Source organism: Oncorhynchus keta, chromosome 9 (assembly GCF_023373465.1).
Source record: "Oncorhynchus keta strain PuntledgeMale-10-30-2019 chromosome 9, Oket_V2, whole genome shotgun sequence".
Lineage (NCBI taxonomy): Eukaryota > Metazoa > Chordata > Actinopteri > Salmoniformes > Salmonidae > Oncorhynchus > Oncorhynchus keta.
This window is the reverse complement of record NC_068429.1, coordinates 36,759,642-36,903,820: the sequence shown is the minus strand read 5'-3', so window position 1 is coordinate 36,903,820 and position 144,179 is coordinate 36,759,642. Positions and strand designations below refer to the sequence as shown.

At 42.1% G+C, this 144,179-nt stretch overlaps 4 protein-coding genes across 9 annotated transcripts; 2 read left to right on the top strand and 2 right to left on the bottom strand.

Annotated features, from left to right (window-relative positions):
- Positions 1 to 33,454: 33,454 nt before the first annotated feature.
- LOC118387696 (proline dehydrogenase 1, mitochondrial-like) lies at positions 33,455 to 67,418 on the bottom strand. Of its 3 annotated transcripts, XM_052525787.1 has the most exons (17): positions 67,297 to 67,418; positions 53,736 to 53,848; positions 51,197 to 51,329; positions 42,433 to 42,641; positions 39,402 to 39,436; positions 39,272 to 39,313; positions 38,373 to 38,522; positions 38,093 to 38,157; positions 37,855 to 37,971; positions 37,539 to 37,618; positions 37,334 to 37,415; positions 37,020 to 37,112; positions 36,228 to 36,374; positions 35,579 to 35,754; positions 35,219 to 35,317; positions 34,891 to 34,979; positions 33,455 to 34,495 (listed from the first exon to the last, which is right to left on the bottom strand). In XM_052525787.1, the coding sequence occupies exons 4-17, from the start codon at positions 42,636 to 42,638 to the stop codon at positions 34,305 to 34,307; spliced, it is 1,572 nt and encodes a 523-aa protein (XP_052381747.1). In that variant the 5' UTR covers positions 42,639 to 42,641; positions 51,197 to 51,329; positions 53,736 to 53,848; positions 67,297 to 67,418; the 3' UTR covers positions 33,455 to 34,304. The 3 variants fall into 3 exon arrangements, with proteins under 3 accessions (XP_052381747.1, XP_035632209.1, XP_035632210.1); XM_035776316.2 differs by lacking the exons at positions 51,197 to 51,329; positions 53,736 to 53,848; positions 67,297 to 67,418 and adding an exon at positions 46,359 to 46,817; XM_035776317.2 differs by lacking the exons at positions 39,272 to 39,313; positions 51,197 to 51,329; positions 53,736 to 53,848; positions 67,297 to 67,418 and adding an exon at positions 46,359 to 46,816.
- On the top strand, positions 51,394 to 61,016 carry LOC118387693 (scavenger receptor class F member 2-like). Its single transcript, XM_035776311.2, has 11 exons — positions 51,394 to 52,046; positions 52,482 to 52,540; positions 52,684 to 52,785; positions 53,353 to 53,872; positions 54,297 to 54,515; positions 54,634 to 54,762; positions 54,901 to 55,004; positions 56,796 to 56,895; positions 57,005 to 57,108; positions 57,653 to 57,802; positions 58,477 to 61,016. Exons 1-11 carry the CDS (start codon positions 51,943 to 51,945, stop codon positions 59,571 to 59,573), a joined length of 2,688 nt encoding a protein of 895 aa, XP_035632204.1. The 5' UTR covers positions 51,394 to 51,942; the 3' UTR covers positions 59,574 to 61,016.
- Positions 67,234 to 75,766, top strand: zmat5 (zinc finger, matrin-type 5). Of its 4 annotated transcripts, none has more exons than XM_035776313.2 (6): positions 67,234 to 67,382; positions 70,147 to 70,323; positions 72,267 to 72,329; positions 72,423 to 72,503; positions 72,820 to 72,928; positions 73,074 to 75,766. In XM_035776313.2, the coding sequence occupies exons 2-6, from the start codon at positions 70,197 to 70,199 to the stop codon at positions 73,222 to 73,224; spliced, it is 531 nt and encodes a 176-aa protein (XP_035632206.1). In that variant the 5' UTR covers positions 67,234 to 67,382; positions 70,147 to 70,196; the 3' UTR covers positions 73,225 to 75,766. The 4 variants fall into 4 exon arrangements, with proteins under 4 accessions (XP_035632206.1, XP_035632205.1, XP_035632208.1 ...); XM_035776312.2 differs by lacking the exon at positions 67,234 to 67,382 and adding an exon at positions 69,083 to 69,258; XM_035776315.2 differs by lacking the exon at positions 67,234 to 67,382 and adding an exon at positions 69,306 to 69,617.
- A 6,913-nt stretch (positions 75,767 to 82,679) lies between these two features.
- LOC118387691 (calcium-binding protein 7-like) lies at positions 82,680 to 110,190 on the bottom strand. Its single transcript, XM_035776310.2, has 5 exons — positions 109,069 to 110,190; positions 88,922 to 89,065; positions 88,674 to 88,786; positions 87,815 to 87,962; positions 82,680 to 85,758 (listed from the first exon to the last, which is right to left on the bottom strand). The coding sequence occupies exons 1-5, from the start codon at positions 109,181 to 109,183 to the stop codon at positions 85,634 to 85,636; spliced, it is 645 nt and encodes a 214-aa protein (XP_035632203.1). The 5' UTR covers positions 109,184 to 110,190; the 3' UTR covers positions 82,680 to 85,633.
- Between the last annotated feature and the right edge of the window lie 33,989 nt (positions 110,191 to 144,179).

Genomic DNA, 144,179 nt, shown 5'->3' with positions numbered 1-144,179 from the left:
TCTCTCACTCACTTGTTTTCTCTCTTTCTCAAGGGAACTACAATAATAACTATGCCAATCCCAACATACATTTTTATTTGTTTACATATAGGGGGAATAAAGAATTGTTTTTGTGAATACAAAGCAAAAGTAAATTAACAAATGGAGAATAATTGGACTCTATATAAGATAAAGAAATGTGTTTACTTTGTTATTATTGTATGTGATTATGTTCACTACCGGTCAAAAGTTTTAGAACACCTACTCATTCAAGGGTTTATCTTAATTTTTTACTATTTTTTCTTTATTGTTGCTATTTTCTACATTGTAGAATAATAGTGAAGACACAAAAACTATGAAATAACACATATGGAATCATGCAGTAACCAAAAAAGTGTTAAATAAATCCAAATATAGGTTATGTTTGAGATTGGAGGTGTGTTGGGTCATTGTCCTGTTAAAAAAATAAATCATAGTCCCACTAAGCGCCAACCAGTTGGGATGGCGTATCGCTGCAGAATGTTGTGGTAGCCGTGCTGGTTAATCACAGACAGTTTCACCAGCAAAGCACCCCACACCATAATACCTTCTCCTCCATGCTTTACGGTGGGGAAATAAACATGCGGATATCATGCATTCACCCACACCACATCTCACAAAGACACGGTGATTGCAACCAAAAATCTCCAATTTGGACTCCAGACCAAACAACAAATTTACACCGGTCTAATGTCCATTGCTTGTATTTCTTGGCCTAAGCAAGTCTCTTCTTAATATTGGTGTCCTTTGGTAGTGGTTTCTTTGCAGCATTTCGATCGTGAAGCCCCTGATATACACAGTCTCCTGTGAACAGTTGATGTTGAGATGTGTCTGTTACTTGAACTCTGTGAAGCATTTATTTGGGATTTCATTTCTGAGGCTGGTAACTCTAATGAACTTATCCTCTTCAGCTGAGGTAACTCTGGGTCTTCCATTCCTGTGTCAGTCCTCATGAGAGCCAGTTTCACCATATGGTTTTTGCGACTGCACTAAGGCTAATGTTCTAAAGTGTTATTCTATTTTCTCTTATAATATGCCTAGCCTCAACTGTCAACCTTTATGTAAAAACAAAAATTATATATTCAGTACCAGTCAAATGTTCGGGCACAACTACTCACTCAAGGATTCTTCTTTATTTTTACTATTTTCCACATAGTAGTATAATAGTGAAGACGTCAAAACTATGAAATAACACATATGCAATCAGAAAGTATTCACACCCCTTGACTTTCTCTACATTTTGTTATGTTACAGCCTGAATTTAAAATAGATTACATTCAGATTTGTTTGCCACTGACCTACACACAATAAATGTATATTTACATGGTCACCAAAACATCACACCAGTGTAAGCATACACAAAACAGCCCTTATCGTCACAACAGCCTTCGCTTTGCCTCCCACTCCTGTCCAGCTCAGGCGTTCGGCGTCACCGGACTTCTAGCTGCTGCCGAACCTGCTGCTGGCAAACGCCCTTCACTCATCAACCCCGGACTTGCTTCGTCATCATTACACACATCTGGTTCCAATCCCCACTCTATCACTGCATATATACTCCCTCTGTCAGTTTGTCATTGTAAATGTTGCTTGTTTTCCTGAGAGGAATCTTGCTTACTATTTCCTGACTACTTTATTATTTTGCACATTGGGTTTCATCCTGCTTTTATTTATGGCGCTTTAATAAATTCAGTATTTCTAAACCTGCGACTGCCTCCTGCCTACTCCTCTCTACACTTGCGACAGAATGACCGACCAAAGAGAACATGAAGCAGCAGGGCATCCTGACCTCTCCACTATAGGAGCAAAGCTCCTATACCACGACTTGTGCCTGGAGCACCTTGGGACTGCAATGGATGAGGTACTCTGGCACGTACGCCAGCTGCATGCTATGCCACCACCTTCCCAGCTTTCCATGGTCGTTCTAACCACCCCATCACCATCTACATCACCCAGTCCGATCAGTAAAGTCCACCTGCCCCTCCCGGAACGGTTTGACGGCACCCCAGCTCACTGTAGGGGGTTTCCCCTGCAGTGTGAACTCAACCTTGCCCGTCATGCCGGGACGGCCTCCGAGAGGGACAAGGTGGCCTTGGTGATCTCGGTGCTGACAGGCCGGGCTCTGGAGGGGAGGCTCTCTTCTCTCACATCATCTGGCCCTGCGGGATCCCGGACGACATCGTGTCTAACCGTGGTCCTCAGTTTACCTCCGTTGTCTGGAAGGCCTTCATGGAACGACGGCGGGTCACGGTCAGCCACACACCTGGGTACCGTCACCAATCAAATGGGCAGGTACAGTGGGGAGAACAAGTATTTGATACACTGCCGATTTTGCAGGTTTCCCTACTTACAAAGCATGTAGAGGTCTGTAATTTTGATCATTTATTCAACTGTGAGTGACGGAATCTAAAACAAGAATCCAGAAAATCACATTGTATGATTTTTAAGTAATTAATTTGCATTTTATTGCATGACATAAGTATTTGATATATCAGAAAAGCAGAACTTACTGTAATATTTGGTACAGAAGCCTTTGTTTGCAATTACAGAGATCATACGTTTCCTGTAGTTCTTGACCAGGTTTGCACACACTGCAGCAGGGATTTTGGCCCACTCCTCCATACAGACCTTCTCCAGATCCTTCAGGTTTCGGGGCTGTCGCTGCGCAATACGGACTTTCAGCTCCCTCCAAATATTTTCTATTGGGTTCAGGTCTGACGACTGGCTAGGCCACTCCAGGACCTTGAGATGCTTCTTACAGAGCCACTCCTTAGTTGCCCTGGCTGTGTGTTTAGGGTCGTTGTCATGCTGGAAGACCCAGCCACGACCCATCTTCAATGCTCTTACTGAGGGATGGAGGTTGTTGACCAAGATCTCGTGATACATAGCCCCATCCATCCTCCCATCAATACGGTGCAGTCGTCCAGTCCCCTTTGCAGAAAAGCATCCCCAAAGAATGATGTTTCCACCTCCATGCTTCATGGTTGGGATGGTGTTCTTGGGGTTGTACTCATCCTTCTTCTTCCTCCAAATACGGCAAGTGGAGTTTAGACCAAAAAGCTCTATTTTTGTCTTTGTCTCATCAGACCACATGGCCTTCTCCCATTCCTCTTCTGGATCATCCAGATGGTCATTGGCAAACTTCAGACGGGCCTGGACATGCGCTGGCTTGAGCAGGGGGACCTTGCGTGCGCTGCAGGATTTTAATCCATGACGGCGTAGTGTGCTACTAATGGTTTTCTTTGAGACTGTGGTCCCAGCTCTCTTCAGGTCATTGACCAGGTCCTGCCGTGTAGTTCTGGGCTGATCCCTCATCTTCCTCATGATCATTGATGCCCCACGAGGTGAGATCTTGCATGGAGCCCCAGACCGAGGGTGATTGACCGTCATCTTGAACTTCTTCCATTTTCTAATAATTCGCCAACAGTTGTTGCCTTCTCACCAAGCTGCTTGCCTATTGTCCTGTAGCCCATTCCAGCCTTGTGCAGGTCTACAATTTGATCCCTTATGTCCTTACACAGCTCTCTGGTCTTGGCCATTGTGGAGAGGTTGGAGTCTGTTTGATTGAGTGTGTGGACAGGTGTCTTTTATACAGGTAACGAGTTCAAACAGGTGCAGTTAATACAGGTAAAGAGTGGAGAACAGGAGGGCTTCTTAAAGAAAAACTAACAGGTCTGTGAGAGTCAGAATTATTACTGGTTGGTAGGTGATCAAATACTAAAGTCATGCAATAAAATGCAAATCAGTTACTTAAAAATCATACAATGTGATTTTCTGGAATTTTGTTTTAGATTCCGTCTCTCACAGTTGAAGTGTACCTAAGATAAAAATTACAGACCTCTACATGATTTGTAAGTAGGAAAACCTGCAAAATCGTCAGTGTATCAAATACTTGTTCTCCCCACTGTATAAAGGGTAAATCAGGAACAGGGTAGGTACCTTCTTAGTTACTGCCAGGAACGGCCGGGGGAGTGGGCTGCGTTTCTTCCTTGGGCAAAATACACACAACTCCCTCCGTCACTCCGTCACTCCGTCACTCCTCCACTAACCTCACACCCTTTGTGTGTTCTAGGCTATCAACCGACCCTGGCACCGGAGTCAGATCGAGGCGCCTGCGGTGGATGATTGGTTCCGACACTCCGAGGAGGTATGGAACACACAGCGCACACCTATCTCCAGCGCGTCGTCCTCCGGCAGAAGGAGCAGGCCGATCGTCACTGCAGTGTGGCCTTGGTCTTTCACCCCAGTGACCGGGTATGGCTTTCTACAAAGGACCTGCACCTCCACCTGCCCTGCCGGAAGCTGAGCCCGCGGTTTGTGGGGCCATTCAAAGTCCTGAGGAGAGTCAATGAGGTGACGTACAGATTACAGCTCCCCATCAATTACTTGGATGTCGAGGGGGCCCCAGCGTACTCTGTCCGGCGGCCTGTTGGACTCCCGGCATCGTGGGGGTCTCTTCAGTTCCTGGTCAACTTGGAGGGGTACGGTCCCGAAGAGGAGTGCTGGGTTCTGGCGCGTGACGTCCTGGACCGTTCTCGGCAGATGGGGTTTGTACCGTCACACCAGCCTTCGCTTTGGCTCCCCCTTTAGTCAAGCTCAGGCATTCGGCGTCGCCGGCCTTCTCGCTGCTGCCAAACCTGCTGCTGGCCCGGCTCTTCACTCATCAACCCCGGACTTGTCTTGTCATCATTACACACACTTGGCTCCAATTCTCACTCTCTCTCTCGCTCTCTCCTTCTTTTCCTGAGTACTTTATTTTGCACCTTGGGTTTCGTCCAGTTTTATTAAATTCAGTAGTTCTAAATCTGCGACTGCCTACCCCTTTCTAAACTTGTGACACTTAATTTAAGTGTTTCTAAAATCCCCTATGGGGAAAAAACTACTGGAACCATTTCCCTTTTTGACTGCTCAGTTTTATGAGTATTATGACAGCACCACTGTGGGGCTTTATACTAACCTAATTGACTTAGTTAAAAGACGGAACCCTGTAAAGAATACAAATATTCCACAACATGCATCCGGCTTGTAATAAGGCACTAAAGTAAAACTGCAAAGAAATACAAAGCCTTATGTTTGGGGCAAATCCAACACATCACTGAGGATCACTCTTCATATTTTCAAGCATAGTGGTGGCTGCATGATGTTATGGGTATGCTTTTCATTTGCAAGGGAGTTTTTTTTTACGATACAAAAAAAATGGAATAGAGCTAAGCACAGGCAACATCTGATTCAGTCTGCGATCCAACATACAATGGGAGATGAATTCACTTTTCAACAGGACAATAACTTAAAACATAAGGCCAAATATACACTGGAGTTGCTTATCAAGATTGCATTGAATGTTCTTGAGTGGCCCAGTTAAAGTATTGGCTTGAAAATCTAGGGTAAGAATTAAATCGCTGTCTAGCGATGATCAACAACCAACTTGGCAGAGCTTGAATATTTTTTTTATAATGTTGAAATATTGTACAATCCAGGTGTGCAAAGTTCTTATCACTGCCAAAGGTGATTCTAACATGTATTGACTTAGGGGGTTGAATACTTATGAATACTTATGTATTCAGGCTGTAACACAAAATGTGTAATAAGTCAAGGGGTATGAATACTTTCTGATGGCACTGTAACAGCTCTGGGGTTCTATTTTAATAAACATAATGTAATGGTACATCTTAGCATTGGCGGTAACATATAGGTACAGGGGTATGTCAGAAATATTTGAGCTATTTTTCACAAGTGGAATTATGGGTGCAGTAGCTGGTGTGAAAGAGATGGGTTTTGATAAATGAACAAATCAAATCAAAGTATTTGTCATGTGCAAGTAGACCGTGAAATGCTTACTTTACAAGCCATCAACCAACAATGCAGTTTTCAGAAAAACAAGTGTTAAGTATGAAATAGATAAGTGAAAAATTTAAATAAATAATTAAAGAGCAGCAGTAAAATATCAGTAGCGAGGTCATAAACAGGGGATACCGGTACAGAGTCAATGTGCGGGGGGGGGCACCGGTTAGTCGAGGTCATTGAGGTATTATGTACATGTAGGTAGAGTTATTAAAGTGACTATGCATAGATAATAACGGAGAGTAGCAGCAGTGTAGAAGGGGGGTCAATGCAAATACTCTGGGTAACCATTTGATTAGATGTTCAGGAGTCTTATGGCTTCCGGGTGGAAGCTGTTTAGAAGCCTCTTGGACCTAGACTTGCCCAACTTTACATGACTTACATTTGTAATGTGTTAGCAAATGTGTAACATCAGCAACTGTAAATCATTTTACTAGCTAGCTATGTAACATAATTGATGAAGGTTGACATTGTTATGATTATGTCTGTGCATGAATTTGAATCTCACAAAATTATAGGCATGATGCAAGATAGGATTCCAAACAGATGTAAATAACAAGTATTGCATATCCGGCAAGCTAGAAGGCTATGTTTACTAGAAAACAGTGAGGAGAAACAATAATACAACAGTTTACTCTTGTAAATCTCTAAAACTGCAGCTGGTTTTTCCAAAGCATGCCTGATAGACATGGCTGTATGTAGATACTGTCTGATTACCTACCTAGGCTCATTTGTACAGTCTGGTCCCTGTGCAAAGGTTGAGGGTTATGCCATATCTCTTTCTATTAGGCTAGATATTATTGTAAATGTAATCTCTCTGACAGTGCACATGTACTGTATGCATGTTCAACTAGTCCATCCTAATGTTGATGTTATGCTGGCACGGTTCAACCTCATGTTCAAACTGTACAATATAGTTGAATCGCTTCGTTTTTTTGTCTTAGAGACGATACCGTGTGTTGCCTGGGATTCTCCCTGGAATGGATTCTAGATACAGAAATAGAATTCCTTTGCCTGTATGTGTAGCAAAAGCTTATCCCATGAACTGTATCCCTATCGAGCGATTAGACATTATGCCCGATTTCAAGCGGATGACTCATGAGGAGCTGAATGTCAGTTTGATCATGACAACACTCCTCCCACAACTTTACAAGTATTCCCTGAACATGCTGTATGTTTCATTGGAATGGCAATTTCATCATGACCACCTCTCCCATCATCTGCCTATCGCCGGTTCTCTTAGCGACAGATTGTTACACCAGATAATGTGATGTAACCAAAGATTTTGTGTTTACATTACTGGGAGTTACAAGATAAGTACTGTTTAGCACAGCGAATTTGACCAACCTTAGCGATGCCATCTTCATCCTCGATTCTGGGGTACAAGAGTCTCATAAAATGTCTCTGTCCAGTTGCAGTGGGTCAGCTTGCATTTAGAAAATGCTCCGTTATAAAAAATAAATACTTTTTTAGCTCCATAAAGTAATCCAACAATATGTTGGTCATGTCATCATGACATGCGGCACTTTGGGGTGGACACCCACCTGTCTCGATCAATGAAAGAAGACTTGAAATAGACAAGATGTCGGCAAATCTTTGGGTAAATCACAGTATCTGGTGTAACAATCTGAAGCTACAGTTCTCTGCACTTGTGTGTCTCTACATATGAGACACACTCAGACACACTGAACTGTGCTACACCATTCATACACTTTTTTTGCATGTTAATTTGACCATATATCATTATTTTTCAATACCCAGTTCTCTTGAGTTAGCATTAAATAGAGTACACTCCCCTGTATTATAGATTTTGAGAAATAAACAGACATTCTTTGGATATCTGAATGTCTAGTATCTGTTTGATGCTACAGAGCCATGTACAGTTTATATAAATATCTTCTGTGAATCAATAAGGGCAGACACATTTCAAAGATTGATGGAAAATATCCATATTTATTTGATGGTGGTTCTACATCAGGGCTCTCCAACCCTGTTCCTGGAGAGTTACCATCCTGTAGATTTTCACTCCAACCCTAATCTAGCCCACCTGATTCTAATAATTAGCTGGTTGATAAGATTAACCAGCTTAATTACAACTGAGGTTGGAGCGAAAACCTACAGGAGGGTAGGTATCCAGGAACAGGGTTGGAGATCCCTGTTCTACATGGTCTTATGCTGAGCCAAACTGGCTGCTTTTACACAGGCAGCCCAATTCTGATCTTTTTTCTACTAATTGGTCTTAATCACATCAGATCTTTTTCAGAACTGATCTGATTGTTCAAAAAACAATTAGTGAAAATAAATGTCAGAATTGGGCTTCCTTTGTAAACACAGCTATAGTCCTTTATCTGGCTTCGATACACTGGCAATGGTGAATGGGCTGGGGGGCTAAAGAAGGTATAACAAGTCTGAGGAAGGCAGTTCTTACAAAGTATGAATGGTTGTATATGGGAGATTGAGGAGAAATGGCACCTTAATCGCTCTCATACACAACAATGCATTTACTGTCTAAGCACAACCCTGCACAACCAAAACCCCCTTCCTCTTCTCAACTAACTGTTTGTAAACCTCCCCCTGCCCATTGACTTTGACAGGTTATTCTTGTCAATAGTAGCTCTTTGCAGGGCAATTTTGTAGTCTTTGTATTGTGTCTTGAGAATCTGCAGAGAGAAGAATGAGCTGGTTCTGGAGTTAGGGGTTGGAGGCGTATGTTGGTGGAATCAGATTCTGTACCATCTACAACAAAACACAACAATACAATATTTAATCACCCCACAAATGTTATTGATCTGTAATGGTGACTAACCTCATTCCGTACAAATTTGCACAACCGCAGCACTCAAACGAGGCTGCAATGAAAACTAAATGGGGCTGTAGTGACTGTGTTGCATCAAAATCCGGGGTGTGAACTAAGTTTCGATTCAGCGTTGATTGACATGGTAATGGACTAATAGTATTCGAGAAAATATGAAAAAACGGACACCTCTGGCGTGGTGTAACGTGTCACTACGTAACTTACGGCACATGTCACTACGTAACGTTCGGCATGCATTGAGCAACTCACCAGGGGCAGCCCTTCTCTCGCACATTGAAAACAAGAAAGGGGTCAGGGTAAGGGGGATACCTAGTCAATTATGCAACTGAATGCATACATTTTTTGCGTCATCACTGCAAACCACCGTGACTCTCAAAAGCCGCTGTTTATTTCTGAAGATAGCCGCCTTAAAAACCAGATTCAAATTCGACACAAACCTTCAAATAGGTATGCAATGACACATTATATCAACTCTTTATAGTGTTTTATTTACATTTTAGAGGTGATACGTTGGACAGATTGGGTGAAAAAAGCTGTTTCCCCACACGACATATCTCCCCCTTCACTATCACGCAGTAGGTTTCGCTTCCCCACCCTCCATTAAAAAAAATACCCGACGGAGCTCATTGCCTTCTTCAATCATGCAGAGACAGGCATCATGAAGGTTTCGTCGTGGATTTATCTATAAAGGGGAGAAATTGTGCTTTACAATGGTATTGATATTTCAGTTGATCTGGAACTATTACGTTTTTTGGGCACTAAAATAAGGTCAATTGTACGGACCAGTGCAATGTACAAAAGTGAGTTAGTTACCGCTATTAGACTGGCTAGCTAAGCATATCTAACATGGACATTTCAATATTGTCAGTTTGCTGTTAGCTAACTAGCGTCACTAAATTGGCAGCAAGATTGCTAGCCAGCTGAGACTGACTGAGAACCAACTAACCAACCAGAGGATTTATACATATTTATCATGTTACATTTCCTCAAATAAAAACAACCAAGACTACAACACAACCATGGCCAAGAAAACAAACATTGCTTTGTTAAGAAACTAGTTAGCTAGTTATGAACCGCATATAGCTTTAGTCAATGTTTGAACCCCAAACGCACATGTAAACAGACCCTCAGTTCAGTTGTGCACTGCAAGTGTGCAAATGCATGCTCCCTTTAGACTCACCATATTCGACAGACAGCATCGCTGTTTCAAACATGTAGAATACATTCTAGCTTCTACCGTCATACGCCCCTTCTCCTGCCTTGACATGATTTTAAACCACATTTGTGCTAACTGAGTAACACAGTGTCAAGTTACTTTTCAGGGTGTTCCTAGAAAATCTGAAGTTGCCTTCAACAAGTAAAAAGTAGTCAGGGGTTGTGGGCGCTGCAGCTAGGTGCACCCAGGTAAAACAACATCAGAATCATTGAGGGGGTTCGATTAATCTCATCCGGTCGCTCATGTAGGTGTGTTTAACACTGGCTGAAAGTTGATCATATTCTATTTGGAACCGGGCTGCCTCCCAGATGTGATCCAGGTGCCCACCCTGTCCACATGCCCACATCTCTGGCTGCTTCATGCAGACTGACAGCTCTGACTGCTCCATGCAGACTGACAGCTCTGACTGCTCCATGCAGGCTGGCAGCTCTGGCTGCTCCATGCAGACTGACAGCTCTGGCTGCTCCATGCAGACTGACAGCTCTGACTGCTCCATGTAGACTGGCAGCTCTGGCTGCTCTATGCAGACTGACAGCTCTGGCTGCTCCATGTAAACTGGCAGCTCCTTGCAGACTGACAGCTCTGGCTGCTCCATGCAGGCTGGCAGCACCTTGCAGACTGGCAGCTCCTTGCAGACTGGCAGCTCCTTGCAGACTGGCAGCTCTGGCTGCTCCATGCAGACTGGCAGCTCTGGCTGCTCCATGCAGACTGACAGCTCTGGCTGCTCCATGTAGACTGGCAGCTCTGGCTGCTCTATGCAGGCTGACAGCTCTGACTGCTCCATGCAGGCTGACAGCTCTGACTGCTCCATGCAGGCTGACAGCTCTGGCTGCGCTGAACAGACAGGAGACTCCAGCAGCGCTGTAGAGGAAGAAGGCTCTAGCTGCGCTGAACAGACGGGAGACTCCGGTAGCGCAGGAGAGGAGAAAGGCTCTGATAGCGCTGAACAGGCGGGAGGCTCCGACAGCGCAGGAGAGGCGAGGCGCACTGTAGGCCTGATGCGTGGTGCTGGCACTGGTGGTACTGGGCCGAGGACACGCACAGGAAGCCTGGTGCGGGGAGCTGCTATCGGAGGGTTGGTGTGTGGAGGTGGCACAGGATGGGCTAGACCGTGAAGGCGTACTGGAGATCTTGAGAGCAGTGCTGGCACAGGACGTGCAAGGCTAGGGATGTGCACAGGAGGCCTGATGCGTGAGGCTGGCACCAACTTCACCAGCCGACTAACACGCACCTCAGGACGAGTATGGAGCGCTGACCCAGGTGCCATCAAATCCCCGACACGTTCCTTCGGGCGAATTCCATGCAAAAAGCACCAACACAGCAACTCCCTCATTTCTCTCTCCTCCAATTTCCCCATTAACTCCTTCACAGTCTCTGCTTCGCTCACCTCCAACACCGGCTCTGGTCTCCTCCTTGGCTCCTCACGATAAACAGGGAGAGTTGGCTCAGGTCTGACTCTCAGTCAATAGAAAATGGCATTCTTGCTAACTTGGTTAGCTACGTGATTAAATGTGTCTGTTTTTAACAAATCAACTGTTTTAGACTATTGTATTTTAACCAAGCAAGAGAAATAAACAAACTAAATAGTTTTGGGAACGAACGCTTCAATACTGTTCATTTAAATGTCAAAATTCGTTTTAACTGCAGGGTCTGTACTCTAATGGCTCGAGGTACCGCCTGTATATCTGACAATTGTGGGTTAGCCTCCTGGAGGATACATTTGGAAAATGATTTTGTTTATAGTTTTGACAGCCCCCTACTAACACACATACACTAACACTTAGTTTCATGTATTAGGTGGCTCTTAGGAGCCTTGGGGTTTGTGGAGTGGCAGGCAAGTGGCAGGGAGTGTGGTGCTTTGTACTACTGAGTGCGTCTTGTTAGAACGGAGGAGACACCAGCTCCCATACTCTCAAGGAAGAGGTCAGTGGCCTCATCCGTGAGATGCACGCCATCCCTACAGTACTGTCTAGGGACACAGTGCTTCATGGCAGAGTGGCAGATTGTGGGAATGCACCTGTGATGGAGAAATGCAAGCTGGAACTGACATGACATGTCAGAACTGACATGTGGAACTGACAAACGACTTATGCCAATTCAAATGCACGCAGTAAACTTGGTACTTTGCACACTATCAATACTTAAAATGCATGGTTTGTTCCAAATCTGTGCGTTCTCCCTCCTGTTTTCATATTTATACTTCCATTTATAAATGTGGACGCGTGTGCTCTTTGATTGGAGTTGGACAGCTGTGTACAATGCAAACATTATTAAAGTGACCAGTGTTCCATTATTAAAGTGACCAGTGTTCTATGTCTACAGTACATAGGGAAGCAGCCTCTAAGGTGCACGGTTGAGTAACCGGGTGGTAGCCAGCATTACTTAGGACATTTGTCGCTAAAGGTTTGTTTTCAAAGGTTTAGAGCACCTGTCCAATTTCAGATTTGTAAACATGTCCGTCGTTTCTCTTAAGCATTTTGTACTCTAATAACTTTGCATTTTGTACTCTAATAACTTTGCATTTTGTACTCTAATAACTTTGCATTTTGCAGGTGTTTCTCAGCAGTTTGCCGTTTGTATCAGGAGGAAATAATTGCTCTTGACGATCCACAAGGTTATGCAGTTGTTTTGTTCAAGCCCAGCGCCATAAGCCTTTTCAAAGAGCTTAATTCATATTCTTCAGAGCGATGATGGACATAACAGTGTCCTGCTATTAAAATGATGCATACCGGTATAAAGTATATATGTAATTTGGCTGTATGTATTTTTAGATATAGGCCTATGGTAAATGTGTATTATTGTTGCGTCACCATCATTATTGCAAAAACAAAATCAAATGCAAACATAACTTTAACATTTGACAGAGGTAATGAACTGTTCATTGATCAGCACATTGAAGATCATTGATAAATTCAGCTTAATCTCAAGTTATAAAATGCATCTTTCCCTGATGGAGGACTTCATCTCTATTTATGGAATCCCAATCGTTTCCCATTTCAAATATTTGGGAGTAGATATATTTCCTTCCTTAGATAAAACCATTGCCAGAAACTTCAACAGAGCGCTCAAATCAATTCAATCTGACTCAGTAGATGGAATAATATCCCAGTTGCTTTAACCAGCAGAATAACTATTGTCAGAATTAATATATTTGCACAGCTGTATTTTTGTAGTTCAATGCTTCCTATGGCTCCCCTTTCTGGCTATTGGGACAAAATTCATTGTGACGTTTAAAAAATGTATATGACAAAGTATCCTGGACAAATGATCACATTTACTAAGAGGGAAAGACAGGAGGACTATCCGTACCAAACTTTAAATTGTATTTCCAGGTACTAGCATTTCGCCCCATCCCAATTTGGTATAGTATAGAAATAAATATGGTATGTCCTATTTCCCAAAACGAAATAAGAAGTTTGTCACAAAAAAAAAGATTAGACCAGCCTATGTCCTACAATGAAAGTAAATGTTCAATTAAATTCAGTCCCAAAATCCTAAAATAACCAAAGATCCAATTAATCCAGCGAAAGATCTCACTTGTGTTAAGTGTGTATCAAATGTGAAAACAAGTTTTATAAACAGCTAACAGCTTTCTGACACAGTGTGTGTGTGTGTGTGTGTGTGTGTGTGTGTGTGTGTGTGTGTGTGTGTGTGTGTGTGTGTGTGTGTGTGTGTGTGTGTGTGTGTGTGTGTGTGTGTGTGTGTGTGTGTGTCTGTGTGTGTGTGTGTCTGTGTGTGTGTGTACATGCATGAGTGTGTATGTGCTTGTGATTGTGAAACTCTGTTCACCTCATAAACCCTACAGGCAGAGCTTTCGGTGTGCATATCTCATTTCAGTCCCATCATTATCCCGATGACGAACAGCATCTCCCTCTTGCCGGTGCACAGCGGAAAAATGTGACACATTAATTAATCCAAATTGTATGAAATGGATTCTGATTCTGAGCAGCTCATGGAAACAGCTGTCTCAGGATAATATTACTGGATTGGCCTCTGCCTCATCCGGGTTTGATGGCAATACTCTACCATGGGATGCAGGGTGAGATGATGTAGAATTAACCCAGATTCATAGAACAGTCACACTCTAAAACACTGGGAAAGAAGGCTTTGTTGCCTTACCCTGTAACAGTCCTAGTACATTGTGTCTGACATATGTCTGAGGATGCAGTTTTACTATGTCTGCCGGGGAAAGATTGACACCTCAGATAATTACCTGTTCAATTATTTATTTAGGCACCACGAGGCTTTGATAGGGCCCAGCTACATATCCAAACCTTCAACAGCCAGGGGCGGCATTAAAGAGACAAAGTTACTCCTATTCAGCTCTACTTTATGACCCGTTTGGTGCTATGGCTCAGCCTAATTGCTATGGAATGGAGTGGAGAATTGCTTTAGTATTGCCTTGTTTGGCTCCAAACAAAATCATTTACAAGTGATAATTATTCACGCAGGTTAAGTCATTAAGTTGAAGAAAGGCGTGAAGAGAATGTGAAATTGTACCAATCCATTGAACATCTTCACTCTCATCGCCGATTGTCCTGACAGTTTAATAGCCGCTCGACCAATTAGTAATTTATCTCCTCATTATTGCTTTTACGTGATCATTAGTATTAGTTGAATTGTTTATCAGATGTATGGTGTTCTTACTAATCTGGTTTGGGCCATTTCCATCAAGACAATTAGGAAATGTTTGTAGGACACAAAATTATGTGGAGTTTTTGTTTACTCCCATGGTGTTTGTATTTTAAACGCATTAATAGCCATTTTAAACATCCTTTCAAACTGTTTGCCTTCTGGTTTGTTTGTAATAAAGTATATTCAGCACTGGCCAGTGGGTCATTGATTTATAGTCAAGACTTATTCCAACACCTTCCTTTTCCTTCCAAGCTCAGCTTGGTCTCATAGACTTAGACGTAAAATATTACATTTAAATCCAGGACACTTAAATGAGTATGATATGTTACGTTTGGTATGGTTACATAAGACAGAAGATTACTTAAGGCAAGAACGAAAGTAGGGTGATTGGTTGAGGTGGATGGGTGAGTGGATAATGTGAGCCTCTAGCAATCCAAAGGTTGCGTATTTGAATCTCATCACGGACAACCTTGCAACTACTTAGCATGTTAGCTAACCTTAACCTCAACCCTTTAAACTTAACCCTAACCTCAACCTTAATCCCTACCCCCAGCCTAGCTAATGTTAGCCACCTAGCCCCCTAGCAAAAGCTTGCTTCAACAAATTGGAATTCGCAACAAGTTCCGCAAATGCATAACATATTGTACGAATTGTAATTCGTAGCATATCATACGAATTGTAATTAGTAATATATCATACGAAATGGATGATGATGAACATCCACAAATAAATACATACCATAGGAAATGTAACATTCATACTACTTGGAATGTCCTACGTTGTCTTTACTATATTACGTCTACCCCTGAGTCCAAGATGCACAGCTAACTGCATCATTACTCTCTGTGAAGCCTGTTCTGTGTTGCACCTCCTGGCTGATTCTGATTCTGTACAGAATGAAGAGTGGAGTTTAATTCCACATCACTTCCCCAATTAATCTTCAGAGGCTTTAATTAGCCTGTCTGTCTCATGTCAGATTTGTGTGTGCAGTGCTGTTGAACTTGGCTCTGTAGCTGTGTCTTAACACAGACGGGGCTAATTTGTTTTTAGCAGGAGAGCTGAAAGTTATCTCTGAGCTCTGTCATGTCCGAATCTAGATCAACTCAGATCTGCAGTTGTTGAACATGAATTTATCAGGTTACCTCTCTGCAGTCTCCAGAGAACAACACAAGATCGGAAAGGACAGATAAACTAGGTTCCTCTGTAACCCACACAGTTTCATTGTTCCTTGAGACAGAGAGAGAGAGAGAGTGAGAGAGCGAGAGAGCGAGAGAACGAGAGAGAGCGAGATCATGAGCAGATGGGGTTCCCACATTTTTCAGCATGTTTTTACAAAAATATAGATTTAAAGTTAGATAAACTTGGATTTTTCCACAAAGACATATACAGGATTCCACACTCCACAACATAACCTTCGCTCCAAATCAAAACTCCAGATCAGATCAATTAGCACTGAGGTGGGAAGTGAGAGGTGTCAAAGCCCTTGAGCCCAACAATGGCAGGAGAGTTTCACAGCCTCCCCCACCCAAATGCAGAGTCCATGGAAGCCCCCTCCATCTGTGCAGGGGTCATTACAATACAGTACCGCCTGATTTCATCTCTGTTTTGAACTGATATGCAGCCAGGACACTTCAGTTGTAAATTACCTCATTAAGAAACAATATTGTTGCCTTGATCACATCAGAAGATATCCTCCTCGCAATCTCCAAAATACAACAGCCACAGAACAACTTTGTTTGGACGTCGTAAAGGACAATTTGTGGAAACTGAAGAGATATTGCTAGCTAAAAAAAAACTTTTCAATGTGAAAAAAAGCTGGACAGAGTCTTGCTAGCAACGTTAGGTAGTTAGCTGGGATTTTCTACCTAGGAATCTGCCTCCCGAAAAAAGCTTCTCCCAAGTAGGTGTGACACCTGCTCCCATTGCCTGCTCCACTGCTGCTTGGATTCCAACTGACGATATGTTCACCGTCTGCCCTGGCCAGTCTCTCCCTGTCTGGTACAGGTAACCCCACCACACTCCCCCCTCTCTCCCAAGCTTTCACTCGCCTCCAGAACACACGCACTGTTGGGACGAGTGACTCTGAACTTACAATGGCTAGCCCCAAGTCGTTATATTTTTTTTCTTGTGCTTTATGCTATTCGCCTCATGACTCTCCTTTCGTGCTCTGTTGATTATGAACTTGCTTGTTTACCCAACTATGGGACCGACTATGCTCATTCCCACACTCTGGTCTCTGACTCTCTATTGGTTACAAGGACTCTTGGACTCTCCCATCCTATTCTAACCACCTCTCATCGACTTTGTATTCATGTTACCTGATGAAATTGCTGTACATTATGATCTTTTTGCCATCTAATGCACATTCAAATGTCATAAATCATTGATTGTATTACTTCTGATGATACCTGGAAATGTCCATGTACACCCTGACCCATCTACTGTTGCTAGCCCCAATTCTGACTTGTGATCTGATATCTCCTTCACTAATTTCTGCTCTCATAAAAGCCTGGGTTTTCTGCATGTTAATTAACACTAGAAGCGTATTACCTCCATTTTATCAACTGTGGGTTCACAGCTCTTATCCAGATGTGTTGGTCATTACTGAGACGTGGTAAAGAAAAAGTGTTTTGAACACTGATGTTAATCTTTCTGGTTATAACCTTTTTCGGCAAGACAGATCTTCCGAAGGTGTTGGAGTGGCAATCTTTACCAAGGATCACCTTCAGTGCTCGGTTGTCTCCACCAAGTCTGTCCCCAAACAATTTGATTTGCTGGTTTTAAGCATTAAACTTTCAAATAGCTCTTTGTTGACTATTGCTGGGTGCTATCGTCCAACATCAGCAAAGGCCTGTACCCTACCTGCCCTAAGCTCTCTCCTGGCCACTTACTAAGTCTGAATTTGTTACGTGTCCTACACCGGGACATGCTTAAACCACCTGACCAAGTCCTCAAGCAATGGGACTCCCTAAATCTTTTTCAGATTATTACCAATCCCACAAGGCATGACTCCAAACACCCAGAAAAGGCTACTCCCATTGATGTTATCCTCACAAATAATCCTGATAGATATCAGTCTAGTGTTTTCTGCAATAACCTTATGTAACGGATGTGAAACGGCTAGCTTAGTTAGCGGTGTGCGCTAAATAGCGTTTCAATCGGTTACGTCACTTGCTCTGAGACCTTGAAGTAGTAGTTCCCCTTGCTCTGCAAGGGCTGCGGCTTTTGTGGAGCGATGGGTAACGATGCTTCGAGGGTGACTGTTGTTGATGTGTGCAGAAGGTCCCTGGTTCGCGCCCGGGTATGGGCGAGGGGACGGTTTAAAATTATATTGTTACACTTAGTGATTACTGTTTTACCACCTGTGTTCATAACGGCTGCTCAGTTAAACGACCTGTCCTGACTTGTCATAGACGCTTGCTAAAAAACTTTAATGAGCAATTCTTCCTTTATGACCTGACCTCTGTAAATTGGTATAGAATCAGCTTGATCCCCTCTGTCGAAGACGCTTAGACCTTATTTTTTGATATTTTCAGTGGTATTTTTAACAAACGCACCCATAAAGAAAATGAGAATTAAAAACAGGTTCAGCCCCTGGTTCGACTGTTATCTGGCAGAGTTACTCTACCTCAAAAATTAAATTTGTCTCTCGTTCAGGCAAATGAGAAATAAGTGCATTCAGGCTATCCGGAAGGCCAAAGTTAGTTACTTTAAGGAGCAGTTATCTCTCTGTGGGTCTAACCCCAAGAAGTTCTGGAAAACGGTTAAAGACCTGGAGAATAAACCCTCCTCCTCACAGCTGCCCATGTCACTTAATGTTGATGATATGGTTGTTTTCTGATAAGGAGCACATGGCTGAGCTCTTTAATCACCACTTCATTAAATCAGGATTCATATTTGACTCAGCCATGCCTCCTTGCCTGTCCAACATTTCCTCATCTCCCACCTCTTCTAATGCGACTAGCTCTTATTCTACTCCCTCCTGTTCCCCCTGCCCCACTATAAAGTTTTTTCCTGCAGGCGGTCACTGAGTCTGAGGTGCTAAAGTAGCTCCTTAAACTTGACCCCAAAACAACACCTGGGTCAGATGGTTTAGACCCTTTCTTCTTTAAGGTTGCTGCCCTTATCATCGCCAAGCCTATCTCTGACCTTTTTAACAGGGCTCTCCTTTCTGGGGAGGTTCCCATTGCTTGGAAGGCAGCCACAGTGCATCCTTTATTTAAAGGGGGTGTGATCAAGCTGATCCTTACTGTTATAGGCCAATTTCTATTTTGCTCTGTTTGTCAAAAGTTTTGGAAAAAATTGTCAATAATCATCTGACTGGCTTTCTTGATGTAGTATTCTCTCTAGTATGCAATCTGGTTTCAGCTCAGGTTATGGATGTGTCATTGCAATCTTAAAGATCCTAAATGATGTCAACATTGCCATTGATTGAAGCAATGTTGTGCCTCTATTTTTATTGGCTTGGCCAAAGCTTTTGATACAGTAGACCATTCCATTCTTGTGGGCCGGCTAAGGAGTATTGGTGTGTCTGAGGGTTCTTTGGCCTGGTTTGCTAACTAACTCTCTCAAAGAGTGCAGTGTATAAAATCAGAATATCTGCTGTCTCTGTCACTGCATGTCACTAAGGGAGTACCCCAAGGCTCGATCCTAGGCCCGCGCTCTTCTCAACAACAGCAGGAATCTCTCTCATCCATTTATATGCAGATGATACAGTCTTATACTCAGCTGGCCCCTCCCTGGATTTTGTGTTAAATGCTCTACAACAAAGTGTTCCGCGGCAGCCAATAAGCTTTCTCTGCTCTTAACCTTGTTCTGAACACCTCCAAAACAAAGGTAATGTGGTTTGCTAAGAAGAATGCCCCTCTCCCCACAGGTTTGATTACTACCTCTGAGGGTTTAGAGCTTGAGGTAGTGACTTCATACAAGTACTTGGGAGTATGGCTAGATGGTACACTGTCCTTCCCTTAGCACATTTCCCAGCTGCAGGCTAAGGTTAAATCAAGACCTGGTTTCCTCTATCGTAATCACTCCTTTTTCACCCCAGCTGCCAAACTAACCCTGATTCAGATGACCATCCTACCCATGCTGGAATACAGAGAAGTAATTTATATATCGGCAGGTAAGGGTACTCTCGAGCGACTAGATGTTCTTTACCATTCGGTCATCAGATTTTCCACCAATGCTCCTTATAGGACACATCACTGCACGCTATTCTCCTCTATAAACTGGTTATCTGTGTACACCTGTCGCAAGACCCACTGGTTGATGCTTATTTATAAAACTCTCTTAGGACTCACTCCCCCCTATTTGAGATACCTACTGCAGTCCTCATCCTCCACATACAACACCCGTTCTGCCATTCACATTCTGTTAAAGGTCCCCAAAGCACACACTTCCCTGGGTCGCTCCTCTTATCAGTTCGCTGCAGCTAGCGACTGGAACGAGCTGCAGCAAACACTAAAACTGGACAGTTTTATCTCCATCTCTGCGTTTATAGACTCAATCATGGACAATCATACTGACAGTTGTGGCTGCTTCACGTGATGTATTGTTGTCTCTACCTTCTTGCCCTTTGTGCTGTTGTCTGTGCCCAATAATGTTTGTACCATGTTTTGAGTTGCTACTATGTTGTGCTGCTGCCATGTGTTGCTACCATGTTGTTGTCATGTTGTGTTGCTACCATGTTGTGTTGTTGTCTTAGGTCTCGTTTTATGTAGTGTTGTGGTTTCGCTCTTGTTGTGATGTGTGTTTTGTCCTATATTTACGTCATCGTAAATAAGATTTGACTTGTCTAGTTAAATAAAGGTTAAATAAAAACACAACATAAAAGAGGAAGAGGCGAAGCAAGAGGGTTTATGTAACAGTTTCGCTTGCGTCCCTCTCCTCGCCCCGAACCAGGGACCCTCTGCACACATCAACAACAGCCACCCTTGAAGCATCGTTACCCATCGCTCCCCAAAAGCCGCAGCCCTTGCAGAGCAAGGGTAACAACTTCTTCAAGGTCTCAGAGCGAGTGACATCACCAATTGAAACACTACTAGCGCGCACCCCGCTAACTATCTAGCCTTTTCACTTCAGTTACACTCACCCCATTTTGACCTCCTCCTTTTCCGCAGCAACCAGGGATTCGGGTCACGGCACCAATGTAACAGTTACGCTTCCGTCCCTCTCCTTGCCCCTACCTGGGCTTGAACCAAGAACCCTCTGCACACATCAACAACAGACACCCTCAAAGCATCGTTACCCATCGCTCCACAAAAGCCACAGCCCTTGCAGGGCAAGGGGAACAACTACTTCAAGGTCTCAGGGCAAGTGACGTCCCCGATTGAAACGCTATTAGTGCACACCCCGCTAAGTTGCTAGCCATTTCACACCAGTTACATTTACTCCACCCAAAATCTGTCCAAGAAAATAAGTGAGGAATTTTTGTATGGAGGTCAAGGGGAGTTTCGAATTTGGTCAACAAAAAATGTCATTGATAATTTGCTAAGTTTGGCTTATTTGATCTAATATACGTTGTTTCATGGTTAGGCTGTTACGAATGCACTGAAGTGGAAGCATCCTACTTTTTAAAAAACTACTTAATATTTGCCCTCTCATTGGCTAGGAAATTAATTTCCATTGATAGTGCAATGACTGCTCTATCTTGTCAATATAATATATAATATTTACTTGAGATGTGTAGGCTGTGGGCTTCGCCCCAGTCACTCGCTAGCCACACCCATAGTCACTTGGTTTGAGTAAGTAAGGGCAGACGTAGAGAGGAAACCCTCTATTATGCCTTGTTTTGACTGATTGACTGTTGCTGCTCAGGAGACTTCCACATCCTGTCGGTCACATCCTCTCAGAGATCAGAGATGGATTGGCTCCCATTACAATGCTCTCTCGCTCCCTTCAGCTCTCAGGACACAACATGGTAAATCCTGTGACTTTTGTTAACTACTGAATCCAGTAGCTGCTGGGTTTGACTTGACTGCCATCGTGTGGTTGTAATGTATAACACTGTACCAAAGGTTCTTATATCTAAACCAAGATTATCCCACCCTTTCAAATGGGAACAAATGAGTCATCCTGGGCAGAGCCAAGCACGAGCTAGCGAGATCCTATTGGTGCATTCAAGCATATATTTGCATATTTCCGTTAGGGAACGCCTACTCTGTGATGTGTGTGTGTGCAATAACTCAATTAGTCTTTACACTCCTTTGACTTTGGCAAAGGGTAAAGAAAACTGTATTGAGGTCAAGTGTTTCATGGATTAGAACATTTGCAGAATGTCAGCCAGAATTTCTCGTTTCATCTTCTCCCACTGCCGGGCACTGGGCTTCCTCTCACTACCATATTTGGTAGTGATTGGAAACACCAAGCGGATGCTTCACACTTTACATCCGGTGAAATATCTGTCTCATTGTTCTGTCTGCGACTGTACCATCAAAGACAGTACAGTATGAAGTTAGCCTAAAATTGCTTCTCCCGATGTCATGGCGATGTCGGCTGGGAAAGCTCATTAAAAAATTGGTCACTTCTCTCATTGACTTCTCAAACCCCAAACCCCGGCCTATTCTGTTTCGCAAGTGTTCCCAGAAGTCTCCCGATATTGCTCCTCAGGGATTAGAAACTCTGTGGTGGCATGGTGCACATGTTTATTAGATTTTTTATTTAACCTTTATTTAACCTACTAGCGGCATTGCTCTCAAAAAGTCACGACATGGTATAATGTTTATATCATCACAATTCACGTCTAGTTGGACCTCAATGAAGAATATGCTCATGTGAATATCGTGTAGGAGACACAGAGGGAATGCCAGGCCTTCATCTTCACCTTCATTCTGCTCAATAAGCTGTCAGATAAATACATCACCTCCTTCCTGTCTGACAGTAATCTACTGTAGCCAGAGAAAGGTTACCAGAGATAATTATGTGATAATGCCCTCGACGCGGGTGTTTGGAGGATATAGTGGGACAGGTGTTGTTTGGCCCGAGACGACGTCGAGGCCCGGCAAACCGTGCCAATATATCTTCCAAACACCAGCTTCGAGAGCATTATCACTTTTATACAACGGGTTACCAACAAATAATGATTGATATGTTTTCATTAAAAACATTATTTTGATTAATTAATCATACTTTTTCATGCTTCCACAAAATACAGTCCCCGACACAAATCTAGGGTTGTTGGAGACGCGACCCAGTCGTTCAGCCTTTTTGTTCTGTATCTATGGACGTGACCCAGTCGTTCAGTCTTTTTGTTCTGTATCACTATTCACCCGTTGTATAATAAAGAATAAAAGTGTTCCAACACTCCGCTATCTGTATAACACTTTTTTTCTCTCACTGTCATCTGTGTTGTTCTTTGTAATCTACCATAGATGTGTGTGTGTGTGTGTGTGTGTGTGTGTGTGTGTGTGTGTGTGTGTGTGTGTGTGTGTGTGTGTGTGTGTGTGTGTGTGTGTGTGTGTGTGTGTGTGTGTGTGTGTGTGTGTGTGTGTGTGTGTGTGTTTACCAACTACAAAGCTAGAGAACATGTTCCACGCTGGCACAGCTGTGATACATGATGCATTGTACACTACAATGTTGTGTAGGAGACACTAACACATCTGCAAATCATGGAGGGAAACCCATTTCACCCCTCATACATCACTCTGTCGGCCCTGTGTGTCATCCTCATTCTGTCTTAATATCCATCCCCTGAAACCCACCAACTCCCAATCTTCACCGAATACAGATTCAGTATAGAGAAATGATTTGAACCACAGGAGCATGCAATAAATTCTCTGTGGGTGAACTTACACATTAAAATGTCACTCTATGATGGTATCTAACTGAACCTGATTTACATTTCTATGACCCCACCGAAGCTAATATATTTAAGCTTTGTAGGTGCATGTGTGGTGCGCTGGTTGGAGTACAATGTTTATTATACAATGCTTGAATGCCATGGAACATTGAGTAATGTTGCACAGCAGTGGAACAATAGCTCTGCATACTGTCTCGACCATCTGCTGCAGTCTGTGCTTGCTTGCCAGAGACAGATTGTGTCTGCCCTGCCTGTTATCACAGCAATGTCTGAAGGCTAGAATCACTTCTGGAATGGAGAGATACCAAGGTCTCTAGACTCTAGAGAGCAACAAAGACAGAAATAAAACATCAGATACTATTCAAATCATAGGAAAATATTTGAACTTTGTATCTTTTTCTCCTTCAACACAACTTGGCAACTTGGCAACTTGGCAAAACATATTATTCAACCATGCTGGTCATTTATGAACATTTGAACATCTTGGCCACGTTCTGTTATAATCTCCACCCGGCACAGCCAGAAGAGGACTGGCCACCCCACATATGCTCTCTCTAATTCTCTCTTTCTTTCTCTCTCTCGGAGGACCTGAGCCCTAGGACCGTGCCCCAGGACTACCTGACATGATGGCTCCTTGCTGTCCCCAGTCCACCTGACTGTGCTGCTGCTCCAGTTTCAACTGTTCTGCCTTATTATTATTCGACCATGCTGGTCATTTATGAACATTTGAACATCTTGGTCATGTTCTGTTATAATCTCTACCCGGCACAGCCAGAAGAGGACTGGCCACCCCACATAGCCCGGTTCCTCTCTAGGTTTCTTCCTAGGTTTTGGCCTTTCTAGGGAGTTTTTCCTAGCCACCGTGCTTTTACACCTGCATTGTTTGCTGTTTGGGGTTTTAGGCTGGGTTTCTGTACAGCACTTTGAGATATCAGCTGATGTACGAAGGGCTATATAAATAAATTTGATTTGATTTGATTTTGATTTGATTTGATTGGCAATGACTGCTTATATTCCTTTTTAGAAGTGGAGCCATCATATCATGTCCTTTCCAAATTGCATGAATGTCTTAGGTTATGTACGTTTCCGTGTGAGACATCCTATGTTAATTTTGACATCAAGGGGGCATCATAAGCCACAGATGACAATGTCACGTGCATCCTACCATTGTCACTTTTGCGCGAATGGTTGGGCGAATTATAATTTCCAGTCTCATGGTTTGCACAGTCTGTAGACTGTTTTTAATTGTTATAGTTATTGGCTAGCCGGAGCATCCTAAATGCATGTAAAAGAAAGTTCGATGTTCAGGCTAGACATTTTTGTGGAATGAGCTAACATGTAGGGTCAGAAAATCATGTGTTATGGGAGATTTAGTCTATTAACCAACTAATTGGTTCCATTAACCAGTTGCATAAGCAGGCTTATTTTAACTTTCAAACTTACATAACAATCTCTACTAAGTGGTTAGGCACCTGGCACACACATGTATCAACAAAAGACAACAGGAGGGAAAGACTAGAAACATCTGTGTATGTATAACTCATTGTTACCTCATTCATTATGCCAACTCCAGATGATCAGGTTGGACACCGAGGTTGGACCCCTCTGTAATGCTTCAGTGCTGTTAATGTAACCGATGTAAAATGGCTAGCTAGTTAGCGGTGGTGCGCACTAATAGCGTTTCAATCATTTAAGTCATTTTACATTTACATTTAAGTCATTTAGCAGACGCTCTTATTCAGAGCGACTTACAAATTGGTGCATTCACCTTATGACATCCAATGGAACAGCCACTTTACAATAGTGCATCTAAATCTTTTAGGGGTGGGGGGTGAGAAGGATTACTTATCCTATCCTAGGTATTCCTTAAAGAGGTGGGGTTTCAGGTGTCTCCGGAAGGTGGTGATTGACTCCGCTGTCCTGGCGTCGTGAGGGAGTTTGTTCCACCATTGGGGGGCCAGAGCAGCGAACAGTTTTGACTGGGCTGAGCGGGAACTGTACTTCCTCAGTGGTAGGGAGGCGAGCAGGCCAGAGGTGGATGAACGCAGTGCCCTTGTTTGGGTGTAGGGCCTGATCAGAGCCTGGAGGTACTGAGGTGCCGTTCCCCTCACAGCTCCGTAGGCAAGCACCATGGTCTTGTAGCGGATGCGAGCTTCAACTGGAAGCCAGTGGAGAGAGCGGAGGAGCGGGGTGACGTGAGAGAACTTGGGAAGGTTGAACACCAGACGGGCTGCGGCGTTCTGGATGAGTTGTAGGGGTTTAATGGCACAGGCAGGGAGCCCAGCCAACAGCGAGTTGCAGTAATCCAGACGGGAGATGACAAGTAAGTGCCTGGATTAGGACCTGCGCCGCTTCCTGTGTGAGGCAGGGTCGTACTCTGCGGATGTTGTAGAGCATGAACCTACAGGAACGGGCCACCGCCTTGATGTTAGTTGAGAACGACAGGGTGTTGTCCAGGATCACACCAAGGTTCTTAGCGCTCTGGGAGGAGGACACAATGGAGTTGTCAACCGTGATGGCGAGATCATGGAACGGGCAGTCCTTCCCCGGGAGGAAGAGCAGCTCCGTCTTGCCGAGGTTCAGCTTGAGGTGGTGATCCGTCATCCACACTGATATGTCTGCCAGACATGCAGAGATGCGATTCGCCACCTGGTCATCAGAAGGGGGAAAGGAGAAGATTAATTGTGTGTCGTCTGCATAGCAATGATAGGAGAGACCATGTGAGGTTATGACAGAGCCAAGTGACTTGGTGTATAGCGAGAATAGGAGAGGGCCTAGAACAGAGCCCTGGGGGACACCAGTGGTGAGAGCGCGTGGTGAGGAGACAGATTCTCGCCACGCCACCTGGTAGGAGCGACCTGTCAGGTAGGACGCAATCCAAGCGTGGGCCGCGCCGGAGATGCCCAACTCGGAGAGGGTGGAGAGGAGGATCTGATGGTTCACAGTATCGAAGGCAGCCGATAGGTCTAGAAGGATGAGAGCAGAGGAGAGAGAGTTAGCTTTAGCAGTGCGGAGCGCCTCCGTGATACAGAGAAGAGCAGTCTCAGTTGAATGACTAGTCTTGAAACCTGACTGATTTGGATCAAGAAGGTCATTCTGAGAGAGATAGCGGGAGAGCTGGCCAAGGACGGCACGTTCAAGAGTTTTGGAGAGAAAAGAAAGAAGGGATACTGGTCTGTAGTTGTTGACATTGGAGGGATCAAGTGTAGGTTTTTTCAGAAGGGGTGCAACTCTCGCTCTCTTGAAGACGGAAGGGACGTAGCCAGCGGTCAGGGATGAGTTGATGAGCGAGGTGAGGTAAGGGAGAAGGTCTCCGGAAATGGTCTGGAGAAGAGAGGAGGGGATAGGGTCAAGCGGGCAGGTTGTTGGGCGGCCGGCCGTCACAAGACGCGAGATTTCATCTGGAGAGAGAGGGGAGAAAGAGGTCAGAGCACCGGGTAGGGCAGTGTGAGCAGAACCAGCGGTGTCGTTTGACTTAGCAAACGAGGATCGGATGTCGTCGACCTTCTTTTCAAAATGGTTGACGAAGTCATCTGCAGAGAGGGAGGAGGGGGGGAGGAGGATTTAGGAGGGAGGAGAAGGTGGCAAAGAGCTTCCTAGGGTTAGAGGCAGATGCTTGGAATTTAGAGTGGTAGAAAGTGGCTTTAGCAGCAGAGACAGAGGAGGAAAATGTAGAGAGGAGGGAGTGAAAGGATGCCAGGTCCGCAGGGAGGCGAGTTTTCCTCCATTTCCGCTCGGCTGCCCGGAGCCCTGTTCTGTGAGCTCGCAATGAGTCGTCGAGCCACGGAGCGGGAGGGGAGGCCCGAGCCGGCCTGGAGGATAGGGGACATAGAGAGTCAAAGGATGCAGAAAGGGAGGAGAGGAGGGTTGAGGAGGCAGAGTCAGGAGATAGGTCGGTGACATCACTCGCTCTGACACCTTGAAGTAGTTGTTTCTCTTGCTCTGCAAGGGCCGTAGCTTTTGTGGAGCGATGGGTAACGATGCTTCGAGGTTGACTGTTGTCTGTGTGCAGAGGGTCCCTGGTTCGAGCCGAGGTTGGGGTGAGGAGAGGGACGGAAGATAAACTGTTACATTAATGTTAATGTATTACAGAATGTTTTTTTCATTCACGGGACAGGTAACATGAATCCTGCAACAAAAAAAACAAAAAAAACATTGCATGCTTTACACATCAGTGTGAAAACAACTACATACAGACCTTCATTTGTTAATTTTTTCATTTATTGTTCACCTTTTCATTCATTAAACAACTTCTTATGGCTAGCGGAACCCCTCGACAACATTCCGCTGGAAAGGCAGAGCACGAATTTCAAAAATATTTTTTAGAGCTATGTAACTTTCATACATTAACAAGTGCAATACACCAAATGAAACATAAACGTCTTGTTAATCTACCCATTGTGTCCGAATTCAAAAAGGCTTTACAGCGAGAGCACAACATATGATTATGTTAGGTCAGAGCCTAGTCACAAAAACACACACAGCCATTTTCCAGCCAAAGAGAGGAGTCACAAAAAGCATAAATAGAGATCAAATGAATCACTAACCTTAGATGATCTTCATCAGATGACGCTTATAGGACTTCATGTTACACAATACATGTATGTTTTGTTCGATAAAGTGCATATTTATTTCCAAAAATCTCAGTTTACATTGGCGTTCAGTAATGTTTTGCTTCCAAAACATCAGTTGATTTTGCAGAGCCACATCAATTTACAGAAATAGTCATCATAAACTTTAATATAAGATACAAGTGTTATGCACAGAATTAGAGTTATACTTCTCCTTAATGCAACCCCTGTGTCAGATTTCAAAAAAAACTTTACGGAAAAGGCAAACCATGCAATAATCTGAGTACGGCGCTCAGACAACAAATTAAGCCATACAGATATAATATAATATATAATAATAATAATAATATAATAATAATATAATATATATATATATATGCCATTTAGCAGACGCTTTTATCCAAAGCGACTTACAGTCATGTGTGCATACATTCTACGTATGGGTGGTCCCGGGGATCGAACCCACTACCCTGGCGTTACAAGCGCCATGCTCTACCAACTGAGCTACAGAAGGACCACGCCAGATATCCGCCATGTTGGAGTCAACAGAAGTCAGAAATAGCATTATAAATATTCACTTACCTTTGATGATCTTCATCAGAATGCACTCCCAGGAATCCCAGTTCCACAATACATTTTGATTTGTTCGATAAAGTCCATAATTTATGTCCAAATACCTCCTTTTTGTTCACATGTTTAGCCCAGTAATCCAAATGCTCAATGCGCGATCGCTTAGTTCAGACGAAAAGTCCAAAAAGTTATATTACAGTTCGTAGAAACATGTCAAACGTGGTATAGAATCAATCTTTAGGATGTTTTTATCATAAATCTACAATAAATTTCCAACTGGAGAATTCCTTTGTCTTCGGAGATGCAATGGAACTCAAGCTAACTCTCACGTGAATGCACATGACCAGCTCGTGGCACTCAGACAGACCACGGACTCAATCCCCTCTCATTCCCCCTCCTTCACAGTAGAAGCATCAAACAAGGTTCTAAAGACTGTTGACATCTAGTGGAAGCCTTAGGAAGTGCAATTTGACCCCATAAACACTGTATATTCGATAGGCAGAGTTGAAAAATTACAAACCTCAGATTTCCCACTTCCTGGTTGGATTTTTCTCAGGTTTTCGCCTGCCATATGAGTCCTGTTATACTCACAGACATCATTCAAACAGTTTTAGAAACTTCAGTGTTTTCTATCCATATCTACCAATAATATGCATATATTAGCAACTGGAACTGAATAGCAGGCAGTTTACTCTGGGCATGCTTTTCATCCAAATGTGAAAATGCTGCCCCCTATCCCAAACATTAAATAGTTTGGTGATACAGTATCTGAACGGCATATTATTTGATAAACAATCTACATTAACATCTGATTTCCGATACACACAGATATGACAGTTGAGGCAACAACAACTGAACTGAAATTATAACTCAACAAAACACTGCTTATCATTTGACAAAGCATGAACTCCATCTTCTCATCAATACCCTAAAAGATGAGACATTTCCCTTTCTAAAAAAAAGTATATTTGCATTAAGATAACGTGTTGATAGACCTTCTCTCAAACTATTATCAGCGACAAACATTGCAAAACATGCACAGGACTTTTCTCATTGGCATGATTTATTCCTTAAGCAAGTTGGAGAACATCTGAATAAGACTCTGTCATTATATAATACTACCTAAAGCACATGGTTTTCAGACACATATGAACACGTGAACAAATCACATGACCAGAGCATCTTGTTTCCCATGGTCTGAAATTCCTTTAGGTGCCTTTTGGCAAAGTCCAAGCGTGCTGTCATGTGCCTTTTACTGAGGAGTTGCTTCCTCTTGTTCAGTGTGGCTGGACAGCCAGCTGGTGGTTCCAAACCTATTCCATTATGATGGAGGCCACTGTGCCTCGACACAATCCTGTCTCTGAGCTTTAAGGACAATTCCTTCAACCTCATGGCTTGGTTTTTGCTCTGACATGCACTGTCAACTGTTGGACCGTACATAGACAGGTGTGTGTCTTTCAAAATCATGTCCAATCAATTGAATTCACCACACATGGAATCCAATCAAGTTGTAGAAACATCTCAGGGATGATCAATGGAAACAGGATGTGCCTGAGCTTAATTTCGAGTCTCACAGCAAAGAGTCTGAATACTTGTATAAGGTATTTGTGTATTTGGTATAAATTGGCAAACATGTCTAAAAAACTGTTTTTTGCTTTGCCATTATGGAGTACTGTGTGTAGATTGATGTGAAAAAATGTAATCAGTTTTAGAATTTTTATTTTAATAACTTTATTTAACCAGGTAGACCAGTTGAGAACAGGTTCTCATTTACTACTGCGACCTGGCCAAGATAAAGCAAAGTAGTGCAACAAAAACAACGACACAGAGTTACACATGGGATAAACAAGCATACAGTCAATAACACAATAGAAAAATTGGTATACAGTGTGTGCAAATGAAGTAAGGAGGTAAGGCCATAATGCCGAAGTAATTACAATTTAGCAATTAACACTGGAGTGACAGATGAGGATGTGCAAGGATAAATACTGGTGTGCAAAAAATAACAGAAAAACAAAAACAAATATGGGATGAGGTAGGTAGTTGGTTGGATAGGCTATTTACAGATGGGATGTGTACAGCTGCAGCGATCGGTAAGCTGCTCTGACAGCTGATGCTTAAAGTTAGAGAGGGAGATATGTCTCCAACTTCAGTGATTTTTGCAATTTGTTCCAGTCATTGGCAGCAGAGAACTGGAAGGAAAAGCGGCCAAAGCAGGTGTTTTGGGGATGACCAGTGAAATATAGCTCCTGGAGCGCGTGCTACAGGTGGGTGTTGCTATGGTGACCAGTGAGCTGAGATAAGGCGGAGCTTTACCTAGCAAAGACTTATAGATGACCTGGAGCCAGTGGGTTTGGCAACAAATATGTGGCGAGGACCAGCCAATGAGATCATACAGGTCGCAGTGGTGGGTAGTATATGGGGCTCTAGTGACAAACGGATGGCACTGTGATAGACTGCAGCCAATTTGCTGAGTAGTGTTGGAGGCTATTTTGTAAATGACATCGCCGAAGTCAAAGATCGGTAGGATAGTCAGTTTTACGAGGGTATGTTTGGCAGTATGAGTGAAGGAGGCTTTGTTGCGAAATAGGAAGCCGATTCTAGATTTCATTTTGGATTGGAGATGCTTGATATGACTCTGGAAGGAGAGTTTATAGTCTAGCCAGATACCTAGGTATTTATAGTTGTCCACGTATTCAGTCAGAACTGTTCAGAGTAGTGATGCTCGTCGGGCGGGCGGGTGCGTGCAGCGATCGGTTGAAGAGCATGCATTTATTTTTACTAGCATTTAAGAGCAGTTGGAGGCCACAGAAGGAGCATTATATGGCATTGAAGGTCGTTTGGAGGTTTGTTACCAGTGTCCAAAGGCCCAGATGTATACAGAATGGTGTCGTATGCGTAGAGGTGGATCAAGGAATCACCCGCAGCAAGATCGACATCATTGATAGAAACAGAGAAAAGTCCGAGAATTGAACCCTGTGGCACCCCCATAGAGACTGCCAGAGGTCGGGACAACAGGCCCTTCAATTTGACACACTGAACTCTATCTGAGAAGTAGTTGGTGAACCAGGCGAGGCAGTCATTAGAGAAACCAAGGCTGTTGAGTCTGCCGCTAAGAATACCGTGATTGACAGAGTCGAAAGCCTTGGCCAGGTCGATAAAGATGGGGGCACAGTGCTGTCTTTTATTGATGGCGGTTATGATATTGTTTAGGACCTTGAGGTGCACCCATGACCAGCTCGGAAACTGGATTACACAGTGGAAAAGGTACGGTGGGATTCAAAATTGTTGGTTAGGGTTAATCTCAGACGATATGAAAGAGAGGTTGAACAAACTACCGTAATTTCCGGACTATAAACCGCTACTTTATTCCCAGGCTTTGAACCTCGAGGTTTATACAATGACGTGGCTAATTTATGGATTTTTCCCGCTTTCAAAAAAACTGAGCACCGTCACATAATGTGACGTAAATCTAGCGCGCTCAAACTTCCCATAATTCTGATTACAGTAGTAATTTGTCACCCTCATCATGGCAAAGACACGGAGAAATGCATATGATGCAGCTTTCAAATTGAAGGCATCGATCTCGCTGTTGGATTGGCCTTAATGAGTCGATGATAAGACGTTGGAAACAGCAGCGTGAGGAACTGACTCAGTGCAAAAAGACAACAAACGCTTTCAGAGGGAAGAAAAGCAGATGGCCCAAAGTATTTGCAGCCATTCGACATCAGTGTAAAAGTGTTCAGTGGGAGGCTTGGATGACAAGTGGGGAGAAATCCTTCACTAAAACGGGCCGCATGCGAAGAGCAACTTATGGTCAAGTCTGCCAGTGGGTCCTGACAGCGTGGAGCATTGTCAAAAAATCCACTATCATCAACGGGTTTCGAAAGGCTGGGCTGCTGCGTGTTGAAGGGGCAGCATGAGCTCAGCCGGATGAAAGTGATGAGAGCGACAATGAAAACGATCCAACATCGGATGAAGCAATTCTGAGGCTATTAAACTCCGACACGGAAGGAGATGACTTCAGTGGTTTCAGTGCACAGGAGGAAGATAGTGACCAATGACTTTCTTGGTAGGCTACTGTTTAATTTTTGTTACAAGCCGTGTTTCGTTAAAGCCTATTTATTTTTGTTACAACCCGTGTTTCGTTTAAAGGCTGTGTAAAGTTAATTTGTTTCAATGTACCGGTAGGCACCTGCGGCTTATAGACATGTGCAGGCTTATTTATGTACAAAATACATTTTTTAATAATTCAGTGGGTGCGTTTTATATTCAGGTGCGCTTAATAGTCCAGAAATTACGGTAGTAATAGGGGTTGCAACAATGGTGGTGGTTAATTTTAGGAAGAGATGGTCCAGATTGATTTGGGCCAGTTGCTGCGGGGGGTGCAGAGCTGTTGGCCAGGGTTGGGGTAGCCAGGTGGAATGCATGGCCAGCCGTAGAGAAATGTTCTTGAAATTCTCAATTATCGTGGATTTAATCAGTGATGACAGTGTTTCCTAGCCTCAGTGCAGTGGGCAGCTGGGAGGAGGTGCTCTTATTCTCCATGAACTTTACAGTGTCTCAAAACTTTTTGGAAATAGAATAAGGCAGTAATGTAACAAAATGTGGAAAAGGGGAAGGGGTCTGAATACTTTCCGAATGCACTGTATCTGATGTAGACCACTATTAACTTGTGTGCTCTAATTTCAGAACTACTGGTTAAAAATGATATATTTTACGTAATTTGGCACACTCCTATCCAGAGCAACTTACAGTTGTGAGTGGAAACATTTGTCATACTTGTCCTCCATGGGAATCAAACCCACAACCCTGGCGTTGCAAGTGCCAATGCTCTACCAACTGAGCCACACAGGACCATGTACACACTGCAAGTACCAGAGAATCTCTAAAACAGGCAACTCCATTTTGACAAAACTGTTTCTGAACATGAAATGAAACACAGAGACAATGGACACATTAAAGAGGAGCCTAAATAAATCCAGAAAAAAATCTGCAGTCAAATACAGTTTAATACAACCACTCAATAAGTTATTTACATAAGAAATACCACCGATTACAGTGCCTTGCAAAAGTATTCACCCCCCTAGGCATTTTTCCTATTTTGTTGCATTACAACCTGTGATCTAAATGGATTTTTATTTGGATTTCATGTATTGGACATGTGAAAAAAAAACCTTGTTTAAAAAAAAAATCAAAAAAGTAAAAGTGGTGTGTGCATATGTATTCACCCACTTCGCTATAAAGCCCCTAAATAAGATCTGGTGCAACCAATTACCTTCAGACGTAACATAATTTAAATAAAGTCCACCTGTGTGCAATCTAAGTGTCACATGATCTTTCACATGATCTCAGTATATATATACACCTGTTTTGAAAGGCCCCAGAGTCTGCAACACCACTAAGCAAGGTGCACCACCAAGCAAGCGGCACCATGAAGACAAAATAGGAAAAATGCCAAGGGGGTGAATACTTTCACAAGCCACTGTAAGCCACTAAACCATGACAAAAGCAGTGGATAAGGATCATGGTATATAATAAGGACACTTTCAACAGCAATAAATAGAGCAAAAGGAAGGTAGAGGGTCACTTGGCATTAGGATCATATCTCAGTACTAAACACACCTACCTACAGTACATTCTAAAGCCACAGTAAACCCTAACTTCTACTTACTGGAAGTCAAATTTTCACTTTAGTCTCCCATTGACATCAGTGCATGACTATGTGAAAATTCCAATTAAGTGGCAGTTCGGGTTCCTCCATTGTGACCAGGGCAGGTTCAGTTAAGACACTGGAATGTTTTAAAAGGGGCAGAGTGCTGGTGTGCCAGTCAGTCAGCTCAGTCAGTACACAGGCTTGTAGAGGATCTGTCCGTTGAGCAGCCTGCGTTTGAGCTCCTTCCACAGCAGGCTGCGCTCCCTCTGGGATCCCTTCATGAAGCCCCTGTTCTCCAGGGCACGGCGTGACAGGTAGGGGATGACCTCGTTGACTGGGCCGTAGGGGACGTACTTGTACACTGGGAATCCAGCCTGGCCTATTCTCAGAGACGGAGAGGGAGTGTGAAACATGTTACGTGACTGGAGAAGCTACAACAACAGGCAATATGTTTCACCCGAGCACAAAAAACATTAGTTATTTTTGTCTAAACGTTTTAGTTTCTAAACTAATTTTGCAAAACAATAGAAAGCAATATTATATATAACAACCAAATGTGTAAGGAGAACTATGGTATGGTATAAGGTGACTGAGTGAGATCCTGACGTTGTTTGTTTCGTAGTCATCTATAGTTGAGTCTGTGGTATAGAGGCCTAAAGGACGCTTGCCTTCAAGAAGATTCCTAACCAAAATGCCAATCAATAAATCTTCATCTCCAATAAACCCATTGACTATACAGCAACAATCTACAGTACCGTGTTGATATTATTGTACCTAGAGGGAAGCTTATCTGGTCACACATGCCGAGCAGCTGTCCAAAATAGACCTTTTTCTCAGTGGGGGACAGACCCATCTCGTTCATCCTGCCAAAACAACACAGACGGGTTGCACATATTCAAAAACATAACACGGCTCAATAATAAACATCACCTCACTGACATAAGCATTTATATAATACATTTGCTTTCTATGAAGTTGTGTCACTATTGTTTTGGTGTTTTGTGTAACAACATGTATGTACGAATTCACTAGCTGATGCACGTCCTACCCTAAACGAGTCTAACTGCCTCTTGATTGAATAAAGCCCAGAGGCTGGCCTTACTTTCCCAGGGTGAATTTGACAGTGTCCTCGTTGTGTGACGCCACCATGACATTAGCCTTTCTGTTGTGGTCAATCTCCTCCAACACAAACTCTAAACACCTTCAGAGGATCAGGGAAGAGACAATGAACTTCAGCTAATCCAGTGATCTGATTCATCACATAATGCATATCCCTATTCAAACAAGTAAATACCAAGTTACTAAAGTCACACAGAACACCACTGGGAGTAGGGTGAAGTTGATCTTAGGTCAGTTTAGCATTTTCCACACTAATGGTTAAGGTTAAAATCGGGGGTGGGAAGCTGATCCTAGATCTGTACCTAAGGGCAACTTCACACCGTAGCACATTTATGGGCCTTACTTGTGGTACATTCTATTGGTGGCCTCGTAATCTGGGTTGATGGGGTCCTCATAACCGATTTCCTCCGCTCTGCTCCTCTCCTGGTACATGTAGGCGCCGCGAACCAGCTTGGCCCCAAAGTACCAGCCCTCACGCCGGGACAGCTCCACGTCCACAGACACATTGTCATACGCTTCCTGTAGAAGTCATAATAGGTCACACAATGATATAACGCTACGGTTAACAACACAAATCACCCGAGTGTCCATTACATCTCTTATAAAGGGTAAATGAGGAACACAGTCATGTCATTTTTGTTTAATATGTTCATATCAGATTTATGTGTACACACCTTATCATAAAACTACAAAGATGCAGCATAAACATGGATATAGCAGGTTTAAAAGGTTTATATAGTAGGTTGGTCTTTTATAGGTTAAATATGGAAGGCTTTTATGGGTTAACTATGAAAGGGGTTATGAAATCTGTTTTCCTCTATTCCTAGCGGCATGACAAGTCCATACACAGACAGATGGCCTCCCGACGCTACATAATCTATGAGATTGTACATGTAGTCCCAACAGTCCCGAGCTTGACAAAAATGCAAGGAACATGAAGATGAACAACAACCAGAGATGGGGGGGTGTTGAGGACAGTGTCAAGGACTCACCTTGAGATAACACTGGTAGGTATTAAAGATGATGGGCTTCTCTCTGTTGAAGATCCTCTGCATCTCCAGGGTCAGTCTGCTGATGGCCGGCTGAAAGTATGTCTGCTCAGCGTCCACCATCAGCCTCACCCCATTGTCCACTGCATGCTGGGATATGAAAATCAACAACAGCCTTGTGTTAACCTCCGCTGATAGTCAGCTGTACCCCCTGGGATACAAATGGTGCTTTACTTCAACACAAAAGTGAAGCCATTTGTCAGGATCACTTGAAACATTTCAGTGGTCATGTTATGCCTTCTTTTCTGTTGCTGAGCATTTGGAGGCACTTGGCCACTGCCATCTACTGTTGCCTTTAGTACAGCCATGATAACGTAATACCTAGGGACCAAGCTAGTACTTTTATCTATAGAGACTCACTTCAGAGCAAACAGACTCTGGATACAACACGTCATAGAAGTAGACTCTTGCTCCTATTGGAGGAGGGAAATTCTAATTCAAACAGAGGGGGCTGAAACCTTTCCCAACAATGACCACATTTCTGAAGTTGCGTTATTCTTTTTTGAAGTTAGTAAATCTGACAAACAAAACTATTGACAAAAGGTTTATTTCCAATAAACTGACGTATGGCCTGGCCTGCTCACTGAGGTTTCTCGTAAAATGTGAGATGTACTGCATCCCATGATCCAATTCATATGTGAACCGCTGGGTCAATATACTGTCGTTAAACAACTGTTGAATTGTAAAACCATGTTTGGCAACAGTGCCCTATACTGAACTCTAGAATCGCCTTACCTTGGCCAGAACATCCACTCTCTGCAGCATCCTCTTCATCTGTTTCTCCTCTTCAACAGTGAACTTCCTCAACAGAGGCTCCAGCTGACCATTCTAGAAGACCAGCGGAAACGCACATTTCATTAAGAGTAAACTTTGACTTGAACTACAAAATGCATTAATGTATGCATGCATACAATGTATGTACACTCTGCATGGATGGATGGACTTGTGCTTCGAGTTTCTGTGTACAAACAAATTCAGGTGGATAGTATGGCTGCATGTTAAATATTGTAAGGATATGTATGTAAATGTGTAATATGTGGCTAGCTCACCTCAACGTTGGGAATGACGAGCAAGTTTGAGATCTTTGTTCTGTCGTTGATCAAGCTATTCCAGTCCAGGAGGTCTATTGTTCTGGAGAACATGATGAAAATGGCAGATTCAAAGTCAAGTCCAGTCCTATACACACATCCTTTCCATTGTATAGTAGATAGACTTTGTGCTCATGATGCATTCCAGGTGAGTTTAACCTCTTACCCTGATGAGCCCAGTTTCTCTCCAGTAAACCAGTTCTCAATGTCGTCTTTATTTCCAACACCCAGCTTAGTCAAACTCTCCTACGGGAAACAACATTTTTTAAATAATTTCAATAACTAGCCTAATACTGATGAAACATTAAGGATAGAAGGAATTACTAGCATTTTTTCCCCCACAGGTGTTTTTGTCTCAAAGAAACCATACAGGCTGTCACAGAAATAAAGTCTGTTAGCGCTAGGGAGTCTTTTCAGTAGCTGGGAATCTGCTTGACCTCAGTCACATCTCTACTTTGAGTGTTGCTCCAGGCGATACGCACCTTCAGCTGTTCCAGTTCCAGTTTCTGCTCCAGTGCATCCATGCCAGACTTCCCCTGCTGTGCTGCTAGGAGGTTGAAGAACCTCCTCCATTTCACCAGCACCTCTGAGAACTGGAGCTGGAGAGGGGAGAAGCAGAAAGGGCACCATTTTATACAAATACATCTGGACTGTCACAATCACTGTCAATGTTAAATCAAGGGCTAAAAAGGGGCGTCTAACAGCCAGTGTCTTACACACCAGAAACTGTGGGCGGCCCAGGGCAGTCATCTTAACGGCAGAAAATCCATCTACAGAGGCCCCCCCTGAGAGGAATAATGAAGATACAACATAATATTTAGTGCAGCAACAACACCATTGATAAACAGATCATAAGAATCATATTAAGCATGATAGAAGAACATCTGCAAAGAGTCTGCAATGAGTTTGACCTTTCAAGGATTGTTAGGTTGACCTTTCAAAGACGTTTAGAAAAATGGCATGAATTGATGCAATCACTGCATTTTTATTGTGTGCTCGCCTGACGCTTTGATGCAGTTCAGGAAGGTCTCCATCTGGGCGTCACACTTGGCCTCGTCAGCATAGAAGTAGGTCCTGGCACTGACCACGCCCCCACGACGGTCCCCAAACTGACGGTGGGCCTTGTACTTCTTCTCACGGTGGTCAACGCCTACAGTTAGAAGACAACATGAGAAGTCTATCTAGGCGACCAGACTTTCTTCTAGACTAGCCACACCGGCCACTGGGAGAAAAGGACAGGAGTAGCCTAGTGTCAATAGGAATGACCCACACCACCGTCGCCTAAATCATCTACCGCGGTTCTAATTTGGCACAGATACCTGAAGATCTTTTTCTTTAGAACGTGTGGCAACAGTGACATCAGTCTTAGCATATATCAGCATAAACACATCCATGAGCAGGACTGTGCTTCTTTTCACTGACTCATATGCATACCATCCCATTTTTGGAAATGTGGACAATTCGTCAAAAAAAGTCAAAGAAAATAGATGTTTAGATATCTAGTGCCAGTCAGAAAAAAATACATGGGGGGAGAGTTACATACATTTAAGTCCAGGGCCCCAAAACATGCAACACATGACATGAACCAGGGTTTCAGCTTCTCCCTAACTTAACGTGCATATCTGCCCTTTTTAACCCCTCTCCTAGCCTCCAGAGTAAATCCAGATGAAACCACTTGCCTCAACCATGCAAACTCTCATGTCACCTGCTATAAGAGTCCTATATCAACCCTTAAATGACCGCTGGCATAGACCCAGGAGGTTAGCATTCAGACACACGGCTGAAGTAACAGACATTTTGGCAACGTGACCCCCGCTGCTTTCACTCCCCCCACATCCACCAACCAGATTGCTTGATGCACCAGAAATAAATAAAAGTCTGTCAAGTGGTAACATTTACTGTAGTCATGTTCCTGCATTACAAAGTGTTCTCCAGCTGGCACTGCAACAAATTAAGAACACATTAAAAACAAGTCCATCATAAAGTACTGTAAATGACAACTTTTGACATTCCACCAGCAAATACACACCTGGGCTTTCTTTCTCAGCTTCAGACACACAGGAGCTGAAACAGATGAAACATCAAATTAACACTATTAGGTCTAATATCAATGCCGGTCTGCCACCGCTACTATAACAGCAAATCATAACTGTAAATGTGTTCCGGTGTTTAGTACCATATAAGATGTTGGACATCACATTGAAGTACGTAGATAAGGTGTAAGATGAGGTTTTCAAATGCATTAGCAGTTAGAATTTCATAACTCAAGGTCATGCGCTAAAGATTATCTCGTCTTGTGACAGGCTCCCCATGCAGGAGCTGTTAATATCAGTTTGAGCACGGCGTTTTACAACCTATCCAGTGTGTGTGCCAATATGTTGACTGTGCTATAAACGGTACGCCTGGCAGCACAGGGGACCTAACGTTACGTAGAAGTACAAATGTCCTGCTATTTGATCTCTTGTGCTGTTGTGGACTTCTGATAACAGAGTGCTGACTGTGAGTCACAAGGGGGGCTGTTTCAAAACCTCAGTGCATCACGCATGGCCTAGGTTAATCCAGTCTAGATCCACCACTCTAAAACCCAAGCTTGAATAAAATGAAGGATATTGAGCTCTCATTAGCACATTACTGAATTGATCTCCTTGAGCTATTTGTTGTCTCAGTGGCTGCGTCGCTCAAGGTTATTAGGGCTGGGAATTGCCAGCCGATATAATATGTATTGCGATTCTCACAATTCTATATGTATTGCCATTCGATACCGTGATTTGCTGTCCCAAGCATATTGCTCACTATATGTCTGCTACAGAGGAACAAGAAAGAGCATGAGAAAATGGGTTTTGATCAGTCAGGGAAATTAAAGTGCTGAAAAAATGTTGGCTCACTGTTTAACAAGAAGATGGACAACAAGCTATAGGATGAAAAATATTGGAGTTTTGGCGCAAGTAGATCCGACAAGCTCTACCTACAGTAACACATGTTATTTGTATTATTTATTTTCCCACAATCGATACTTGGAGTCAAATATCTACACTGAGTATACAAAACATTAGGAACACCTTCCTAATATTGAGTTACACCCCCTTTGACCCCAGAAGAGCCTCAATTTGTCAGGGCACCTACTACCAAACCCTGTTCAAAGGCACTTAAATCTTTTGTCTTGCCCATTCACCCTCTGAAAGGCACATATACACAATCCATGTCTGAATTGTCTCAAGGCTTAAAAATCCTTCTTTAACCTGTCTCCTCCCCTTCATCTACACTCATTTAAGTGGATTTAACAAGTGACATCAATAAGGGATCATAGCTTTCACCTGGATTCACCTGGTTAGTCTATGTCATGGAAAAATGTTTTGTATACTCAGTGTATATAATATTGTCCCCAAAGAATATTGTGATATGTAGCTATCTATTTTTTACAACATCACTAAATGTTATCTGGGGATAAATAATTGCACAGGCTGAACTCTACAATCTCAATGGAAATTTGACATTTGAAACTCAAAGCATGTCCTTTGCCAACATTAATAAAAAAGAAAAGGTTGACCGGAACTCTGGTACACTCCCACAATGATTAATTCAGGTTGATCCTGTACAGACGGACCATCATCACGTTAAGGGGGTGTTAAAGCCTTACTTGTCTGAACAATTCCAGTGAATATGAGTCATCCTTCACCCTGGTACATCCAATTATTAACACGAGAGGAGAGGATGTTTTGTGTTATTCCATCCATGAAGTTTGGCTCTAAAGGTGCAGATTAGTCTCCTCATGTGAAGAGTTCCACAGCAATTATGAGGTAAGGCCAGAATGTTACCAAGTTAGTCTTTGATGGTATCACTAACCCATTCACTGTTATTCCCATCCACCATCCATCACCCCACCCCCTGGCTCACCTTTGACCTGTTGCTGAGACATTGCTATGCAGCAACTCCTTCCCTAATCATTATTTTACATCCGAAACCAGGGGAGATGGAGAGGGATGCAGCTGGATGATGGGTAACCCAAAATACTGAGCCACCTAGTACACAGCCTTCTCTAGGCTGTTCCATAACTTGCAATGATTTGTAGACCCCAATACTGTCATATATGGACATTTCCTTATGGTCGAGTTGATGGAGAAAGTAGGATTTTGTTCACAACATGTGTTCTGCAACATGTTTTTAATGACGAAATGCGCGCTATGCATGCATAAATGGTATGCATCACTGAATCTTTCTGTAACACAACATATAACATTTGTTAACATTTAATGTATTTCTGCTGGACTCAAGCCCCTTCCTCAAATGTACACTTTAATTGGAACCATTCAGTGGGCCCGCTTCAGTGTTCCGATTGTTAGTTCAGCTTGAATGTGTGCATAGCCCGTCTAAGAAAATCCCTGACCAAACAGGAGAGGGCTGCTTTCCAAAACATATCACATAACACTCCCTGGGCTTCCTTTCAAAGGCTGCGTCAAGTTACCCAACAAGGCTGGCTTGTTTCAATCCACCTCATGTGACTGCATTCTCAAAGGGACTGGAATAAATGTGCTCCTTCAGCTCAACAAATCTGGCGAGAGGGGTATGTCTGAACTGACCAATAGTCTCTGAGTATTGCTGGGCAACGTCAGATACTGAAAGTGACGCAAGAAAAATGTTTTATGGTTGGGACGTTGTAAACACCGGTTTTAATGAATATGAAACATGTGTAAGGCTGTGGGTTTCAAAGGGAGAGAGACAGACATAGCAGGGAGAAACTACAGTAAAATCAGAGAAAAGTACAACATATGGAACTGTATGCCGTAACCTTGCCAAATAGTATTGGATCAGATGATTTTGACAGTGGCATTTTGCCGTAGGTCAATTGCATAACATGTTTACATAGTGGCCACTGAGGTAGCAATATAGGCATCTCACTCCATAGCACATAGCTATAAATAAATCAATGATTCCTAATCAATAACTTATGAAACTAGAAAATGTTGAAGCTTGTGTTTGAAGTGTGGAGCCCTATATCCTTTATTAGAGTTATAGAGGCCGGGTTTGTGAGATATAGACGAGAGATGACAGAGACTACTTACTCCATCTCCTTCTTCTCTGCCTCCTCTTGCGTCAGGTCCTCCTCCACACTGTAATCCAGGACTGACCCCACGCCGAAGGCCTGGTTCTTACGTATCAAAGGCTTGATGGAGTTATGGTCCTCCCCAGCTACAAACTGCCCGTAGAACGTCATCTTCATCAGCCTCTCAAAGAGCCGCTTGCCAAACACTTTCTTGCTGAGGTCCATCAACTGAGACAGAGCAAATAATCAACTGAGTTAGACCCACAACTCCCCCGCTTGAGTAGTGCTCCTTAAAATTTGTAGGGCTGTGACGATACCAGTATCGCAATATTTTTTCCCATGTCAAAAATTAAGACACGAAACAGATCAAAGTCTTTGGTCCTTTAAAAACCTGCTGTATGTTAAAATATTGTGAGCTATAGCTTGGAAAATACATATATGTGACTCTGGATGACAAGATTTTCACAAGTACTAACATTTAATCCTAGTAAAAATACCCTGTCTTGGGTCAGTTGGGATCACCACTTTATTTTAAGAATGTTAAATGTCATAATAATAATTTAAATATAATTATCTATTTCAGTTTTTATTTCTTTCATCACATTCCCAGTGGGTCAGAAGTTGACATACACTCGATTAGTATTTGGTAGCATTGCCTTTAAATTGTTTAACTTGGGTCAAACTTTTCAGGTAGCCTTCCACAAGCTTCCCACAATAAGTTGGGTGAATATTGAACCATTCCTCCCTGACAGAGCTGATGTAACTGAGTCAGGTTTGTAGGCCTCCTTGCTTGCACACGCTTTTTCAGTTCTGCCCGGACATTTTCTATAGAATTGAGGTCAGGGCTTTGTGATGGCCACTCCAGTACCTTGACTTTACTGTCCTTAAGCAATTTTGCCACAACTTTGGAAGTATGCTTGGGGTCATTGTCCATCTGGAAGAACCATTTGCGACCAAGCTTTAATTTCCTGACTGATGTCGTCAGATGTTGCTTCAATATATCCACATAATCTTTCCTCCTCATGATGCCATCTATTTTGTGAAGTGCACCAGTCCCTCCTGCAGCAAAGCAACATGATGCTGCTACCCCCGTGCTTCACGGTTGGGATGGTGTTCTTCGGGTTGTAAGCCTCCCCCATTTTCCTACAAACATAACAATGGTCATTATGGCCACTATTTTTGTTTCATCAGAGCAGAGGACATTTCTCCAAAAAGTACCATCTTCGTCCCCATGTGCAGTTGCAAATCGTAGTCTGGCTTTTTATGGCGGTTTTGGAGCTGTTGTTCTAGGATTGATTTGCACTTTTCGCACCAAAGTACGTTCATTTCTAGGAGACAGAACACATCCCCTTCCTAAGCGGTATGGCGGTTGCGTGGTGCCATGGTGTTTATAATTGCATACTATTGTTTGTACAGATGAACGTGGTACTTTCAGGCATTTGGAAATTGCTCCCAAGGATGAACCAGACTTGTGGAGGTCTACATTTATGATTTTTCAACGCCGATACCGATTATTGGAGGACAAAAAAGCCGATGCCAATTAAATCGGCAGATTTTTTTATTTATTTGTAGTAATGACAATTACAACAATACTGAATGAACACTTATTTTAACTTAATATAATACATCAATAAAATCCATTTAGCCTCAAGTAAATAATGAAACATGTTCAATTTGGTTTAAATAATGCAAAAACAAAGTGTTGGAGAAGAAAGTAAAAGTGCAATATGTGCTATGTAAGAAAGCTAACGTTTCAGATCCTTGCTCAGAACATGAGAACATATGAAAGCTGGTGGTTCCTTTTAACACAAGTCTTCAATATTCCCAGGTAAGAAGTTTTAGGTTGTAGTTATTATAGGAATTATAGGACTATTTCCCTCTATACCATTTGTATTTCATTAACCTTCGACTATTGGATGTTCTAATAGGCACTTTAGTATTGCCAGTGTAACAGTATAGCTTCCGTCCCTCTCCTCGCTCCTCACTGGGCTTGAACCAGCAACACAACGACAACAGCCACCATCGAAGCAGCGTTACCCATGCAGAGCAAGGGGAACAACTACTAGAAGGCTCAGAGCGAGTGACGTTTGAAACGCTATTAGCGCGCGCTAACTTGCTAGCCATTTCACTTCGGTTACACCAGCCTCATCTCGGGAGTTGATAGGCATGAACATAAACAGTCATAAACAGCCCAATGCTTGACACACAATGAAGAGCTGCTGGCAAAATGCACGAAAGTGCTGTTTGAATGAATGTTTACGTGCCTTCTTCTGCCTACCACCGCTCAGTCAGATACTTGTATGCTCAGTCAGATTATATGCAACGCAGGACACGCTAGATAATATCTAGTAACATCATTAACCATGTGTAATTAACTAGTGATTATAATTGATTGTTCTTTATAAAATAAGTTTAATGCTAGCTAGCAACTTACCTTGGATTACTGCATTCGCGTAACAGGCAGTCTCCTTGTGGAGTGCAACGAGAGAGAGGCAGGTCGTTATTGCGTTGGGACTAGTTAACTGTATGGTTGCAAGATTGGATCCCACGAGCTGACAAGGTGAAAACCTGTTGTTCTGCCCCTGAACAAGGCAGTTATCCCACCGTTCCTAGGCCGTTATTGAAAATAAGAATGTGTTCTTAACTGACTTGTTAAATAAAGGTATAAAAATAATAAAATAAAATAATCTACGCCCAAAAATACAGATTTCCGATTGTTATGGAAACTTGAAATCTGCCCTAATTAATCAGCCATTCCGATTAATCGGTCGGCCTCTAGTATAGAGACACGTTAGTGTGTTTTTGGAGGGCGAGATTCCCAAAATAAAAAAATGCAGCAGCAGTCAACTTCATCGCTGGCCCTTCTGCACATATAAGGCTGAACAATATATGGTCAACAACCACATCAAAGGTCATGCGTCAGTGAGGCACAGAGGTACTATTTCTTTGTTTGTTTATTGAATATATTTGACATTCACGTTTTTTGATTTGCCCTGTTTTTTTCAGTTACATCAGTGTGTTTAATTAAGTTGTATAACTTGTTCCTTTACTATTATTCCTCTCTTCCAGAGTTCACAATCATAAAGTGTGGCTTCAGTTGTAGAAATGTGACACTTTCAATGTTGCTATTGCACAGCAACAATAATCAACATAACACAGTTTCTGAAGCACTTGACATACCATCAGCATCCAGTGGCACCTCAAGAGCATGCAGAGGCCCTTAAACAGTCCCCAGGGCGACTGTGTTATGTGCTATGTGCTTTAGTAAAGATGACGTAGAAGTCACCCGAGTCTCTTATCTCTTTACTGGAGCTGGTATAACATAATGTACAAAGCACATTCAGCTTGTCAGTATGTCTATATGGTCTCCATTCTCATGAGGAAAGTAAACAGCATTATAAGTCAGGACAGGTAGTAACTGATTTTTTAATTAAATATATTAAAAAATATATTTACAAAGTTATAACATTTATCAACACAATTTTACATTGAACCAAAAAGTGTTAAATGTGCTGGTACCACTTTAATATTTCTTACGACACCTTGCACAAACGTTTGTGTTCGTATTCAGTGTGTGACTGTCAAACCTCAAATGGACAAAAAAACACCGGTGGGTGGGGTCAAACGTGGGCCTCCGCCCACAATGAGCCCCACCCAGAACTGCACACTGCAGTCAGGTGTACTTGGCCTCTCCACATCCTTGTATTGCTCGCTATGTAGTCACGTGGGTCGCGCATAAAGCAAGCTCAAATATGAGGTCAGAGCAAGCAATTGAATTTAAGTAGTGAATTTGAGCTTTTTCCACTGCGAGACTCCCTGGACCCTTGTTAACATGCCGTTTCGTGTTTTTGAATAATGGCTATTTGACAGTCAGAAGTTCTACTAACCACACCATTTACTACTAACCACAATGTAGCAAAAACAATCTCATCAAAATGTCCCTACCTCCTTGTTCTTGTCAACGAGGAAGTCGAATGTACAAAGCTTGAAGACCAACAGACTTCTAAGCAGCTCAATATTATCTTTACTTTTATACGCTTCGTGTGTATTATCAAAGTCGATTGCGATCTTCCGTGTTTGAGCATCGGTGTTATTTTTTGTTTGGCTGATGAGGTCTGCTTGAACAGCTTTCACCACGGTGCACTCAACAAGTTGCTGCTCTTCTTTCCCTCCTTCAACCTCCTTACGTTGCTTGGATGCGACCGTGGACCGAAATCTCCCCTGAGACAAGCATATTCTCTTGATGTTGTCAGAATTTGCCCTGACTAGACCTGGTATTACTTTAGTGTACGACATTAGTTAGCTGTATTTAAAGTCGTAAAAAAAAAATTAAAATATTGCGTTAGAGGGCGCGTGGCTATAGCAGTTCTAGTTCGTGGTTCGACTGACAGTTTGTGCGCATGCGCAGTGTTTATAAGGCAAGGACCGCCTACTCTGACGCGTTTAACGTGAACTCGGTGTTATGAGGAACTCCCCCTTCCCACTGTTCTGCAAATAATAAGGCGACAGCATGTCCTTCATAAGAAATACAATCAAATCAAAGGTGACATTTGGGTTGTTGAATTATAAATCTTGAGATGGCGTATAGCTGCAGAATGCTGAAATAGACATGTTGGTTAAGTGTGCCTTGAATTCTAAATAAATCACAGTGTCACCAGCAAAGCACCCCCACACATCCCACCTCCTCCTCCATGCTTCACGGTGGGAACCACACATGCGGAGATCTTCCATTCACCTACTCTGCATCACAAAGACATGGCGGATGGAACCAAAAATCCCACATTTGGGGACTCTTCAGACCAAAGGACAGATTTCCACCAGTCTAATCTCAATTGCTTGTGTTTCTTGGCCAAAGTGGAAGTGGTTTCTTTGCAGTAATTCAACCATGAATGCCTGATTCACCCAGTCTCCTCTGAACAGTTGATGTTGAGATGTGTCTGCAATTATTTGGGCTGCAATCTGACATACAGTTAACTATATTGAATTTATCCTCTGCAGCAAAGGTAACTCTGGGTTTCCTTTTCTGTGGGGGTCCTCATGAGAGCCAGTTTCATCATAGCGCTTTATGGTTTTTGTGACTGCACAGGATCCGGACCCTTTAAAAAAAGAAATACCCAAATCTAACTGCCTGTAGCTCAGGCAGTGAAGCAAGAATATGCATATTATTGATACCATTTGAAAGGAAACACCTTTAAGTTACGCAGTGTGGAATTAATGTAGGATAATATAACACATTAGATCTGGTGAAAGAAAATACAAAGGAAAAAAAACAACAGTTTAAAAAAAATGTGTACCATCTTTGAAATGCAAGAGAAAGGCCATAATGTATTATTCCAGCCCAGGCGCAATGTAGATTTTGGCCACTAGATGGCAGCAGTGTATGTGCAAAGTTTTAGACTGATCCAATGAACCATTACATTTATGTTCAAAATGTATCAAGACTGCCCAAATGTTCCTAATTGTTTTATTAATAACTTTTCAAGTTTATAACTCTTCAAACAATAGCATGGTATTCTTTCACTGTAATAGCTTTTGTAAATTGGACAACGCAGTTAGATTAACAAGAATTTAAGCTTTTTGCCAAAATCAGATATGTCTATGTCCTGGGAAATGTTCTTGTTACTTACAACCTCATGCTAATCACATTAGCCTACGTTAGCTCAACCGTCACTTGGGGGGCCCATTGATCCCGAAGAAGTTTTAAGCCCCTGATGCGATAGTATAATGCCAGTCTGGATACATATACTACCAGTCAAAAGTTTGGACACACCTACTCATTCAATGGTTTTTCTTTATTTAGACTATTTTCTACATTGTATAATAATATCGAAGACATCAAAACTATGAAATAACACACATGGAATCATGTAGTAACCAAAAAAGTGTTAAAATTAAAATATGTTTTATATTTGGGATTCTTCAAAGTAGCCACCCTTTGCCTTGATGACAGCTTTGCACACTCTTGGCATTCTTCATACTCGTTGCCAAACCCACTGGCTCCAGGTCATCTACAAGACCCTGCTAGGTAAAGTCCCCCCTTATCTCAGCTCGCTGGTCACCATAGCAGCACCCACCTGTAGCACACGCTCCAGCAGGTATATCTCTCTGGTCACCCCCAAAGCCAATTCCTCATTTGGCCGCCTCTCCTTCCAGTTCTCTGCTGCCAATGATTGGAACGAACTACAAAAATCTCTGAAACTGGAAACACTTATCTCCCTCACTAGCTTTAAGCACCAGCTGTCAGAGCAGCTCACAGATTACTGCACCTGTACATAGCCCCTCTATAATTTAGCCCAAACAACTACCCCATCCCCTACTGTTTTTATTTATTTATTTATTTGGCTCCCCATTATTTCTATTTCTACCTTGCACATTCTTCCACTGCAAATCTATCATTCCAGTGTTGTACTTGCCATATTGTATTTACCTCTCCACCATGGCCTTTTTTTCCCTTTACCTCCCTCATTTGCTCACATAGTATATAGACTTACTTTTCTACTGTGTTATTGACTGTATGTTTGTTTTACTCCTTTACTGTGTTGTATGTGTCGAACTGCTTTGTTTTATCTTGGCCAGGTCGCAATTGTAAATGAGAACTTGTTCTCAACTTGCCTACCTGGTTAAATAAAGGTGAAATAAATACATTTTTTCTCAACCAGCTTCATGAGGTAGTCAACTGGAATGCATTTAAATTAACAGGTGTGCCTTGTTAAAAGTTAATTCGTGGAATTGCTTTCCTTCTTAATGCATTTGAACCAGTCAGTTGTGTTGTGACAATGTAGGGTTGGTTTACAGAAGATAGCCCTATTTGGTGAAAGACCAAGTCCATATTATGGCAAGAACAGCTCAAATAAGCAAAGTGAAATGACAGTCCATCATTACTTTAAGACATGGAGGTCAGTCAATGCGGAAAATTTAAGCCTATTGTTAAGGTGTGCTAGTGTGTTTGCCTGGCGGCATCTTCTGTCTGGGGATACAGCAATCGATGAGCTTATCCTACACCTTAACACCTTAATACCGTCTGGGAGCCAGAATTTTACAACCATGCAGTCATAAAGGTTTTATATTCAGCTTCTGTTTGAAAAGATAACCCTTCACCCAAGTCAATACATATGCATACATGTCCTGAATAAATGTCAAACCAGTTGTCATACGTCAAATAAAATAAAATGTCATTGGTCACATACACATGGTTAGCAGATGTTAATGCAAGTGTCGCAAAATGCTTGTGAAATGCTTGTGCTTCTAGTTCCAACCATGCAGTAATATCTAACAAGTAATCAAACAATTTCACAACAACTAGCTTAAACACACACAAGGGTAAAGGAATGAATTATAATATGTACATATAAATATATGGATGAGCGATGGCCGAACGGCATAGGCAGGATGCAGTAGATGGTATAGAGTACAGTATATACATATGAGATGAGTAATGTAGGGTATGTAAACATTATATAAAGTGGCATTGTTTAAAATGACTAGTGATACATTTCTTACATCCAATTTTGTATGATTAAAGTGGCTAGAGATTTGAGTCAGTATGTTGGCAGTAGCCACTCAATGTTAGTGATGGCTGTTTAACAGTCTGATGGCCTTGAGATAAAAAGCTGTTTTTCAGTCTCTCGGTCCCAGATTTGATGCACCTGTACTGACTTCGCCTTCTGGATGATAGCGGGGTGAACAGGCAGTGGCTCGGGTGGTTGTTGTCCTTGATGATATTTTTGACGTTCCTGTGACATCGGGTGGTGTAGGTGTCTTGGAGGGCTGGTAGTTTGCCCCCTGTGATGCGTTGTGCAGACCTCACTACCCTCTGGAGAGCCTTGCGGTTGTGGGAGGAGCAGTTGCCGTACCAGGCGGTGATACAGCCCGACAGGATGCTCTCGATTGTACATCTGTAGAAGTTTGTGAGTGTTTTTGGTGACAAGCCAAATTTCTCCAGCCTCCAGAGGTTGAAGAGGCGCTGTTGCGCCTTCTTCAGCACACTGTCTGTGTGGGTGGACCATTTCAGTTTGTCAATGATGTGTACGCCGAGGAACTTAAAACTTTCCACCTTCTCCACTACTGTCCCTTCGATATGGATAGGGGGGTGCTCCCTCTGCTGTTTCCTGAAGTCCACGATCATCTCCTTTATTTTGTTGACATTGAGTGTGAGGTTGTTTTCCTGACACAACACTCTGAGGACCCTGTTGGCCGTCTCGTCATTTTTGGTAATCAAGCCTACCACTATAGTGTCGTCTGGAAACTTGATGATTGAGTTGGAGGCCTGCATGGCCACGCAGTCATGGGTGAACAGGGAGTACAGGAGAGGGCTGAGAATGTACCCTTGTGGGGCCCCAGTGTTGAGGATCAGCGGGGTGGAGATGTTGTTTCCTACCCTCACCACCAGGGGGCGGCCTGTCAGAACGTCTAGGACCGAGACCCAGGGTCTCGAGCTTAATGACGAGTTTGGAGGGCACTATGGTCTTAAATGCTGAGCTGTAGTCGATGAACAGAATTCTTACATACTGTAGGTATTCCTCTTGTCCAGATGGCCAATTTGTAAGTCGCTCTGGATAAGAGCGTCTGCTAAATGACTTAAATGTAAATGTAAATGCTTAGGGCAGTGTGCAGTGAGATTGCGATTGCATTGTCTGTGGACCTATTGGAGCGGTAAGCAAATAGGAGTGGGTCTAGGGTGTCAGGTAGGGTGATATGGTGATATGATCCTTGACTAGTCTCTCAAAGCACTTCATGATGACGGAAGTGAGTGCTATGGGGCGATAGTCATTTAACTCAGTTACCTTAGCTTTCTTGGGAACAGGAACAATGGTGGCTCTCTTGAAGCATGTGGGAACAGCAGACTGGGATAGGGATTGATTGAATATGTCCGTAAACACACCAGCCAGCTGGTCTGCGCATGCTCTGAGGACGCTGCTAGACACAGAAAATACATAACGCATAGGCAACAGAACAGAAACATGTCCTTTGTGTCAAGTTCTCTCTCTCTCTCAAATTGTTTGGTAACCCTTGATTTGGATAGTCCATCTGTAAAGAGAGAGTGTGTGTGTGTACTGTGAGGATGTACAGCTTCCTACCTATCAGGTCGCAGTTGCAAATGAGAACTTGTTCTCAACTAGCCTACCTGGTTAAATAAAGGTGAAATAAAATTTAAAAAAATAAAAATTGTCAACAACAGAGGGAGCCATTGGCTAAGTGCTAGGTCTGCTCTGTAACTGGTAATGTTTTCTTAGGGTAGTCTGTTTTACTGGGGGTGGGGAGTTTTTTTGCAATCTGTGGTGAGGTTGGTTCTGTGGGGAGGTCCCAGGGAGAATTACAACCTCTTCATACCGAATTTGCAAATTGTCATTCAAGTACCGACTTTAGGGTAACAGCCTACCGGTAGGCTACTTCATTTACTACTGCATACCGCCACCCTCTGGATGGGTAACTTTTTGGACAACACAAGAAAAGAGTTGATTTCCTTTTTGGAAAAAAGACTGACATATTTCCACTGGAAAGCCCTTGGAGGGATGCTGTTCATAACAACATGGAAACAAGATATGTCTTAGTCATTGTGCTTCTAAGTGTCTTCTGTTGTTGGACTTACAGCCAAGAACTAAATCCCAGCGGCAGAAATGTATGCAAAACTGAGTAAGTCATTGTGTACCTGTTTTAATTAGGTTTTATGCTTGAAATTGATGGACAAAACTATTACAGTAGCCTGATTCATGTCAGTGAAGGTAGATAAACATGCATTAAATTGTTTTAGTTGTTGTTAAAGTTTGAGATTTTCTGAATACCCAAGCCCTTCTATTCACAGATAATCTTCCTCGGATCTCTGCTCATTTAGTCTACTGCTACATTGAGTCTTTGTGCCAGTAATTCCCTGCATTTTGAATGCTGTGACAGATTTGCATCTGAATGTGATTAGGATAATGTTCAGTATGTAAATGTCTTAGTCTATTTGTCATGACTGAAATGTGATCATAACATTAGTTTGGATGGAAGGAGTTCAATTACGTTAGTTTCTATAAATCAAATACAGATGATTTCCAGATGAACTAATGTTATTTTTCTCCCTCCCAGATCTGACAGGCTCCAATGTTGTAGTGGCTGGGCACAGCAAGGAGATGAGTGCTTAATACGTGAGTACTCGAAAGCCTGTATTATCCCATTCAACAAACCTGAACCACATCATTGGGAGTAGACTCCCAAACCATTTTTCCTCTTCATTTCTAAAAGCATAATTATTTATTGTGAACTAACTTGCCCAATGGTTTTTCTTCAGCAATTTGTGAGGGTAACTTCACCTGCAAAGAAAATGAAGTTTGTGTGCGACCCCACGAATGCCGCTGTCGTCATGGTTATTTTGGAGCCACTTGTGATATGAGTAAGTTAGTTCCCTGTTCCTTCCTCACAGCAATCCTTAAAGCAGCAATCAGCAGTTGAAACAATAACAAAGTGTCCCCCCTGTCCCTGTTTCAATAAAAGCTCAAATGTATAGACAGAGCTATGGAAGCAAGTACTGACCATCCATGATATCAAAATTATAGTTTTAACCATGTTCTGAGGCTATAAAATGTTTGTTAACATTTACTTTGTTTACAAACATTGGAGTAGAACAAGCGTATATTTGGGGTTCTGATGGGGTACGACAGTTAATAAACTAAGCTCATGAGGCCTTAGTAAGTTATATTCTTCAAGAATCAATGGGTACATATAATTAATTTATACATAAGGTAAAAATGGAAGTAACAATTGCAGATTGTAATTTTGCCATTTATTTCAAGCATAAATTCCTTTGAAATGTAGTGTAAGTCTGTTAACACTGCAGTCATTTTCACATACAGCCAGTCCAGGTAGCCTACTTATCAGAATTAAGTAGTCTACGTCCAGAGAAGTTAGTGTACAAATGATCTCTTTGTCTATACATATTTGCCTTACATCCGCTCTGTAGAATGTCCGTTTAAGTTCTGGGGGCCTGACTGCAAGGGTAAGTGTGATTGCCATCCCAACGGGAGGTGCGATGATGTCACTGGGGCCTGCACCTGTAACCCTAATCGCTGGGGGCCAAACTGTGAGCGAGCCTGCGACTGCCAGAAGGGCCAATGCAACCAGGAGACAGGCGCTTGTATGTGCTACACAGGCTATTGGGGCCCTCAGTGCTCTAACAACTGTTACTGCAGAGTAAACTCTATGTGTGATGTGGGAACTGGCCAGTGCCACTGCCATCCTGGCTGGTATGGGAGGTACTGCGGTGCCAAGTGTGCCTGCAATGCCTCTCCGTGTGACCAGCTCACCGGTCGCTGCAAGTGTCGAGAGCATCTGTGGGGTACTCACTGCGAGCACAAGTGCCAATGTCTCCAAGGACGCTGTAACTCGGCGGATGGATCGTGCACCTGCAAGCCAGGATTCAGAGGGAAGTTCTGCAGGGAGACGTGTCCAGCTGGATTCTACGGACAAAATTGCAGAAACAGGTGTGTGACAGCTGTGTTAGACAAAGCTGACTTACTTGAAACCACTCTGGTAGCCAGAGGTTATTTAGCTGGATAAGACATGCATGTCTTTGCTCTTTGCTCGTTCAGTCTGCTGTACGGTGCCCATTGGGTAACCATGTGGTGAAGCTGGCAAATCTAATGTGGTTTACAAACTGTTTTGAGCTGTGAAACACCGAAAGTGTTTGGCCACCTGAAGCTGTTGGCAATAAGACATCTAGTCACAAGCCAGTTTCTAACCACAAGGGAACTAGCCTTGGCTGAAAGGCTCTGGAAGAGGGAACCAACCATTTGGAAACCCTATTCCAGCATGAATGTTACTGTAATGAATTTAGTTAGTCCATGCTATTCATCTTTTGTTATCTTGTTTTGTTATCATCTTTTGTTGGTCTTACTGCTCTTCCAGGTGTGGTCACTGCAAAGGCCAGCAGCCCTGCAAGGTGGCAGAGGGACATTGCATCGCATGTGAAAGCGGTTGGAATGGCACCAGGTGTGACCAGATGTGTGCTCCTGGGTTCTTTGGTGAAAACTGCCAGGACGTTTGCTCATCCTGTAAAGACGGACACTTCTGCAACCGCATCGACGGAAAATGCCCCCACTGCAACCCTGGTTGGATGGGTGATCGGTAGGAATACCATTATGAGCTTCCGATCACATTCGTCATCTCTAATCAAATGTAGATAAGAAAGGCAATTACATCCCGTCTGAGTTTGTGCGTGATTTTCAACCATTTGTCTTCACAGATGTGAGGTCAAGTGCCCAAATGGAACCTATGGAGAGAACTGTGTCAATGACTGCAACAGCTGCTTCAATGGGATGTGTCACTTCGCCACAGGAAATTGTCTCTGTAATCCTGGCTTCTCTGGTGCCTAGTGAGTGCAAAGCATTTTACATGCAAATATTTAAAAAGAAAACTAATTGAATGTAACAAATAGAGAAAGTAATATGGATGGTGTCAAGACCAATTTTGAAAATTTCATCAATGAAATTTCACACTCTTTCCTATGCAGCTGTAATGTGAGCTGTTCAGCGGGTCAGTATGGGCTTAACTGTACCCAGACCTGTTCCTGCCATGACAACAACTGCAACATAGTGACTGGAGCATGCAACCTACGTAAGAACCTTTCCTAAAACAGACTTGTCTAATGTGACGAGAGAGAAAAAAGTGTCATGTATTATTTTTCCAGAGACCTTATTGGTAACATGTATCTGCCATAAAAACACTCATGACAGATACATTGGGGCAAAAAAGTATTTAGTCAGCCACCAATTGTGCAAGTTCTCCCACTTAAAAATATGAGAGAGGCCTGTAATTGTCATCATAGGTACACTTCAACTATGACAGACAAAATTAGAAAAAAAAATCCAGAAAATCACATTGTAGGATTTTAATGAATTTATTTGCAAATTATGGTGGAAAATAAGTATTTGGTCACTTACAAACAAGCAAGATTTCTGGCTCTCACAGACCTGTAACTTCTTATTTAAGAGGCTCCTCTGTCCTCCACTTGTTACCTGTATTAATGGCACCTGTTTGAACTTGTTATCAGTATAAAAGACACCTGTCCACAACCTCAAACAGTCACACTCCAAACTCCACTATGGTCAAGACCAAAGAGCTGTCAATGGACACCAGAAACAAAATTGTAGACCTGCACCAGGCTGGGAAGACTGAATCTGCAATAGGTAAGCAGCTTGGTTTGAAGAAATCAACTGTGGGAGCAATTATTAGGAAATGGAAGACATACAAGACCACTGATAATCTCCCTCGATCTGGGGCTCCACGCAAGATCTCACCCCGTGGGGTCAAAATGATCACAAGAACGGTGAGCAAAAATCCCAGAACCATACGGGGGGACCCAGTGAATGACCTGCAGAGAGCTGGGACCAACGTAACAAAGCCTACCATCAGTAACACACTATGCCGCAAGGGACTCAAATCCTGCAGTGACAGACGTGTCCCCCTGCTTAAACCAGTACATGTCCAGGCCCGTCTGAAGTTTGCTAGAGAGCATTTGGATGATCCAGAAGAAGATTGGGAGAATGTCATATGGTCAGATGAAACCAAAATAGATATTTTTGGTCAAAACTCAACTCGTCGTGTTTGGAGGACAAAGAATGCTGAGTTGCATCCAAAGAACACCATACCTACTGTGAAGCATGGGGGTGGAAACATCATGCTTTGGGGCTGTTTTTCTGCAAAGGGACCAGGACGACTGATCCGTGTAAAGGATAGAATGAATGGGGCCATGTATCGTGAGATTGAGTGAAAACCTCCTTCCATCAGCAAGGGCATTGAAGATTAAACGTGGCTGGGTCTTTCAGCATGAAAATGATCCCAAACACACCGCCCGGGCAACGAAGGAGTGGCTTCGTAAGAAGCATTTCAAGGTTCTGGAGTGGCCTAGCCAGTCTCCAGATCTCAACACCATAGAAAATCTTTGGAGGGAGTTGAAAGTCCGTGTTGCCCAGCAACAGCCTCAAAACATCACTGCTCTAGAGGAGATCTGCATGGAGGAATGGGCCAAAATACCAGCAACAGTGTGTGAAAACCTTGTGAAGACTTACAGAAAACGTTTGACCTTTGTCATTGCCAACAAAGGGTATATAACAAAGTATTGAGATAAACTTTTGTTTTTGACCAAATACTTATTTTCCACCATAATTTGCAAATAAATTCATTAAAAATCCTACAATGTGATTTTCTGGATGTGTTTTCCTCATTTTGTCTGTCATAGTTGAAGTGTACCTATGATGAAAATTACAGGCCTCTCATCTTTTTAAGTGGGAGAACTTGCACAATTGTTGGCTGACTAAATACTTTTTTGCCCCACTGTATTTCTTTTTAAAAGGAGTCTATTCTGTGGCAAGTGGGACAGATGTATGACCTCTGCTCTTTGAACAGAGCCTAACAAGAGGATGGGTGTGATGGCAGCAGGGGTGCTGGTCACCTGTCTCCTGCTCCTCTCCTTGCTGTGTTGCTGCTGCGTCTGCAGACAGAACGAGTAAGAATGATTGTTGTTTGTATTGGGGCACAATAAATATATTGTCACATTAGCTGAAGTTAAATGTATACTTCACATCTTCTTTGGTTTCTCTGTTGATTGCATTTAGCCCTGAGAAAAGGTCCAAAAGAAGACTATGTGGAGGGTTCACACGAATCAGCTCTAAACTTCCTCATATCCCACTGAGACGGCAGAAGCTACCCAACGTTGTTGGTAGGTCCTACCTGCACAAACTCAATGAATGTTAACGTACGTTTTCACTGGGTTCTCATGATTGACGATAAACCAGTCCAATACCCAAAGATAGTTCTCTCCTAAATCAAAGTAGCATCCCTTCTCCTTGGTTTTTTGCTTTGCCTGCTCTCTGAATGTCTGTGACAGTGAACTCGGCGTATATTTAAAACCATACTTGAACAGCGTCCTGCTTGCCCCCTCTTCACCCTCCCCATTTCTCTACATTCCATCGAGGGCCCCTCTAGACCACCGACAGGAAGTGTCAAAAATGATCTTAACCTGCAATTTCGCTCTACTGGAACAGGGGCAGCGGGGCTAGAAGGGGGGATGTTTGGGCTGGGTGGACTGATGTATGACACAGGAAGTCAGGGGGAAATATAAGGTCCCATGTGTAACACAATTTCTTTGAAGGGACAAAATGTAGTGAAGGATTATTGTTGTTAACAAATAAGTTTAAAGCTTTAGCGAATGTAGGCCTAACTGTTAAGAGGCTAAGTGTTTGCTCGGTTTCTGTTCTCCACAGTGTCCCACCATGACCCTGAGAATACTTTCAACTGTAGTTTCATTGAGCCCCCCTCTGCAGTGGAGCAACCCACCGCCTCCGGGTCATCCAGAGCGTCCTTCTCTTCCGTAGAGACCACAGAGGACGGACATGTCTATGCTGTGCCTGACGGTGGGTATCCCAGACTAAATCTTCCCTGTCACTCCTGCATGATAAGAGTGCTGCATTAAAAAAAACTCTGTTTGTTCTCTCTGTGACAGTGACACCTGTCTATCCTAGAACCTTCATTTCTGCAGGTGATGGGAATTCGTTAAGGCAAATTATTGTCCAAAATATGTGAAGGAAGGTTACATTTTTCACATTGAGCTCCGATAATGATGGGAATGTCATTCCAAAAACAAGAGATCATTTTGGAATGACAGAACATTATGAGGTAATGAGTCGTTGGCTGCACACAACGTTTTGTTTTTGTATGATTCACTGATTTTCTGCAATGACTAGATTTTTGTCAAAACAACTGCTGCATAGTCATATCCGGTGTAAGATCCAGAGGGTGATGTGTAAACTACAGTTCTTGATAGATCATAATTTCACTGATCTGCCCTAAATACACTGCCTAATCTGCTGCAGTATCATCCAATTAAAGCCCTTGCTTCTAAAGTAAGCATGAACAGGAAAATGTTAATAGTAGGTCATCCAGTACTTAAAACATTCCCAAAGCATTTGTGTTTGTTTCCTTAACGTCTTTAGAGCTGAAGGGGAGTCGGATTCTGATGATCTTTTATTTAATTGAATAAAAATTGACGTTTGAACTTCTCTCGCCCTTTCTCTCGCCCTCTGAGAAGAGAAGAAAAAGAAAGGGGACAGAATCAACACAACAGAGACTACAGTCCTAGCTGATGATGATGTCTCTGAGGTAGACACATTGCCGGAGGACAGGGATATGACTGAGCAGGCTTCAGTTAACACCAGTGAGCTGCCACTCCAGAAGTCATCAGAGAGTGAGGGCTCCTGCAGTGGCACAGAGTCAGCCACCAGCACCCTCTGCCTCAGGGTCTCTGCCCCTCAGCCACCACAGCAGTCCAGCAAGGAGCCAGAGAACAATGGCGGGTCAAACAATGTCAAATATAATGGAAAGCCTATAGCTGCTGAGAGGATTAAACCACAGCCACCAGACCCCTCCACCAAGCCCAAGCTCTCATGGATCCATGCATCTCCTGGGTCAAATCAGAAAAGTCAGGAAGAGACTGTGGCTGAGGATAACATTTGTTCCAGAAAGAAAGCCAGCAAGCAGCGAGCTCCCAACGCCCCAGAGTCTGCAGGTACAGATGGGGCCAGCTCCCTAGGTGAGAAGAAGCCTAATAAAAGCAGACCAGGTCTGTTGCAGATAGAGCACATCAATGGGGCAGTGCAGAGTGTCCTGAGGAAAATGGGCAATTTCCGTGTTGACCGGAAAGCTGCAATCCCCAAAGAGTCCCCAGAGAAGAGGCCCAGATTATCCCTAAACAGGGAGGTTAACCAACCGAACATACACTCTGAGGTAGCCTCTCTCTTTACTGCTCAGCTGAAGGAGAAGACTCAGAGCCTGAACAGGAGCGAGGCCGGCAGCTGTGAAGAGAGCCTGTCTCACCTCCAGGCCCAGAGAAAGAAGCCCACCCCGCCCCAAAAGACCTCGGGCACCCAGCCTGGAGCTGGAAAGGATTTGCTTCCCACATCCGACAGCTCACAGAAGCCTCTGCCAGATAGTCCATCTAAAGAAGCCAAATACCAAGAGAAACAAGATTCTAGCAACTCTGAAAGCAGCTCAGATAAGGGAGAGCCCAAAAATAAGACCCCAATGAAAAAGCCTCCTCGGAAAAAGAGCAAGGAAGGTAATGTAGACTCAAAAATACAGACTACAGCTCCAAAGGTTGCAGTGATGCCACCAAAGGCTTCAAATTAGCACAGCCAGTCTGGATGTTTCTCAATTCTGGAAAAACAATGACGCACGTGTTGTGATGCTTGAAATAATTGATTGGGCACATGTTTCATTGTGTTTAGCACCAACTCAAATGAACGATGGAATCTTTTCCCGTGGGTGGATGTTTTTGATCTTGAGAAATGTTATTATACAATGCAGTATTCTTTATATTTGAACTTTTTATATTCCTTCACTTTAGTTATTATCAAATCAATATATTAGTAAAAGTGCTAAGACATCAGAATAATTATTTACCCTCGTTATTTTATTCATTTTCTAATTTGTTCATATCGAATAGACCAAACACCCCAAAATCTGGATTTTCCATCTCCCATATCAAATCAATATTTTAAATTGGAAAGTCGATCCCACTGCCCAGAACTTTGGAGCCACGACAGGGCCTCAGACAAACAAGAGGTGTGGTGTATTGATGGTGGAACAGTCTGGGGTCTGTGTAGAGGGCCCTGTGGCTGTCTGACACATGTGCTACAGTTGTGTGTGTGTGCAGTTTGTTGGGGGAGAATGATAGACTTTGAGGCAGCTGTAAAGACTACAGAAGATCATATGGTGTTTAATTGAATCCAGACTGTTGGCACCGGTCGTCCTGAATCCATGATGTGACCTGCTTAGACAGGAACATCTCTCCCTTTGCTATCAGGAGTCACAGACAAAGCAAAGGCACGTTTAGGAGCAGCAAGGTCCTGCAAATAAGTTATTAAACGTAAATAAGTAACATTGCAAGTAAGTAACATAGTAAGATTTGCAGATCACTTGAAATAATACAGGAGCATGTCCTCACAGACCAGCTGCCTTGTTGTGAACATTAGATCATAATGAACACATTTATAGAGGCTACAATGGTTGAGTGTACAAACATGCTTTCAAGGCACGACTGTGTGCATTGCTGCACGCAGAGGCGTCTATACATCATTATTTCATTCTAGAAGTTTTACTGTGGAAAAGGGATGGGGACTAGTGGTGGGAAGGGGACTAGAATTACGTTTTGACTCCCTGTTTAAACATCTCCGTGTAGCTTGGTCTGTAACTGAATGCCAAGCCTTGAGAAGCAACCGCCAACTCAATCCTGTCCCAGAATCCTCTTGGGAGACAGTGGTTAGCATAGAGACACCCTATGAAAGCATTAACATCTTGTAGCCATTACATCGATGGAAAAACATTTACGACTTGAGGGAAAAAAGCAAATATTTTGCGCTAAGCAAAGCAGAAAACCTAGAGTGATAACACCAAAACATCAGTATGACCTAATTGGAAACCTTGGTCTCAGAAAAACATAAGTTGTTACCTAAATATGGTTTGAATTTGTTGTCTTATTATATTTTTGGAATGCCAAGATGGTACAGGATCATTCACTGAGAATTGTATTTTCTGAAATTTTGTATAAAAAATGACTTTGGATATGGGCCATACACGTGTTAGATTCTAAGTTCTGGTACAAATCCAGTTGGACACCAAAGGAAGCTCAGACTAGATTTATTCCATCCAAACTGAATGCTGCAGCTGCATAGCACACAATTTACATAAGCATATATTTATGCCTTCCGATTAGGAGTCACCTCCTCGTCTATCGAGGATAAACAATCAGTGTTGCTGGGCAATAATAATAAGTATGTTCCTCCTATTGGTGTTCCAGAACCTTCATGAGCAGGGATGTGTACATGTGTGTGCGATAAGACTACAGTTGGAGTATTGTTGGGATGGGCCCCTCTAGCCCCCCTCCCAGAGGTTTCTTCTCTCCTCAAATTTCTCCTCACCTCAATGTTAAACTCCACGTCTCTCACTGCCCTAGTTCCACAAAATCTCGCCTGACCTTACCAGGAACTGAGAGTCAGCTGTGGCTCTTTACCTACTTTCTTAGAAATATGAATATACAACAATAAAATATGTGGACATAGAAACTTTCTGCACTTCCCTTTGTCCCAACAATAACACTCTCCGGCTCCAACATCCTAACCAATAACAAATTATTACTACTAATAAGCACATTCGGCAATTACTAACGGACTGTTTATGCAACTAAAAACTGTCTCAAGTCAAATACATGGCTCCAAAAGTACTGTATATAACACCACAAGCAAATGGCAGGACTTTTCTATGGGAATGACTACATGATTGCGAGTGTCTAGTCACTGTGGTATGAACGGGATGGTGGGAACCTTCTGTGTAGGCAACGCTACACCATGATCTTTTCATTTTCTCTGTTCCCCCGAAACAGTAATGGAAAGTACAGACATCATGATATATCCTAATTGGAAACCAGCACAGGCGACCCAGAATGAACAGACAAGATCATAGCCAGGACAAGTGTTATGATGTGACTCATCAAAGAGGGAATTTCCTTTGTATATTGTGTAAGTACTTTCTATCAGTCACATGGTCATATTGGAGCCACTCAAATAAGGGTGTCAATCAATATGTGCCACAATAAACTGGAAAAAGCTGCTATCATCGCCAACATGTAGGCCAAAGCACACGTTATCTCATCTCTGCGAGCAATACCAAAACTGGCTCCATCTTTCCATGCGAACATACTTGTTCTGCTAACAGTCGAGTTCATTGTCTGTCAGGACCACATTCTAGTCTTCATAAACTCATCATTTATTCTCTGGACACAATCACAACATCCACAATAAAACTGCTCATGATCTCTCTCTACCCCCAGAGATTATACTTGACCAGAATCCTCAATCTGGCTGTATAGCATTCATTTTAGTGTCCATGCAGGTGCTCTGACTACATGTTTATACTCTAGAAGAATGGGTCAAAACATCTGGGTTGTACCAATGATTTATATAAACCATGAATTGCTGATGCTATGCATTGGCCATTGAGAGGCTTTGAAGCCACCTGTCGGCCATATTGGCACTCCCCAGTAGAAGCAGTCCTCCATAGGAATGAATGGAATTCTACAGTATTTCAATGCAATGTTTCAAGGACAAAATTACATGTACAAGTATTTCTTTATTGTAGTGGCGACATCAACATTAGTAATCTCAAGATAAATAATACTTTCATTTTTATATTTAGCTGATTAAATATAATTTAAAAGTATGCATTAAGGTGTCTGTAACTGGGGCGGCAGGTAGCCTAGTGGTTATCACAGTGGGCCAGTAACCAAAATGGTTGCTGGATCAAATCCCTGAGCTGACAAGGTAAAAATATGTTGTTCTTCCCCTGAACAAGGAAGTTAACCCACTCTTCCCTGGTAAGGCCATCATTGTAAATACGAATTTGTTCTTAACTGACTTGCCTGGTTAAATATATATTTTTTAATTAAATGTAGAAATTAATAAATATATTTCTATAGCTTCCAAAATATTTTTTACAATGGAGGGGGAGTGCCAAGATGGAGGCACTATTGCATATATAAATCATTGGGTTGTACCGACCTTAGATGTGGGATATAAAGCATTACATAAACAGCACATGGATAAAAATAGATGGATGCTGAATGGACGCTACAAAAAGAGGGAATTGCTCCATCTGCTGGACACTGTCTTCCTCGAGTTACCTACTATAGCTGGGTAAAAGAAATGCCTGAAACTAATATAAAACGCAACAATGTAGAATGTTGGTCCCATGTTTCATGAGCTGAAATAAAATATACCAAAAAACTTGCATACACACCAAAGGCTTCTCAAATTTTTAGCACAAATGTATTTATCCCCCAGGTCGTTGCTGCAAATGAGAACGTGTTCTCACTCAACTTACCTGGTAAAATAGCGGATAAATAAAAAATGTACATCCACTGCCAAGATATATTGATTTTTCAATTTAACTAGGCAAGTCAGTTAAGATCAAATTCTTATTTACAATGACAGCTTACCGGGGAACAGTGGGATAACATCCTTGTTAAGGGGCAGAATGACAGAATTGTGCCATGTCAGCTCAGGGATTCGATCCAGCAAACGTTTGGTTACAGGCCCAACGCTCTAACCACTAGGCTCCCTGCTGCCCCGATAATCCATCCACATGACAGGTGTGGCATATCAAGAAGCTGATTAAACAGCATGGTCATTACACAGGTGCACCTTGTGCTGGGGACTTTAAAAGGTCACTAAAATATGCAGTTGTGACACACAACACAATGCCACAGATGTGCCACGTTTTGTGGTAGCTGCAATTGGCATGCTGACGGCAGCAATGTTCACCAGAGCTGTTGCCAGAGAATTTAATGTTAATTTCTCTATCATAAGCAGTCTCCGTCATTTTAGAGAATTTGGCAGTACGTCCAACCGGCCTCACAACCGCAGACCACATGTACCACGCCAGCCAAGGACCTCCACATCCGGCTTCTTCACCTGCGGAATCGTCTGAGACCAGCCACCCAGACAGCTGATGAAACTGAGGAGTATTCCTGTCTATAATAAAGCCCTTTTGTGGGGGAAAACTCATTCTGATTGGCTGGGCCTGGCTCCCAAGTGGGTGGGCCCATGTCCTCCCAGGCTTTTTCATGGCTGCACCCCTGCCCAATCATGTGAAATCCATAGATTAGGTCCGTATGAATTTATTTACATTGACTGATTTCCTTATATGAACTGTAACTTATTAAAATAAAATAAATAAACAGTTTAGTTTGTATTTTTCTTCAGTATAGCTCCCATTACATACTGGTCTTGATGAGAAGAAAATAAAACTGTTTGGGGATCTCTTCTGCACTGTTCTACCAATCCCATAAATGTGGAGAAGATTGAGTGTCACCTTATCAACATCCAAAAAGTTGCTTCACAGGCTCTTTCCATTTCCCCTGAAAAACTGAACCGGTTGTTGGGGACTGAGGCTGTGTGTTACCCAACAGAGCAGGACCTGGCTGTCACACCTGTGACCATAGATCAACTCTCCCAGTGAGGGAAACCAAAGACAGCAGTGCCTTGTGAGCGAACGGTTACCGACAACCATCTTCTGATATTCTGGTAAATAACCTTTGGGATTCTCTCATTTTGGCAAATGTCTGTCCTCCGTCCTCTCTCCGTCCTGTTTCAATTCAGAAGATGGGCCTTTTATTAAATTAGCTCACCTCCTGCCTCCTCTCAACTCCTTTTGAAAAGGTCAAAGTTAAATTGAGAGTGATAGCGGATGGAAATGCACTTGCTTGAAATGAGACTGTCCTTCTCCACAGAATTGCCTAACTCCTGTGTCCTCTCTTGCCTGTTTGAACAGGTAAAAGATAATCAAGGCGAGATGGCGGAAAGTGGACACATCCGCTTGTATGCAATGGCTCCTCCAAATGAGACTCAAGTACAGTTGATGATTATCTAGCTACTTATCTAATTCTACAAATCAAAACATGTTTATATTTAATTTATTAACAGTTTTAAAGTATCAGCATTTACAAATGGTGAGGGAGAGGAGATCAGGCAAATTACATTTACAGGAGAACCTCCACATAAGGCAACTTATGCTTACAGAGGTGAAGCCCAAATAAAATGTGTAAAGTGATCCAAACAAATAAAAGTTAGTAGGAAAACAGTGTCCTAACGAATTGACACATTCCTCTACCACACCGATTTCCGGGTCACAGAGGAGGACTGAGGCAAGAGGATGGTCTTTTTGGTCTATGGTCCTCCCTTAATCAATAGCCTCCTTCTGGCAAGGAAGCACAGGTATATTCTACCTGAATAGACAAGTGTACCCTACCCCCTTTGAATCAGCTATTATTTTCCCGAAGGAGAAGAGCATGCAGACATTTAAGAATATACTACTTAACCCTTTATTAAATGTTTTGCACAACAAGATACATTTATTTTAGGATTCCACCCTGTAAGTCATTTGCCTGATGCGCAATTGGAGTCATTTCATACAAGCGGATGTGTCCACTTTGTCTTCTCACAGGCTCACCTTGACCTGTTCAAAAGGAGGCTAGAGAAGACACAGAAGTTGAGCAAATCTAATTAGGAATAGGCCTGTGTTTCTTCTAGGACTGACTGAAGGATAAACCCAGTGCTGTTGACCTTTGACCTGTATTGGATTTGCACTTTCTTTGACTTGTGGATAGGTGCTATTTATGACGTTTGCGTGCTTCTCACAGCATCCATTAATAACACTATTCAATAAGTCCATAGTCATACCTAATGGCAACACAATCAGGTCTCATTACCAGTTATGGGATCCTAATAAATAAAAATGGGCCAAATACAGTCCCAAGTTATTGATGCGCAATGCAAAACAATCTCCACGACAGAACTCTACAGCACTGTACTAAAGTGATTAACTAGACCTCGTTACCTTCTACAATGCAATGCTAAAATAGTAGATGTGGTGGGGTAACAGTGTGCAATATCTAACAAGAGACAAGTGTCAAGTACAGTTGATGGCGAGCTAGCTACTTAATTGATTCTACAAATCAAAACATGTTTACTTTGAATTTATTAACAGTTTTAAAGTATCAGTACATTTACAAATGGTGAGGGAGAGGAGATCACAGTATACAAGGTCAAGTTGAAACACTTCCACGTTTTGATCAGTCTTTTTGAAACTCCCATGCCATGGAGTTTCTGATAGCGAACAACCAGCCTCGCAGTGACAGGTCAATGCAGGTGATGGTTCACGAAGACTGACTCAGGAATGGAAACTGAAGTGTGGCGTTTGCTTAATTTCTGCCGCAACATAAGGCCACTTCTTTATTCCTCCTCGTTTTGGTATTTGATGTGTTTCCAGAGTGTCTACGAACCAAACACAGTTCAAAACTACTCGGAACTGGAAACCTCCGAATTCTGAGTCCAAAACAACTGGGTACTCAGAAAAAAAGGTGCTCTGACTGGAATTCCAGCTCAGGAACTCGGGCCGCGTTATAAAACTCCGACTTGGATGACCATTCAAATATTTTTTTCCGAGTTCCCAGTTGTTTTTTAAAGTCGGTGATTTTCGAGTTCTGTGTTCCCAGTTGTTTTGAACGCGGCATCATTCCAGCGCGTAAAACACTTTTCGTTTGATTTGGGCTTTACGCCAACAATTGGCAGTTGTCCTAAGCAATGTCGGGCTAAATGAGGTTACGAGAAGATCTGTCAATAGACTTACACCCCGATTCAATTGCTCGAATATGGCATCTCCTCATTGGTCAAATATTCTTTCAAAAAAACACTACGAACATATGATGGTAATGGCAAAAGTAGATGTTCTCCTGAAGAGCAAATTGTAGACTCCTTTCGCAAGCGACATGTTGGCTGACCGTGATTAGCGAAAGGGGGAAATAACGTCAGAATAACGTAAACCGAAGTGTATGATGGGAAATTAAATTGTAAACATCTAGGTCATGTCCTTGTGCGCCCAAAGGAAATTCGAAAACAATACTGACGATAAATACATGGTCTTTAAAAAAAAAACGTACTTGTCTAAGAAATATAAGTACAACCAACTGCGGTGTACCTCAAGATGGAAAGATATCAAACGTGCTACAGAGAGGAGTTTTAATGACTCCAACCTAAGTGTATGTACTTCTGACTTCAACTGTATTTTCATTTACTTCTAAATAAGCTGATAAGGAAAAGCTATATGTCAATGATTATCTCTCCATTTTGTAAATCAAATCACTCATTGAATTGACTGTCTTCAATTCAAATTGACCCTACCTAACTCATGTAGTTCTATTCAATTAACAACACATAAGCATACATACACAAACAGTAATAGTAACAACAAAATTGACCAATAAACAACTAAATCACTGTATTGAGACCCTGTTGCATACCTGATAAAGCAACGAGGCCTCTCTCCAATGGTCGCTGAAGAGATCAAGTTGGAAGACAGTTGATTCCCCAAACTGAGTCAACCTAGGTAAGTCCAAAAAAGGTGTGTGTAAATTTCCATTGTCATGTTTCTCTGGTTTAGGGGATATGAGGTTTCTGCAGGAAATGCTACCCAGCAATTCGGGCTCTGGCTGGGCCACTCAAGGACATTCAGAGACTTGTCCCGAAGCCACTCCTGCATTGTCTTGGCTGTGTGCTTAGGTTCGTTGTCGTGTTGGAAGGTGAACCTTCGCCCCAGTCTAAGTTCCTGAACGCTCTGGAGCAGGTTTTCATCAAGGATCTTTTTTCACTTTGTCATTGCTGGGTATTGTGTGTAGATTGATGAGTTTTAACTTTTAAAAAATCAATGTTCGAGTAAGACTGTAACGTAATAAAATGTGGAAAAGGGAAGTGATCTGAATGCATTCCAAATACACTGCATGAAATAGGTGTTGATGAGCCTTTACACATTCATTAAATCAGCCCATGGCCGGCTACGTGCTAACAAATTTTGACTCATGAAGGGATCTCGACTAAAAAGTGGTTTGTGACCACTGTTCTAGTCTATGTAGCAGGGATAATCAACTACATTCAGCCGAGCGGATGGTCAGGGGGCTGGAACATAATTACAAATCATTTGTAGACTGAAAATTGACCACAAGAAGCCCAAACAGATATCATATTTGACTAAAACATAATAATTTCAAGCCTTGCTTACATTTGTATACGATCACATATACTGTATCTATTATGGGTGGGAATACTTTGGAACAGATTTCCAAAACGTAAATTACTTGGAGTTGACTGGCTGATGTTTTTACATGATTTTATGTACAACTACAAAACTTGGGAGGCCAAATAAAATCACCAGCTGGGCTGTATTCGGACAGTTGGTGAACTCTTACTTTAGGAGTATTATTGTTATACCAAGGCATTATGTTCGAGTCTCATAGTCTATTAATTATAAGCTTATGGTTTATTATGTGTAGCTCTATGTCAGTCACATGTTAAATGCAAGAGTCATGGATTTCCATAGGCCACCAAGACTATTTGATCTGTAATGCAAAATCACATGTTAGATGGTTTGTTGTGTGCAATCGATTACAGTTGGGTATATGGTAGGCTATGACTTTATGATTATTTAATGAGTCTCCAAATTTTGGCCCACCTACATTTTTGCTGGCACTGCAATCAACAGATTTCTGGCTATGCCACTGCCAGGAACACTCCATATTATTCAAAGCCCCATGAAATGACACCCTATAAATATTCTACAGACACTACTGAGTACTCCCCACCCCACTTTTACACCAGCACAAATAATATTTTTTTTCCTGTACAGTGCTGTATTTGTGCCATATAGTGTCCAGTCAACACATTTTCAGCTGTTTGACCACAGTAAAAGTCCAGCAACACTCCATATTATTCAGAGCCCCATGAAATGACACCATCTAGATTCTGTAGACCTTGCCTACTGAGTACTCCCCACCTCACTTTTATGTCAGCACAAATAATATTTTTTTTCTCTATAAACGAATATGTCATGCATTTGCATTGGGGGCATTTATTTTACCTTGGAACATGTTCTAAAACACAAATGCAATGCAAATGTCACTTATATATGAACAAATATGAATCCTTATTAATGTTTAAACATACATCATGAATAACTACAGGTTAATGACACTTTTCGACTATTACGCAGGGGACTTTTATTTTGAAATAGTCCGCCATTCCATGACCCGGATGTACTTATTTTAAGTGTTGCTGATAAAATGCTGACAAATTAATTCGCTCCGAATAATCTTTTGTCGAAATCATAACAACTTAACTTTTTACAGCTAAATAATTTCCTACAATGTAACGTTGGCTGAAAACCTTTACTGAGTGTCCCTTGGATTGTCTTTAAATTCTCACATAAAAGGGTTCGTATTGCTTATTTCTTTACACTGAAAGACAAAGGTTGCGTTATAGCTTCCGTTCCTTCCACTCCCCTCAGCCCTGCTTCAACTAATCAAATCCCTGATGAGCAGGGGGTTGCGGGATTAGTAGCCTTTATAATCAGTTGTGTAGAGTAAGGTTGGAGCAAAAGCCTGCATACCCAGTAGTAGCTGCTATTAGCAACGCTGTTGTGTTTACACTATATCGTTGGTACCTTTTTGTATTGGCATTGAGTTGCACAAAAACAGTCCGTAGTTTAGGAAGCAGGGGGCGTTTTCATTTCGGAGGCCGTTTATCGTTTAAGAAGCAAACGGAGCAACACGAGCGTTTGTATTGAAAAAAAGTAAGGTTAGTGCCTCCCCGTTTCATTCCGTTTGCTTTCGGAAACGTTTTGCAACAGGTTCGGCATAATGAATACGCCCCAGAAGTTAAATATAGCGTTACTTACACCAACGTACTGTGCCGGTGGTCATGACGTTTGGTCATTAACACGGGGGAATTTGAGTCAATGTCTAAAGAAATAACATTTATTAAAGACTTTCCAAACGTGGTTCTGCTATATAGCCACTTCTTCTCCACTTACCTCATATCAAAATAAAAGTCCAGAAGGTGCGCCATATGTTGACAAAAGGAATAACTTGTATTTTGACATGAGGTTAGCAGAGGACTTGGGTCTAAAACAGACCCACGTTTGGAAAGTTGTTTAATAATAAGTAGCTTTAGATATTTTGGCTCAAATTCCCTCTGTTTAAAGGACCAACTGTCCTACCCACCGGCTCAGTAAGTTGAAGTGGAATTTTTGGTAAGCACCTCAAGGATTAGGCCTATATTGTGGTGGTCATTGTTGCAAATCATTGTGTGTTTTGTTTCAGAGATGTGAGGGTACCTACAGCTGACTGAAGTGAAGGCCAGCATCTCAACCATGGGGAAGCGGTATTACTGTGACTACTGTGACCGGTCCTTTCAGGACAACATGCACAACAGGAAAAAACACCTATATGGTGTTCAACACCACAGATCTAAAAAGGCCTGGTTTGACAATTTCAGGGGTAAGTCATTTAATTTCCCAAGAGTTTCATGGTGTGTTTAAGACAACTGAGAACAACAAAAAAAACTAACAGCTCAGACTAGGAGAAATCTTTACGTTAGTGATTTTCAGGTCAGGGCAGTCAGAAATCTAGGATGATGGTCTCCTTTCCTTCCAGTCCTCTGCTGCCAATAACTGGAACGAATTGCAAAAATCTCTGAAGCATGAGTCTTATATCTCCCAATCTAACTTTAACCATCAACTGTCTGAGCAGCTTACCCTTCACTGTACCTGTACACAACCAATCTGTAAATGGCACACCCAACTAGCTCATCCACATATTGTTACTTACCCCCTTGCTCTTTTGCACCCCATTATCTCTATTTGCACATCATTATCTGCACATCTATCACTCCAGTATGCTAAATTGTAATTATTTCGCCTCTATGGCCTATTTATTACCTACCTCCCTACTCTTCTACATTTGCACACACTGAACATAGATTTTTCTATTGTGTTATTGACTGTATTTTTGTTTATGCATAACTCTGTTTTTGTCGCACTGCTTTGCTTTATCTTGGCCAGGTCGCAGTTGTAAATGAGAACTTGTTGTCAACTGGCCTACCTGGTTAAATATCATTATTATATATATTTTTGATGCCTGAGTTTCTGAGTTGGATGACCGTTAAAAAAAAAAAGTGTTTTCCCAGTCAGATTTTTTTCAGAGTTCCCAGTTGTCTTGAATGCACCGTTTGTCCAACATGGTTTGGGGGGTCAGAAAAAAACCGCATGGTGTTCTTAAAGGGCCAAACAGGAGTTAAAACAATAACAAAGCCACTGTTTCCGTAGAAAGCTGAGGAATGGGGCTGGAGAAATGTAATCACTCCCAAATGCCAAGACAGAGCTGTGGATGCAAGGACAGGGCCTGACCATCGATAATATCAGAATGATTGTTTTAACCATGTTTTTTAGACCATACAGTGTTTGTTTACATTTCCTTTGTTTACAAACATTGGCGTAAAACAAGCATATATTTAGTATTCTGAATACAGTTAAACTAAGCTCATGAGGCATTTATAAGCTGTATTTTCTTTAAGAACCAGTGGGTACATATCATTAATTTGTAACTCTAAAAATTGATTTAGCTTTAAAAAAAAAAATGATAACGGAGTCTTGGTATAAGGTGCTCTTTGAAAAGGGGCACTCTATAGACTGTCAGAAAAAAATAAAGAGAATGGTGGCCACCACTTCGTAAACGTTAAATGTAGAAACAATTATTATCTTGCACTCTTAAAGAATGAATGCAGGCACTTCTTGATTTAAAAAGGCTTTATTTACTTGGCATTTCAGTAGACATATTTAAAAAATAGCAGGGCCGACATGTTTTGACTTCAGTTTATCAGACCAGGGCTTCAATGTTTGACACAGTAACCAATTAGGAGACATGATTAAACAAAAATAACAGCATAAAGAGATGGTTGGGGTTCAATTCAGAATGATGTGATCAAATACATTTCAGTTCGAATCCTTTTCTAAATGAAATTGCAGTCCATTGTTGTTATGACAGTTCCCAGAAGATACCAATCCTACCCTTACGCTTGTTTACACTGATCTGCACTGTGGTCAGAAAACATACCTCAATGCAGGGATGGGGATATGCCACTGTACTCCAAATGTTTACCTTTATCCACACTGCTCCATCGAGAAGATTGAAATACTTACAGCCAGTTTTCCTGGAAAACTGCCCTTATCGTCTTTACGCTAGCTAGCAGTAGCCACGGCAGCCATTATTGAATGGCACATCACGTTGAACAACAAAGGAGATAATTGGCTGACACTGCCATTCCAAAGTGGCTGTTATGGCTACTGTACGTTTTCCGTTTGGTTTGGTATCTTCTGGCGACATCTGACAGGTACTTGTCATAACAGGCTGAGGACAATATGACACCTCTTCTTTCATCACAGATGCAGCAGCCATCCTGTATGATGAACAAACTAAGAAACCCTGCAGGAAATTTCTTCAGACGGGTAAAGACAACAAAGATATATAATGAACATTTTAATGAAAGACCCTTACAACTATCGGTGTGTAATGGTTTATTTTTTTGTCCTTTGCATCAGGCCAGTGTGTGTTTGGCAACAACTGTAGGTTCTCTCACATGTCAGAGAGGGACATGGAGAACCTAAGAATGCAGATTGAAGGTGAGTTGTTTCCACAAGATGGCACTGTCTGCCATGGACATGGTCCTCATATTGAGAGTGTTAATTTATGGGCAACGCTGTTGTTGTTGTCGCACCTTGCACGATGATAACATTTTTAAGAAGTGCAATTTTCTGTCATTATGGTGGCAAGTACTCTGGTATTTCAATTATGAACACACAATGCCACTCTGTTAATTTAGGTGGTTCAATGAAATCTCTAATAGTAATCATCTTCTCTAATTTCACTCAAAATTCAAAGCTCCAAAGGTGATTGTGCTAATGAAATCCATATTAAGAGGTGTAGTCTAATGTCTAGATGAAAGACGGAGCAGAGAGGACCCGGAGCACAGAGCGTCCCCTGAGCGGAGCATAGAGGAGTGGCTCACCAGGAGAGAGAAAAAGAGAGCCGCCCTAAGCAGTGGAAGGTACAGTATGAAGCAATGGTCAAAGGCTGTCAGTACTTGCATACAGTGTTATTTACGCTTGCATGGAGTCAGATTTGATACAGTTAGTGTGAAAATATACTTTTCCCCTTTTCTTAAACTATTTGACTCTATTTACTCTCTACAGTGTTCTGAAAGAGGAAGATGAGGAGGATGAAGATAATCAACCAGAGAATGATATACCGCCACATTTCCTCACCATTCCTGACCTTCCTCCCTCCCTTCTGCCCCCTCCCCTTGGAGGATGGAAAGTCAAAGTCAGAACTGAATGGGGTTGAAGGGGCAGTGAAGTTAATGGCAGTTCTACACTGAGGTCAAAATAACAACCTGAACTGGAATTTCAACCTGTTCAGGTGGGGTGGATTTTTTTTGGTAACTGATCTGATTATTCTGACCTATGACCAGTCATCTTTTATTTGTATACGCATCCTACTTTGAAGGGGTAAGCAGGGTAGGCTCAGAGTCAAGACGATCCTATCCGCCAATCAGGGTTGTGTATGTTAATATATTTACATTTGTATCAACACGCCCACACAATCAGACTGAGCATTTCAATGGCAAAAGGAGCCTCAGGGAAATAAATATTTTCGTGAAATAAACACACACAGTCATTTATTAGACATACAGTGATTTAGAAATTATTAAGACTGCATGGGAGCTTTAAAGCTGGGTCACCATTTTTTTCTCAGTTTGATGTGGTGATGCAAGAACGGATCATTAATTGCTTTTAGGGCTCAAACTTTTACTTGATAGAAGTGAGTGAATTTGTAACACATTTTAATTGATTTTCTCCATCACCGACTACATTAAAATTCAGTTGCGTGCATGCAGAGATTTTGTTGAGTAGGTCCTCGTATTCAAGAAAATGTATTCTGAGTTGGAAATGTACAGAATGTGAGGTTCTAATGCTTTTTAAATGATGGCCTCAGGAAAGCAGCAGAACAGGAGTGGCTACCGTGATATAGACTCAGCAAAAAAAAAGAAACGTCCTCTCACTGTCAACTGCTTTTATTTTCAGCAAACTTAATGTGTAAATATTTGTATGAACATAACAAGATTCAACAACTGCGACATAAACAGAACAAGTTCCACAGACATGTGACTAACAGAAATGGAAAAATGTCCCTGAGCAAAGGTGGGTCAAAATCAAAAGTAGCAGTCAGTATCTGGTGTGGCCACCAGCTGCATTAAGTACTACAGTGCATCTCCTCATTGACTGCACCAGATTTGCCAGTTCTTGCTGTGGGATGTTACCCCACTCTTCCACCAAGGCACATGCAAGTTCCCGGACATTTCTGGGGGGAATGGCCCTAGCCCTCACCCTCCGATTCAACAGGTCCCAGACATGCTCAATGGCATTGAGATCTGGGCTCTTTGCTTGCCATTCCTGTCTTGCAGGAAATCACACACAGAACGAGCAGTATGGCTGGTGGCATTGTCATGCTGGAGGGTCATGTCAGGATGAGCCTGCAGAAAGGGTACCACATGAGGGAGGGGGATGTCTTCCCTGTAAGTTGAGATTGCCTGCAATGACAACAAGCTCAGTCCGGTGATGCTGTGACACACCGCCCGAGACCATGACGGACCCTCCACCTCCAAATCGATCCCGCTCCAGTGTACATGCCTCGGTGTAATGCTCTTTCCTTTGACGATAAACGCGAATCCGATAATCACCCCTGGTGAGACAAAACCGCGACTCGTCAGTGAAGAGCCCTTTTTGTCAGTCCTGTTTGGTCCAGCGACGGTGGGTTTGTGCCCATAGGCGACGTTGTTGCTGGTGATGTCTGGTAAGGACCTGCCTTACAACAAGCCCTCAGTCCATCCTCTCAGCCAATTGCGGACAGTCTGAGCACTGGTGGAGGGATTGTGCGTTCCTGGTATAACTCGAGCAGTTGTTGCAATCCTACACCTGTCCTGCAGGTATGATGTTCAGATGTACCGATCCTGTGCAGGTGTTACACGTGGTCTGGGCTACGGGGACAATCAGCTGTACGTCCTGTCTCTCTGTAGCTCTGTCTTAGGCGTCTCACAGTACGGGCATTGCAATTTATTGCCCTGGCCACATCTGCAGTCCTCATGCCTCGCAGCATGCCTAAGGCACGTTCACGCAGATGAGCAGAGACCCTGGACATCTTTCTTTTGGTGTTTTTCAGAGTCAGTAGAAAGGCCTCTTTAGTGTCCTAAGTTTTCATAACTGTGTCTTAAAGACTGTTCCACCAGTGCATGTTCATGAATTGTTTATGTTTCGTTGAACAAGCATGGGTTACGGTGTTTAAACCCTTTACAATGAAGATCTGTGAAGTTATTTGGATTTTTACAAATTCTCTTTGAAAGACGGGGTTCTGAAGAAGGGATGTTTCTTTTTATGCTGAGTTTATTTAAAAAAATACTTGTATTTTGTCATTTGCTTCCCTCCACATTCCATGTGAATGGAAAGTGGTTTGTCCATGTTGGGATTTATTTATAATGGATGGCATACTGTTTTACCTCCGATTAAGTTCTTGGTCCGTATTAAGAGAATGAGTATCGGAACCGGAACAAAGAGCTCCACCCTCTCTCTGAGTTGCAGGCAAGTCTATTGACCAAATGTTCCCTCCCCTTATGTTTTTCGAAAGAAGAGAAAATTGTGATTTTTCCAAAGCATGGGAACTAATGCTGCTCGTTATCAAACCTTCCCATATCATGACAGATCTACGATACCATTTATGGTTACGTAGTCTGTCCACGAGTGATTACCTCGCCAAGGATGGCTGGCCACTTTTGTAACAAAATGGTTTTACATTTTCTATCTTCTGGTAATAAAATAGTGTTTTAACTGGACATATTGTTATTTCCCCTGTTTCACTTGCAAGATCAACTAGGGGATAACAGAACAAGTGGTATTCAGGACATTACTTCAGTGTGTTAATGGAGGCCTGTCCATATGTGCCAGGCAGCTACGGTCCAGCCCAGATCTTGGTAGGATGTCCCATCACCCTGTGACAGGGACCCTTTCCTGGCAGCGTCTGCCTTTCCTGTGACAGTGACACAGATTGAAACCGAAACTGCTACACCCTAAAAGAACATTTTCAATTTGTTTCAGATAGGCTCCCCGAGGGAGATGACAGGACAGCTGGATCCTTCCCTGGTTGGTTGGCCGGCAGTGTGAATAATATTCTGATGATTATTATGACCGTGCTGGCTGTCTCGCATCTCTGGGCTCTGTGATAAAAACTTGCAAGGCCAATATTGGAGCAGGACTACAGTTAATGACTTGTCTCAAAGCCTTTGTGTCTGCGTAACTGCCACCGAGAGCTTTGACATGTGTCACTGGCCCTGAGATTCCCAGGCATACAATAACTTCACATAATCAAGTTGGTAATTTCCAAAAAGTTATTACATTTTACTGTGGATGACTTGCATCCACACTTGTAGTTTTGCATGTACTCAAACTATTCACCAACATGTACAGTCATTGTACCCAAACACAATTCCAAGTGCAACAGTGTTTAGCTATCAGTAGTAACTTCAATGTCATTAATATGCAGCTTGCATTGATTGCTTAATTGTCAGTACACTCTGTGCCCTTTAGCTGCACTGCTCTCCAGTGCCACAATAACTGCTCTTTAAGACCTTAACCTCCACAAATGAGAAGTTGCAGTACTGAATACTGAGTCAATTCCCTGCTGAAATGTGACACATCAACAAGCTCTCTCTCAACTCAGCAAGAGAGACTTACAAAGCCGAGTCCCACTGGAGCTCTGTTGCACATAGAGGCGGTCTTCCTTGAATCCATGATTAAACAAGTTGCCTGTGTCTTGGAAATATCGCAGTAGGCTATTTTACAACAGGTTGACGTTGAACGTTCTGGCGAGAGTGATTGCGTTTGACATAGGTGTTACTAAAAGCAGCTTGTGTTTTTGTTATTCTTCAGAAGTCCCTACAGATGTTTCGTTATTGACTTGTGCTCTAGGCACCAGGCAGTAGTAGAGGTCCATTCGCTGTGACTGTGAGTCGGTTTGTTTTTCACAATCCAGTCATTCAAGCATCGAATCTGAACTGTATGCGATTAAGGTTAAATGCAGAGTAAATACCAAATCAACACTACCGTTTTTTTTTACTTTTGATTTGTAACACACACAGTTGTAAGAGAAATGGTTCCCTAGCAGCAAGTCTTCAGTTTGTCTGCTGAAAGCAAATGCACCAGGAACAGATGTTGATGTTGATTCAGTTGTTTGAGGAGCAGCACATGCCAGCCAGGTCAAACCTCATTTCACAGATTGGTCATTAATCATTAATGTCATCTTTTCATCTTATATATCCCACTAGTAGATAGCTTGGAATTAGGGTCAACACATGGAATTATCATGGTAAGAATGTCGATCATTATGCAGTTCAAGAAAACGACAACATAAAACAATTGGAAATTAATATTTGGCTGATAAGTATCTAATAAACATTTCACTGCCTTGTTTGGAATTGAAAGGTTGATTGAAAATGAATGGAAAATAAAGGTTGATTAATGTATTATGCCGCAATAATAGTTGGTAAAGACAAAGTGGGATAATTTATCATATTCATGGTGTAGGCGGCTGCTTGGTTGGACCCATCATTGGTAGGTAGTCCGAGATAGATGAATGTATCATTATTGAGATTGGGCACATTCTCCCCTTCCCAAGACGAGCACCAAAAGTCTAAGCATTTAATTAAGAGACGATCAACCTTCTGCATCTCCTTTTGGGGAACAAGTCCATGGCTTACCCCCAGTTGTTCTCTTTCCTCTCAGTAATTTAGTACCTGCAGGCACTATTCCAAACGTAGATCCTGTTTTAAAACCGTCCAACCATTTCATCTTACTCTTCAGTGGATGCTCCTTAGAGGAGGAACGGGAGGACCATCCTCCTCAATGAATTTCATAAAAATCGAAATAGTGAAACAACATTTTTTTTTAGATAAAACTATACTAAATACAGATTCACTTAACCAAATAATTGATTAAAACACAATGTTCTGCCTCAGCAGCACTCTGTAGGGAAGCACCATGTTTAGCCGGAGGACAACAAGCTTCTGTCCTCCTCTGGGTACATTGACTTCAATACAAAACCTAGGAGGCTCATGGTTCTCACCCCCATAGCCTTACACAGTAGTTATGACAGCTTCCTGAGTATGTCCTCCAACCTATCAGAGCTCTTGCAGCATGAACTGACATGTTCTCCACCCAATCAAAGGATTAGAGAATGAATCTAGTACTGAAAGCATTAGTTACAGCTAGTTAGCACTGCAGTGCATAACATGTGGTGAGTAGTTGACTCAAAGAGAGAGACAGACAATAGTGGAACAGTTTTGAACATTCATTTCCAAAATTAAGGAAACGCAACAGAGAGAGAGAGATTTGGTTGTGTTTTTTTACTTTCACATTTACTTAGCTAGCAAATACAGCTAAATAGTTTAGCCTACTCAAACACCCGCCTCAAACAGAGAGGGATGATTTGTTAGCTAGCTGGCTATGACTATTCAATACTGGAACTTCTAAGTCAAGGTAAGCTTTTGGTTTTATTCATTTATTGCCACCGGGGCCCACCGGTGTAATGGCTAAACTGCTTATGCAGCTAGCTAGTTTAGCCTACTCAAACACCCGGCTCAAACAAAGGGGCATGCTATGTTAGCAAGCTAGCTATAGCTATCCAACACTGGAACTCTTCCAAGTCAATGTAAGCTTTTGGTTTTATTAATATATTGTAACAGGGGCCGTTGGTGTAGCTGCTTAACTGTTTTCTGACTCTACACTGTACTGCGTGATTGTGAAGGGTTTACTAAGTTCTAATAGTTCTAGTTGACTATGAAGTGACAATGATGTAGGCTGTGTGTAGCGGTTAGTGGTCATAATATGAAGGTTTGGCCTGGAAAGGTTTTTCCGCCTGGTCACAGACAGCTAACACGTTGTGCACTGAAGTCCACAAGCGAAGGAAAAAGGAGAGAGGAGAGCACATATATAGTTGCAAGAAGGAATTATATATACAATGAGCAAAGTGATCATGCTGTTTTTATGTGGCAGCTATGAAAGTGAGCTGTTTGTGTGTGATTAGGGGTGTATTCATTCCATCGATTCTGTTGAAAACGTTTCTTAAACGGAAGCAAACAGAGATAAACATGCTTGTCCAATAGGAACTCAAATTTGCAACTGTTGGACTAATGGTTACACCCTAGATCAGATAGATGCAGGCAAGAGGGTGCAAGGCGCCTCCCGGGTGGTGCAGTGGTTAAGGGTGCTGTACTGCAGCGCCAGCTGGCCATCAGAGTCCCTGAGTTCGCGCCCAGGCTCTGTCGTAACCGGCCGCGACTGGGAGGTCCGTGGGGCGACGCGCAATTGGCCTAGCGTCGTCCGGGCTTGGTCGGTAGGGATGTCGTGGTCTCATCGCGCACCAGCGACTCCTGTGGCGGGCCGGGCGCAGTGAGCGCTAACCAAGGTTGCCAGGTACACAGTGTTTCCTCCAGGAAATTTGGGGCGGTTGGCTTCCGGGTTGGATGTGCGCTATCGGAGGACGCATGACTTTCAACCTTCGTCTCTCCCGAGCCCGTACAGGAGTTGTAGCGATGAGACAAGATAGTAGCTACTACAACAATTGGATACCATGAAATTGGGGAGAAAAAGGGAGAAAAAAAAGAAGAAAAAAAGAGTGCGCAAGGCGGTATTGAATGTGTCACTGTCACCTTGATTACTCAATTCTCTTTACCTGTGCACCTACATTGTAAACTTTAAATAATAGGCTAGGTTGTAGCAAACTCATGATCGGTACAGGACATTTTTTTGTGTTTTATAGTAGCCTAAACCTATTGATGTTACATTGAGCTGGGTGAGTGGAATATGAATGGCAGTCCTCCAATATGCTGTAATATAAATAAGCCCGTGCTCATAAAAAAAACGAATCATCCTCCCCCATCTGAAACGGCACCGACCTCTGTTTCTCTTCGAACAAGTATAAATACATTCAACGGCTTGGCAAATCGCAGGAGAATAACATGTTGTATGAATCTTTAAAACAGAAGTGTTGAGTCTTACTCTATCCACAAAAATATGCTAAACTTAAAATGTGTCTCAGGGATTTCTTTTTTTCACTGTCTGGGAAGTTCTCTAGATGTGTTCAAAGGGATGTCGATATTATTAGATTTTGTAGTCCCCTAGAATATCATTTATTTCGACTCTTCTCTTTACTAAGATGGTATGTGTTACAGTCTAGGAAGGGTGATAAGGAGTCAGGAAACCAGATATGCAAAATAAAAAAGATGGAAAAGGAATAAAGGCATAGATTACCATCATTCAATTTAAATTAGTTTCTGCATATCTGCACTGCTGAAAGAAAGCCATTATGAACAGCACTGTGGTGTATGGGCACCATTTCCTTCTTTAGATCCATTACATCATTTCACTTTATTGTATACTTTGGCTATTTACCAGCATTCAAAAAAATAAGTTCATAATGATCAAGTAAACAATTCATTTCTGTTCTTCTCCCAGGAGACCAAACATACAGTCGTCAATATGATCCAAAGTCTGTCCGAAAGTCTGAATTGTCCTGCCAGTCACATCCATCCCCTTCTGTCTCATCACTTCTGGAGCCCTCCCTTAGCGCCATTAGAGTCCTTTGAGAGATCTTTGGCCAGTTAAAGCCAGCAACTAGTGTCTGCCAAAGTCCCCTTAGGGGAATGTTATAGACAGTCTGCCAGACTCGTGTTGTGAGATGGAGGACCTCGAGGGAGAAAGGGAATGCTTTCCCTGTGTGTGAGTCATAGCCCCATCACTGTCAGAGGGGTAAAGAGAAGGCATGCCTTGTTTGGAACTAAACTCAGAATTCAGTGAGAGCCTCCATGTTGGAGCCTCTCGGGTCATCAGCTTGTCAAGACACAATATCGTCAAGGAGGATTCTGACACGTAAACAACCAGAGATTTGGGAACCCTTTGGGCAGTAACTGGTGAAACAACAATAAACAAAGTATCTGTGAAGAATACTGTGTAGGAATTTGAATATTTTTAGCTTAGTTGCTTGGTTTCATAGAAAATTGAGCTGCGTGATCACAGATTTTATTTGCAATGGGACAGTAACTTATTATTGTCAACTATGTTTCATCTGTTTCCAACGGAACCTTGCCTTTACTGTGGTGTATTGATTTCACACTATTGATTTTACATTCATGGTGATATAATATTAATGCTAGGTTGGCTGTCAGGTTAATATACCACCCATCCATTCTTTGAAAAATATATTTTCATACAACAGCATAGCCATATGTTTTACTGCTGATTTATCTTCAGATAATGTCACTTTATCAATCACACTTGAGTATTCACTGTCTTTATCATTTGCATCATGTTAGGAAACAGGGCAGAAAGAAGTTCCATTCTGTAGTTCAGACCCTAGAGGCTGTGGGTGAGAATTTCATACAGGTTTCCTGGTATTTTGCCATATGAATAATTGATTCATAATTATAGTCACCTAAAACAGAACTTTCAATTCACTCTACTCTCTCGTATGACTTCTCATGTGATTTAATATGGTAGGCTGAAAAGAAAGTGAAATGGACCAAGGACATTGACATTCCAATTTCCAGTCTGTCTCCCACCCAGTCTGTCTCCCACCCAGTCTGTCTCCTACCCAGTCTCTCCTACCCAGTCTCTCCTACCCAGTCTGTCTCCCACCCAGTCTGTCTCCTACCAAGTCTGTCTCCTACCAAGTCTGTCTCCTACCCAGTCTGTCTCCTACCCAGTCTGTCTCCCACCAAGTCTGTCTCCTACCCAGTCTGTATCCTACCAAATCTGTCTCCTACCAAGTCTGTCTCCTACCCAGTCTGTCTCCTACCCAGTCTGTCTCCTACCCAGTCTGTTTCCTACCCAGTCTGTCTCCTTTTCCATCACTGTATGGTTTACTGAACATTGGGATGTTTTGTAACAGAAGTGGGATGATAAACTGAAAACTATCGACACCGACCATACCGATTACTTATCGCAGGCATTTTGCTGATGTAGTTTATTACAACAAGTAGCCTATACGAGAGAAATGTGAAGTTTGAAATTAAATATGTTTGCTACTATGGGTGGTTGTTAACGGGACCCATACAACCATCAAACCAGTAGTAGTAGTTTAAAGGACTTTTTTGTTTTACGGTGGTGCACATTGTTATAAACGTGTTGTACTATTTATCATTATTGCATCAATTCAGGCAGTTTATTGCCATACGGATGTGGTCCATATCACCCAGCGCTATCTCTTAATGATGTCTGCCACTGTTTGGTATAAAAAGTTGTCCTGTCTACACATGCTGGGATTTGAGTCCCAGGGAACCAGAGCTCCTTACGTCTGTCTGAAGGGAGGGCCACCATCTGTCCTGTTGGGTTTAAACCCTATTGATACAGCCACAACACTAATGGTGTTGTCACAGAAAGCAGCTGGAAGATTCATATTCAAACTTCATTAGAAAGCAGCTACACAATTCGGTATAATTTCCTCATTTCTGTCACATTCTAGTAACTTCCCTGAGTAGATTTTGAGACCATCTTATATGAATGTATATATCACCTATTGGCTCACAACATAACACATGGTTTCCAAACTGTGGGGCGCGCCCGCAAGGGGTCGGCAGGGGTGGCGCGGGGTCTCCTCACCCACACAAAATTACAATCATATATATATGTAGGGAAAAAAATGCTTTGCAAGGGCAGGCTGTAATGCCACATGATATACACTAGTAATGTTGATATGTTTCAGACAACATGGTTAGCAATAGAGCACAGACACTACAGCTTTACTCATTTATCTCATAGGAATAATAATTGTTTTTTTTTTTTTGTTCAGGAACTCAGTCCGGCTTTAAACGTACTCTTGAAAGTTGTAATAGTAGAATGCACAAGGTGCAATTTCAAAATTGGGTAGTGCATCACCAGTTCTTCTTGTTATGCTAGTCAATGGCATACCTTAGAGAGATATTTATAACTTGTTAGAAATGTCCAGGTCAACTTGCCCATGTCAGCTAACGTTTTTTTTTATTTTGTTTTTTAGCCCATACATATTGTTGTAATTTTTTTGTCACTCAAATAACACATGAAAACATATTAGACATGGCAAAATGTATAGAATTGCAAGCAAATCTGCTTTAAAAACTGCAAAGTTTTCTTTGCACCCCATGACAAAATGTGTAGAATTTCAGGAAATAAGCTTTGAACCTGCAATATTCTCCACCAACAAGAGGGGTGTGAACAGTTTGTGTCATAAACAGTGCTTGTGCCCATAGAAATAGATGTGGCGTGTGAACGCTTGCGCGGCGTAGGAGACTTGTACACACTAGAGCTTAAAACATTACAATACTCATGTCTGTTCCCTTAAAAGTTACAGGATCCGTACGGTAGGTATGAAAACAACATTTGACAAGGCTATTACATTTGTGTTTGTTTATTGGACAACATGCATCCAGACATCATGTTTATAAATGTATATTTGATGTGGTGACGGGTACAGTGCAGTTACAGTGCATAGGATGAGATTACTGATGCTGAAAGAATGCCTTGGAAAGTTCAACCAAAGGCAACAACAGACAGTGCGAGGACACTTGAAGGTTCACATGAGAGGTCATTTCTATACACCATGTCCATACAGTATACAGTATATTGCGTTAGTTTTTATTTGCAAGACATTTCTTTCTGATAAGAAATGCATTTGTTTGCAAGTTATGTTTCTATCAAGAATATTCGATCCCTAAAACATGTTATTCTGAAATGATTGATATGTGCATTTCCCCCCGCGTTTGGCACAAAGTATCAGAGCTGCACTATGTTTGACTTGATGAAAATCACAGTCACATATAGAGAACAAAACTGCTTCATATGACAACACATTGAGGGATATGAAAAAACATCAGATCACTCTCAACAAACTGTACATTAACATATCTCTCCTCATTAATGCAATGTAACATCGGTCATATACAATATCATTGCTTTGCTATTTTTGTATGTATTGTCTATTACACTGGCTATTTCACATTTGCGCAAATCCATATAATGTCAAATAGTTATTTCTCATATATGAACAGATAACCAAGCAACATTTTGTCACCCTCATCAAGGTAGACTATTGCAAGCCCTGTTCTTTTTCATTATTTGATATACTATTTTCTGGTATGATACAGACTTGATTCAGCTTGTGATAAAAAGAGCAAGAGAATATATATAGCATTTCATTAAAATGATAGTTAAATTCTTCATATATGATAAGGAGACAACATAGATTTCTAAAAAAGAAATATGACAAAAGAGCAAAATGTCAAATTTAAGTACATGGCAATTAGCAGGTTACTAAATGTGTTAGAATGATGTTTCAGTAAACCTGGGAATCATACATAAGAACCCTCATTTAAAAAAAAAAAGTATATGTTTGCATTCTTGATATCTTGATCTTTGATATAAAGTATCTCTTCTTCTGTAAAGAAAATAGAACCATCTAAACAATAGCTTAATGTTGTTTTTGGTGGACCATGTCAGAAGCCAAACGAAAAATATGTTTAAATGTCCTTTGAAACTGTCTCCACATTCACAGAATAGAAATATTTACACAAAACGTTAATCTACGGTGTACTTTTTTGCAATAATTACTATCATTTGCATAATCATTTCAATAAATACATCTGACTTTGAAGTTAAACACCACAGAGGAAGTACACAAGTCATACTACGTGGTATTATTTACATGTACATGTGCTGTGTGTTTAGAAGGAGAATTGGGGTGAGCCAGCAATCGGAACAGTGACTCAAGAGATAGAGATTGGCAGATGCATCTCAGGTTTGCTGATGATAACTATTATTATCTGTGTCTACAAAATTCCACAAATGATATCTCTAAATTCCCCAAATGATATCTCCACATCTCTAAATTCCCCAAATGATATCTCCACATCTCTAAATTCCTTCTCTACAAAATTCCACAAATGATATCTCTAAATTCCCCAAATGATATCTCCACATCTCTAAATTCCCCAAATGATATCTCCACATCTCTAAATTCCTTCTCTACAACAGGTAGGATACTTTCTTTAGAAACTGCCGTTGGTACTGCAGAGTTATGTTGTGTATGTACTGTGCATGTTCTTTATGTGCTGTTGAATACAAATGTATGCAGGGAAAAAAATGCCGTTGGCTACGTGCTTTGCAAGGGCAGGCTGTAATGCCACATGATATACACTAGTAATGTTGATATGTTTCAGACAACATGGTTAGCAATAGAGCACAGACACTACAGCTTTACTCATTTATCTCATAGGAAATAGAAGGCTAATAAATTACCTTGTGAATGGTATAGGGCAACATTATGTTGAGTTGAATCAAAGAGATTGTATAATTGCTTAGTATTTGTTCTTTCTTTTTGTGTATGATACAGTGTGTTTGGTGGTAACCTTCAGGACATCTGAAACTAATGGTGAAGGGTAAACAAGACATTTTGTTCCTCAGGTTCCTGGCCTATAACCATTAGTCCAGTTGACAGTTTTGGTATCAGGGTGTTCAGTCTGTGTTTTGGCTCTAAATGGATCTCAGGACAGAATGGTCAGTAAATATATGTCTCTGGTTCCTATCTATCAGTTCAATTTGTCTATGCTTAGTCACTGGGTTGAGTGTGAAAGGATAACAAAGGAAACAACCCTTCTGGTAGTGGAGGACGGGGCGTTCTACTTCATACCTCTACGAAGCATCTGGTTAGCTGCAATAAGCATTACGCTGATGATAAATGCAAAGGCGAAGGCACAAATCAGGCTCTTCCGCACACATGTGTGCTTCTGTTGTGTTGGGCTGGCTGTGAAGATAGAGAGAAGGTCAGAGAGAGTTATATACTGTATATGTAGATAGAGAGAACGTCAGAGCGAGAAAACGCCAGATCTGTATATGTACAGTGTAAGTCAGAAGTTTACATACACCTTAGCCAAATACATTTAAACACCTTTTTTTTAATATACAAATGCTGAAATGTAATCCTAGTAAAAATGCCCTGTCTTAGGTCAGTTAGGATCACCACTTTATTTTAAGAATGTGAAATCTCAGAATAATAGTAGAGAATGATTAATTTCAGCTTTTATTTATTTCATCACATTATCAGTGGGTCTGAAGTTTACATACACTCAATTAGTATTTGGTAGCATTGCCTTTACATGGTTTAACTTGGGTCAAACGATTCGGGTAGCCTTCTACAAGCTTCCCACAATAAGTCGGGTGAATTTTGGCCCATTCCTCCTGACAGAGTGTCACGTTCTGACCTTAGTTCCTTTGTTTTGTCTTTGTTTTAGTATGGTCAGGGCGTGAGTTGGGGTGGGCAGTCTGTTTGTTTTTCTATGTTGGTTTTTGAGTTTGGCCTGTTATGGTTCTCAGAGGCAGGTGTCGTTAGTTGTCTCTGATTGAGAATCATACTTAGATAGCCTTTTTCCACCTGGGTTTTGTGGGTGTTTGTTTTCAGTCTTTGTGTGTTTCTGCACCAGACTGAACTGTTTCGGTTGTTTCTTTGTTGTTTTGTTATTCAGTTTTGGATTATTATTAAAAATCATGAACACTTACCACGCTGCACCTTGGTCCTCACCTTCTTCCACGACGACAGCCGTTACAGAAACACCCACCACCAAAGGACCAAGCAGCGTGGTACAGGCAGCAGCAGCAGGAGCAGCGCTATAAGGAGGAATGGACATGGGAGGACATTCTGGGAGGCACGGGTTGCTATACATGGGAGGAGATCCTGGCTGGAAGGGATCGCCTCCCATGGGAACAGATGGAGGCAGCCAGGAGAGCGGAGGCAGTAGGTAAAGGGAGCCAGCACTTTGAGGGAACACGGCTGGAAAGGAAGCCCGAGAGGCAGCTGACAATCGTTGTCCCTGATTGAGAACCATATTTATGTAGCCTGTTTTCTATTGTGTTTCGTGTGTGATTGATTGTTTTCTGTTTTCTGTTGTGTGTCTGCACCAGCCAGAACTGTTTTCGGTCGTTTCTCTTTGTTATTTTGTTATTTCCGTGAAGCATGGGGGCGGCAACATCATGTTGTGGGTGTGCTTTGCTGCAAGAGGGTCTGGTGCCCTTCACAAAATAGATGGCATCATGATGAGGAAGGAAATTATGTGGATATATTGAAGCAACATCTCAAAGACATCAGTCAGGAAGTTAAAGCTTGGGCGCAAATGGATCTTCCAAATGGACAATGACCCCAAGCATACTTCCAAAGTTGTGGCAAAATGGCTTAAGGACAACAAAGGCAAGGTATTGGAGTTGCCATCACAAAGCCCTGACCTCAATCCTATTGAAAATGTGTGGGCAGAACTGAAAAAGCATGTGCGAGCAAGGAGGCCTACAAACCTGACTCAGTTACACCAGCTCTGTCAGGAGGAATGGGCCAAAATTCACACAACTTATTGTGGAAGGCTAATTGAAATGTTTGACCCAAGTTAAACAATGTAAAGGCAATGCTACCAAATACTAATTGAGTGTATGTAGAAACTTCTGACCCACTGGGAATGTGATGAAAGAAATAAAAGCTGAAATAAATAATTCTCTCTGCTATTATTCTGACATTTCACATTCTTAAAATAAAGTGGTAAACCTAACTGACCTAAGACAGAGAATTTCTACTAGGATTAAATGTCAGGAATTGTGAAAAACTGAGTTTAAATGTATTTGGCTAAGGTGTATGTAAACTTCTGACTTCAACTGTAAGAGCAGCACAGCATTTGTTTATGGAAGTTTGTCCTGTCGTTATCATAGACTAAAAGATCAACACTAGCCCTGATTGTTTGGTCAACTGTAAGCCGATCAAAACACAACGAAGGGACAACCTACACCGGTCACACTTATTGATAGTGGTTGAAACCTCTTACTGTCAATGTCCACTTGGCACGCTTGACTGTCCAGGTGGCTCTCTTCGGTCATGATGATGTTCTCAATGTCTTTCATGGTGAGGTGGTCACAGAAGGTGTCATACAGTAGCCTCTTCAGCTCATCCACTGTCAGCTTCGACATGTCACACTGGGGGACACAGTACCAGACACAAACACTTGAGCACAGGTATCTGTCTGCATATCAATGTTTGAGCAAGGTTACACAGAGGAGCATTTCTATGTAAGACAACTAGAGGTGGTGCAAAGGTTTCTATCCCATCCCATCACCGACACAGTTGTGGTGAATACATTTCCATTAATGGATTATGTTATATCAAATTTCACACATTTCATTTGGAAAAACATACATTTTGATTAGCCTGGAGCTTTTTTAGATATGAATTCTTTGTACTGCTATAACGTTTAAAATCATGAACAGCCTCCTGACTATTATGACATCCAATGTAATGATCCATTCATCACAGTGATGAAGAATTTAAACGATAAAGCAACTAATAAAGTGTTTGTTTTAATTGTTTGAACATGGCTCTGGAATAGACTCTCTCTCTCATGAATAAATTGAATAGAAATTTGAATCTCCGGGGAACGCTTGCAACGGCAATTAGGAATATAATACGTGATGTCATAACCACAGTGGAATTGCCCTCTCTTTAATGATTATTTAGCTCCTATCATGTCTTTATGGTAATTTTAATTAGACTGACTGTGGTTTATAATCACAAAAGCTTTGAAAGCCCTCAGGAAAATCATCTCACTCCAATGAGGAAATATTAAGCCATAATTAGCTCTGATAAAGAAAGAGGAGAAGGAGGTAGATGAGTGGGGTGATAGCAGATACCTTCCAAAATACTGAGTCAAAGTCCGCCCCATGGAACTTATCAGGCATCCCAGCAGCAATAAGTTTAGGTCCAAGCAGTGCAACAAATTCCTCGAAGTCAACCTGGCCATCACCTGCAGGGATAGGAGTGTGGATATTTAGTCAATATGTCGGTCAGTCAGACACTTTTACACATGTAATGGAGCAAAGGCCTTATCTTGAATGATCTCAGTGAACAGCATTTAAAATTGTGTGTGTTTGTGATTCACCATCCATGTCCAGCCTTTGGATAATAATCTCCAGCTCCACCTCATTGGGCATGTATCCCAGTGACCGCATAGCCACCCCCAACTCCTGCTTTGAGATGTATCCGTTTCCATCTCGGTCAAACACCTTGAAGGCCTCACGGATCTCTGTGGAGTAATGAAGGAACAAAACTCAGATAGGAGGGTTGAGACTAGTCTGATGTACTAATGGGAAGTTCAGATTTCCCCACCACACAACATAGCTGTTCTGACCTTTCAAACTACCCACAGATAACTGTTAATAAGGCTCAGACTTAGAGTAAGGTGGCTTTAGGTTCATATCTTATTGCTGCTAGTTGGCTGATATTTGTATTGCTCAGCTGAATTTGTAGAGCTTTAAATCTCTGAGTGTGTATTTGCATCAAACAGCAGAGAGACAGGAAGTTTTGCATATTTGATGCCAACTGTACCTTTTTCACTTCAAACAGAATACTTTAGCACATGATGAGAGGCTACAAGCCTATTAGCAGTAGCTTGGGGGTTTGGAATAGTTTCCATACCAGATCTTAGAGAAAATACACAAAATCCTCATCAAAATGGTAAAGGGCTTGATAAGTTTGTTTAGATCAGGTGTGAAATATCCTTGACCTGGAGTTTACCTAGATACAGTACATCACTATTGAGAAATGTGTGCATAAGAAGATCCACAAATAAAGGCTGAGCCAATAACACAATAGAAAAATCTATGTACAGTGTGTGCAAATGTAGAAGAGTAGGGAGGTAGGCAATAAATAGACCATGGAGGCAAAATAATTACAATTTAGCTGTAAGGGGTGCGTAACTGGTGGCAGGGAAGTCAGACACAGGAGAGCAGAACTAGGTAATAGCTGGAGCAGTTTAATTCCAAAACCAACGGCATCAAGAAAATAACATGGGTACCCAACGTGCACCAGTCAACATGTGCACAAGCACTTACAACAAACAATACCACACAAAGACATGGGGGGAACGGAGGGTTAAATACACAACTCGTAATGAGGGAATGAAAACCAGGTGTTTGGGAAAACAAGACAAAACAAATGGAAAATGAAAAATGGATCGGCAATGGCTAGAAGACCGGTGACGTTGACCGCCGAACACCGCCCGAACGAGGAGAGGAAACAACTTCGGCAGAAGTTGTGACATTAGCATTAACACTGGAGTGATAGATGTGCAGATGATGATATGCAAGTAGAGATACTGGGGTGCAAAAGAGCAAGAGGGTAAGTAATAATATGTGGATGAGGTAGTTGGGTGTGCTATTTACAGATTGGCTGTATACAGGTGCAGTGATCGCTATGCTGCTCTGACAGCTGATGCTTAAAGTTAGAAAAGTTTTGAGAATGACACAAATATTAATTTCCACAAGGTTTGCTGCTTCAGTGTCTTTAGATATTTTTCACAAGTGTCAAAGGCTTTTACTGACAATTACATGAAGTTGATGCAAAGGGTCAATATTTGCAGTGTTGACCCTTCTTTTGCAACACCTCTGCAATCTGCCCTGGCATACTGTCAATTAACTTCTGGGCCACATCCTGACTGATGGCAGCCCATTCTTGCAAAGTCAATGCTTGGAGTTTGTCAGAATTTGTGGGTTTTTGTTTGTCCACCCGCCCCTTGAGGATTGACCACAAGTTCTCAATGGGGTTAAGGTCTGGGGAGTTTCCTGGCCATGGACCCAAAATATCGATGTTTTGTTCCCCGAGCCACTTAGTTATCACTTTTGCCTTATGGCAAAGTTCTCCATCATGCTGGAAAAGGCATTGTTCGTCACCAAACTGTTCCTGGTTGGGAGAAGTTGCTCTCGGAGGATGTGTTGGTACCATTCTTTATTCATGGCTGTGTTCTTAGGCAAAATTGTGAGTGAGCCCACTCCCTTGGCTGAGAAGCAACCCCACACATGAATGGTCTCAGGATGCTTTACTGTTGGTATGATACAGGACTGATGGTAGCGCTCACCTTGTCTTCTCCGGACAAGCTTTTTTTCCGGATGCCCCAAACAATCGGAAAGGGGATTCATCAGAGAAAATGACTTTACCCCAGTCCTCAGCAGTCCAATCCCTGTACCTTTTGCAGAATATCAGTCTGTCCCTGATGTTTTTCCTGGAGAGAAGTGGCTTCTTTGCTGCCCTTCTTGACACCAGGCCATCCTCCAAAAGTCTTCACCTCACTGTGCATGCAGATGCACTCACACCTGCCTGCTGCCATTCCTGAGCAAGCTCTGTACTGGTGGTGCCCCGATCCTGCAGCTGAATCAACTTTAGGAGACGGTCCTGGCGCTTGCTGGACTTTCTTGGGCGCCCTGAAGCCTTCTTCACAACTCTCCTTGAAGTTCTTGATGATCAAATAAATGGTTGGTTTAGGTGCAATCTTACTGGCAGCAATATCCTTGCCTTGCCTTTTTGTGCAAAGCAATGCTGATGGTGCGTATTTCCTTGCAGGTAACCATGATTGACAGAGGAAGAACAATGATTCCAAGCACCACCCTCCTTTGAAGCTTCCAGTCTGTTATTCAAACTCAATCAGCATGACAGAGTGATCTCCAGCCTTATCCTCGTCAACACTACTAACGAGAGAATCACTGATATTATGTCAACTGGTCCTTTTGTGGCAGGGCTGAAATGCAGTGGAATTTTTTGTTGTTGTTCATTTGCAGGGCAAAGAAGGACTTTGTAATGAATTGCAATTCATCTGATCACTCTTCATAACATTCTGGAGTATATGCCATCACACAAACTGAGGCAGCAGACTTTGTGAAAATTAATATTTGTGTCATTCTCAAAACATTTGGCCACGACTGTACATCCAGTTTGCTGAGTAGAGTGTTGGAGGTTATTTTGTAAATGACATCGCCGAAGTCAAGTATGGGTAGGATAGTCAGTTTTATGAGGGTATGTTTGGCATTATGAATGAAGGAGGCTTTGTTGTGAAATAGGAAGCAGATTCCAGATTTAATTTTGGATTGGAGATGCTTGATGGGACTCTGGAAGAAACGTTTACAGTCTAACCAGACACCTAGGTATTTGTAGTTGTCCACATACTGTATTCTAGGTCAGAACCGTCCAGAGAAGTGATGCTAGTCGGGCAGGAGGGTGCGGGCAGCATTCGGTTGAAGAGCAATGCACATCGTTTTACTAGCATTTCAAAGCAGTTGGAGGCCACGGAAGGAATGTTGTATGGCATTGAAGCTCGTTTGGAGGTTTGTTAGCACAGTGTACAAAGAAGGGCCAGATGTATTTACATTTACATTACATTTAAGTCATTTAGCAGACGCTCTTATCCAGAGCGACTTACAAATTGGTGCATTCACCTTATGACATCCAGTGGAACAGCCACTTTACAATAGTGCATCTAAATCTTTTAAGGGGGGTGAGGGGGGGTGAGAAGGATTACTTTATCCTATCCTAGGTATTCCTTAAAGAGATGGGGTTTCAGGTGTCTCCGGAAGGTGGTGATTGACTCCGCTGTCCTGGCGTCGTGGGGGAGTTTGTTCCACCATTGGGGGGCCAGAGCAGCGAACAGTTTTGACTGGGCTGAGCGGGAACTGTACTTCCTCAGTGGTAGGGCATGTATACAGAATGGTGTCGTCTGCGTAGAGGTGGATCAGAGAATCTCCAGCAGCAAGAGCAACATCGTTGATATATACAGAGAAAAGAATCGTCCCGAGAATTTAACCCCCATAGAGACTGCCAGAGGTCCGGAAAACATGCCCTCCGATTTGACACACTGAACTCTATCTGAGAAATAGTTGGTGAACCAGGCGAGGCAATTATGCATACATCAAATCAAATCAAATGTATTTATAAAGCCCTTCTTACATCAGCTGATATCTCAAAGTACTGTACAGAAACCCAGCCTAAAACCCCAAACAGCAAGCAATGCAGGTATAGAAGTATGGTGTAGAAGGTGTAGAAGCATACATTCATATCAGATTTCAGCACACCAAACTTCAACAATACTGTGCTCAAATGAGGTATACAAATTAAATCAAAACGCTATACTAAATCTGTACACAATCCATGCAAATTGTACATAGGCTGTTTTCCCTCAACTTGTGCCAATTTAAATCCACATTTGTTGGCAAATAAGCCTTCTAATCCAAAATAGGTTTTAAATATTGCAGTTACTTAATTTAACAAGACTCAACGGGTTTGAAAACGACTAACTGCAAAGTGGAGCATGTGTTTCGGGGAACTGGATTCTATATTCCCCTGCTGAATGCATAATAATGTTTACTGTGAAACAATGAGCAACTGAGTGGCCATAGGCCATTTATATTTAGTGAGCTGAGACAAAGTCCGAAGGATTTGGCTTGTGGGATCAATCATCAAATACCTCCACAGCATCCACTATAAAACATGCATGGGGTCTGATTTACAATATAGTGAAGTAATTAGACACCACAAACTCAGTTCCATTTGACAGGAGAATGGTAATAGTAATAGTAATAGCATGCAAACAAATTAGTCGAGACTCCCATTACTTTAGTTGTGATGAATACTTTGAGCACTTGCATTCATGTGTTAACCTTCTGTTAAATGTTTGCAATTGATAAAAGGCATATCGGAACCTATTTTGTGTACTGAGGACTGAAAAGAAATGTGTCTGTGTGTCCCTAACCATAGGCAGAGCGCCAACTATTCTGCGGACAGGGTCAGACTGAACTTACTGCTCTGGGACACAACAGCAGGATCAAGACAAATCACACGTTACAATTACAGTGAGTGCTTTTATAGCAAACTGTTATGCTTCCCAGAAAGCACATCAAAGGAAAACTATGATTAATGATTTTTATAATAGTCAAATCAATGAGTAAGTTGTTTTGATAGCTATTGTTCAGTTATCACATCCTATGTATGATGGAGATTAATATGCCATTGCCAAGGTTATCTTTTTCCGTACACTCTTAGAAAGAAAGGTACTATCTACAACCTAAAATGGTTCTTTGACTGTCCCCATAGGAGAACCCTTTGAAGAACACTTTTTGGTTCCAGTTGTAACCGGTGTGAAATGGCTAGCTAGTTAGTGGGGTGCGCGCTAATAGTGTTTCAATTGGTTACGTCACTCGCTCTGAGGCCTTTAAGTAGTTGTTTCCCTTGCTCTCCAAGGGCCGTGGATTTTGTGGAGCAATAGGTAACAATCCTTTGAGGGTGTCAGTTGTTGATGTATGCAGAGGGTTGCTGGTTTGAATCAAGGTAGTGGTGAGGAGAGAGATGGAAGCAAACTGTTACGCAGGTAGAGCCCTTTTGGGTCTGGGTAGATGTCTTTTGGGTCTGGGTAGAAGTCTTTTGGGTCTGGGTAGAAGTCTTTTGGGTCTGGGTAGAAGTCTTTGGGGTCTGGGTAGAAGTCTTTGGGGTCTGGGTAGAAGTCTTTTGGGTCTGGGTAGAAGTCTTTGGGGTCTGGGTAGAAGTCTTTGGGGTCTGGGTAGAAGTCTTTGGGGTCTGGGTAGAAGTCTTTGGGGTCTGGGTAGAAGTCTTTGGGGTCTGGGTAGATGTCTTTTGGGTCTGGGTAGAAGTCTTTGGGGTCTGGGTAGAAGTCTTTGGGGTCTGGGTAGAAGTCTTTGGGGTCTGGGTAGAAGTATTTTGGGTTCCATGTAAACCCCCTTCACAGAGAATTCTTCATGAAACCCTAAATAGTTCTACCTGGAACCAAAAAGGGTTCTACCTGGAACCAAAAACAGTTCAACCTGAGCCTGAACCCTTTTTGGTTCCAGGTAGAACTCCTTTGGGTTCGATGTAAAACCCTTTCCACAGAGAATTCTACATGAAACCCCAAAAAGTTCTACCTGGAACTAAAAACAGTTCCACCTGGAACCAAAAAGGGTTATTCTATGGGGACAGCCGAGTGTACCAAGTAGTTTTATGGATTTCTCTACTCTTGGCTGTATAAGGAAGGTTGATACAAATACCAGGGCCTCATTGTAATAAACAGTTTGTGATAATAATGAGGTTTTCACCACATACAATGATAGAGATAGGCGGTTAAAACAATAAAAGGAGTGGCTCAATAGCTTGCGTTGACAGTCCTTTGCCAATAAAATCATTGTTTAGTGTGTTCTCTTGGAAGCAGACAGCTAGGCTGATGTTTGTTTGTTTATTTTTCATCTCCCTCCTGTGTGGCTCTGTTTGTTGGCTCTGTTTGATCTGCTGTCAGGTTATCACCTTTGTCTTTCCTTCATCATCTCACTGAAAGAGAGATCCCCCCCCCCTCCTCCTCCTCCCTCACAAGTCTCACATAACCCTATTTGGGATTTCAAGTCTTTGCATCAGTCAGACTGACATCCCATGAGCTCTAACAGAGAGATGGGGTCACATCGCCCTGGCCATCAGACATCATTCAGCCCTGCTCAATGCCTCACAACAATAATAGCAACCAATGTCCTACTTCCACCTGACCAATGGGTGTGATTGAACAATTGTCTCATAGCTCATATAGTGCCAACTCTTGTTGTCATTTACTGTTGAGATATGATGCCATCAGAATGACAAATGCAACACCCCTTGGAGTGTTGTGGCTGTAGAGACAGTCACCAGTGACTGACTGTTATGTGGGCAGCAATACATCACTTATTTTTGTTTGTACTTCTTTACTATTTCAGCACAGCCCCACTGATATACACATATGTTCATTGACAAATACTGAATATAAAGGTATGGTTTTGGTAGCCAGTGACCTTGGCTCTTTGTCAGATATGATTAGGAATGAGTTATTAATGAGTGAGAGAGGTTGAGGGTCATAGATTCTTGACTAGGACCACCTTGGAAAATGAGTTTGTAATTTTGATTTGTCTTAGTTCTTCATTAAATGTCAAGGGTATGGCCGCCGCATCGGTCCTGTTCCAAGGAGAGTTACACTTGAACGCCTTTTAGGTTCCTTGGCATATCCTGATTTAATTTCAAACATATTTTTTTGCAAAGTTAGTTCCAAAGTTAGCTGTAGAGGTATTGAGTTAAAGTCATGGTCTGTTGCTTCAAGAACGTAAAATGACAAAGTCTAGCTTGCTGCCTGCGCCTGTCCATTTTTTTCAAAGTCATTGCACAGCTGCAGATCATTGACTGGAGTTGAAGTCTCATGTCGTCTACAATTATTAATGCTCACAGTACAAGACTGATCTTTGGCATTGCTGACATTCCTGAGCAGTGACAGCACTATGAATACACACCAAACCACATTCCAGTATTGTAGAATTAATTTACATTCTAAGTCAATTCCTCCATTTCCACCTGGAAGTCACTTAAAAAAAGATTCCAATCTAGATGTGTATTAAAACCTCCTCGATCAATCTGCTCTTTATTGAATAGAGCAGAAATAAACCATTTCTGGTGTAGCAAGCTCAGAAAGGGGATCACGCGCCGTTCCCCTTGAAAAACAAGATAACCTCTGAGCATGAGCTCTAGTCTTCCCCAGTGCCTCAGGACCATTGGTTCTCTCTCTGAGGAGGACAGTTTTTTCTGCTCATCTGTCTCACTCGGCTTGTAGCTCTTGTATGGGCGATATAGCTGTATTCTGCACTGTCCCTAATGCTTTCCCAACCGATGACTAACGACAATGAAACCAAAATGGGAAAAAAATAGCTAGACTGTGTGGAGCCAACTGACTGATAATGGTGTTTATATGGTCGTCAAATATTTAAAAGCCTCTTTGGTTGTGCATACATCTATCAAAGATTAAATTACTTTATTCACAGCCATCTCACTGTATTTGCTGAAGCTGGTGTCAGATATATTTTTTATATAGACCTCCCACTGTGCACAAGCTGGTTGAATCAACATTTTTCAACATAGTTTGTCAAGTATTGTGACGTGTAATCTACGTGAAGAATACATAGGATTTGTAAAAAGTTAATCAATTGTTGTTTTTGAGGGTGACATTTCATCATGGCAACCACATTTCAACACATACATACTTTATATAGAATATGTTTGTCACACCCTGATTTGTTTCACATGTCCTTGTGCTTGTCTCCACCCCCTCAGGTGTCGCCCATTTTCCCCATTATCCCCTGGGTACTTATACCTGTGTTCTCTGTTTGTCTGTTGCCAGTTTGTTTTGTTTCGTCAAGACTACCAGGCTTTTTACCTCTGTTCCTAATCATTGATTGTTCCTGGTTTTCCCGTTTTTTTACCTTTTCTGCCCACCCTGACACTGAGCCTGCCTGACGTTCTGTACCTTCTGCCCCACTACTCTGGATTACCGACCCCTGCCTGCCTTGACCTGTCATTTGCCTGCCCCCGTTGCTGTAATAAACATTGTTACTTCAACACAGTCTACATTTGGGTCTTACCTGAAACGTGATAATGTTGAATTATTTGTACCTTTAAAATAAGATCAGATCTTCAACTTTAAATCCACTATGAAAAAATATTTTTTTAAATAGGCTGGGTGGGCAGCACCTTCTACTGGAGAATTGATCTACAGTGCCTTGCAAAAGTATTCACCCCATTTGGCATTTTTCCTATTTTGTTGCATTTCAACCTGTAATTTAAATGTAGATTTATTTGGATTTCATGTAATGGACATACACAAAATAGTCAAAATTGGTGAAGTGACATGAAAAAAAAAACTTATTTAACTTTTTATTTTTTTTTATTGAAAAGTGGTGCGTGCATATGTATTCATCCAATTTGCTATGAAACCTACCTAAATAAGATCTGGTGCAACCAATTACCTTCAAAAGTCATATAATTAGTTAAATAAAGATATGATCTGTCACATGATCTCAGTACATACAGTGGGGCAAAAAAGTATTTAGTCAGCCACCAATTGTGCAAGTTCTCCCACTTAAAAATATGAGAGAGGCCTGTAATTGTCATCATAGGTACACTTCAACTATGACAGACATAATGAGGAAAGAAAATCCAGAAAATCACATTGTAGGGTTTTTAATGAATTTATTTGCAAATTATGGTGGAAAATAAGTATTTGGTCAATAACAAAAGTTTATCTCAATACCATGCAGATCTCCTCTACAGCAGTGATGGTTTGGGGCTGTTGCTGGACAACACAGACTTTCAACTCCCTCCAAAGATTTTCTTTGGGGTTGAGATCTGGAGACTGGCTAGACCACTCCAGGACCTTGAAATGCTTCTTACGAAGCCACTCCTTGGTTGCCCGGGCGGTGTGTTTGGGATCATTGTCATGCTGAAAGACCCAGCCACATTTCATATTCAATGCCCTTGCTGATGGAAGGAGGTTTTCACTCAAAATCTCACGATACATGGCCCCATTCATTCTTTCCTTCACACGGATCAGTCGTCCTGGTCCCTTTGCAGAAAAACAGCCCCAAAGCATGATGTTTCCACCCCCATGCTTCACAGTAGGTATGGTGTTCTTTGGATGCAACTCAGCATTCTTTGCCCTCCAAACACAACGAGTTGAGTTTTGACCAAAAAGTTATATTTTGGTTTCATCTGACCATATGACATTCTCACAATCTTCTTCTGGATCATCCAAATGCTCTCTAGCAAACTTCAGACGGGCCTGGACATGCACTGGTTTAAGCAGGGGGACACGTCTGGAACTGCAGGATTTGAGTCCCTGGTGGCGTAGTGTGTTACTGATGGTAGGCTTTGTTACTTTGGTCCCAGCTCTCTGCAGGTCATCCACTAGGTCCCCCCGTGTGGTTCTGGGATTTTTGCTCACCGTTCTTGTGATCATTTTGACCCCACGGGGTGAGATCTTGCGTGGAGCCCCAGATCGAGGGAGATTATCAGTGGTCATATATGTCTTCCATTTCCTAATAATTGCTCCCACAGTTGATTTCTTCAAACCAAGCTGCTTACATATTACAGATTCAGTCTTCCCAGCCTGGTGCAGGTCTACAATTTTGTTTCTGGTGGCCTTTGACAGCTCTTTGGTCTTGGCCATAGTGGAGTTTGGAGTGTGACTGTTTGAGGTTGTGGACAAGTGTCTTTTATACTGATAACAAGTTCAAACAGGTGCCATTAATACAGGTAACGAGTGGAGGACAGAGGAGCCTCTTAAAGAAGAAGTTACAGGTCTGTGAGAGACCGAAATCTTGCTTGTTTGTAGATGAACAAATACTTATTTTCCACCATAATTTGCAAATAAATTCATGAACAATCCTACAATGTGATTTAGTTGAAGTGTACCTATGATGAAAATTACAGGCCTCTCTCATATTTTTAAGTGGGAGAACTTGCACAATTGGGGGCTGACTAAATACTTTTTTGCACCACGGTATACACCTGTTCTGAAAGGCCCCAGAGCCTGTAACACCACTAAGCAAGGGGCACCACCAAGCAAGCAGCACCATGAAGACCAAAGAGCACTCCAAACAGGTAAGGGACAAAGTTGTGGAGAAGTACAGATCAGGGTTGGGTTATTAAAAATATCCGAAACTTTGACCATCCCACGGAGCCCCGTTATTAAAAATGTGAAAAAATATGTCACCACAACAAACCTGCCAAAAGAAGGCCGCCCACCAAAACTCACAGACCAGGCAAGGAGGGCATTAATTAGAGAGGCAACAAAGAGACCAAAGATAAAACTGAGGGAGCTGCAAAGCTCCACAGCTGAGATTGGAGTATCTGTCCATAGGACCACTTTAAGCTGTACAATCCACAGAGCTGGGCTTTACGGAAGAGTGGCCAGAAAAAAAGCCATTGCTTAAAGAAAAAAATAAGTAAACACGTTTGGTGTTCACCAAAAGGCATGTGGGAGTCTTCCCAAACATATGGAAGAAGGTACTCTGGTTAGATGAGACTAAAATGGCTTTTTTGGCCATCAAGGAAAACGCTATGTCTAGCGCAAACCCATCACTTCTCATCACCCCGAGAACATCATCCCCCAAGGTGAAGCATGGTGGTGGCAGCATCATGCTGTGTGGGTGTTTTTATCGACAGCGACTGGGAAACTGGTCAGAATTGAAGGAATGATGGATGGCACGAAATACAGGGAAATTCTTGAGGGAAAACTGTTTCAGTCTTCAAAAGATTTGAGACTGGGACAATGACCCTAAGCATATTGCTAAAACAACACTTGAGTTTTTTAAGGGGAAACATTTAAATGTCTTGGAATGGCCTAGTCAAAGCCCAGACTTCAATCCAATTGAGAATCTGTGGTGTGACTTAAAGATTGCTGTACATCAGCGGAACCCATCCAACTTCAAGGAGCTTGAGCAGTTCTGCCTTGAAGAATGGGCAAGAGTCCCTGTGGCTAGATCTGCCAAGCATATAGAGACACACCCCAAGAGACTTGCAGCTGTAATTACTGGGGGCTGAAAAGTTATGCACATTCAAGTTTTCTGTTTTTTGTCTTATTTCTTGTTTGTTTCACAATAAATAAATAAAAAATGATTCTTCAAAGTCATAGGCATGTTGTGTAAATCAAATGATACAAACCCCCCCAAAAATATGTTTTAATTCCATGTTGTAAGGCAACAAAATAGGAAAAATGCCCAGGGGGTGAATACTTTCACAAGCCACTATATCTACAGCTACCATTTAGTCTCCCATCCAGGGTTTTATCCAAGAACAGCCTTGCTTATTTGTCACTGTCTATTATCAATGTGCTATTGTGAGAATAATTGTTGAGAGATCTCCACTCCAACTAAATAGATTCACTGTTGCTATCAAAGTCATTCCAAAGGGTAGGTTAATTTCTCACTCATACAGTATATCATCAATGATGCTGTTTAGGCCTTTATAGCAATTGCAGTCATCCACAGCTATTCAGCTAAATTCAACCCAGAATTCACAAAAAAATAGACAATACAATAGGCCTAGGGTTTCAAGCTCTGGTTGATTTCAGATTAAAATAAAAGTTAAAGAATGGGATTAAGCCAGTGACTCAGATGGAACTATCCAAGCAGTAGATACATCTCCTTTAAATGTTGATATTTGGTTGAGTTATCAACCAAACATAATTCAATCCTACTTTTGTAATACAGTAAATAGCCTAAAGTTAAGGCTATCTTGCAAACTAATTTAACATTCAACCTTAAAATGAGTAACACATCCATGACCACATTTTGAGGTTACTGTAACTTAAAATGTCTTACGTAATTTTGTAAAGCGTGTGAGTAAGGGCCTTAATACAGCTTTGTGCATGTTTAAGATACCATGCATTGGTCATCACAGCTCTGAAGAGATTTTCACAATTGCTGTAATAATCTGCCCAGAATCTCGAACGGCATTGATCACTTGGACCATGTAAACTTTGAATGTAATCTCAACTGCAATCCAGGTCATTTGGTTCTGATATTAGATTAAGCACAGTGATAACAGAATCTGTTGTATAATTAAACAAAATAGCTGACATTGTTTTCCCATTTGAACTTTACTGTGCTTTTAATTTGTAATTTGTTGAAAGTGCAGTGATTGACATTTGGGTTACAACTAACCTAAAAACCAGACATTGTTTTTCCATTGGAATTTGGTTGTGCTTTTAGATGGTTGAAAACATAGTGACAACACATTGGTAATTCAACTAACTTTTGGCTGTCTTTCTGAGTGGGTGAATATAGGTTGTACTCTCATTGAATAACGTCTCAACTAAATATTACCAAATTATCAATGTTGAAATGACATGGTGTGCCCAGTGGGCTGCTCATCCATTTCATGAGACTTCTCTATCATTCAACAGGCTTTTCTTTTTATGATAATACAGCTGAACTCGCACTGTGACATTGGTTCTGCATTCAGTGAGGCTGCATCTAAGAGAGAGAGAGAGAAGAGCCCTCCTCTTCAAATAGCTTACTGTAAGCCTAGAGCGCGTCAACAAATGATCACAATCTCCATTCCATCTCTGTTATGACTAATCCCGGGTTATCTCGTCAGGTTTACAGATACTACAAGAGACTGAGCTTCTTCTGATGTGCCATGGGAATTGCAGTACAACCTGTCTGCTGAGATATAGCAGAGCTGATCTCTTCACAGTGGTGGTGAGGTAAGGTGAGGAAACCACCTCATAGTTCACAGTATTCTGGGACCCTGCAAATGAGAGGAAAAGCCTCAATGGTACTAATTTAAACTGCTGGTGAGTCCATTGGGACACTACTGCTTACCATATGTCAACATTTCGCATAGGATTCCCCATTCTAGGAATTACCCAGCTACATACAGTAAGTGATCAGGGTAACAGTGTTTGATGAGAACAGCACTATATACTACAGTGTTATAGTTTGTTCAAACAATGCTATGCCATTTTGTTCTATAGCACTTAGAACAGCTTGTAAATCTTGCTCAATATAATGCTGATGATTCTTTCTATTACAGATGGAAGATCTTAATTTGATCACTCTTTTGTTACTGAGAGTTTTCCTGCAGATGAGCTTCGTTATTTACATACATTCACTAACACATGGTTATATTAACAGTTTCACACTTTTCATGGAGCCTCATTTTGACCAGCTAATAGTTTAACCACCGATCAAGCAACATTATGGACTAAACATTCAAATCCTGTTGCTGCAGGATTATTTTGCTGTTGACAATACTGGTCAAATTAAGATCCTACACCTGTATGTATGCACTCTATTATATCCTGATTAGAGTCCACTGTGTTTCAACTGTGTGTTTGGTACTGTGTGGGAATCAGCTAATGGGGGACTAGAGGTTTGTGGGTCTCTGTCAAATGTTAACATTGTATCAAATATAATAGTAGACTAATCGATTTGCAGGTTTACAGATAGTAGAGACGGAAGCCTCCCTCTCCTTTATATGAGGTGCTTACTGCAACCTCTTCCAATTTGTAACCATGCATGAAGATAGCTTTTGCATACAAAGTGGAAAGTGATCTGAGCCCTACTCCAATGCCTGGTGTCTGGGGGATTCTCTGACATGCTGTGATCTATAAATAAGGTTTGCAGGCTCCGTCAGTTGTGCGTTGACAAACAGGAAGAGGGTGGGGAGAGACCGAGACCTGGGTCCTCATTCTAAGGAAGTCAGTGCTGTGTGGGCGAACCACCAGTCTTATCTAGCTCGGCAGACATGTTCAAGTGCCACAACTGGCAGTTAAAAACACTTTCCTGACTATGCAATAGTTGTCGAGGTACACTTGAATTAACTATGCAGCCTGATTATTTTGAGGAGTTGACTCTTGTTTGTAGGGACTAGGGATTGGGGAGAATAATAAAAAAGTGCAATTCTCTTAAATCCCTATTCCCGTTTGTTTTCACTGATGTTGAATATAGGTGCACCTCCCCACTACATATTTAAAAATGTATTTGAATTTTTAAATGCATTATTTTGGTAAATGTTTTTTTGTCATATAACAACTATAATAATTGTAATTTTGGTGAGAAAATGTAAATGTCACAATTATCATATTAACACATTGCTGTGTTATCTTCAAGGAGCACGCAGGTTTTCATATTGGAACTTGCACAGTGCAGTATTACAGTGTAATCAGTCACAGCAGCCAGCCAGCCACCCAGCCAAAAACACAAGCCAATTATTTCAGGAAAAAAGACAATTGGCTCCTGTGCAAATTTTATCAAGTCTTTCCCCTCATAATCAGCCTGTCCCTTTTCCACCCCCCTGTCTGAATTTGGACAGCTCACTGTGCCTGTTACATTGGATGATCCTCAATGAGTAAACAGCAGTCAAATGGCTTCCTCAATAAGTTAATGATTTGCTGCAGAGCTCTGCCTGCTGCACTGTCCTTTGGCTGGCACTCCACCTGCAACATATGGCATCTTGGGCATTTTTGTTTTGATCTAATTCTATGAGTTGGGCCCCGTCATGGTTGGTCTTTTGATTAGAGTCTCAGTCCCTCAACAGCTAGTTTTTTCTCCATGCCAAATAAGTTGCTCAAAGCAACGATGGAATTTTAGGGCGAGACAGCTTGGCCAGATCTGGGGCCAGGGCGACCAACTAACAGCAGAAATAGGAATTTCATTATTCTTTGTGAAAGACTCAGCCATATCTGATCTGACTGTCATCTCTATTTTACTTCTTGTTGACTTTGCTCCAAAAACACTAGCCTTTAAACAGATTTTGATTGGGATGTTACAACAACAAAATCTCCACTCTCAACTTTCCCGAAATGTATGAAAACACATTCTATTTCATGCAGGGCCTCGTTTGTGCCCGAGGCCATCCACATGGTTAATAGGAACATTAAGGAAGTCTGATGGACTATTCTAGAGATAGTTTAGCCCTACAATTAATTAAGAACTGTGAATGCCATTAACGTTAAGTTTCTTAAATTGCACTATGCACCCTGAACTGATGCCTTAATAAGGGTTTCTATTGATGTTTTACACTGTCAGTGTGTGTTTGTCCTGTTTGAAGCACCATGTCAGCCCGGAAGGAATTGCCCCTTGGGGAATAATAAAGTTGTGTTGTGTTGTATTGTATGTGGATCTCATCATTGCTAGAACCACCAAACTGCCCTTTCAGACAGGAAGAATGCTACTATATTCAGGCAGAGTGTTGTTTTTTACCCAATGCCAGACAGAGGATCTCTTAAATGATCCCTCTGCTGAGATGCAGCTGGACATCAAAGGCCAGGGAGATTGTGTTACCATGTGAACTTTAGAATCTGTCTTTTTAAAATGAAAACATCCCCTATGAATTTAACTACACAGCCCATTCTTCCTGGAGTAGTAAATGAATAATAGTCTCGAGTTGTGATATATGGTTAATCTCGTAACCCAGGACCAAATCTACTGTGGAAGACTAGGTTCTATATTACCCTAAACCCATAGGTTCTCTATGGTTTGCAACCTCTGTCAACAAAACTAACGTGAACTAGAACAATAATGCATCAATGTCAATCAATCCCTAACTAAAGGGATTTGTATTTTACTGTTGATTGTTTTAATATCTATGTATTTAGTTCACACATCTCCACCATGAGCCACTTGTTTTCAGAATTCACCATGCAGCTTTTTTCATTATCATCTGGTGCTTCCAGGTAGCATTCAATCCTCCATGTCACATTCTGCTGTCAATCATCAATGACCTTCAGAAAAGCAGCCAATGTCATGAATATATCCACTTCTTATTGGCTGCTGTGAGTCACACACATCATCATCAGCAGTCATCACAGATTGTGAGTTCCAATGCCGTACCATGCAACACATACGGACTGAAAGGCACAATGTCCTCTACTTCAGGGTCACGTCCCACTGGATTGTACTTCAACAACTGTTCTTTTCTTAAAGTGTGAAAAAGTTCATAATTGCCAAGTGTTTTTTTTCTTCCATTTGAATTGTAAGTACTTTGTTCTCTGTGATTCAGATCTGGAAAAGACAGACATACATACACAGGTTATATTCTGGAGTGTCGGCTCGTCGTTGCTACTTTATGTTCTCTCAGGAAATGCCGGTGGAATTGTTTGTTTTTTATCCTGCTACACAGTTACACTTGGTGATATCATCTGTCTCCTGATTTTTACTCTATATGTCCCTTCCCTGCAGCACCAATGCATTAATTATAAGTCATACCTTTAATTGAATTACCTCAGAAACGTTATTAGAGTAGGCAGATAGATACACTCTGTGGATGCTGGGTGGCCTCCAAAGGAAATACTGTAACTTGGAGTGGGAAATAGACAGGGGCTTCAATAAATAATGTGTTTATCTGATTAATGGAGTTAATTGAGTGATTGCTGTTGAAATATATAATATCTGTAACATACACATGCTTACTCACAGGCAGTCTGAATCAATAATGTTTTGCAAGATACGGAAGATTGATCAAATCATTAATATTGAGTGAGAGCTATTCCATGTACTGCTAGACATAACAAAGATTTGGAAGATGTGGGTCCAACAAGTTGTCTTTGAAACAGGAGTGTATAGAGTCACTATAAGTATCATTATGTGGGTGTTCTTGGCATTTGGGTCCTTTGCCTTTGCAACCATGAAGAACACATTAAAATGACAAATAGTTACACATCATTTAGAGTTGCAAAGATTTGGGAACCTTCCGGAGAATTTCCGAGAATTTTTCCATGTGAAGTTAAGCCCGGGAATTTAGCTAAAATTCATCAAAAAAGTTAGCTTATAACAGTGTACCTTTTTTGTGGGATACACGTAAGGCAATTCTAGGTCTTATGATATATTTTGGTTAATCTATCCCCAATTCAATGGAATTGCAACTCTCTGCATGTGCAGTGCACTCTTCCATTACATGTACAGCTGATTCTCAGGGGTACATGTAAGAGAGGACATTTCCCTGCAGCTAATGTGGAAGGAAAACCTTTGTACATTTGCAAATATTGTGCCAAATCATATGTGAAGAATGCAACAAAGATGCAGCATCATCTGGCCAAGTGCATAAAGTTCCCTCAGCGCTCACAACAAGCAACCTCTGACAAAGTCCCTCTACTTCTATTCGAGGTGAACATGATGAATCAGACACCTTATCGATAGCAACAGCTCATGGTCCTCCTGGAATCAGAAGTTTTTTTTTGACTCAATGGAGTAACGTAGTCAGAGAAATGCTGATGAATATCTTGCTCGAACTGTGTATGCAACTTGTTCACCGCTGATGCTCACGTGCAATGTGTATCGAAGAGATTTCTGAATGTCCTTCGCTCAGCATACACCCCTCTAACCAAACATACTTTATCTACTAATTTGCTGGATGCAGAGTTCAACAGAGTTCAAGTGAAGGTCAAGCAAATCATAGCGAAAGCAGACTGTATTTCTGTCATCGCTAATTAACTACATAATCTCCACTCAACTAGTATTCTACAAAAGCACAGACACAAGGGACAACAGACACACTGGTCTCTACATTGCACATGAGCTGAAGGCAGTCATCAATGACCTTGGACCATAGAAGCTATTTGCACTGGTGACAGACAATGCCACAAACATGAAGGCTGCTTGGTCTAAAGTGGAGGAGTCATACCCTCACATCACACCCATTGGCTGTGCTGCTCATGCATTGAATATGCTCCTTAAGGACATTATGGCACTGAAAACAATGGATACACTCTACAAGAGAGCCAATGAAATGGTTAGGTATGTGAAGGGTTGTCAAGTTATAGCAGCAATCTACCTCACCAAGCAAAGTGAGAAGAATAAGAGCACCACATTGAAGCTGCCCAGCAACACCCGTTGGGGTGGTGTTGTCATCATGTTTGACGGTCTCCTGGAGGGGAAGGAGTCTCTCCAAGAAATGGCTATATCACAGTCTGCTGATATGGACAGCCCCATCAAGAGGATCCTCCTGGATGATGTATTTTGAGAGAGAGTGGTAAGCAGCCTGAAACTCCTGGAACTTATAGCAATAGCCATTGCACTGTTTGAGGGAGACAATGCCATCCTGTCTGATGTTAAGACTCTGCTTGCAGATGTAAGAGAATACATCCCTACTGCCCTGCCCACTTCACTGTTGCTCCAAGCAGAGGAAACTGCAGTTCTGAAATACATCAAAAAGCATGAAGACTTCTGCCTGAAGCTCATACACGCCGCAGCAGACATGTTGGACCAAGTATGCTGGCAAGAACATCCTGTCTGGTGCAGAGATCAACAAGGTCTATGGTGTCATCACTACCATTTCTCACTGCCTTGGCCTGGATGAGGGCAAGGTTCTTGGCAGTCTGGTGAAGTACACTTCCAAGCAAGGGCTTTGGGATTTTTTACATTTCTATTGGAGGAATTGAATAATTTGCAATTATGTCTACTTATGATAAGGTAAAAGGTTTATGTTTCTGTCTCCATGTGATATGGTAAATATATCCAATGCAAAAAACATCGACATTTAAATGGTATTAATATTAATTTGCATATATTTCCATTAATTCCCATATATTCCTGTTAATTCCCAAGGAAAGTTTCCACCTCTGAATATTCCCCAAAATGTGCAACCCTACATGTCATACATTATTTTATTTGTTATATTGAACGGTGTGTCAATGATAAAACATCATACAAGTTCTTTATATTGCAAAACATTATGTTTATGCATTGTTTAAGGTACATAAGGCTAAGCGAATTGGCTTCTTCCAGTTGTGACATGTTTTGGGGGTTTAGATATATCTATTATTTTGAATGCTAGAAAGTGAACAAAAGTATGTAATATATTGTATAGAGCAATAAAAACAAAGAAGGCTATTAAAAGTCGTATGTCATTGGTGTTAACGCCTTAAAATTCATTCATTACAAAGATATACAAAGACCATTCAAGCAAATTTCAAACAAATATTGTCTAGCAATATTCAAGGCATACTTTCCAAGCCTGTAAGCCTTGGAATAAATCATAGTTCATCATAGCACTCATTCAGATTGGCATGCCTACAGGAAAAAAACATTTAGAAAGGGGTATTCTAAAGGGTTCTTCGGGTGTCCCCATTGAAGAACCCTTTTTTCTTCCAGGTGGAACTCTTTTGAGTTCCATGTAGGGATCCTCAAAATGGTTCTACCTGGAACCTTCAAACGGTTTCTCCGACCTATGGGGACAGCCAAAGAACTGTTTTAGGTTCTAGGTAGAACCTTTTGTTTTATAAATTGTTTTATGATTTTTATTTAACCTTTATTTGACTAGGCAAGCCAGTTAAGAAAAAAATCTTATTTACAATGACTGTCTACAACGGCAAAACCCGGACGACGCTGGGCCAACTGTGCTCGCCCTATGGGACTCACAATCAAGGCCAATTGTGATAAAGCCTGGAAACGAACCAGGGTTTGTAGCACTGAGATGCAGTGACCGCTGTGCACACATTCTCTTTGGTTTAAATTTCTTTGTAAATGGTAGAACTACATCAAAACAGACTATTAACAACAATTACAAAAACGTTGTGCTAACTGATGTCTCCCAACCATAAGTAAAAGGTATGCACGTAAGTCGCTTTGGATAAAAACGTTTGGTAAATGGCATATGTTTATACCGCAATTTTAACAGCTGGGAACATGTACGAACAAGTAAATGAGTCAACAAGACAAGTATGATAGAACATACTAGGGCAATCTGCGTGCATTTAAAGTTGTAATTGCTGCTCTTATGTGAGACCATTGTGATGTGCTAACATTTAGCCCCGTAGCTGTGGGGCGCTCTCCGGGGCGCTCTCCAGGGTGCTGAACGGTTCAGATCGAGTGACTCATTGCACCGTTAAAGCAAGGGTCATTTTCTTGACCTGGCTGTATCGATCCTCCACATGCAGAATGGATTTAGGCAAGACATGAAACAATAGATATAATAATCATGACTCACCTTCCACCTCATCCTCGGGCAGGTTAATGGGGGTCCGGTATGATAGGATATCTGGAATAGTGCAATTTCCCTTGTACATTAACCTTGTGGTTCGCACTGGCATTCGCACTGGCATTTCTGCGAGGGTAAATCTGTGTCTCGATCTTCATATAGCTCACTGTAGTTTGCTGACCGAAACTTTGCTATAGTCCACTTTGGAGAACAACATTTTGCAACCGGAAAAAAAGATCTCTGTTTAGGTTCTGTCACTTGACCGTTATTGTTTTTTGGTGTAGCCTGTGGAGAAAACAGTGTCGGATTCGAAGCTCGCGAAGTCCCGGACAAAGTGGCAGGTGTCTCTGCGTTTGTCTTCAATGCATGTAATGCCTATACATCAAGAGTGCTTGTGTAGCCTATATGTCACATCAACTTTGCATTACAATTACCGAAGGACACAAGTAGGCCTACTAGATATATTGCTGAAACTTTATTTTTGGTCGTAACTCTATCTATTTAATTGTCTCAAATAAACATAGCAAATATCTTTGTTACATCAAAACCAACTATTTTAATCCGCACATTGCAAGATATTTTATTCCGCATATATGGGAATAAAATAATGATACAAAAATATAAACTACAACGAGATATATAAAAAAAACGTGTAAACTACAAATCCAATTCGAGAGCAGTTTAAGTCTGCGCTGGCTTTGAAATGCATGTCATTTCATATTTGTTAGACTGAAGACTTCTATTTTCTGTTTGATAGGATTAACATGAACACATATATTTTTTGTTTAAATCCTACAGGTCATTGTTTTGTACAAGGTATGTATTGCCTTCCGTCTTCTCACACTTTCCTTTTCCGTTTCCTTTATCTTCACTTCTGGAGACCAGTCGATAAAACTGTAAGTAGCCTAACTAATAGCCCCGAAAAAGCTTCTACCGGAAGCCTATTGAAGAGATGTTCGTCTGTAACGTTCTAATTGAAAAGAAAACAAGACAAAAAAAAACGAAATAACATCAAAACTATGAACTAGAGTAGTCAAAATATTCAACTGTCAAGGGATTTCCTGGGCGACCCACTGCGTCTTCAGATGGATCTTTGAGGTTGATCCTCCTCGAGCCGTCTGCTCTGCACACTGCGGTCTCATTTTGTTATTCTCAGTCCTAGCTCCCCAAGCTTTTCTTTCCCCTCCAGTGATGACACCTCCTCCACCTCCCATTTCTAGATAGACTAAATTATCTAATTGAACACAAAAGTGTCTCTCAAGGTTGACATTGATGACTGACTCGTTTTACTAGTGATGCTTGAACATGATGGTCACTGTATCTTATATTACGGCAAGTATGTTGAATGAATAGATGGACAGTGTAATAGCCTATGTCTCATGGAGATAGAGACATGATGTCGTTTTATAAAAGAATATAGTTTTATTTCTAAAGATTTGTATATGATAACACAAATGTGCAAGGGCTGATCCCGAGTTGCAAGAGGTGAACTTCAGTTTGATTTTATTGGAGGACACCTGCTGTGGTAGGAAGGTCAAAGAAGCGCACCGTAATTCAATTTCAGCACCAAGGATAGCGCATTCTAACGTTCATACACTTACCGCACTGCCTCTGCTGCATGTCAGTCTGAAATCAAAGAAACCAAATGACCCTACCATTTCCTTTTGAAGTTCTTCAATATGTTTTCAATGAAGCATCATTTAACAAATCATGCATCACTCAAGTCTGTATCTTTATGCGCTGCTTGTTTGTTGGCTATGTGATAGGATTCTTTACATAGTTGAATGAGAATCCTGTGGTGAGGCCTCTCTATGGTTTCTTTGGCTGTTTTAGTGCTGGTTTGGCTGACAGGTCTATTCCCCTCTGGATGCTGGGAGATTGTCTCTCTCTGCTGCACCTGCGCCCCTCCCTGAGCCTCTGTCTGGGCACTGCATGGGCTCTGACAGCAGCAGGCTTTATGAAAGCTGAATAACAGGCCCCTCTCATTCCAAACCCCTTCACAGTACAATGGATATATGATGGCTCAGACCCTGAGTCATCCTCTCAAACCAAGAAAGACAGGCACAGCTTTTTAGAAGAAGAACAAAACAGTAGGCTACTAGAAATGTCTATAGGAACCCACCTTTTGACCTTAACATCAACATGTGTGCAGTTCATATACTGAACAACAGGTAGCTAGCATTTCTTTGCTGAGATCACCATTCCAGTTAGTGAGACTATTTTCCCCCACACTGCACAGTACGTGTCTTGTTTACAAAGGCATCCTTGCATATATGGTGAATGAGTATGTCACCTTTAAATTTGTATTGATTGTTAATGTCCTGCTAGCCCTGCTAGTATAACATATAAAATAACCTGTTGTTTCTTCACTGGGCATTGCACTCCATGAGTTTGTTTGTGTCTTTGTCTCTGTGCGTGTAAACGTGCACATGTGAGAGAGCAGGTTTAGGGCAAAAGGTGCTCCTCAACAGTGTACACATTCTTTGTCCACAGGCGGTATTAAAAGGTCAGACATCTATACAGCGTTTGACGTCCAGACTGCTTTCAGCCAACAGCCAGCATGGGTTCCTCTTTTATTCTTGTCAAATCTTTAATAGTCTCAGACCATTTTTATAGACCCAGGGGTGACAGGGTCTGTCGATATTAACACATTTCTTTCCTTGTTTCTTTGCTTGTACTGCACAGGTGAAAAATAACGATTTGTCCCTCTTTATAACAGTAAACCAATGAAGTAAGATCCCCTAACTTGTCAGTATCAATTTCATTACTGTCATAACTTCTTCAATCGTGTGATGGAGGTCACAGTGAAATGTTGGAGTCACATTAAAAAGACAGACAAAATCCCATTAAAACTAACCTTTTTTGCTACTTATTTGTTTGTTTTATGGCTGTTTCAGAGCGAACATATGTTATATAAATCATTCTCCATTGGGGGAAAACCTACATTAAGAGATTTCAGACTTTATGCCTCGGCAGGGCAAAATAAGTAGAAAGGTTCTTAGTCGATCCACGAGACGAGGGATCGGATTTGATGGCTTGAAATGTTTTTGGTCTTTTGCCTAAAGCTATCAACCTCTCAAATGTCTCCACTCAGTGTTACAGATGCACTGTAGCTCCTCCTGGAAATGCTAGATAACACAGGGGAAAAGATTCCTCGTTCTCGACTAAAAAAGTTTGAACATGCGTTAAGATGTCTCATTTATTACATAAGATCATACACAACACACAATAAAATGATAAGAATTCTTAGGTAGAATGTATTGGTTGTAAGTGCGTTATTCTACTGTTCAGCACACACACATTGTCGATGACAAGATTTATGTCAGTTGTTACCAACAAAGTCTCTGGTGTGAATAACAATGGTCTACATATATTTGATAAATAAATAAATGTGGAAATCAGCCTCTGTTGTTCTGGTAAATAGTCCATCGGTGGAGGTTGAAGAAATCCCTGTAAAATACCTTTTTGATGAGATGTTGTTGAAAACAGAAAATCAAACAATTATGATCTGTAAAACAAACAAACCAAGAACAGATTTTCCTTCCATGAGAAATACAATCTGTAAAACTAACAGAGCAGAAAGAAGACCCCCAAAATCTCATCAATGGGACCTGCATTGCTACAGCTTACCATGGCCGATTCTATTGGCAATTTTGATTGCTTCTGTAATTGACTGGAGGACCCTCAATTCCAGAGTATACACTTCTCTGACAGCATGCATGTGATCAGAATGAAATCTTGCCCATTATCCAAGTAACACACTCTCAACTTCCAAGGCTTATCTATGGCAGTACATGAGTTGGTCTGCCAGTAGTCTCACAACGCTGTCATAGAAGTAACACAAATGACCACAGTACTCTAAAAACACTATCATAGAAGTAACATAAATGACCAAAAACAGCTGTGTTTGATGTCATTTGTTGACTGGCAAAACTACCCATTTATGTTGTAACATAATCCTAATCTCCAAGTGGTTTTAATTGAGAAGATTTAATGGGCCAATCAGCAGTTGAAACAATAACAAAGTGATATTGAGGTTAAACAGTGTTTGTTCACATTTACATTGTTTAGAGACATTGGAGTAAAACAAGTGTACATTTTGGGGTTCTGATGGGATACAACAGTTAAAACTCTTAGATGTAAAGTCCCCTGTTTTGGGGGACTTGCGTGATTCTGGTACCGTTTCCGATCAACATTTGCACTTATAAATCGATCTGTGGACACAGTAGATCGAAATGGCTGGCATTAAGCGATGGCCCTGATTCCCACAGATACAATAGTATATTGTCTGAGCCTGTGTGACGTAGGATGTGAAATCCTAAATCACTTGAAGCTGGGAGGTGCCTCCTACCATTTCATTTGATATTCAGACTGTCCATCAACTCCTGGCTGAATCCTATGTCATAGCCATTGACAAAGCAGTGGTTTCATCACTGCAGGACATTCAGTGATCGATTTCTAGCCATTCATCTAAAATAATTAACTGATTCTAAACACAAAACACGTACTGATTAAAATTAGATGAAAGGCGAGTTCCTAACGAGTTCAAGAAGCCAAGCTAGAGCTCTGTGAGATGTTAACAGCGATGGGGGAAGACGTATGATCAAGAGAGACCATTAGAAAATATGCACGTTTTCTCTAACACTAAATATACAGTACAAATATGTACAGTATTTTCCAGTTATAAGGAAGGTGAAATCTTATACTTAGTCATTTTATAATGATTATACTATATTTAGAAAGCTTATAAGTCATTTCAAGCCTTATTCATACATTGAATAGGAAATACATCATATAAAATATTTCATATTTTTATCGTATTTGTGTCCTTGATCTTGTGTCCTCAGACTAACTATTTTTATGTCCCTCTCATGATAAATAATTACATACACCACCAGTCAAAGGTTTGGACACACCTACTCTTTCAATGGTTTTTCTTTATTTTTACTATTTTCTAGATTGTAGAATGATAGTGAAGACATCAAAACTATGAAATAACAGATATGGAATCATACACCACACACCAAAAAAGTGTTAAACAAATCAAAATGTATTTTAGATTTTAGATTCTTCAAAGTAGCCATCCTTTGCCTTGATTACAGCTTTGTACACTCTTGGCATGCTCTCATCCAGCTTCACCTGGAATGCTTTTCCAACAGTCTTGAAGGAGTTCCCACATATGCTGAGCACTTGTTGGCTGCTTTTACTTCACTCTGAGGTCCAACTCAAACCAAACCATCTTAATTGCGTTGGACTGGTAACCGGAAGGTTGCAAGTTCAAATCCCCGAGCTGACAAGGTACAAATCTGTCGTTCTGCCCCTGAACAGGCAGTTAACCCACTGTTCCTAGGCCGTCATTGAAAATAAGAATTTGTTCTTAACTGACTTGCCTAGTTAAATAAAGTTAAAAAATAAAAATAAAAATACAAATACAAAATTGGGTTAAGGTTGGGTGATTGTGAAGGCCAGGTCATCTGATGCAGCACTCCATCACCCTCCTTCTTGGTAAAATAGCCCTTACACAGCCTGGAGGTGTGTTGGGTCACTGTCCTGTTGAAAAACAAATGATAGTCCTACTAAGTGCAAACCAGATGGGATGGCGTATCGCTGCAGAATGCTGTGGTAGCCATGCTGGTTAAGTGTGCCTTGAATTTTAAATAAATCACAGTGTCACCAGCAAAGCACCCCACACCATCACACCTCCTCCTCCATGCTTCATGATGGGAACCACACATGCAGAGATCATCCGTTCACCTACATCTGTGTCTCACAAAGTCATCATTGGAACCAAAAATCTCAAATTTGCACTCATCAGAAAAAAGGACAGATTTACTGTCATCTGATGAAGATTTCAAAAGGTTAGTGAAATGATTTTTCTTTTGGCCCAATCAAGTCTTGTTTTCTTATTTGTCCTTTGGTATTGGTTTCTTTGCAGCATTTTGATCATCAATTTCTGAGGCTGGTAACTCTCATGAACTTATCCTCTGCAGCAGAGGTAACCTTGTTTATTTCCATTTGAGCCAGTTTTATCATTGTTACTGGTTTGCGAATTAAATATTCAAAGTTGAAATTTTCCGGATTGACTGACCTTTATGTCTTAAAGTAATGATGGACTGTCGTTTCTCTTTGCTCATATAAAGCTGTTCTTGCCATAATACGGACTTGGTATTTTACTAAATAGGGCTATCTTCTGTATACCACCCCTACCTAGTCACAACGCGACTGGCTCAAACACATTAACTTTTAACAAGGCACACCTGTTAATTCAAATGTTTTCCGGATTACTACCTCATGAAGCTGGTTGAGAGAATGCCAAAAGTGTGCAAAGCTATCATTTTTTTGTTGTTTTACCTTTATTTAACTAGGCAAGTCAAATTCTTATTTACAGTGACGGCATACCATCAAGGCAAAGGGTGGCTAGTTTGAATAATCTCAAATATAAAGTATATTTTGATTTGTTTAACACTGTTTTGGTTACTACATGATTCCATATGTGTTATTTTATAGTTTGGATGTCTTCACTATTATTCTACAATTTAGAAAATAGTAAAAATAAAGAAAAACCATGAATGAGTAAACTTTTGCAAACTTTTGACTGGTACTGTAGATTACATTTTCAACTGCATTTAGTTACATTTAACTAGTTTTAAATTAAGCTCAGGAGGCATTTATAAGTTATGTTCTTCAAAGATCAATGGGTACATACCAAAATCGACATAGTAACTGCTGATTGCCCCATTAAGAGACTTTGGTATTTTGTTATTTTATTTGCTTTGGTTTTTATTTATCCCTCAGTCTGGAATAAAGTATTAGGAACCTGAGAGCAGATCATCTGAATGGATGCTTCCAATATGAATTCCTGGTCGTAAAATCTAATCGTAATGCACTTTTTCATATCTATGGGGCAATAATCGTAATATTGTGGTGGGGTTGACACAAATGAATTTCCTCCTGATGATGAATTGAACTCATTTTCCTTAGTTTGATGATAGCATTAAGCAGCAGAATTAACATTCGGTAAATGAAAAGCTTTGATTTCCATCACTATTGTCCCGCTTTACACAGGGAATTCTAACTCTAACTCTGTTGTTGCCTGTGTGAATGTTGTGATCATCACCAGTTTAATAACCACTTTAAGTGCCTAACCCACAGGATGTCTTGCTCTAATACTGCCAGGAAAGAATGCCAGGGGTGTTGTGTTGCTTCTGCCATGGCACACTTCATTATATCTGCCTAACGTCACCAAACAATAACATTTTGGGGTGACAAGGTGTTTCACCCGCAGTCATTGTCAAGTTGTTTGTTTTAGGTACAAATACTTTTTTTGCCAGGAACATAGACCTCTCAATACTGCTTAATGTAGTTTGTGGACAACATCCTGTTGACGTCACTAACTCTGTGTTTGTATCAAGCTGACATCTTACTTAATATTCTCTGTATGCTCTTGACTTGCCTAGAGTGCTTGAGAGTAATGAGGCACAATGATTTTTTCGCATATAATTGTATATATTTAGGATTTTATTTATTTATACTTTGAAATCATTGTATTTGGTCCAACCTCCAAGTGTACTATTACCAAACCTTTCTTCCTAAAAAATAACTAATGATATTTACACAGCGTATCAATGAGCCTCTTTGACAACTCAGATATGCAGTGAAAATGAAATCCAGAGCTTTCAGGTCAATTCTGAAAAACCAAAGAATCAACAGCAAGAGCGTTTTTATGTATTTTTCTTGCACATTCAGTTTATTCTTTAGTGTGGGAGAGTATGGGGAGAGGGACCAGTTGTCGCTGTGTAGGTTGTCACAGTGCTCATAAATAACAAATCTTGAGGGTGCTGTCAGCTTCGGAAAACTTTTGAGATAGGGACAACTTTCTGCTTTTAGTAACCAAGGAAATGTTTTTCGTTGTTGTTGTTGTTTATGTCATTACTGTTAAACTGTCAATAAATCACACAGGCAGTCAGTTTAAACCACTGTATCAATTCTCATGCTGATCCATGAGTATAGAGAATCTTCAGAAATATTTTGCATAAGCATTAGCTGTACATCCCACAGAGACCATCAGTCAAATGCACAAAAGTTCCCCTGATTTGCACCAAGATTACTCAGAATAAGCTAACATGTTCATGAAGTGAAAGTGACATAAGTTCCTTATGTCTTCTTTGGAGAAGTTTTTCATGTGGAGTTCTGCACCAGTCAGACAGTCAGGAAAAAAATGGACCACATGACACAAGTTTAAAAAAAAAACAGATTATGTAAGAAAGAGCCTTGAGGTTTTTTCTGTAGTTCTTTTAGATTGCTTCCCAGTTGAGAGATGCTCCTCTGAATAAAAATACTTCCTTTCCAAAGTTATTTTCCTATTCCCTTTTTCTGCAAAGTATTCGACATCCAAGCAGAAGAAATGGTATAAGGATGAGCCTGCGGTGGTTTGGCAGAGTGCTTCTTTTCCAGTGCAGATGTGACATGCATCATCAGGCTCCCAAGTTATAGAGCTGATTTGTAGGAGCTGAATCAATATCAGAGACAGACGCTTTAACACCAACTCCCTTTCTTGACAATCTTCCACTTCTCAAAGAAGTTTCTCTTGGTGGAAAAAAAAAATCATTAAAACACTCAAACAGACCCTCGGCTTGAATAAAAGACAGTTCGTCTTTCATCAAACGATGCTCCTCTTGAACACAACTTCAGCACAACTGCAGCCCGAAGCACAACGCAATGGATGTCATAAGCAATAATGACAGAGCAGTGTCACAGTTTGTGGTGATGAATGCTGCAGCAGCAGAGCCTTGGGAGTCCCCAGATGAGCCTGTCATTGTTAGCTTGACTATGGTGGAATATTGACAGCATTATAGGCCTATATTCTCTAAACTATACTACCCACTGTATGTCAACGTCCCTGCTCTCCCTTTGACAGCATGAGGTGCAGTAGGCATATTGATGGACGGTTTCAATCAAATGAAGATGATGGATCAAACGAATTCATGTACATGTTGACTTCAGATTATGCACTTGAAGGCCCAATTAAAACCAGTCTATTCAGAGGAGAGTTTGTCGGTGGGTAAAGGTGGAGAGCAGCCAATATGTTGATCCATCCTCTGCAGCTGTTCTATTCACTTTAGAGAGGCACTCCGGATCACATTTACCACTGAATAACAAATATTGTTTGCTTGGAATCATGTCAAGAAAGGATGAAAATAAACAGTCAAAGTGTTCTTTTCCAAACCCTGTTTACTTGAGTCTTTGTGGGAGATCTGAGTTATGCTTGCTATCTGTTGTTAAAGGATGTACATGGACATTACAAGTTATGAGGGTCTAACTGAGGCATTCTCAAGAGTCACCAAGTGAGTGAGTGGGCACTGTATATTACTGAAGGTGTGTGACTGACCTTATTTTCTTCCACGGCTATTGCCAGGGCCATACGGGACTCCAGCCAGGACAACTTTCTCTCTGATCTGATTACCCTGCATTAACTGTGACTGTAACTCAATCAGAGCTTGGGCCCAATGTTTGCCTGGAATACATAAACCTTTTCTACCCCTTTAGTAAAGATTGCCTATGACATTAACACATCTGTTGAGGCGTCTCTCACTGCAGGGAATAGTCTTCATTTTCATTTCCTCTCATTTACATGTGGATTTCAGCACCACAACCATGCTGAGATGTAAATGTAATTAGTGTGAAGGAAAACAAACAAATACTCATTGAGTAGTTAACCCAGAATGTTATTATTATTTACACTATTCAGCCATATGCTGCGTCAAGTATGATCAACTGGATACTGGATTGTTGGAATAATTCGTTGATGGTTGATATTTTCTTTTCTTATTAAAGAGAGAGACGGAGTGAAGGCTTACTGCTGTTGCAGTTTTATCTAGGTGATTTGCAAGATTGAGTTGGACAACTAAAAAGTGGCCAAATGACATTCATGTCTCAACCTTAAGTCTGCTCTCAGAGCCAACTGTTGTTCAATTACAAGATGTCGATAGAAATGACTCCCTAAATCCATCAGTGTAAGAGGTATTAAAAACCAAATATTGCTTTTCTGTTCTCATAACAAATGAGACGGACCTCTCATTACATGTTTAATTTCTCAATATTGGCTTACATTTCTGTAGATCAACATAGCATTGGATAGGTGTTCATTCAATTCCAGTACAACAGTGAGATTACCTAAAAATACTGCATGTGTTTTTATTCTGTTAAAGTATAAGCCGTGCCTTGACGATACACTTCCTGGACTGTGTCACTGTGTCTGATCACAGAGCTTTATCTTTTCCTGCTATGCATAAACTCAGGTAGAGAGAGAGATGTGGAGAGAGGGAGAGAGAGAGTAAGGGAGAGAACACCACTGTAGTGCAGAAGAGCCAAGGTCATTCAGATTGAGACATTACATCAGCCTCCAGAGACAGACTTGCATTAAAGATGCACTATGCAGAACTTGCTCTGCCATTTCCTGGTTGCAAAAATTTGAATAGGTCGCCCAATTTCAGTTTATGTGATAAAATGAGCAAGTGTCGAGAATCATTGTACCATCTAAACTACTGTGAAATATATTTTCCATAAGCAAAAATATTGTATATTCAGCTTTTTGAAGCTGGTGCACAAAATCGAAAGATGAAAAAACGAAACTTAAGAACGGGAAGCATAACAATAGTGCAAATAGAACAGATCTTAGACTTGCTTTCAATGAGAATGACAGAACTATAATAAAGATTTTATGTTCATTTGGTCAGGTCGCCCAAAGAGATACATATTGCAGCTTTAAATAACAGTTAAGAATTAAGAATTTTAACTTGGCAGCTATGACTTAGCTCTATTTGGCTGCTTAATTGCTGGATGAGTGTCACGCCCTGACCTTAGATATCTCTGTTTTCTATATATTTTGGTTAGGTCAGGGTGTGACTAGGGTGGGTACTCTAGTGTTGTATGTCTAGGGTTGTTGTAATCTAGGGTATTTGTATTTCTATGTTGGCCTGATATGGTTCCCAATCAGAGACAGCTGTTTATCGTTGTCTCTGATTGGGGATCATATTTAGGCAGCCCTGTTTCCCACTTTCTGCTGTGAGATCTTGTCTATGTGTAGTTGCCTGTCAACACTCGTTTGTATAGCTTTACGTTTCATTTTGTTATTTTGTTAGTTTGTTCAGTGTTTCATTCTATCAATAAATAAGAATTTACGCACAGCACGCTGCGCCTTGGTCCGATCCTTATAACGAACGTGACCGAAAATCCCACCAACAAAGGACCAAGCAGCGTGCCCAGGAGGAGGAAGTATCCTGGACTTGGGAAGAGATCCTGGATGGGAAGGGATCCTGGCAGGACAGGATCGCCTTCCTTGGCGGGAGTCGCCTAGGAGCATGAGAGGACAGCAATGTCGTCGACGGAAGACCGAGAGGCAGCCCCAAGAAAATTCTTTAGGGGGGCACACGGGTTGGTCAGCGAAGCCGAGGGGTGAGTCTGAGACTGTCGATGAGTTATTGGACAAATTGGAGGAGAGTGAATGGAGGGGAGAGTTAGAAACCTTCGAGGAACTGATGGACAAATTGGAGGAGAGTGAAGAGAGAGAGCTGTTGGTTTGGCGTAGTATGCATGGCATTCGCCATGAGGAGCGTGTTAGCCGTCCGATGCCACCTGAGTCAGTTCCCCGCACTTGCCCTGAGGTGCGTGTCCCCAGCCCGGTACCACCAGTGCCGGCACAACACATCAGGCCTCCAGTGCGCCTCCACAGTTCAGAGCTTCCGGCGACAGTTCTCAGTCCAGAGCTTCCGGCGACAGTTCCCAGTCCAGAGCTTCCGGCGACAGTTCCCAGTCCAGAGCTTCCGGCGACAGTTCCCAGTCCAGAGCTTCCGGCGACAGTTCCCAGTCCAGAGCTTCCGGCGACAGTTCCCAGTCCAGAGCTTCCGGCGACAGTTCCCAGTCCAGAGCTTCCGGCGACAGTTCCCAGTCCAGAGCTTCCGGCGACAGTTCCCAGTCCAGAGCTTCCGGCGACAGTTCCCAGTCCAGAGCTTCCGGCGACAGTTCCCAGTCCAGAGCTTCCGGCGACAGTTCCCAGTCCAGAGCTTCCGGCGACAGTTCCCAGTCCAGAGCTTCCGGCGACAGTTCCCAGTCCAGAGCTTCCGGCGACAGTTCCCAGTCCAGAGCTTCCGGCGACGGTTCCCAGTCCAGAGCTTCCGGCGACGGTTCCCAGTCCAGAGCTTCCGGCGACAGTTCCCAGTCCAGAGCTTCCAGCGACAGTTCCCAGTCCAGAGCTTCCGGCGACGGTTCCCAGTCCAGAGCCTCCGTCGACGGTCCACAGTCCAGAACCTCCAGCGACGGTCCCCGGTCCGGGCTCTCTGGCGACGATCCCCGGTCCGGGGTTGTCGCTGATGATTCGCGGTCCGCATCCACAAAAGCGGAGGGATCAGCGTAAGGAGGGGGGGCTGCGTCCAGAACCAGAGCCACCCCTGAAGGTAGAAGCCGTGAGTCCGCACCTTTGGGGGTGTACTGTCACGCCCTGACCTTAGATATCTCTGTTTTCTATATATTTTGGTTAGGCCAGGGTGGGTACTCTTGTGTTGTATGTCTAGGGTTTTGTATGTCAGCGCCTTGGTCCGATCCTTATAACGAATGTGACAATGAGGGAAATTAGTTTTGCCTTAATATGGGGAAATAGGGCTCTCTCTCACACACACACACACTTACTGGACTTGTACAATACCAGGTAGTATATATTACTATATAATGGTGGTCCTTCTGTAGCTCAGTTGGTAGAGCATGGCGCTTGTAACGCCAGGGTAGTGGGTTCGATTCCCGGGACCACCCATACGTAGAATGTATGCACACATAAGTCGCTTTGGATAAAAGCGTCTGCTAAATGGCATATATTATTATTATTATTATATTATATAATAATTTAATACTATTATTATACTATGCTATGTACAGTACCAGTCGAACATATAGACACACCTACTCATTCCAGGGTTTTTCTTAATTTGTACTATTTTCTACATTGTAGAAAGTAGCCACCCTTTGCCTTGATGACAGCTTTGCACACGCTTGGCATTCTCTCAGCCAGCTTCATCAGGTAGTCCCCTGTATTTAAATTAACAGGTGTGCCTTGTTAAGTTAATTTGTGGAATTTCTTTCCTTCTTAATGCGTTTGAGCCAACCAGTTGTGTTGTAACAAGGTAGGAGTTCTATACAGAAGATAGCACTAGATTATTGCAAGAACAGCTCGAATAAGCAAAGAGAAATGACAGTCCATCATTACTTTAAGACATAAAGGTCAGTCAATGCTGTCGTGACTTTACTTTAACATCAATCTGAAGACTGCTATTTATCCAATTAAAACCTCTCTGGGATATGTGGGACAGTAGCATCACACTTGGCCAAAAGCCAGATAAAATGCAGAGCGCCAAATTCAAATAAATTCCTATAAAAATCAAACTTTCATGAAATCATACATGTAAGATACCAAATCAAAGCAACACGTGTTGTGAATCCAGCCAACATATCAGATTTCTAAAAGGCTTTTCGGCAAAATCAAACAATGCTATTATCTGAGCAACCCCTTGGGTTGTGCCATGGCGGAGATCTTTGTGGGCTATACTCAGCCTTGTCTCAGGATGGTAAGTTGGTGGTTGAAGATATCCCTCTAGTGGTGTGGGGGCTGTGCTTCGGCAAAGTGGGTGGGGTTATATCCTTCCTGTTTGGCCCTGTCCGGGGGTGTCCTCGGATGCGGCCACAGTGTCTCCTGACCCCTCCTGTCTCAGCCTCCAGTATTTATGCTGCAGTAGTTTATGTGTCGGGGGACTAGGGTCAGTTTGTTATATCTGGAGTACTTCTCCTGTCCTATTCGGTGTCCTGTGCGTTCTCTAATTCTCTCCTTCTCTCTTTCTTTCTCTCTCTCGGAGGACCTGAGCCCTAGGACTATGCCCCAGGACTACCTGACATGATGACTCCTTGCTGTCCCCAGTCCTCCTGGCCGTGCTGCTGCTCCAGTTTCAACTGCTCTGCCTTATTATTATTCGACCATGCTGGTCATTTATGAACATTTGAACATCTTGGACATGTTCTGTTATAATCTCCACCCGGCACAGCCAGAAGAGGACTGGCCACCCCACATAGCCTGGTTCCTCTCTAGGTTTCTTCTGAGGTTTTGGCCTTTCTAGGGAGTTTTTCCTAGCCACCGTGCTTCTACACCTGCATTACTTGCTGTTTGGGGTTTTAGGCTGGGTTTCTGTACAGCACTTTGAGATATCAGCTGATATACGAAGGACTATATATATAAATTTGATTTGATTCATAGCACCATAGTAAACAAAAGTGAGAAAACATTTCAACCCTGCAGGTGCGACACAAAACGCAGAAATAAAAATAGAAATCATGCCTTACCTTCTTCTGTTGGCACTCCAATATGTCTCATAAACATCACAAATGGTCCTTTTCTTCGATTAATTCCGTCCATATATATCCAAAATGTCCATTTATTTGGCGCGTTTGATCCAGAAAAACACCGGTTCCAACTTGCACAACGTGACGACAAAATATCACAAAAGTTACCTGTAAACTTTACCAAAACATTTCAAACTACTTTTGTAATACAACTTTAGGTATTTTTTAAAGTAAATAATCGATAAAATTGAAGACGGGATGATCTGTGTTCAATACAGGAAGAAAACAAACTCAAGCATGCTTTCTGGTCTTGCGCCTCTATCAAACAGTACACATGAAGTGACACTCGTTCAAGTTGGCCGTACTTCTTCATTACACAAAGGAATAACTTCAACCAATTTCTAAAGACTGGTGAAACCCAGTGGAAGCGGTAGGAACTGCAACTCCCATAGAAATCTGGATTCCCAATGAAAACTAATTGAAAAGATAGTGGCTTCAAAAAAACAAATCTGAATGGTTTGTCCTCGGGGTTTCACCTGCTACATATGTTATACTCACAGACATGATTCAAACAGTTTTAGAATCTTCAGAGTGTGTTCTATCCAAATATACTAATAACATGCATATATTAGCAACGGGGCCTGAGTAGCAGCCAGTTTACCTTATTCATCCAAGCTACTCAATACTGCCCCCCAGTCCCAAAGAAGTTCAAGCATTTATTACTTGACATGAAAAATACATACTATGGCATATATTATCTTCTGGGGATGAGTAGCAGGCAGTTGAAATTGGGCATGCTTTTCATCCAAAATTCCAAATGCTGCCCCCTATCCTAGAGAAGTTTTAACTAACTATGTTTAATTGTTACGCGATTAAATTAATAATGTAACAATTAATTCATAAGTATCTGGGGCACCACGAGAGCGGTTCTTTAAAGAGTTATCATCTCCCGAATTAAACTCTAAAACATCTATAAACAGTCAACTTATGAATCATAACCTCGTATCATATGACCATTCTGAACAGTCGTAACCTCCTTGGATCTGCAAAAACCAGAGCCTTACATATGATTCACTACTATACAAATTTGTTTAATTATTTATTTACAAGATAATTAAATGGAACTCAAGATAAACATACACACTCTGCACTAGCTATTGACTGTAATACACTGAAAACAGGTCCCTAGCGGAATGACAACAGTATTGATGCTTTTTAACCTCATAGTCCGCCCCATCCCGCATGCGGTCGCGTTACTACAGCCTCAAGCTCATTACCATAACGCAACGTTAGCGATTTCTATGAAATGAAATAAATATGCCTGCTCTCAAGCTTATCCTTTTCTTAACAATCCTGTCGTCTCAGATTTTCAAAATATGCTTTAGAACCAGAGAAAATCAATAATTTGTGTAAGAGTGGTGATAGCTAGCTTAGCATTTAGCGTTAGCATTTAGCACGCAACATATTCACAAAAACCAGCAAAGGGATCAAAATAAAATAATTTACCTTTGAAGAACTTCAGATGTTTCAATGAGGAGACTCTCAGTTACATAGCAGATGTCCAGTTTTTCCTGAAAGATTCTTGTGTAGGACACAACGTTCCGTTTTGTTACTATGCATTTGGCTACCGAAACTAACCGAAAATTCAGTCACCTACACGTCAAACTTTTTTCCGAATTAACTCCATAATATCGACTGAAACATGGAAAACGTTGTTTGAATCAATCCTCAAGGTGTTTTGTCATATATCTCTTCATTGAAATGCCGTCCCTGGAAGCCTGCATTCTTCTCTGATTCGGCTGGAAAAATACTGGTAGCTGACTTTTGCGCACCAATTTCCACGCAGACACCGTGCGGGACACTTGGCAATTGTAGTCTCTTATGGTCAATCTTCCAATGATATGCCTACAAATACGTCACAATGCTGCAGACACCTTGGGGAAACGATAGAAAGTGTCCGTTCATTCCTGTCGCATTCACAGCCATATAAGGCAATCATGGAAAACGTAGCTTCAGAAATCCTGTTCATTTCCTGGGCGCTCAAACATCTTGGTTTTGCCTGAAGCTTTTGTTCAACGGCACTCACAGTGAAAATCTTTGCAGTTCTGGAAACGTCAGAGTGTCTTCTTTCCAAAACTATCAATTCCAAGCATAGTCAAGCATCTTTTCGTGACAAAATATTGCGCTTAAAACTGGCACGTCTTTTTATCCAAAAATGAAATAATGCCCCTAGTGGACTAACAGGTTAAAGGAGCGATGGAGAGAGAGAGAGAGGTACAGAGACACTTAACATTGGTACATTCAGAAACCACTCTCGTCTACAGTAACCACATACTTTGAACACGAACTGCTGCCCACTGAGTAAGAAATCATGAATGTTTTTACGTGAAATTCCTGGGTTTGCTGGGGGTCTCTGGGTGAACAGGGCAGCCTTGGAAAGGGGGTTGGGCCTTTTCATGACACACTTGTAAGGTTCTAATTGAACGAAATGTTTACAACAAGTCTTCTACTGTTATCCTTCTTTGTAGTTGTCTGGTAGCCGGGGACTTGTTGTGTAGTCCTGAACCGAACTACAGAGTTGACTTTCCTTCCATTCACTCTTTAAGAGGCTTCTTTGAAGATAGGCTAGCCAAACGTATCGATGGTTTGAGCAGAGTAACAGGATGATCCTACTTAAATTTTGCTTTTAAACAGCTAATCAGCCGTGTCAATGATTGTCTGGGAGGTGAGTTTATTGTCTCCACCTTGTGTTGAGATTCAAAATTCAAACCACTTTAAACGTGCAGCTGCAGCCTCACTCTTATCTGGTCTAATGTATTTTTTTCTTAACCAATTATGTACAGTGCCTTGCGAAAGTATTCGGCCCCCTTGAACTTTGGTGGCGCTACAAAGTATTAACTTAAGGGGGCTGAATAATTTTGCACACCCAATTTTTCAGTTTTTGATTTGTTAAAAAAGTTTGAAATATACAATAAATGTCATTCCACTTCATGATTGTGTCCCACTTGTTGTTGATTCTTCACAAAAAAATACAGTTTTATATCTTTATGTTTGAAGCCTGAAATGTGGCAAAAGGTCGCAAAGTTCAAGGGGGCCGAATACTTTCGCAAGGCACTGCAGGAGCAGCGCGACAAGAATTTCTGGACTTGGGAGGAAATCCTCGACGGGAGAGGACCCTGGGCTAAACCAGGGGAGTGTAGCCGCACCAAGGTGCAGCGAGAGAAGGACTGGACATGGGAGGACGAACTGGACGGTGAAGGACCCTGAGCTCAGCCTGGAGAATATCGGCGCCCCAAGGAAGAACTGGAGGTGGAGAAAGCGGAGAGGCGCTGGTATGAGGAGGCAGCACGGCGACGCGGATGGAAGCCTGCGAGTCAGCCCCAAAAATTTATTGGGGGGGGCTCACAGGGAGTATGGCTATGCCAGGTAGGAGACCTGCGCAAACTCCCTGTGCTTACCGGGGGGCTAGAGAGACCGGGCAGGCACCGTGTTATGCTATGGAGCGCACGGTGTCTCCAGTGCGGGTGCATAGCCCGGTGCGGTACATACCAGCTCTTCGTATTGGCCGGGCTAGAGTGGGCATCGAGCCAGGTAAGGTTGGGCAGGCTCGGTGCTCAAGAGCTCCAGTGCGCCTGCACGGTCCGGTCTATCCAGAGCCACCTCCACACACCAGTCCTCCGGTGCCAGCACCACGCATCAGGCCTACAGTGCGCCTCTCCAGCGCTGCCGGAGTCTCCCGCCTGTTCAGCGCAGCCAGAGCCTTCCTCATCTCCTGCCTGTTCAGCGCTGCCAGAGCCTTCCTCCTCTACAGCGCTGCTGGAGTCTCCTGCCTGTTTAGCGCAGCCAGAGCTGCCAGCCTGCATGGAGCAGCCTGAGCTGTCAGTCTGCATAGAGCAGCCTGAACTGTCAGTCTGCATGGAGCAGCCAGAGCTGTCAGTCTGCATGGAGCAGCCAGAGCTGCCAGTCTGCATGGAGCAGCCAGAGCTGCCAGTCTGCATGGAGCAGCCTGAGCTGTCAGTCTGCATGGAGCAGCCAGAGCTGCCAGTCTGCATGGAGCAGCCAGAGCTGCCAGTCTGCATGGAGCAGCCAGAGATGCCAGTCTGCATGGAGCAGCCGGAGCTGCCAGTCTGCATGGAGCAGCCAGAGCAGCTTGATCCGCCAGTCAGCCTGGATCCGCCAGTCAGCCATGATCTTCCAGATCCGCCAGTCAACCAGACTCTTCCAGATCTGCCAGTCAACCAGACACTTCCAGATCCGCCAGTCAACCAGACTCTTCCAGATCCGCCAGCCAGCCAGGAGCAGCCGGAGCCAACTACCTGCCTGAGCTTCCTCTCAGTGCTGAGCTTCCTCTCAGTACTGGGCTTCCTCTCAGTGCTGGGCTTCCTCTCAGTGCTGAGCTTCCCCTCAGTGCTGAGCTTCCCCTCAGTGCTGAGCTACCCCTCAGTCCTGCGCTGCCCCTCAGTCCCGAGCTGTCCCTCAGTCCCGAGCTGCCTCTGTCCCGAGCTGCCCCTCAGTCCTGAGCTGCCCCTCAGTCCCGAGCTGACCCTCAGCCCCGAGCTGACCCTCAGTCCAGTGGGGTTCCGGGTGAGGACTACTAGGCCATGGTCGGCGGCGAGGGTGGACTATCCTAGGACGCGAGGAAGGGGGACTAAGACATTTATAGAGTGGGGTCACGCGCCGGAGCCGGAGCCGCCACCATGGACAGACGCCCACCCGGACCCTCCCTATTGTTTTGATGTGCGTCCGGGAGTCCGCACCTTAGGGGGGTTCTGTCACGCCCTGGTCGAAATATATTATGTTTATTCTTCATTTTATTTCAGTTAGGCCAGGGTGTGACATGGGTTATTGTGGTGTGTTTTTGTCTTGGGGTTTTGTGGGGTGTCTACGTAGTCTATGGCTGCCTGAGGCGGTTCTCAATCAGAGTCAGGTGATTTTGTTGTCTCTGATTGGGAACCATATTTAGGCAGCCATATTCTTTGAGTGTTTTGTGGGTGATTGTTCCTGTCTTTGTGTTTGCACCAGATAGGGCTGTTTCGGTTTTCATTATTTAATTTCATTATTTTTGTAGTTTCTGCATGTATAGTTTTTCCTTCATTAAAATATATCATGAATCATCATCACGCTGCATTTTGGTCCGATCCTTGTTCCACCTCTTCGTCAGAGGAGGAGATAGAAGAGAGCCGTTACAATGGGACAGTACCTGGCTGTATTGCAAAGTGTTGGTTTGTATTATTTAGATTAATAGCGACAGGAAGTTGATGTGTGATATTCCGAATGTTAGCACACATAATGAGACTGGAATTACATTAATATTTAATCAATTAGGTGATGAAGGGAAGTACAGCATGAGTTGTGTGTATCCAATGTCAAACAGATCGTTACCTTGAATTTGACAGAAGATATTTGTCTCACTGTCTGTGGCAGACAGATATAAACACTGCAACCTAATCCGTAACCCAGGGTTCCCCAACTGGCGGATTGCGGGCTGTATTTGGCCCACAGGTGGTTTTACTTGCCCTCCCAAGTTTTCTGAGCAAAAAAAATAAACATTTTTTATATTTTTTATATAAATAAACATTTTTTTATTTTTTTAATTGTTGGACATAAAAGACAGTTAAACCACAGGAAATCAGCTCCAACACATATTAGAGAGACATTTGATCCTATACAAACGTAAGCAAGGTTTGAATTTATTATGTTTTAGTCAAACATTGTATCTGTTTGGGCACCATCGGTCAATTTGCAGTCAACTAATTATTTGCAAGTATGTTCCAGCCCCCCGACCATCCACTCAAGAAAAAAATGGCCCGCGGCTCAATCTAGTTGATGATCCCTGCCCTAACCCTTCTCTTTTATTAGTGCAAAACACAACAAAATCTGATTTGTGTGCCTGTGCCTGTGTGGTTTTATATGTTGCTTGAAAAACTCCAAACATGCCTTCTCTATCTGTGTTCTACAGAGTAGAGCATCTAGCAGTGTAGCCTGTTTTTCTGTTTGTGAAGGGCACACAGACACTCTGTATCCAATTAGGTTACCTTCTGGAGCTTTCCAGTACGCTCACTGGGAAAGTCAAAACAGCATAGATACATAAATTACACAGTCCTTTTCTGCTGCGCTCCTGGCACTTGCCAGCCATGCACAGCCATCAGAAATGTCTTCGACAGTGCAATGGAGTGTTCAGTCTATTCAAAACAATTACCTTCTAGATTCAAAACACTAATACACTTGAATGTCAGCTAATAATTCACGCCGTTTATTTGCAGGATGGACCAACATGAGTATAGTAGACTACATTTTAAGCAATATTATCACTACTGTTTTTTGATTTTGGCATGATGACTTTCACACACTAGGATGAATTATTAAATTCTAGCATCAGTGGGTGAAACTCAGGGTAAAATCCATTGCCTGGTGCAGCCAGAAGACAAGCATGTCTTGTTTGTGCTGTTTGTCACAGATCTTAGACACAAGATAGTATCTTTACCAGCAATGCAACTTAGATAATTAACGAAAATGTATCATCAATGAGGTGGTGTAGAATGCTCCAAGTTAATGAGCAGGTTTGTAAATCTTTGAAGAAAAAACAGAAGACTTTCAATTGAGATTCCTGATGAAGACCGGTCATTAACCTATGAGGAGAAATGATAACTGAGGATAAGCAAGCACAAGTGATTCTTTTCACCACACTCTCATTTGGAAATTAAGGAAGGAAATTATCAGTTCAAGATGACCTAGAAATGTTTAAAAAAAGTTACATATGTTCAAAAATGTCATTATTGCATGTATGTTTGGACCTATCAGCATTATAATTCAAATACATTTCACACTTATCATGCGTAGTCATTATGAGTCTGTGAACAATATAGTAACTAGCCGTTCAGTTGTTTTACTTTTTGATGGTTAAATCTTGTGACAATGGTCCTTGATAATACCTTTAGCAGAGCCTGACAATCTGATTGAAATCTGATTGGAATGTAAAATTACCATGAGTAATAAACCAAAGGGCAAAACTTGATTAATTCCAAATGATTCAGAAAGACAGTGGAGTGCCTCTGGTGAACAAGCCATCGTGAACTGAAATTGTTCAATGTAGGCTTATAGCAGGTGTTAAAATATTCATGTTTTTTTTAAAGGCAATCAAAAAGTGTTCCATTATTTCCTGAGGTGACAGGAGCTGCCACACCGAGAGGCATCTCTATTACTGTGACTGCTAATAGGGCAGTCTCCTCTTTGACATGCCAATGGGGCCATATAATGACAAGCGTTGGCATTTGTGAAAAGAGGAAAAATTCTTTTGGAGAGAAGCAAAAAGACAGGAAGGGAAGAATGAAAGAACGAAAACAGGACAGATGAATATATGTCACTTCCTTCCAGTCTGACCGACATAAGGGAAAATGACACCTCAAGGGCATCCTTGTGGGTTTCTTTGTGAAAGTGCTGTTACTTGTCAACAAATCTCACCCAAACAATTATATTTACACTCAATTGGTTTTCAAACGTTAGTCCCTTCTCTGCAGTCTCATGCAGTGACTCATACTTGGAAGATTCCATGGCTTTAGTAGTAATTCCAGGCAAAGGCTCTCAGTCAGGTCAGTGTTATAGTTCTATTATTAATGCACAGTTATTCAGTACAGTGTGTCTCCAGCGGTTTCTACTATTATTCATTCACTGGGAGAAGAAAGAGGACACTCCACTCTTCCACACTTTTGCGTTCTGACATTTTTTCACCATCAGCAAGGATGACTGATGCAGAGTTGAATGTGCGTGGTATGAGTGTTTGAGTTCCCACTTAAAATGGCCGCCTTATCTGGTTTGACTCATCCTGAAATCCATTGTCTATCAAATGGATTTGCATGATAAACAGGCTTTGGCACCAGCTTATGTTTCAGCATAAGTATTGATTTTTATTCTGCAGACCCTCTGTGTGAAGAAAGAGATGATACGCCTGGTTTTACATTAGTTTGAGATGCACAATCTGTCACTGAGCATTATCCTATGGTGGAGCATAATCCCAGGATAGCTGGCTACAGTGCCTTGCAAAAGTATTCACTCCCCTTGGCGTTGTTCCTATTTTGTTGCATTACAACCTGTAATTTAAATGGATTTTTATTTGGATTTCATGCAATGGACATACACAAAATAGTCCAAATTGGTGAAGTGAAATGAAAAATCTGGTGCAACCAATTACCTTCAGAAGTCACATAATTAGTTAAATAAAAAGTGTCACATGATCTGTCAAATGATCTCAGTATATATACACCTGTTCTGAAATGCCTCAGAGTCTGCAACACCACTAAGCAAGGGGCACCATGAAGACCAAGGAGCTCTCCAAACAGGTCAGGGACAAAGTTGTGGAGAAGTACAGATCAGGGTTGGGTTATTAAAAAATATCCAGAACTTTGAACATCCCATGGAGCACCATTATTAAAAAATTGAAAGAATATGGCACCACAATAAACCTGCCGAGAGGCCCATCAAAACTCACGGACCAGGCAAGGAGGGCATAATAATCAGAGAGGCAACAAAGAGACCAAAGATAACACTGAAGGAGCTGCAAAGCTCCACAGCTGAGATTGGAATATGTGTCCATAGAACCACTTTAAGCCAAACACTCCACAGAGCTCGGCTTTAAGGAAGAGTGGCCAGAAAAAATAGCTTAAAGAAGAAATATGTGAACACGTTTAGTGTTTGCCAAAAGGCAAGTGGGAGACTCCCCAAACATATGGAAGAAGGTACTCTGGTCAGATGAGACAAAAATTGAGCTTTTTGGCCATCAAGTAAAACGCTATGTCTGGCGCAAACCCAACACCTCTCATCGCCAAGAGAACACCATCACCGCAGTGAAGCATGGTGGTGGCAGCATCATGCTGTGGGGGTGTTTTTCATCGTCAGGGACTGGGGAACTGGTCATAATTGAAGGGATGAATAGTTACGCACGGTCAAGTTTTCAGTTTTTTTTTGTATTATTACTTGTTTGTTTCACAATAAAAAATATTTTGCATCTTCAAAGTGGTAGGCATGTTGTGTAAATCAAATGATACAAACACCCCCAAAAAATCTATTTTAATTCCAGGTATTAAAGGCAACCAAATAGAAAAATGCCAAGGGGGGTGAATACTTTCGTAAGCCACTATATATCCAATCTGCCGTATTCCTGTTTCATTTCAACCCTACTTCCATACACTTCATCACCCCAGGAAGATGTATCCTCATGCCAGTACAATACTTGGAAAACATTCCTATTTTATCTCTTTTTATAAGCTCATTTTTTGACAATTGCTTTTTCATTCTGTTGCATCCTACATTACAAGCTGTTATCTTCATTTCTCTGTTTATCAGCTCAGAGTCGTGTTTTCAGTGGGCGGTAGATTAGTTTTTTGTTATGATATTGTTATTCACTTCTAAGGAACTGTTGCAGTCCTTTCAACCTCGACAGCTGGTTTACACACTGACCAACTCATCAACCATTACATCATTAGTCTGGGTTCCTGTCATGCACTGAAGGATTGTCCCTGTTCCTATAAAATTATGTGTTAAGCCCTATTTAAACCACATGGGTGATTTTATTAATTATATCCTGACAAAAGAACGATAGTAATGTTCGACTGTAATCTCTTGGAAAAAAAACAAGCTATTATCACAGACAAAACAGTCTGTCGTTAGGTCCCGTTGTCATTGAGCTCACACCTAATCAACTTTGCTGTTTGCTCAAGGTGCGTAAAGATACAATCCGTCCTATCCATCAGCCAGAAGTCAAGTAATAGTGTTATCCTCTTGCATGTCCTTCATGTCACCACGTGAGAATGACCATTTACATTCATTTGCTGACGGTGAAGAGGCATCCTTCCTACTAGCCCCTCTTACCAGAGGAGGGCCAGGCTCAGCCAGAGTAACAGAATTACTGGAGACCCAGACTGCACTTTGCCTTGAGCGTGGGGCAAACAGCCCAGTCACTGCCTGCACTCTGCAGCACAAATTATATACAACAAAGATACATTGACATAAAGGCAGATACACACACAGACAGGCATACACACATAGAGGCACACATACAGTACAAATGCATATGAGCACACACACACATTCATGAATAATCTGTTTTGAACGGGCACACGGGAACTTCATAAAGGTTGAAGAGTTGGTGGCTTCAGCTGGGAATACCAAAAGAATACTAATAGGCCCCTTAGGTTACATAGTTTGAGAGCAACCTGAATAAGGGATGGGAGGGTCAGTAGCCATAGGAGAGGCCATAAGGGAAACTCCAATAATGTTTTGTAATGGCATTTGAATCATGTCACGCTCCTCACTTCACACTCCCAATTGCAATTAGGTCTTATCCATTTACTATTAATTCAGTTCTCTCCTATATCTCCTCAGCATGCATTATTCATAGGTCAGTAAAACTGTCTAATGGTGCTACAATAGCCTCCTCGTGTACACATTGGACTGATGGGAAGCTATCTGCATTCCCATCATCAGTCACACTGATTGCTCTCTCATTGTCTTTAAATCTAAAAAGTAGCATGGACCTCCTTTCAGTTAGGCAAATGACCTTGGACACAGTCCCATTGAACTATTCACACACATTGATTCCCACATGCTGTTAGCCTGGTTCAGTCAATGAAGTCAAGTGGGTGTATCAGCTATATGACGGCTCATCTCTTCACATTCACAGATCATGCCAAGGCAACAGCATGTGCCAAGGTGGTGGCACAAGGAGGTGGTGGCGAAACGTAACTCTTAAATGACCTGTTGCTGCAGCACATGCCAGGCTTTGTCAGTAACATAAACGCAGGGAAATAACATGGCTTCCGGATTAGACATTCAACATGGATGTTCATGACTAATGGCTGTGTAATGAATGTGTTCCTCCATCCTGTGAGGACAGATAAAAGGCTAACAGAGACAGATAGAGCTTCCAGTGTTAAAGTGTTGTACATGTAAAAATATTTCTGAACGCGTTAAAGTAAAACACAGGCACATCTGTATTTACCTCAATCTGGACATTATCTTCTTTCTTTTCATGAAATTGTCTTACCATCTCTTCTGTAAAGTGAGGTTTTTGAAACAGGAAATGAGAATAAATAAATGGTTCTGATTTCTCTAATGTGGTTGACAAGATGGTTTCACACACATACTGTATGATGATATGTCAAAACATGGCTATGTGGATGACACTCAACTACTCTTCTCCTTCCCTCCTTCTGACACCCAGGGGGCGACATGCATCTCTGCGTGCCTGGCAGATATCTCATCTTAGATGTCAGCCCACCACCTCAATCTCAACCTAGACAAGACAGAGCTGCTCTTACTACCAGGGAAGGCCTGCCCGATCCAAGAGCTCTCCATCACGGTTGACAACTCCACAGTGTCCCCCTCCCAGAGTGCAAATAACGTGTGACCATGGACAACACCCTGTCGTTCTCTGCAAACATCAAAGCAGTGACCCGCTCCTGCAGGTTCATGCTCTACAACATCCACACAGTAAGTGGTGCAGGTTCTAATCCAGGCACTTGTCATCTCCCGTCTGGACTACTACAACTTGTTGTTGGCTTGTGCCATCAAACCCCTTCAACTTATCCATAACTCTGCTTCGTGCCTGGTGTTGAACCTTCCCAAGTTCTTCAATGTCACGTCGCTCGTGCGCACATTCCACTGGCTTCCAGTCGAAGCTCGCATCCACTACAATACCATGGTTTCTTGTCTATGGAGCAGCAAGAGAAACTGCCCATCCCTACCTTCAGGCTATGTTCAAACCCTACACCTCTAGTTTCTTGGCCCTCCCACCCCTACGGGAGGGCAGCTCCCGCTCAACCCAGACTTAGCTTTTCTCTGTTCTGGCACCCCAATGGTGGAACCAGTTTCCCCCTGAAGCTAAAACAGCAGAGTCCCTGCCCATCTTCCCGAAAACATCTGAAACCCTTTATAGAGTATCTTAAATAATCCCACAGCACCCCACCCCCTCGCATCCCCTCTTCACCGCTCCCCACCTGAAAAGTAAAAGTATTTTGTGAACTAACACTCTCATTTGTCTTTTTTTATCCCTTACTGGCACTGACTTTTCTAAAGTAACTATCACTGAGATATGTGGTTGTCTAACCTAGCTATGTTAACTAACTGTAAGTTGCTCTGGATAAGAGTGGGATCTCCGCCATCATGTTGTCTGCAAGGCCCACGCGGCAGTTGCATACCGCAGTTTCACGGAGCCCCCGGCGAGTGCCACGCTGGTCATGAAAGTGCACACGCTATCCCTCTGCGTTGTCTCTCCATCAAGAATGCATGCCTGGTACAGGCAGCCTGGACATGAAAACTTCCTGACAGGTGGAAAAGAGCTCTAAGAGGACCCTTCATGTTCAATGGCCAGCCCTCATGGAAGACTAGTCTCGTCGGGGCACTTGGAGAGTCTGCCTGGAATGAGAAATATGTTCCTGCATCTCTACCATTCTCTCTCCCTCTCTCTATCTCCCTCAATCTCTCTGAGCATTTCACCCTCAAGCCTGACAGGCTTTATGGAATACATTCCACATTCAGAGACACACTCGTCTGGTGCTGCCAGATTACACTCAAGGTAACACAGTCCTGTTTCACATGGTATTTACCTGATATGTCACATAAATTACTTGGCAACCATGGTTACTTTGCCTTAAAAAATATACAATACATTGGAAACCATAGAATTAGGAATTTGAAATAGTTGAATAGGTTATCTATGACGGTAACTACTTGGTAGGGAATTGAATGTTGCTTGTTTTAATACAACAGTGATTTTATTACTGTAGGTAAGATTTATGGCATTACCATTTTGCTGTGTAATTGAACAACAAGTAAATAGGGATATCAAAAAAAGGATCAGTCAAAATTGAGCAGGTTCTTTGAGGGAACTTTTTGGTAACCTGCCTCAAGGTATAGACACCTCAAAGTTAAATTGTTAGTTTTCATTTGACAAGGGCAATGAGTGTTATTTTCTCTAGCTCAGTTTGTTTTGCTTCTCTGAGATAAAAACATATTGTTCAGAGGCCAACAGCCATGATGTAGCTTGTTTATCTCACTTTGTTGGTTGGTGTATGAACCCTACATTAAGTGTGTGTGTGTGTGTGTGTGTGTGTGTGTGTGTGTGTGTGTGTGTGTGTGTGTGTGTGTGTGTGTGTGTGTGTGTGTGTGTGTGTGTGTGTGTGTGTGTGTGTGTGTGTGCGTGCGTGCGTGCGTGCGTGCGTGCGTGCGTGCGTGTGCGTGCGTGCGTGCGTATGTGTGTTTCCGTCGTCTCTATCTAGCTGTAGCATATAAGCAGCTGTTTTCCACTCTTTTCCTGCGACGGTGCAGCTCTTCCATCCCAGCCTTTCTCTCAGGTTATGTCAGTCGTAATGGAGGTGTAATGGAAAATCCCCACCTGCCATGTACTTTCCACTGAAATTCCTCTTGTGACCTTCTCTGTGAATCCATGTGAAATTCATGGTAGGGAGGGGGGCATCTCTCGGTGGTGAATCCTTGGAGGGAGAGAAGAGAGAGATAGGGGTCTCAACCAGAGGGGATTACGGAACAGGGCAGGCTCTAACAAATGCCCTGACAGATTTATGTGTGACCCCTGCAGTTGATCTCCACAGCCTCGCCTCTCATCACTACCATGTCACACAGCTCACACTCAGTCTCATCAGTTTTGCATGGCAGCATGCTGGACTTGAGGGCCTTGTAAAGTCTCTCAATGCCTCTCCTCCTCTTATGGATCGTGGCTAATGGGTGTGTAGGAGACTCCACGTGCTTTATGAAACTAACCCAGCACATTCAATGAATAGAGGCATATTGATGCAACACAGACAGTGTCTATACTATGAGTTATTGAGACGTTCAGCAATATAAAGTCTCCAGTTCATTCCGGGAAATGATTGTGTCAATAGCTGAGGCAACGAAACATCAACAGCCAGTGACCTTGACCAGTGTGTGTGCCACAAAGCGGCAGCATTAAGTTGCAGACGGCACACTCATCGTTAGGTCTCAGGATGCTCAGAAAGCACCAAGGCTTTTTCAGAACAAAAACTGTTCAATAACTCCTTATGTCTACTGCTGGGTCGTGTGGCACTGTGGAAACCCAGGGTACTTCATTTTATAGGACTGGAATACACTACACATTATACAGATGTGTTTGTCCGTGTGTCTCCATGGAGGAACCATCGTCCTTTGTCACACAGCGGAAAAAAATAGAAATATTTAAGTCATGAATGCACGATATGGCGGACATAATTTGCCCATTTGACACAGATATTAGAGACAACAAAACTGCCTCAAGTATTTAAAGGATTTCTCTAGTACTGTTTGTGTTAGTGTTTCCGTGGGGATGCTCATATGCGACCAAGGGTCAGGCTGGACATTCAACTAGTATTCCTGTCACATCCCTTGAGGGGACCGTTAACCACTGAGAGTGACACAGTGGTAGGCTGTCTCTGTCGAGTCACTGAACGCCTGTGTGTGACAATCCGTCATGGTAAGAGACACAGCAGACCGGCAGATGCTTGATGGGATCTGACACTAAATACGCTGTCATTGGGCCAGGAAAGAGAGTCAAGCTCAATCAACCAGCCTCGCCAAAGAGTCAGAGCCAAGTTCACTTCTCCTTGGTTCCTGCCTCTTTGTTTTCTGATAGACTGGAGGAATACTCTGAGTGTATAAAACATTAAGAACACCTGCTCATTCCATGACATAGACTGACCAGGTTAATTCAGGTGAAAGCTATGATCCCTTATTGATGTCACTTGTTAAACCCAATTCAATCAGTGTAGGTGAAGGGGTTGAGACAGGTTAGAAGAAGGATTTTTAAGCTTTGAGACATTTGAGACATGGATTGTGTATGTGTGCCATTCCGAGGGTGAATGGGCAAGACAAAAGATTTCAGTGCCTTTGAAAGGGGTATGGTAGTAGATGCCAGGTGCCAAGAACTGCAACGCTGCTGGGTTTTTCACACTCAACAGTTTCCAACAGTGATTCAAGAATGGTCCACCACCCAAAGGACATCCAGCCAACTTCACACAACTGTGAGAAGCATTGGAGTCAACATGGGCCAACATCCCTGTTGATCCATGCTCTGACGAATTGAGACTGTTCTGAAGGCGAGGGGGGGGTGTTCCTAGTGATTGGTATACTCACTGTATATGCCTGGAGTGTCAGCTACTAACTAAATTGCCTCCAGTGGGTTATATTCCCTGTGTGTTATGTTGTTTATCACAACATTTCACATTGTCAAGTGTTTTAATGAGTTAGAGAAGGAACAGTTGTCACAACTTGAGGTGTTTGGCGAAGCACACTGGCTGGCATCACTTCTAAACAATATTTTGGTCAGTAGACCTTCATAAGGGTTTACAAGTGTTAGGTTTTCAAGTTTAAGAGAACATGCAGAACTGTGGGCCAAATTCAATTAATCTTGTAGTGGGCTATGTCCCGTATAAATCATTTAGTGCTTGTTGCACATTTCGATGAATGTACTCACCAAAACCATGTCTACAAGGTGAAACAAATAAAGCATGAACAGCAGGACAATATAAACTTGAATTCTCGTAACACAGGGAGAACAGTCATTGTCTTATAACGTTACAGGTTACAGTTTTGAATTGAAGAGGGCCCTGGGTTAGTGAGAGTGTTGGCCTCTGACAGATGCTACTCTACACAAGGTCATGTATAATGGCTTTACCTTTTTGACCTTTTGATCTGCATATTGGGACGTCTTGACATGAACATCCTCATAAGAATGTTGCTTCCTGCGCAAAAAAAGTAATATTGTGGATAAACCGTTAGCCCTCGGGGATCTTGTCTGCCACTAAAGTCAATTATGTAGCAGTAATGCAACATGTATGGTTGCATTCCCCAGGCAATCAGTCATTGTCCGCAAGAACCGGTTTCACTGTCGGCCTCATTCCACACATCTACCATCCCATTACATCCCAGCCTAGGTGGATATATGCGTAGGGACCATCCCCGCTTCTCCGCTTCCTCCAAGGTGACCCTGTGGAGACGTAGCCAAGGCGACAAGACAGTCCCGTGTTTATTTTTTACGATTACACAACTCAATATTATTGATGGAAGCTGAGTCCAAGCACTCATGTGTGATTTCCTGAAGCCAGCATACCTTCGCAGGGGTATAATTGTCTGCATGTGTCCAACTCGTGTAATCCCATGTCCACTCAAATTAGCATTACAGTTGTTATGTTCTTCCTCAAAAATATCAGTTTGTTTCAATGGAAGAATATTAAATCATGCCATGCCTGTGCTCCAACACCATCACGATAGCAGACAGGACATTCTGCTTCCGATATTTGAATTTCAATCTTCATACATTGCTCATGACTGAGAGAACTTGCACAATACCAGCGCAAAATATTTCAAATTGTTTTGTACGAGACAGTTGAGCTATGTGAGATCAATCCTAGATGAATGCAGACAGATATTCTAATAATGGTGCCGAAAAAGATGGTTTTAGTTTTATGGGCTCCGAACCAATTGTGCTATTGTGTGTATTTTCTTGCATTATTTGTAACTTATTTTGTACGTAATGTTTCCATCACATCTCTATTGACTGAAAAGAGCTTCTGGATATCAGAACAGCGATTACTCACCTGGTACTGGACGAAGATTTTTTTCTTCAACAAGTCGGACGCAAAGGATTTAGTTCAGACACCTGACAAGGCCCTCATCCCCGTCATTCGCAGGAGAAAGAGACAGAGATATCGGGGACGTAGGTCGGGGTGCCTTGTAAGGATACGACGGCTTGTGGGTAAGCTACCTCTACCATCAGTCCTATTAGCCAACGTACAATTGTTGGATAACAAAATAGGCAAGCTATGATCACAAATATCCTACCAGCGGAACATTAAAAACGGTAATATCTTATGTTTCACCGAGTTGTGGCTGAACGACAACACGGATAACATACAGATGGCGGGGTTTACGCTGCATTGGCAAGATAGAACAGCCGCCTCCAGTATGACAAGGGGTGGCGGTCTGTGTATATTTGCAAACAACAGCTGGTGCAAGAAATCTAATATTAAGTAAGTCTCAAGGTTTTGCTCGCCTGAGGTAGAGTATCTCATGATAAGCTGTAGACCGCACTATTTACCAAAATAGTTTTAATCTATATTTTTCGTAGCTGTCTATTTACCACCACAAACCAATGCTGGCACTAAGACCATACTCAATGAGCTATATAAGGCCATAAGCAAACAGGAAAATGCTCATCCAGAGGCGGCGCTCTTGGAGGCTGGGGACTTAAACCAACATGTTAAATGTGCAACAAGAGGGGAAAAAAACTCTAGACCACCTTTACTCCACACACAGAGAAGCTTACAAAGCTCTCCCTCACCTCCATTTGGCAAATCTGACCACAATTCTATCCCCCTGATTCGAGCTTACACACAAAAACTAAAGCAGGAAGCACCAGTGACTCGGTCAATAAAGAATTGGTCAGATGACACATATGCTAAGCTACAGGACTGTTTAGCTAGCACAGACTGGAATATGTTCCGGCATTCTTCCGGTGGCATTGAGGAGTACACCACATCAGTCACTGGCTTCATCAATGAGTGCATTGATGATGTCGGCCCCACATTGACCGTACGTACATACCCCAACCAGAAGCCATGGATTACAGGCAACATCCGCACTGAGCTAAAGCGTAGAGCTTCAAGGAGTGGGACTCTAATGCTGATAAAACGTCCCGCTGTGCCCTCCGACAAACCATCAAACAGGCAAAGCATCAATACAGGACTAAGATCCAATGCAATTTCTATTTATAGTCCACACTGCCCTTTCCCACCTGGACAAAAGGTAAACTTACGTGAGAATGCTATTCATTGACTACAGCTCAGCGTTCAATACCATAGTGACCTCAAAGCTCATCAATAAGCTAAGGACCCTGGGACTAAACACTTCCCACTGCAACTGGATCCTGGACTTCCTGACGGGCTGCCCCCAGGTCGTAAGGCTAGGTAACAACACATCTGCCACACTGATCCTCAACACGGGGCACCTCAGGGTTGCATGCTCAGTCCCCTCCTCTACTCCCTGTTCACCCATGACTGCATGACCAGGCACAACTCCAACACCATCATTAAGTTTCCCTATGACACAACAGCGGTATGCCTGATCACTGACAAGGAGGTCAGAGACCTTGCCATTTGGATACAGGATAACAATCTCTCCCTCAACATGATCAATACAAAGGAGATGATTTTGGATTACAGTAAAAGGAGGACTGAGCATGCCCCCATTCTCATCGACGGGGTTGTAATGGAGCAGGTTGAGAGCTTGTAACCGGAAGGTTGCAAGTTCAAACCCCCGAGCCGACAAGGTACAAATCTGTCGTTCTGCCCCTGAACAGGCAGTTAACCCACTGTTCCTAGGCCGTTATTGAAAATAAGAATTTGTTCTTAACTGACTTGCCTGGTTAAATAAAGGTTAATTTTTTAAATATTTTTTTTAAAGTTCCTTGGTGTCCACATCAGCATCAAACTATCATGGTCCAAACACACCAAGACAGTCGTGAAGAGGGCACAACAAAGCCTATTCCCCTTCAAGGAGACTGAAAAGATTTACAATGGGTCCTCAGATCCTCAAAATGATCTACAGCTGCACCATCGAGAGCTGGTTGCATCACTGCCTGCCATAAGATTCCTGAACAGCTAATCACATGGCTTTTCAGAATATTTGCTTTGCCCCCCCATCCCCTCTTTTACGCTGCTGCTTCTCTTTGTTTATTATCTGTGCATAGTCACTTTAACTCTACCTACATGTATATATTACCTCAAATACCTGTGCCCTCCACGTTGACTCTGTACCGGATCCCCCTGTATATATAGCCTTGATACTGTTATTTTACCGCTTCTCTTTAATTATTAGTTATTTACTATTTTATTTTTTACTTATCTATTTTTACTTAACACTCATTTTTCTTAAAACCACATTGTTGGTTAAGGGCTTGTGATGCAGTGAGGGTCTGGAGTCTTGGTTCAGAGAACAGCAGCAGGATAGCACAGAGGAACTATCACACAGAGATGTTTGAGAGTCTGGTCACAACTGTGCTGCTTTGAGTGGCTGGATCAATATTTTGAGACCAATTTTACAGTTCTGTGGGTAGTCAGCCTCTCAAGTAATGAAGCTGTTCACTTCTATGTGGGCTCAACCTCCACTATAGAGAGGAAACAGCATTAATGGCAAAATATTACACAACACTGATCTTTAAGATACAGTTGAAGTCTGAAGTTTACATACACTTAGGGTGGAGTCATTAAAACTCGTTTTTCAACCACTCCATACATTTCTTGTTAACAAACTATAGCTTTGAGAAGTCTGTTAGGACATCTACTGTGTGCATGACACAAGTAATTTTTCCAACAATTGTTTACAGACAGATTATTTCACTTATAATTCACTGTATCACAATTACAGTTGGTCAGAAGTTTACATACACTAAATTGACTGCCTTTCAACAGCTTAGAAAATTCCAGAAAATGAGGTCTTGGCTTTAGAAGCTTCTGATAGGCTAATTGACATCATTTGAGTCAATTGGAGGTGAACCTGTAGATTATATTTGAAAGGCCTACCTTCAAACTAAGTGCCTCTTTGCTTGACATCATGGGAAAATCTAAATAAATCAGCCAAGACCTCAGAAAAATAATTGTAGACCTCCACAGGTCTGGTTCATCCTTGGGAGAAATGTCCAAACTCCTTAAGGTACCACGTTCATCTGTACAAACAATAGTACGCAAGTATAAACACCATGGAACCATGCAGCTGTCATACCGCTCAGGAAGGAGACGCGTTCTGTCTCCTAGAGATGAACGTACTTTGGTGTGAAAAGTGCAAATCAATCCCAGAACAACAGCAATTGACCTTGTGAAGATGCTGGAGGAAGCAGGTGCAAAAGTATCAATATCCACAGTAAAACTAGTCCAATATCGACATGACCTGAAAGGCCGCTCAGCAAGGAATAAGCCACTGCTCCAAAACCGCAATAAAAAAAGCCAGACTGCGGTTTGCAACTGCACATGGGGACAAAGATCATACTTTTTGAAGAAATGTCCTCTGGTCTGATGAAACAAAAATAACTGTTTGGCCATAATGACCATCGTTATGTTTGGATGAAAAAGGGGGAGGCTTGCAAAGCCAAAGAACTCCATCCCAACAGTGAAGCACGGGGGCGGCAGCATCATATTATCGGGGTGTTTTGCTGCAGGAGGGTCTGGTGCACTTCACAAAATAGATGGCATCATGAGGAGGTAGGAAATTATGTGGATATATTTAAGCAACATCTCAAGACATCAGTCAGGAAGTTAAAGCTTGATCGCAAATGGGTCTTCCAAATGGACATTGACCCCAAGCATACTTCCAAAGTTGTGGCAAAATGGCTTAAGGACAACAAAGTCAAGGTATTGGAGTTGCCATCACAAAGCCCTGACCTCACTCCTATAGAAGATTTGTGAGCTGAACTGAAAAAGTGTGTGCGAGCAAGGAGGCTTATAAACCTGACTCAGTTACACCAGCACTGTCAGGAGGAATGGGCCAAAATTCACCCAACTTATTGTGGGAAGCTTGTGGAAGACTACCCGAAACGTTTGACCAAAGTTAAACCGTTTAAAGGCAATGCTACCAAATACTAATTGGGTGTATGTATGTAAACTTCTGACCCACTGGGAATGTGATGAAAAAAAATAAAGCTAAAATAAATCATTATCTATAATATTATTCTGACATTTCACAATCTT

Bases quoted from the DNA above. Each gene is read 5' to 3' on its own strand.
- LOC118387696 (XM_035776316.2), bottom strand. From the start codon at position 46,709: ATGTCGTACACTAAAGTAATACCAGGTCTAGTCAGGGCAAATTCTGAC. The intron at 35,755-36,227 runs GTGAGTCCTTGA...TGACTTCTACAG, and splicing joins CCTACCAGTGTTATCTCAAG to GAAGCGTATGACAATGTGTC. The intron at 34,496-34,890 runs GTACAATAATAT...CTCTGAGAATAG, and splicing joins CCAGATAAGCTTCCCTCTAG to GCCAGGCTGGATTCCCAGTG.
- zmat5 (XM_035776313.2), top strand. From the start codon at position 70,197: ATGGGGAAGCGGTATTACTGTGACTACTGTGACCGGTCCTTTCAGGAC. The intron at 70,324-72,266 runs GTAAGTCATTTA...CTTTCATCACAG, and splicing joins CTGGTTTGACAATTTCAGGG to ATGCAGCAGCCATCCTGTAT. The intron at 72,504-72,819 runs GTGAGTTGTTTC...TCTAATGTCTAG, and splicing joins CCTAAGAATGCAGATTGAAG to ATGAAAGACGGAGCAGAGAG.
- LOC118387693 (XM_035776311.2), top strand. From the start codon at position 51,943: ATGGAAACAAGATATGTCTTAGTCATTGTGCTTCTAAGTGTCTTCTGT. The intron at 54,763-54,900 runs GTGAGTGCAAAG...TTTCCTATGCAG, and splicing joins CCTGGCTTCTCTGGTGCCTA to CTGTAATGTGAGCTGTTCAG. The intron at 55,005-56,795 runs GTAAGAACCTTT...CTCTTTGAACAG, and splicing joins GACTGGAGCATGCAACCTAC to AGCCTAACAAGAGGATGGGT.
- LOC118387691 (XM_035776310.2), bottom strand. From the start codon at position 109,183: ATGCCAGTGCGAATGCCAGTGCGAACCACAAGGTTAATGTACAAGGGA. The intron at 88,787-88,921 runs GTGAATCACAAA...CTATCCCTGCAG, and splicing joins CCAAAGGCTGGACATGGATG to GTGATGGCCAGGTTGACTTC. The intron at 85,759-87,814 runs GTAAGAGGTTTC...CTATCTTCACAG, and splicing joins GTGCCAAGTGGACATTGACA to CCAGCCCAACACAACAGAAG.